General features: G+C 37.0%; 3 protein-coding genes and 2 long non-coding RNA genes across 5 annotated transcripts; all 5 read left to right on the top strand.

The window, feature by feature from the left end:
- The first annotated feature begins 5,973 nt into the window (after positions 1 to 5,973).
- On the top strand, positions 5,974 to 47,119 carry LOC106169114 (guanylate-binding protein 3). The gene is made up of 11 exons (XM_087007675.1): positions 5,974 to 6,090; positions 10,833 to 11,142; positions 11,436 to 11,572; positions 12,672 to 12,792; positions 21,045 to 21,225; positions 21,452 to 21,704; positions 22,685 to 22,839; positions 28,888 to 28,958; positions 29,227 to 29,372; positions 40,104 to 40,405; positions 47,006 to 47,119. The coding sequence occupies exons 2-11, from the start codon at positions 10,850 to 10,852 to the stop codon at positions 47,117 to 47,119; spliced, it is 1,773 nt and encodes a 590-aa protein (XP_086863801.1). The 5' UTR covers positions 5,974 to 6,090; positions 10,833 to 10,849.
- Positions 47,120 to 49,345: 2,226 nt separating this feature from the next.
- Positions 49,346 to 50,779, top strand: LOC147762753 (uncharacterized). Its single transcript, XM_087007674.1, has one exon. It carries the CDS (start codon positions 49,346 to 49,348, stop codon positions 50,777 to 50,779), a length of 1,434 nt encoding a protein of 477 aa, XP_086863800.1.
- A 4,719-nt stretch (positions 50,780 to 55,498) lies between these two features.
- LOC147762752 (uncharacterized) lies at positions 55,499 to 58,611 on the top strand. The gene is made up of 3 exons (XR_015333525.1): positions 55,499 to 55,772; positions 57,187 to 57,279; positions 57,686 to 58,611. It is a non-coding gene; the product is annotated as an uncharacterized LOC147762752 (long non-coding RNA).
- Positions 58,612 to 66,832: 8,221 nt separating this feature from the next.
- On the top strand, positions 66,833 to 78,957 carry LOC106151711 (guanylate-binding protein 1-like). Its single transcript, XM_087007673.1, has 8 exons — positions 66,833 to 67,125; positions 67,664 to 67,800; positions 70,652 to 70,772; positions 72,765 to 72,945; positions 73,276 to 73,528; positions 73,668 to 73,822; positions 74,206 to 74,338; positions 78,638 to 78,957. The coding sequence occupies exons 1-8, from the start codon at positions 66,833 to 66,835 to the stop codon at positions 78,955 to 78,957; spliced, it is 1,593 nt and encodes a 530-aa protein (XP_086863799.1).
- Positions 78,958 to 100,429: 21,472 nt separating this feature from the next.
- Positions 100,430 to 108,106, top strand: LOC147762751 (uncharacterized). The gene is made up of 2 exons (XR_015333393.1): positions 100,430 to 100,606; positions 107,907 to 108,106. It is a non-coding gene; the product is annotated as an uncharacterized LOC147762751 (long non-coding RNA).
- The last annotated feature ends 5,329 nt before the right edge of the window (positions 108,107 to 113,435 follow it).

Below are 113,435 nucleotides of genomic sequence, written 5' to 3'. Positions count from 1 at the left end.
GCCCTTTGGGGGTCTTGGACATAAGGATGAGGTCATCAGCATAGAGTAAACCTTGTATTGGTATTCCATTAGAATATACGCTCGATAATGCCTGGCTGTGACAAAAAGAACGGCTGTACGACGACCGCAAAACAGACGTACGTTTTTATGCATTTCCAAAAATTGGAGAGTTAGTGTCACATGTTATGCAGTGCGCCACCTATATGACGTGTGTATTGACCTGGGAGGTCATTGTGTATCTCAGTGGAGTTGATTCTAATAAACACGTGTCCCGACAACAAGGCAGTTATAGTTAGTGCATTCGTGACACTTTTACTCAAGAGTTCCACTGCTCGTAGCTGTTTCGAGAGGACGTTGAGTAACGAGAGAACTAACGACCGAACTTTACGACTGTACTTTGCGATGAGTTAGCCACTGCTTCGTGAAACACCACTCGAAAATCGTTAAGATATCTCGTTTGCGAATTAGTGCAGTAGTGAATTATTCTAACCAACGACTGCTTCGTGAAACGGCCTCCAGGTTTTTCCGTCAAGAAGCCACTTTCTGCAACTGAAGCGCAGTACTGTCAATGCTGTTTCTTGGCGTTTGCTAAGAGCTCTTGTTAACTATGTACGAGTTCGTGACCTCTGCGGAAAATTCACAAAATTTGGTGTATTTATTGACAAAGGTACTAATATGGAGAACTAGGTGGCGCGGGAGATTATTGATAAGATATTTTAAACTGATGTAGGCCTTCTTAATTGCAAAGGTCCGGTGAAAATTGGTGTAAAATCTAACGTTATTTGTGATAAAAGCTAGATGATTGAAGTGATTGTGAAATGTGCCAATTGTGACAATTTTAGATGCAGAGAAGTTGGGAAGCGGAGAAGTCAAATTTGGAGAAAAAAATGGAGGATCTCAAGAAAGCTGGACAAGAGGAAAAAATGGAGATGATGAAGGATTTCAGTAGAAAGTTTGAAGAACGGGCTAAAATGGCGGATATGGAACATCAAAAGGAGATGTTGATTGAAAAGCTGAAACATCAACAGGAACTGGCTGCAGCAGATAAGAAAACAGAAAAAATGAGAAATCGTGGAGTTTGGAATACGTTGTGGAATTATGACCCAAATTAAAATGAATGAAATATAACAGACAGGACGAACATAACAATAACGTTAACATGCATGCTCATCATGTGTGCTTTAATATCAATTATCCAATGCTTTTAGTTGTCCATACATACCCGATTACCGGGTATTTAAATAAGTAATAATTAAAATTTTTCAAGTGCGGAACCTTATATGGTAACCGTCATGTGATCACATTCCCCCCATAGCACTAATGACTAAGAAATATGGTATTAATAACACCTTAAATTAGACAGCTTCATAGACCTAAATGAGATTTTCAAATGAAAATGTTTGAATTGCCACCTGGTTAAATTCCGTTGATTTTTTCTAGTCCTTTGTTGCGTGATATTATTATTATATATTACTATTATCCACCATATGTGAAAGAAAAAGTAGAAAAATGCTGCTATATTTTGCCAGTGTTACAGTAGTAAAATGATGTCTCTAGAAGACAAGTTTTGGCAAGTTGAATTAAACCAATGTTCTGGTTATATAGGCATTTAGGCATAACATTATATACACAGTACATTACTGACCGTCCATGAAAATGTTCTAAGGAGTCTTTTTACATAATTCATAATCAGAGCTACACAAGAGAGATACAAAGTCAAATGTGTTGTTGTGTCTGAGGCCGAATTTTATCATCTCCAATTACACTATAGTATTGAGTATAGGCACTATGTGACACGTCAAGTATCTGACTCATGCTTTATAACATACTTCTTTTGGGATTCAGTCCCATTCTTCCTGAAGTACCTGTTCCAGTTGGTGTCTATTAAGGAGAGGTGGATAGGAGACCTGTCTGCCCAGGGAAGGGAACGACTCGGTGATGTTCCAGGAACAGATTAAGTCTTCAAGTCCTGATCAATGTTATGGTGTTAGGTTCCCAAACCCATTGTGAGGGATTAATGCCGGATGGATGTTACATTTTATTCCTCTGTGCCTGTAGGTAATGCTGATATAGGCGTCGTTCTACTGTGGTGCTTCGACTGTTGGGCAAACTGAGCGTCTTCCCCCGGGTGCGACTTGCTGGGTTAATTCGACCTCTAGGATGTCATGGACCTCATTACACTATAGTATTGAGTATAGGCACTATGTGACACGTCAAGTATCTGACTCATGCTTTATAACATACTTCTTTTGGGATTCAGTCCCATTCTTCCTGAAGTACCTGTTCCAGTTGGTGTCTATTAAGGAGAGGTGGATAGGAGACCTGTCTGCCCAGGGAAGGGAACGACTCGGTGATGTTCCAGGAACAGATTAAGTCTTCAAGTCCTGATCAATGTTATGGTGTTAGGTTCCCAAACCCATTGTGAGGGATTAATGCCGGATGGATGTTACATTTTATTCCTCTGTGCCTGTAGGTAATGCTGATATAGGCGTCGTTCTACTGTGGTGCTTCGACTGTTGGGCAAACTGAGCGTCTTCCCCCGGGTGCGACTTGCTGGGTTAATTCGACCTCTAGGATGTCATGGACGGATGTACATATCTTGGTGTAGTTACGTTATCTCATCTCTGCCTGGATGAGGTCCATTGTCCTCTGTCCCAGTGACTGTATGGTGTTCATCCCTCGATGTGTGCAGCAAATCTCTGAGACGAGGGTGGCTGACAATCTGATTTCCATGCCACAAATGTCGTTTATCACATTTTCCAAGATCACGACAGCATTTTACTATAATTCACTTGTCCGCCGTGCATGTCCAATGAAGGTAATGTTTCATGACGATTGAAAGTTTGAAAAGTTACTAAAAATAAATAAATTTTTACTGGATCGTTTTCATTGGCGGTCAGTATATGATGCCGCAAAATGCACTGTTTTTCTCTTATTTTGACTTAGAAATGGTGTTTCCCAACTTATCACAAACTATCACACTACCATCCATGCCAAGTAAGCAAACACCACAAGATATCTGTAATTTAAAACACGTAGTTTATATGGTAAATCAAGGCTTACACGTGGCCTTCACTGCGACTTACACCTCACCTTACGGATCAAGTAAATAAGTGGTGGGGCGTAATAGACTTGCATTAATTGAATGTGAAGTGTTAATTTTTTTTTATCGCGAATCAGTTAGTTAAGGATAATGATATATCAAAACGTATTAATTGACGTTCAAAGGGATACAATCAAAATATATTACTGCAAGAGAAGTAAGATATGAACTTGTTTTGAACAAATTAAGAGGTAATATATTCCTAAATGAAAGTGTACCATACAATGTAGTATGAAAGTGAATATCTCTGGCATATAATCAGTCTTTAATTACAGCGGCTATATGGAAAATTCTGCATGAAATTTATCACAGGAAAATATTAAAAAAGAAATGTAAGATTTCAGAACAGAACGATTGTAATTATTGTCCTTTTGTGACATATTTCATTGCTTTGTAGAATTTTAGAAAATTTTCAAAAATATGGAAATAAATTGTGACAAATTTAGTTAAGGGGAAAAAATGGAAGCATATTCTCAACAACAATTAAGTAAATAAGAAAATGGTTCTAAGGTATAAATTTCTGTATAACTGAAGAGAAGAAAAAACTGAAACTGATTCATTCTTTGATCAATATAATGCTTAATTTCAAATTGTTCATGCTTGAAATTTATGAATAAATTTTAATAAAAAGCACCAGCAGTACTTTGTACTTGCATTTTCCAAGAAATTAAACTACACTTCAAACTATGTACTTAACTATGTACTAAACTATGTGGGTTACAAGGAGGTCTTTGCTAGTATGGGGAATTTTCGTATTCAGAAACTAGGAGGTGTTGGCCTATTTTTGTAACAAAAGTTCTAAAAGAAACCATTAAAATAATATCTGAAAATGAAATAAGTATCTTATCTGATTAATTGTGGTATGTGAACAAAACAGTACCATCTAACACATTGTACCAGAAGCTGGCACACCTACCACATTGTTTCCGTGGATCACATCTACTGCAATTAGCCAGCAGACATGTACAATTAATACTCCACAATCTATATACACCTACCACATTGTGTCTGTGTATCACATCTACTGCAATCAGTCAGCAGACATGTACAATTAATACTCCACAAGCTATATACACCTACCACAATGTGTCTGTGGATCACATCTACTGCAATCAGTCAGCAGACATGTACAATTAATACTCCACAAGCTATATACACCTACCACATTGTGTCTGTGGATCACATCTACTGCAATCAGCCAGCAGACATGTACAATTAATACTCCACAAGCTATATACACCTACCACATTGTGTCTGTGGATCACATCTACTGCAATCAGCCAGCAGACATGTACAATTAATACTCCACAAGCTATATACACCTACCACATTGTGTCTGTGGATCACATCTACTGCAATCAGCCAGCAGACATGTACAATTAATACTCCACAAGCTATATACACCTACCACATTGTGTCTGTGGATCACATCTACTGCAATCAGCCAGCAGACACGTAGCAGTCCAGTTGCTGCTCCCTCCCTCAATGTCGGCTCTGCACCTTCGTACGGGTCCAATGAGAAACTAAGGACCGAATGTCTTTTAGCCTGCTTTGACCCAATAAAAAATAACAGTTAGTCCACTTAATGATATATATTGATATAGTATCGTACTAGTGCAACTACTTGGTTTAAATATGCAGCAATCAAAAGGTTAATGTGACTCCTGTCGGTGCCAGTGTCTGGCAGTTTTGACGCCTTGACTTCTTATTTTAATTAATTGGGTGTGCCAAATGCAAGAAAGGTAAAGAGTCACGAATGTTTCACCATTCATTAAAAAACTTTTCACAAAAAACTTTTCCCCATTTCATTGAAATATCCCCCAAACAGATGAGTTCTTGGACTTCAAAATTAATAGCTAGCTACATGTAGGTTTAGTTAAACCTCCTTTATGAAATCGGCCGATCCAGACTAAAAAGGTGTACCTTGCTTAGGTGCAAAACATGCTTAGGAGCTAAATGCGTTGAAAAAATCAGACAAAGCAGGTTCTTGGATGTTTTTACAGGGTTCGTTATAATTGTGTAGCTGTGTTTTGTACCAAAAATAAAAACATCTCAGGTCATTTTAATGCCTTTTCATTCAAGAATTTTGTCTAACAACTGGGGTTGATACAATGTTGTTATCTGACGTTGATACAACGTTGTTATCTGAGGTTGAGTCAACTTTCAAATTCAATGTTAATCCAACGTATTATCAACGTTATGGTTCAACGTTGTTTCAACGTAAAAACAACATAATTTGCCCGCTGGGATATAGTTAAGATAACAACTTCTTTGATCATAGACAAGTATATACATTTTACAAACTAACAACTCTTTAAATGACATTTTAATCGATCTTGCACGAAGGGAGCAATATGAAAAACCCAGAATGAAATATACTATAAGACTGGGTTCCCCTCCCTAGATCGATCCATCTTGATCGGCCTAGCTCCCTGGGGAGTCTCACTTAATTGCTATCAACTTATATGGCTTAAAGGTCTGTCACACCTACCAAATCAGCTAGGGTAAAGATAATTACCCCCTAACAGCTTTACTAGGCGTGACAGATATTTAAGCCGATTAGGTTGAGAGCAATTTAGTGAGCCTCCCCAGGGAGATAGATCCATCCAAATATCTGTGGGGATGGTCGCTAAGAGTCTAATATATTCTTTACACATTGTATCACTCTGGACTACTATTAAGCCGCACCATACACGGGTGTGAAATACATACATTGTGTTGACGTCATACGACTAGTACGTCTCAACAACCACAATATCACATTGATTTAATTATATATAAAGCATATCTTTGATAACACCATGTGACCTGGGAATAACACTATTTATGGATAAATCAATAAAGTTTGTATCTGTGAGGACGACCTAATCTATCATTTGATAATAAAAGCACGCACGACTCGGTATTTCGACAGAACACATCTGATCGTTTAAAAGCTCAAGGTTGGGTCGACTTCACTTCTAAAGAAAACGATCAGGCGATTGCAGGTACGGTATTTTTTTCGTTTAATGATAGATGTGTTACAGAACATGTGTATGCTAAATTAGTTGTTATTTCAGACGGGTAAGATTTTATTGATCATGTTTAGCCATTGCAAGAGTATGAACATCAATCTTCAGTAAATGACCATGAGTCTTACAGTATGAAATAAGGTGCCCAGCTATCACATAAAGTTTTGAAAACGTATTACATAATTATTTTTAAGTTTTTAGAATACAAATTAAAAGAATATATATGAATCTCAATAAAATGTTGCAGTAGAGAGTATTAAAATTGTAGAAATAATTTTAATAACTGAGGGAGAATCTCCTAACAATATCATGATCATGTGAGGACATGTGTTAGTTTTATGTAATTGTTTCTTTTAACCACAGTACTCTGGTGCTTGGATTCTGCTATATTTGGACTTTGTAGAATAAGCAGCATTGGTTTTTCTTGTGTTAATCAAATTAAGCAATTCTCCTTGTCTTAAAGTTGCTGAGAAATAATGTATTATGAACATTTAAACGCTTTTTTTCACAAGATTTGGTGGAAGACACGTGCTTAAACCTTTTATATGTTAGCAATAAGGATGCCAATAAGTTAACAAGCCAACCCTGCCCCCCCCCCACTACCCTGTGTCCCAGCCACTACATTATAACCAGCCAGCAGAGTACAATACAGTGTGCCCCGTGATACAGTTCATTTAAATATAAGTTAATAAGTCAACCTGCCCCGCCCCCACTACCCTCTGTTCAGGCCTCTACATTATAATCAGCTGATAAAGTACAATATAATGTGCCCTGTGATGCAGTTCAGAAAAATTAGTTTATTAATTAACCCTGACCCTTTTCCTTCCCCTACTGCCCTGTGTTAGCAATAAGAATGCCAATCAGTTAATAAGATAGCCCTGATCCTCCCAACTGTCCTCTCTCCCTGCCACAGCAACATGGTCAGATGATAGAGTACAGAACAGTGTGTCTTGTGGTGTAGTTCAGTTAAATCAGTTAACACGTCAACCCTCGATCACCTCTCTCTAATTGCAGAAACTCGCCTTATCAGTCATAATGTATAACTAAACGACCCATCTAAAAGTAATATTTTAAATCAGTCTAGACCTAGGTAGTGTTTGTCTTTTCTCAGACTGCATTACGATATGTATGTGCAATTTTGGTCCCTTCTTGACATAGATCTGATAAAACTTGTCCATAGATTACAAATTCATCATGTGCTTGTCAGGTGATGCGTTCAGAGATTAAACCTTAATGGAGAATAATAGATATGAACTTTTAAGCGTATTTATCTGTACATACAAACCGAGCACTGGTGGATCGTGGATTTCCAGTAACATAAACCACTTCTACTAAATTCTTATATGACTCAAATAAATTCAACATGCCAAGGGATAAACTGAATAGATCACTCGATCAACCATAAAAGACCTTTAGACTGCTCCTTTCTTTAAATTTTTGGTTGTAAATTTAACCTACTTTCGTGACCTACTTTCCTGCCCCATTGACATACAGCTTAGAATGTCAGCAGAAAAATCCGTTCAAACATCATTTTCGGGTAAAATTAAACAATACCTTTTGGTAATTCTCTTAGTTATACTACTTGTAACTTTATGCTGGCATTTGGTTGTTTTTTGTGACAAAAAATTGACTTTGTATGCGTCCTTAAAAGGAAGTGTAGATGTAAGATGGATGTTTACATTGATTATGCAATATATCATAACAAAAATGTTTTTGTTAATAATTATTATTCTGGGGTGCTACTAAAATGAATCTGAGAAAGTAATTTTGACGAGTAAGCCGAACAGTATCCACTGTGATGGTATGTCATGTAAACAGCTTCACATAATTAAAATATCATTGACGTTTAACTTCGGCCTCAACATTAGATAAGACACACAGTACCTGTATCTTTCATTTAATTCAATCTGTGGGAGGTTCTGGTAAACATGACCAAGGGTTCTCCATATGCCTTTATGATAGCGATACCCTCTGTTTTAACTTACCACGGCGGTCCACATGTTTTAATACTGAGAATGATTTTATTTTAGATCATTCTGTTTAAGAGAAGGAGTGTCTCAAAAGTTATGGAGATAGTGCTTTTATAATCTACGCCCCAAAAGTGTGGAATGCTCTCCCAAATTTTATTAGAAAAACAGAAGACTTTGACAATTTTAAATCTCTTTAAAGACCCTCATTTTTAATTCTGTCTATATCTCTTAGATTTAAGAAAATAATTATTGTAAGGCGCCTTGAGATAGAATGTAAGGCGCCACATAAGAATCTTATTATTATTATTATTATTATTATTATTATTATTATATTACCTTGATAGCTATGTTTGATCGATGGAAGGTTTAAAAGACTAGTGTTGATGGATATAAGAAATAAAGCATTAAAAGGTGGCAACATTTCTACTGACATATTGACATCCTTCCTTTCACTTTCACCCGGAAATTAAAAAAAAAAAAAAAGAAATTACCTGCATCAAAACGGAAACCTACTTCCCCAATACACCTGTAGGTAAAATACATTGTTCACGTTGTGAAAAAGTCATTGAAGCTGACTAAAAACTTCACCCTGGAGTGATGAAACGCCACAGTGAGTGTAAAAAATCTCAGATTACTTTGCAGTCTTCAGAGGCAAAATACGATAAAATACCTGTATGTGTACTAGAAATTTTCAACAGCTCTTTGCAGCAGTCTTCCTCATTGCTATTTTTTTACCACTAGGTGGAGCTGTGGTCAAAATGATGTTAAAGAGCGGATTCTCAACGAATTGAGCCAGGCTTTACAAAGCCGGTGACCTAAAAATGGCGGACGTACATGAAAGAAAAACCGCCTAATCTTTTAAAAGTCTCACCGCCTCCCCACCCGTCGTCCCTGCGGGGTACAGTAATTAAATCTCGGCTCCAACCTCCAACTACGTCTACTGGGGCTGGGTAGTTCTGTGAATATCTCTGGTGATATTATCTCCGTAGATAGTCGATTTGTTGCTGCTCTACGGGCCAATTCATTCCTTTTTCGTCTCTGTTTTGACAGATAATAAAACAGAAGAGCTTTTTTCCTTCGAACGCCTTCAGCCGCCATGCTTTCTTCACCACGAGTTTAACTGATGAGCATGCGCACTTAATATTTCTCAGGTAGCTTCCGCATGGCGAACGGAGCCGAGATTTAATTACTGTATCCCGCAGGGACGACGTGTGGGGAGGCGGAGAGACTATTAAAAGATTGGGCGGTTTTCTTACATGTACGTCCGCCATTTTTAGGTCACCGGCTTTGTAAAGCCTGGCTCAATTCGTTGAGAATCCGCTCAAAGACTGGACTTAGCCTGTGTCCTCCCCCCCCCTCCTCCAGTCACGGTCCATTGTCATTGTATGATATCCCGATACAGTACTATAAGTACCAGGGTATAAATATGGAAAATATAGTAATGATTGTAAATAAATGAAACAAGAAAAAAAAATATAGTTGTCTTTTGGGTTTTGTATGTCGCCCTCTTTTAACTTCTAGATTATGATCACTTATTCTTATTGTTGCCAAAAAAGTTTTGTGGGTACGTGGAATATTCATTTTTAGTTGTGGTTCGGGCTCGTATTGATTTGTGAATATTTTTGTATGTCCTTAGCTTATCATTTTCCTCTTTGTGCAACCCTTCCCAAAAGTCTGATTTTATTTCAATGGCTATTTAACTCTCTAGGTTTTGGTGATTGTGGATTTTATTGTCAGTTGTGGTGGAACTGGGTGATTTAGTCCCCAACATGAAGTCAAATTTGATGTTGCCCAAAACCAGTTATTTTCCCTTTTTGTTTGTTCCCTGCTGTATGCTTGCTTAACAATTCTTTGTTATGGGAGGTTAGTCAGCCTTTCACTTTATCTTAATACTAATTTTACAATGTCCAGGTATAGTGGGAGACGCGTAAGTTCTGCACGGCAGGCATTATTGCTGGCTGACCTTCTCACACCAAGTGCCCATTTACAAATTATAAGTGTATTTGTTCAAAGGGCAATTTGTTTATTTCATTTAATAACATTATTTTCTCTGTGAAGATTTCTTGATCCCAGATTTCACATCCATATAAAATGATGGGTTTAATCATTTTGGCGAAGAGATTCATTGTAATTATGGGCGAGGGCATTTCTTGTGATGGTAGTATTCCCTTTAGAGTAAACATGGCTTTCATGGCTTTTTGCTTGAGATTTTCCATCGAGTGTTTTAATGAATCGTAAGAATTATCCCAGGTACAAGCACCGCTTAACTGTTTCTATTGGTTGGTTTTTTTATAAAAAAAGCCAATTCTGCCAGACTTGCTGAATACATATATTTGATTTGTTTTCATTTACTTTTAGGTTCCGTCGCTTGCAGGGACTTTTGTCTGTGAGAGCAGTACAAGGTCATCTGCAAATAAAATGTGCTTTAATCCTTCAACTTTCTTGGTCTTATTATTTGTGTAGAGTTCACTTTTTAAGTCATAAATGAAGATGTTGAATAGGACCGGGTTATTGTACCTGTAACTGCATGGAAGCATCCATATGTCAAAGCACGATGTTCATTTTATTCATGATATACATTTAAGTACTAATTTGAAACAAATATATTCATAATTACAGGGTGTAGTACATGTTATACTTTTGTCTTTCTTCATGTAGACAGTGAAACACATCATATAATATAATATAATATAATATAATATAATATAATATAATATAATATAATATAATACCACAGCCTCATTTCAGAAACCAGCTCTGGAAACATGGCTGCAGATGACAAATCGCTGACAGCCCCTCATAGAAGACAGGGCTACGAGATATTGCCCATCTCCCAAAGAGATCTAGCAACAAGGCAAACCTCTGTGCCTCTGATTTTGCCGAACGACTTTCAGTATGATTCCACTTCAGGCAAGGTCGTTAAGCAGACAGGTGTGAAAAGAACCCACCTGGTCGTGGTGGACGAGGCACTGGAGCTGCTACAAGATGTAACAGATCCAGTCAGTGTAGTGGGGATTTGTGGAGCAGCACGGAGCGGAAAGTCTTACCTTATGTCAAGGTATATGTAGGTTATATATATTGTTCAATTGAATACGATTTTTTTATTTTGATTAGCAGAAGGCATATAATCTATGGATGTAAATCTAAAACGTGACAGATCAATGTTAAAGTCGGGGTACAACCCGTTTGCTCATACATGTGCATTAGAAAGTGACAACTTTTTAAAAAAGTTAGAATATAGATCAATATTATATCACTCGAAAACAGCAATAACATATGCCCTATGATACATGTCTGTGTCTGTCTTTATATGCTGCATGATTACTTAAATGGGATTTTGTCCCTTCGCAGGATGTCTGGAGCTCATGATGCGTTTGAGCTTGGGAATAAAATGAGCTCTCAGACGTTCGGTATTTGGATGGGAACAAAGGTCCTGAGAAATAGAGAGAAAGGTTTAACCACTATCTTGATAGATAGCGAGGGGACAGGTAAATATACAGGGTATTTGTGGTTGCTTAAAAATACAACAACTTCGTTTCTTTTGGTGACCTTTATTGTATACATAAGCATGAACACGTCTGAAAGAAAAATGAATAAAATAAAATAAAAATAAAATAAATAAAAATATACATTGAGTTTTCTTTGCTATACATACTAGTTCCATTAAATAACCATATTTCATGAACTCATACAAGCAAAAACATAGACAAAATGTGGGAATCTTATCATCATTTTAGTCCTTAATCTGCGATCTTTGAACAACTTCACTTTCTTATTAATTACATTCTGCAGGAGGAATTCTGAGTAATCTATGCAGCTAGTACAAAAGACTTAATCCATTCTATTTCTTTGATAAACAATAATAACATATGTAACCTGATGAATTAAGAGGAATCTACGGTGAATAAATGTGCGAGTCTGTAACATGAATACATCTAAAGTACCAATTTCACTTCACATGGGAGTTACATAATATTCATGTGCACAATCACATGTTAGAACTTATAAACTTACAAACTAACTTAACTTGTACTTTACTTACACGAGGTTGTGACTTTTTAAATTGCGTGCCTGCTTCACTCTCGGTTCTTAGTCTTTGTCCCTTTGTCTCTTTCCCCCCTCCCGATGTGAAGAGTTTATGATATGTATTCTAGCCGCAACAATATTTATATCTATCAAAGACATGTCAGGATTGGGGGAACAAAACGTACGTTTTCTTGGTTATCCTGAGTTTGAAAATGTTAATTGTTGTGGAGGATATGGGACGACACGTGCTAATTGCCACTCTGTCGAATGCTGTGGATATCTTTAACAGAGCTGTGTAGTTTCCCAGTTGCTTTTTCTACCCGTGCTGTGTGTACCACTTGGCCTAGTGTATAATTTTTGTTTCTCTGAAGCATTGTCGCTTGAATTTGTTCTGGATTAGCTGTGCAAAACATGTTTTGTAATTTTAGTAATCGTTATAGTGCAGCTCATAAATTAATCAATTACCTCATTCGGATCTCATTTTCTTAGCTGCAGTCAACTTAATCCTTCTACAAACCTATCAGAATAATTTTCATTACACAGGCTTTCCTTGACTTGCAGATGCCTTTGATTCCGATTCTGCTAATGATGTTGGTATTCTGGTGATGACAGTGCTGCTTACATCACAGCTGATTTATAACACCAAGAACGTACCAAAGAAAAAGGATCTAGAAGACCTCAAGTAAGTCTTCTTATAAATAATTAACTGTTATCGTAGGACATACAGTATAAAATGTAGTTCATCGTCGAACATAGCCTACAGTGTACTTCAGCATCGAACACACCGGGTATTTAAATGGCATTCTGTGGTATTTGTCTTGTATTAATTCCGACGGAGTTTTGAGTAGTATTCCATTGAATCATAATACAAAGTTCACATTTGGTTGGAATATTGATAAATACAAGCCTATACAGGTACATGTGAATTAAAAGCTTAGAAATCTTTTATTCGCTTTGAAGAAATATTGATTAATGGTTAGAGAACTTTGCTGTTCATCCCGTTGAACAAGAATGAAAAACATGTATGATAAATAAGTATTCCTAGCCTTATGACCAAAGATCAGGTGGCCATTCCATCCAGGTCGTTAACATGTACCTATAGTGAAAGGTCACAGGTCGAGGTCGTAACTTCGGTCTGTTGCTCTGCGTCCTCGGAGTTCTTGTCAGGCGTAGCGTTGTCGCAGGATGAAAATTAAATCGCAGCGGACGTAAGTAGTAAGTACTTTATGATAAGGTGTGTCATGCTCTAAACGTGGGGCCCGCAAGAGGTCTGTACACCTTTTTTGGAAGTAGGAAGAAGTAAGGAGCACGTACGATCTGTACTTGTGTCGCACACAGTGAGTGAGATAATCGTACGTGTATTGCAAGTGAAGCGCACGTTTTCAGAAATCGTACTTACGAAGTTAGAGAAACATAAGAGAAACGTAATGAGCACGGAAGTGTTAAGCACGACACCCGTGCGTCAAATTGGTGGAACACACGGATAATCAAAATAATATAAAAGGGAGCACCGAGTCTCTTCATCATTCCTGTTTTAGCTTTCAAAATGGCGCTTCCAAACTTAGAGCAGACTGTTCGTATCAGCTTTGATATAGGCGCACGATGCACCTAAGCAAGTACTTGTGACACACTTTTATCGTGCTGGTCAAGTGCGTCGTCTTAGTGTGACGTAATTCACAAGTACGGTAGTAGTAATCACCACGCACTTTGGAAGTAAGATAAACGCACGGAGGAAGTGCGCTCACCCCCTTTTTGTTAACACGTACATTGAAAGCAAGTTGAACGTACGAGTCTCTTGCGTGGTCAGTACATCGTCTTTGTGGTATAATACCCCGGAATTTCTGCATGCCTTTCATGCGTTACACGCACGCCTAACACACTTACTCAGTACTTTTGTCTTGCGGGTACGAGCGTGCTCCAGGCGTTCTACGACAGGTCGTAGCGAAAACCGGCCGGCCAGTTTTCGGGCTGCGTGCTTTGCGTCGTGTTTACGTCCACCATATAAAGTACGTTCCACGTGCGTGTATCTTACTACTTGGCCAATTTTTTGCACGCAAACCGCTCGTAGAAGCACGCACGACCGGTTGTAAGAGTAGCTTTATTCACATTTATCAATGATTGATTATCACCATTACAGGCAGAAAAAATGGAGAAGCCATTTTTACCAATCATTTTTAACTCCGAAAGTATTTTCTTTTAGTGGATATTTAAACATAAGATAAGTTGAAATAATTATTTCATTATTCTTTTTATAAGTAATGTAAATTGTGAATTTGAAAAATGCCGACAGATGATTAGTCTAAGGTGTAAAACTAATAGGCCTACACGAAGAATAAAGACCATGTCATTTATATCCCAATTCACCATTTAGTCAGTGGAAAATGGAAATATTTACTAAATGCAAAGGCCATCTTTTGATTTCGTTTATAATGGGTCAATTTTGCAGAATACGTACATGTAGTATTTGTGTCTAAAACATATAACGGGTAAACTTTTCAGATGTACAGAAATCAATTGAAAGATACATTTTATGAAAAAGGACAAATTTCCCATCCCCATGGACAGCAGAGACACTGATATAACTCCCAATGGCAAAAAAAAAATACTGTCATCAACTCAAGTGCCTTACCGGCATCACTTGAACATGTGCACCCCTCTGTTTGTAAACAAACCACTGCACCACTCACAGTTAGTAGCCCCCTCCACCAGAGGTTTCACGACTGCACCGCACCTGAGCCTGGTCCTGAAAAAAAATGGCAGTAGTTTACACCCTAGCCTGCTAGTTGATACCAAAATTAACCCTAGCAACACACAAGAAATGCCAGGAAAAAATGGAAAAAAAAACACTTATTTTCTCTCACTGAACCAAATTCGTCTATAACAGTCGGTGATTGGTTGATTTAGTGGTTTCTGCGCCCTACGAATTGTGGGTGCAGTAGAGGGCGTGGAGTCAGTAGGACGGCGTAGGTAGTTCCCTTTGGCGTCACTTTTGCTTCACGCTTGCCTCACATGCTTGTGATGACGTACTGGCGGCGTACGTCAGTTTTGCCCCCCTGTTCTCCTCTTCTTTCTTCTTCCTCCTCCCTTTTTTCTGCTCTCTAAGCTTTTTCTCGTGCCTTTTTGGACGCATATTGGAAGCAGCACTTAGCAAAATTTGAAGTTTTTGAAAATTGTTTTACACGTTGCACAATCGACGTTCATTTTTCATTGTGAGCATGCCTAGTTTGCTCTAGTCGTGGGGGAGAAGCACTTGCGACGCATTCCCGGTAGCTTTTGGCTTTGATCTTTAACCCCATAAGGCCGGTAACCGCACATGTGCGGTTCTTTCTTAAAGGTCCCTAGGGCCGGTTACCGCACATATGCGGTTATAACTTTTCGTGCTTGTTATGTCACCTATTGTTACCTGACATTCAATAAAGACGCTTTAAAAGCACCTGGTTGTATGTTGTCTGTCAGTTCAGTCATAATTGTTCCTTCTCTGAGGTTATTAATTGCCAGAAATCGTGATTTTATCACACCCTGCTAAAGTCGCTGTCACCAGGTGAATTCAAAATGGCTGAGCGCAGTAGAAAGAGACGTACATGGCAGTGGAGAATGTGTTAGAATTACTTGAAAACTCTGATGATGATGGTGAAATGTTTAGTGATACAGAGAGTGAAGATAATGATGTAGACATGCCGCTATCGAGATCAGCATGCCGGAGAGATGACTCTGATGCAGAGCCTGAAATAGACGCCGCTTCCTTCACAGACGACGTCGCACGTGAGGTTTATGTAGACACACATGAACAAGAAGAGTGGAGTGAAGATATCACTAACAGAAAGGACGCTAATATCAGATTTGGAGGGAAACCTGGTCTGTCCCCAGATGCTACTGAGCAAGAAAATATCCAGTCAGTTACACCTGGTACACTTTTTAGTTTATTTTTTTACCAACACCCTTCTGCAGCTCAGATGCACTCAGACCAACCTGTATGCCACTCAGGAGAGAACAAGAGCGCCAGATCAACACAAGTGTGCATGGACAGAACTAACCTTAGATGAACTAAAAGCCTGGCTTGACATGATTTTTGCAATAGGACTTGTCGTGAAAACTAACATCAAAGACTATTGGACTAAGAATTGGATGATTTCTTCACCTGGGTTTGGAAAAATAATGTCCCGCGATAGAGTTCTTGCTATCCTACGTTGCATTGTGGATAATGAAACTGCCATATCAGACAAAAACAATCCGAATTATGACAAACTTTATAAAATACGTTCAATTTTGGACTATGTGGTGAAAAAAATAAGAACAGTGTACTCTCCAGAAAGGGAAATTTCGCTCGACGAATCTATGATTGCATGGACAATTATTACACTAGCATACATGCCTTTCAATCTATTTTGCAAAGATCTGCCCCTGCCTGTGGAACTGTTAGATCCAACAGAAAAGGTTTACCAAACACTATGAGTGCTAAATCCAATGACGTGAAACAAATGAACAGAGGAGATGTCATACACATGTACAAGGGATCGTTTACTGCTGTGACATGGAAAGATAAAAACCGGTGACTCTTCTGACAACCCTTCCAGTCGCTAATACATTTGACTGTGTGCAGCGTTCAGCCAAAATCAATGGCAAATGGGAGAAAAACAATGTGCCTCGCCATGTGTTAGTGACTGCCTATAATTCAAACATGGGAGGTGTAGATCTCTCTGATCAAAGAATAAATGCTCATAAACGCCTAATGCGTGGTGTGGTCTGGTACCTGAAATTGTTTTGGTTTCTTTTAGATGTTGTAAGGGTAAATTCCTACATATTGTATAAAAACAAGTGGAAAAAACATTAAAATGAAAGACTTTACTAGAATGTTGTCTGAAGAATTAATTGGTAATAATGTTTCGGAGACAGGGCAGAGAAAAACACTTGCTGCACTTCCTAAATGTGTGCGTCGTAATCGCAATATGAACCATGCTCCTGCACTTGCCCCGGATAAAAAGAGAAGTGCTTGTGTAGTCCATGTTCAGCGTGTTGATATTTTTTACACCTGCAGTGTATGTGATGTTAGAATGTGTCCTGCCCCGTGTTTCTACAGGTATCACTACATGGCCACCCTGAGCTTCAGAGATAACTTGACACTTACCACTTCACAATAGCCTATCTTCATCGTGTCAAGTTACCTCTGACCACATTCGATTGCTCCCGCCGCCTGCCAATCAAATTTAAATCCCGCACTCAATAACTCATTGAACGATCTAGCCAATGAACGCGAACGAGTCAGAGCGCGCTTTGTTCAAATCCGGACCAATCAAAGATAAGGCTGAATATCAGGGACTTGCCGTAACCTGTGGGCAGCACGCAAAATACATCATCCCTCAGTAGATAATGATGCAGGGCCTCAAACTGCTCTGGTTTTAATTCCGAAGTACTCATATTTTGCAAAGAATCAAGAGATAACTTAACACATTATTTTACGTAGTCACTCGTAGGAGACGCCATGCTTTCTTTGTGTACGGTTATGCACTCGGAACTACTCGGATGTCTCCGCACTCGCCAATAACTTTGTTGTTAGTATGGAACTTGCGGAATCAGCCGAGGATTACCGATTGACGGTCAACCAATCAGCGTTTTCACCAAACTTTGGTGAAAAATTTTGAAACTTGGATTCGATTGGCTTATATAAACTAGGTCAAACTATTTTCGTCAGAGGTAACTTGACACGATGAAGATAGGCTATTGTGAAGAGGTAAGTGTCAAGTTATCTCTGAAGCTCAGGGTGTACATTGCAGATTACCTGTACAATGATCCTGATTGAACAGATTCTCCAAAAAACAGGAAAAGAAAAAGAAATGTCTAAAATTATTTTGCAACACTGTATGTACATGTATGTTTACTCTATGATGTCTAAACTGATTTTGTACTTTTGATTTTGTACAAATGTTGCTTTTTGATAAGCATTTGTAAGTGTTTTTGTTTACTTGATAGAACTGGTTGAATACTATTTTCATCATCTTTGTGCCATATGCTTTTATTTGCATGGCTTGTGATACAGTAATATTGTGCATTTAATAAATTAGCTGGTGTAACATTTTATGGTGCTTTATTTCTTGAACTATGTGGGTTTAGTTTAATTTGACTTGAAATATTTTGATATCCGTTTACATTTGCAGCTACATTTATCTGGTGCTTAGTATTTTATAAGATGTTTCATTCACATGGAAACCATGCATTTGATAATTTTTTTTTTTTTACATTGTACTTTTAAATTAATTTTATAATTCTCACATGATGCTCAGGGGATTTTTTTTCATTTTATATGTGCTGATATAAATGATTTGATCTCATTTATTATTGTCTTTGAAGTAGTAGTTTATTTATTTATTTATTTATTTTTACTTTTTTGTACAAGACTTGGATGTGTGAATAAATATGCATTTGGACTCTATTTGTGTACTTTGTCTTTGTCCTAGTTCAGAGCATGCCTTTCCTGGCTAGATGACGCGATAAAAGGTGATTGAACAAGACTGTTAGCTAATGAAATGTGTTAAGTTTGTTATCAGAATAGCCCATCTCACCACCTAGACCTACTTCAAGGTGAACTAATTATCAATTGCCAATTACACCTGCCGGCAGCAGTAAACATGACTCATACGGTTAGATAGATATCTTACTGACACATGCAGAAGATAAAGACACATAATGTCGAAAAATTGGGTTACACTTACTCAACATCCGAAGTTAACAATGCGCTTTATGAACTGAAGAAAACTCAATTTGATTTTATGAAATATAAAATCTGATATGTTATACTGGCGAAAAACTATTCATTGATGAGGCGGTATTGAAAAGGAAATTTGTAGTATTACCACTCGGAAAATTTAAGGATTAATTTTAAGTAATTCTGGTGTCAGCTTTGTAATTATAACACCCCATCTCCTTCCCCCGTGAAACATCCAGGTGAGTTAAATTGCCATGCTGTTAGACCTGTCGACTGTAAACAGACTGTAACTCAAAATATCTAAGGTATCTTGCTGGAATTTTCAGTGGATAAGAACAAATAATGTGAAATGGTTTTGCCTTATTTCCATCATATAAACAGCCATTATTAAATTAAATGAGCAACAGAACTTTATTTCGGAATGTGAAAATTAATTAGTATATATATATATATATATATATATATATATATATATATATATATACCTGTTTATATCATCCCGTATCGTTCATAAGAAAACGAGACCTTTTTGTGACAGTATTGGAAAGGTGCGTAAAAGTACCGGCTTTCCATGAATATATAGATTAGTTTAGTTATTCGAGTAATTTAGGTGTCAGCTTGTAATTAGAACACCCTATCTCCCTGCGCAGTGCAACGACCAGGTGAAATAAATTGCCAGTTAGACTTATCAACAGTAAACCGACTGTAACTCAAAAAGTAAATAAAATATTCCTCTCAAATTTTCGGACGATAAAGGGAAATATTGTGACATTACTGTGGTAGATTTAACAAAAATGTACTTGAATTAAAAGAAAAATATCCTCAGTGAAATATCCTCCTTCATTGCTTGCGACGTGCGTCTTGCACAACGCGCGTCTCTCTTGCTAACTCCGTGCGAGGGGAGCAAGTTACGCTTGCGTCCTCACGGATATTGCCAGACAGATTATTGTGTAACATGGAATGGTCCGTGCAGTTTTATGAACTTATGTCCAGACAGATGTACCTACACAGAGGCGACGCCCAATGTATCGAAATCTTACTACCAGGATACAAGACTCACTGTCCTTCCGGATATAATTCTGCTGCAACTAAACAAAAACCACCCAGTCCGTTCAGAACGAGGGGCAAATTGTCACCAAAACGCGCTTTTCAAGGCTCTAAGCGAACACCAAACTGGTTTCAGCAGGTTAGGATACATGTACCAGACGACCTGCGAGGAAGCCACTGTAAACAGCACAAATGTTCAGCGTCGTCTGCTTCTCTAATAAATTTCGTTTCTGGGCAGAACACTGAAACCACGTGACTTTCTTTATTGAGGTCAGATTTCACCTGTTTACAGACATCCTGAAGAGGCCTATGACGAAGCGAGTGCCACCTCTAAAGTGTCTAGGGTCATTGACAGCGTCAGTTTTTGGAGTGGATACCACATTGGTGCCAAAACACCAACGGTAGGCATCGATGAAAACCTGAAGCAGATCGAATAGAGGAATAATCTGGGAACCACTTGACTATTATTTGATATTGGCACCTTAGGAACAATTTTAGGCTGCACAATGAGATTGCCGGTTCACACAGAGCACTTTTAATAGCAGACAACTTACAGAACCAAGGGAATCAGCAGCTACCTTGATAATCAAAATCGTCAATTTAATCACATAGACAATATATGGATAGGCCACTACTCGCTGGATCAACGGTCTGCATGTCCTACAACAAAACTGAATCAAATTGGATAAGTATTGGCCTTTGCCTGGAATTTTATTACAGATTCATCTCTTAAAACATGCCCCAAGGAATGCCTTGCCGCTTGAAAGCTCTGTTAGAAGCCAGATGAGGGCAGACGTAACAGCGACCGTTACTTTGCCTACGTAGATACATGTACTAACATTAGGGTTCTTTGTGGAGCGTGTTATTCTTTTAAAGACAATTATTTTTAAAATATGGAGTTCCAACATATCGCTTTCTATGGTTGTCGTATGGCTAAGAATTGGCAATGTATTTTTGTTTACCTTACTGGCGAATTCAATCAATCAACTGATCTCACAATTACATCACAGATATTATCAGAATTTATTAAAACACTATTATTTCCATTTATCAGTCAGCAAAATAGAAAAAATGATGACTTATTATTTGGAAAACGATTCCATATTAAATGTCAAGTCTGCAGTATCTATGTACATGCACACGTTTTCTAAAATATAAGAAAGTGAAAATTACTGTTTTGCTTTTAGAGCCCTTACTGATGTTACTGGTAGAATTCGGGCAAAGGAAAATGAGGAGGTGACTGAAGACATGGGAGAACTTCGTAGGGTGTTTCCAAACTTCATGTGGCTTTTGCGAGATGTCTATTTGAAGTGTGTCCACCCTAGCACCGGAGACGAAATGACACCCACTGACTACGTGAAGGAAGTGGTGAGTTGATCTATTGACTTTTCGTGGCAACTGCCCACCTTCTTGATTTATGATTGAATAGGTACATACACACACACACACACACACACACACACACATAACATTACAAGAATGTTCCTAAAATGACAAAAACATCCAAAATATCAAAATTGTGCTCCTGGTTGATACTTGATGTTTTGCTTAAAATAATATCAATGTAATTGCTTAACAAGATATTTTTCCAAAGGTATTCAAGAAAGGCTCACAAAAAGCGGTAGAAACCAGTCAAGAGAGGATAGGCAGAGTCATATTCTTGGCTTTTCGTAAAGTGGAGGCGTTTACCCTCCCTACTCCGGGGGTTAGCAAAGTGTTGTTGGATATTGCAGCAAATGCTGATGATATCGACCCCGAATTCAATGCGAGAATGGACGAATTTATAGAATGCATCCTGTCTAGTCTAGAATGCAAGCGAGGGATGACTGTGGGCTCTAAGATAACAGGTATGGTGGTTTCTTTACTTATAAAAGTGCTTGAGGAATGAATGCATTTCAGGTTATTCCAATTATAAGGTATATGTATGTTTCTTTACAGATAAGATTCAGCCTGATGATATATCAATAAATCTTCAGAAAATATACCAAAGCAGAAATTTTCATAGCGATACATACATTTTGCCATTTTAGGGTACATGTTTGTTTTGTAATATGATATAAGTGAATTTGTCATCAGCTAAAGAAACCTCAAAGTTAATACAGTGGCGGATTTGTATTGCCCCCCCCCCCCTTCGATTTCTGGTCCTCGCTTGAAATTAGAATTTTGACTAGCTGAAGCATACATGTAGTTCTAAACCGTCCCAAATGGCACCGTTCACCCTCTAAGATACCAAAAATTTTCGGGGCCCTTAATCGCGCCCCAAACCCTACGCTAAATGAGGGAGGGGGTGGATTCGCACCCGCGGACCCCCCTTTAGATAATCCTGGATCCCCTCTAGGTTAATATGATGATTCACACAAAGTAAATAAGTCTCAAAACAAATTGGTTAACAGGCATAACATAACTAATGATATTCTAGGAATGCATTTTCACTGGCATATATTATGGCGCTGAAATTGGCCCTTTCATCGCTGAGTGGAAGGATGGGACAAAACAGACAAGACTTGCCACTCACGGGTCGACAGCGTCTTATAAAGGCTGGCGTGCCCGCTAGGAATCGTACTTCCTTTCCCATTACTTTGTACAAGTGGCATTTGTCTCCTATACTTACCCCAATACTCCGACTAACACTAACATTTACCAATCATATGGAACCCCATTACTTTTATTCCTAGGTCTGCCATTCCCGTCACACCGGCGTAGTGCTATATACATATAGGGCACAGGCAGTTTTAGTAGAAAACAATCTAATTTTCATTAATTATGACTGCTATTTATAGTAACAGTTTATGTACATTTTAATGTCAGCTCATTCCATGCTTGTTAGGTGATCAGCTTGCCACAATGTTGCAGCACTATGTGGAAGCTGTCAATCATCCAGACACCATACCTGCCATGAAGAGTGCCTGGGATGCTAGTGTGGAGTTAAGACGCAAGAAAATACTGGAAGACATGGTGGCGATGTACAACACAGAAATGACGGTACGTGAAGCATATTCTTATAGCATTTAGTGATTTGTATTGGGGCGGGGAATTCTTTGTATTCCAAGCTGCACTCCCGTTTGTCTTCTTTTCACTTTGGCTAAGAAGGAATCTCGTTTTACCAGAAAACTATGCCGTTACACCGTTCATGCCCACAGTGATGCATTCATTGACTGCAGTTGTTAGATTCAAATATGTACTTACCAGTGCATCTGGTTATTTGCTTGCCCAATATCTAGATCTAATATATGCACTGTCACTGTAAGCAGTATGAAAGGAAATCGTGATACTTATTATTCTTGAACTGATATAAAAGAATCGTAGGCTTGAAATACAGATTTAGGTGGAAAGTAGACTGACTGATGAGCGTTAGTTTTTGGTATGTGTTAATTGGCATTTACAGTGCATAATTCATATTTGGTGTTGCCAATGATATTTTATGTAATATTGCTTTTAATTGTCCAAAATATCTATTTGTGTTGACTTGTATTTTGCCTTGGTTTATAAAAATTCAAATGTTTAAAATGGAATTACATATTTGTAACACACACAAAAAAAAAAGCAAAGCAAATGAACTAAAAAAAAACTAAAAAGAAAAGATAAACAATGCTACAAAAAAACACATCAAAATTAAATAGCACCTTGCTAGAACATATAGGTGCATACAACAGCCATATTTAAAGAAAGATTATCTCTTTCTTCTAAGTCTATTTTTTATATCAAAACTGCTTTCCTGGATTATAGTGCATGACTTCCTTGGTCATACTTATTACTGGCACACACCCCTTGTTAAGCATGTATTTGATGTCAATGTTGCAAAAAATAAATAAATAAATAAATAAATAATAGTAATTAAAAAAACTTATATGTGTAGAAAAAAAAAACATGTTACATATTTTTTATATTACTCGAAAAATATTACTCATTTCTTCAGTTTGCCTTGCTACAGTGCCGCCGGAATGTCCCCTTACTTACCCTCCGGGTTGCTGCGGGTTGTATGGACGGCCTGGCTCGGTAACTATGGAAATAACATTGTCATCCATACGCTGTTTGGTTTCGGTTAACAATAGTTCCATACCCTGCCCGTCGGGCAATTATCGTGACAAACTTTCTGCTAACAAAAGAGCCTAACCCTAGCTCGCTGAGATAAAGATCGAAGGTGAGCGTGGTCGCAATTGAGTGTTCGTCCAAGCGTTAATTGACCTTTAATGCGCGGTGGCTTCACTCTACTTTGATCACTCTACTCTGATACGGAGATTTTAAGTATAAGAACTTGCCAACAGTGATTTTCAAAAGTCGCTTTACCAAAAAGATTCGGTGATGACAGCAATTTTCTTGTATATTGTAGCTATGAATTGATTGAATTTACATAGAGTTTAATAAATGAATTTATGAATTTATTAAAGATCAAATAAAACACTACTCGTACTTGTACATGTAATATTTATTAGGCTTCAAACTGTCTTTGCTATATACAGTGTACATATTATTAACAAGATTGAAATTTATTTTTATAGTATGTCCTTATATTTCTATTAGCTTTGTTCATAGACGAAATGCATTTTTTCCAAAAAGATTTGTCAGTTGTTTCAGTGATAAACAGTTTGTTAGCCATATCTTTAATATAGTTCAGTCTATATTTGCATATAGGATCTCTCCCATCTACACCCGTAACATTTCTGTCCTTTCGTATTCGTTCATCAATCGTAAACAACCTTCCCGTCAACTGAACGCAAAAGTTGCCTGGGGAACTGGCCCGTTGTCGAATTTCGTATATTTCTTTATTTGAGAAGGCGACGGGTGGCCGGCCGAAAGACTGATTCCTTGATTCTGTAGGACACAAAGTAGGAACTGTGTACGTGACCGGTAGCGGTAAAGTTGTATATGTAGACCTCAACGGTAGGTGTCGGACAGAGGCTTGGGAAAGGAGGAGGAGGCAGTGGTGTCACACATGGACTTGGAAATGGAGGCGGCGGTGGTGTCACATATGCTTCCAAATCACTTGCTTTTAAAATTAGCCTAAAGTTTAAATTGACCTTAATTGTTGTAAGAGTACTGTTGGAATACTCAGAATGCGCTTGAATTCGCCTGGAATGATAAGTGCACTTTCGTCTGTTTTAGCTCTCAAATGCAGTTCGAATGTATTTGGAAAACTAGGAATATCTATAATGCTGTCAGAAGGCAACTGTTTCTCTATCAATGTTTGATATGTAATTCAAAACGATAGGAATAGTTCATCTTTACGATCTAAAGCCCAAACTTAACAAAAAGTCTTCTTCATACTTAAAAGCATCAAAAGAAATTAATTTAAAAAGCTGGATTACAATCTCTCGGGCTAACTTCACTGGTTGGCACGTGTCATCTCACATTAATTAAGAATCAGTTCAGGCTAGCTTTATTCATGCTGGGTAAACACAGTGATTAAGCCCTGACTATTACATAATCACTACTGTGTGGCACGCGTCGTCTAAAATTAATGTTAACATTGCGATGACGCTCTTCAATCCAAACTTATCAATTGCACATAATTGTAAATCAACTGACACGTGTCAACAGGATTGTTTGTGTATCTGGACTTCCTAAATAGCCAATAAGTATTTTGTATAATATGACATGTTTATGTCACTGATTTCTGTGCCATCGTGTCACCTGCCAAGTGAACGGTATAAATCGACACTCAGATTTTCCAAATCATCACAATTCCAAGATGCCTCTTAGCGATTACTTGCGTCGTGACGAGTATGGCAGAGACATAAGTGAGCCCCGCAGAATGTCCCCCAAACCCAAGCATCCCTATAAGGTCCATGTGTGGGCCGGGATTAGAACGAGAGGTCCGACGAACATTGTAGTGTTTAGTGGTATAATGAACTCGGACTTTTACATGAAGATGTATTAGGTGAGGCCCTGATCCCAGCGATACGTGATATGTTCCCAGACGGCTACAGGTTTCAGCAGGACAACGACAGCAAACATACCAGCCGAGTTGCTGCTGCATTTATTGAGCAACATGGTATTAATTGGTTTCGCACCCCTCCAGAAAGCCCCGACCTTAACCGTATTGAAAACGTATGGGCTGAAATCAAACATCACCTTCGTACGCGTGTTAAGCCTACCACGAGAGAACAACTTGTTGACGGCATTAGAGAGGCGTGGGAAAATATTAACGCAGAAAAGTGTAATAAATATATTAATCACCTAAAGAAGGTGATTCCAGCGGTAATTGAGAGAGAAGGCCAGGCTACTAAACTAGCAACACATGTAATAAAGGTAATGAGACATTGACATTTGTTTGATGTATTAGCTATTTAAAATTTTCCATTTTAACTCTTTTGTTGATCGTGACTTATTATCATCAAATAAAATTGTTATACGTGTTTTAAAAATAAACCTGATTTGTTCTTCAGAGTTTTGTTCTAATATTCGAATTGCCTTTACTCGAGTCTTCTGTTGCAGTTGATACATAACCCGGTATTATTTGCTCGTGTCGATAGCAATCTCAGCTATAATAGAAACCTTAAGTGAGGCAAATAAGAAGGGGCAGACCGTGTTCGTTGAACCGACTAATTTGGGTGTCCGATAAGGATTGCTTGGGGATTCCCCTACCCTTTAATTATCATACGGCCTCTATTGTTCGACCACATGGGGTAGGTTTGGGAAACCATACGGCCATTTGGTAAGGGGACATTCCGGCGGCACTGTAGTAGCATCACGCCCTAGGTCTAAGCGAGTTGAATAGAAGCTTTTTATCCAAACATCCTATTCCTAACTTCTGAGTTAGGACAAAGGTCTAGTAACATGCACTGTGCAATTACTATTAATAGATCACTTGCATACTTGATTAATTTTCCTTAGCTGTCGCACGTATGCATCCTTTCTTGAGTGATCTAAAACAAGTCGCTGGTGTACCATGTCTCTCACTGTAGCAAAATATGTTCGACATTGCGTTTCTGAACGGCAGCCGGAGACACAGTAATTGTATAAGCATGGTTTAAGCTTGTTCGAGAGATAATAATAGTCGCTTTTAACAATAGATAGCGAGCTATAGTAAGACCCCCTCCTCTTTTACTGATGATTTACAATGTTAATTGACCGTACTCTCATGTATCGTGTGATCACAATGTCATAGGTCCCCCTGTTGCACGTTAGAGTTGGATTGTCCTTGCGCCTATGTCAATGCACCTCATTTAATTTCAATAGTATAATATAAGCATAGTATAAGTAATATATTCTTTCCTTATTCCTCTTTCATTATCATTCATGTTTTAAAAATACTTGAATACTTGAATGCAGATGTTTCAAATTAAAACGTAAATACATGAATAAATTATACATTTATAAATTAATGCAATAGGATTTTTTGAGACAGATTGATGCTGACGCTCATGCATCTCAATCAAAGAAACAAAACCTAGTTCAATTTTTGACTGCGGAAATTTCATATTGAATCAAATAACTGATAACAGATTTCACTCGCAGTTTGTTAGCAACACTAAAAACCAGCTGCGCGTGCCAAACTAGTGAACATAAGGAAAGTTCGCCTCGCGTGGCACGCGTTAGCATGGGTTTTAGCCTCTTAAAGCTATAATCCTATCGCCGCAACAAACAATAGGGACCTTCTGGCTGATGTATCCTGCTGTTAATTACACCTTGTTACAGCGGATTGTCGCACTCCCACTGGACCACAGAAACCGGCGTCATGGGGTTCACTCGTATTAAGTATTGTGTTATTCCACCTAAGCTATTGTGTTTATGCGTTCGAATTTTGAAGGGATTTATACGGCCCCCTTCTATTCACAAGATAGGGATTAAAACATTTCGAACGTTGTTACACCGGTGTACAACGGAAACAAAATTATTCCGACCACTGTACATACAAAAGCAGGGGCTCTTGTAGTTTAGGAGGAGAAACGTTCACGGTGACGTAGCAACGGAGCCGGCGGGGCCGGCGCACGATATCGGTCGGGACTAAAACCATGTGTACCGCCAACGACGTGGTGATGGTACAATGAATAGCGATTTCAAACTACGAAGTCCGGTGCCATAATAAATGAGTTAATGTTTTTGTCACCCACTGTAGTGATAATCAAGAATGTGTATCATATTCCTTATATTCGAAATAATTCACTTTCACAGAATGTTTTAGTGTAGAACAGTTTCATTAGCTATGTTGTTGTAATAGACTTGTGAGGATTCTTTTGTCTATAGCTACTTATATTTGTCTGATCTTACCATCCAATATTTCATCTGCTTGCAGTCAGACTTCATCAGGGAATGAGGTTGTGACAGGTGTGATGAAATATCACTCCCTCTGGTGTGCTATTTCATCATAGTATCCCCAAAGGACAAATTAGACCCATGAGACCAGTGTGAGTGTCAGGTGTGTGAAGAGAAATACATCGGAGAGACAGGACGTTCCTTAACTTAAAGAATCACTGAACATAAAAAATCTGCCCTCAGCTAACACCAGGAACAGACAGGGCATTGTATAACATCAACAACCATAGAAGACATAAAAATCTTGGAAATAGAGCCACGAGATCCAAATCGGAAAGTTCTTGAAGCAATTAACATCCGCTTATAAGGGGCCAAGTTGAATCAGAATGATGGGACTGAGCTACCCAACCTCTACCTACCACTCCTGAGGGAGGGGCAGGCAAGGGGGGATCTGACGAAATAGCACACCAGAGGGGGTGATAGGTTGTCATACCTGTCACAACCTCATTCCCTGGTGAAGTCTGACTGCAAGCAGATGAAATATTGGATGGTAAGATCAGACAAATATAAGTAGCTATGGACAAAATAATCTTCACAAGTCCACAGAATGTTTGTAACCAGGTCTTCGGTATTGAATTTATATATGATATAAATGATGAATATTTCTGAAAATTATTCAGCTCAATCCTGTAAATCATAAGATATTAATTTAGAAAATACCCTGAAGTTGAAAATGGAAGGTACACTACGTATTCTGAACTTTGAAGTATACTATGTTAAAGGACTTCGTATAGATAGAGGGTTTTACAAATCCCCAAAAACATATTTTTATAGGAAGCAATCAAAGAAGTCTGCCTCAGAGGGTCCGAGATGAATCCCATGGAAGAAAGAGATGACCCTGAAAAGTAAGATATAAACAGTTGATAATAAATAAAGCGTAAAGCCAATGAAGCATGTTTTTCATATGTAAGGGTTCATTGTGATGGGCTAATGAAAATGGTATAAATATTATTAATTATTAACATTGAAAGCGTTGATAACAGTGTATATTTTGAAAGGATATAAACTGAAAAACATGAGAGAGTAAGTTTAATATAAAGACAAAAGCTTATGGTACACTTGTGGTTATACGATGGAAACGACAAATATACAAAACCGTAGCCTTATTTTCAGCGCAACAGGAACAAGCTTAATGAGTATCCACGATACTGTGATGAACAATGTTCGCGACGAGTTGAACAAGCAGATTGGGTTCCTAGGATGGGATAAAGACAATCAAGGTCATTCAGCTCTTCTCGTCAATTTGAATGAAAGAATAGGTAAGTAGGAAATGATTTAAGTATGAAAACACAATGTATTTAACATAAATGATCGATTCAAGGGAAAAATTAGTAAGCTTGCAGATCATAGTTTTAAGGGTAAGATGATGGTCTTACACAATGCATGATACTTTAATGATAACATAAATGATATCTGTTTAGCGTTTAAAATCAATTTCTAAGTGTCGATGGAGCGTGGATTCTTAGTAACGCATGTGCATGCATATCACTTTCACAAATTGTACATGCCAAGGGATAATTGGAATAACTCACTCGATAAGCCATAAAAAGCTTTTAACTCTCCTTTCTTCAAAATTTTGGTTATAAATTTGACCTACCGATTTAACCTACTTTTCAGCCCTGTTTATATTTAAATATGTCTTTAAAATGTTCAGTCGGCTCTTCATAAAACCAAGTAAATACAAAGACAATCATCAAGATATATAAAAAATGAAGAAAAATGAAGATTCTAGATTAAACGGCCAATTAAAAGAGATAATAATAAAATTTCATATTTAAACTCCTTTTTCAAGGAATGTAAATGCAATGATATCAACTGCAAATTAATTGCTTTTCAAAAGTTGATTTATCTCCATCTGAATTCAATTGATTTAGTAAACAGCCGCTGGAAAAAGAAAACATATACCCCCTTCACACTACAATTGCAAAAATGTGCATTTCTATAATTCGAAGCGAAACCGAATCCCACGTTGAAAATTTCAGGTTTATTCCTGTTTTGAACACTTGTGCATGCGCCGCACAGGAAAACTTAAAATACCAACGAAAATTTGTGACGACAAGTGCAACTCAAAAGACATTCCAGCCTTCTTGGGAAGTGTAAGATGGGAAAATAAGTTTATGTTTCCTCACGTTATAGTGAGTGGCTACCTCCAAATGCGTTGGGTGCAATCGCTTAAGTAATAAACAAGCGTTCATAGATACCCACACTAATCTGCACACATGCGCAGTAAGATCTGTATAGGTGTCTGTTCCGGTAAGTTATTCGAATCGCTGAAGAAAATCCACCTCGTTAGCAGGATTTTGAAAATCCGCTTAACAAAAATCCTCACGCGTTCAACCTACTACAGTTATTCGAATCGGGACCTAATTCGCCATTTATTCGAATAAATGACTGTAATGTGAACGGGGTAATAGACACTCAAGTAAATAAAACATATTCCATTAGCTATACCATTCTCGCACAGTCCTTGAAGTACTACACACTGTACCCTGTTACTGTTAGTATTGCCTCAAGTCATGGAAGACGTAAGATGTGGCAGTATCAGTCGTATGTGAACTTTGCATTGTTGTCATTTCATTAAAGTGGATCAGGTCATTTTATTAATCATGCAGAGCATCGTATATATATGTGGTTCCAGTCCTAAGTTAAGATCCTGTCGTATTCAACTCTAATTTCCCCATACTCGCATCTTTTTCAGGGGGTCTCTTGTAAATGTCAGATTTTGTGATATCATTCTGGAATGAGGCGGTCAGCATGTCAACTACATCACATTGTCCAAAGTCAAATAGCCTCTATATATTGGAGATATAATAGTTATAATTTTACTGGCATTTATATTAATACCCGAAACAATACTGGTTTTGTCTCTAACAGTTTTTTAAAGCGGGGTTCATAATTAAGTTTCCGTCGTAATCATTAAAAAAACGTTTAAAATATTTTAAACCCCATTTTTGGAAGAAGGGAGCGTGTAAACGATGGACAGTCATCAAACCCTTCAAATTTCAAATAAAACTAGACTGCAACTGGCTGAAGCCAGTGGCGGAGGATTCCCCTGCAAAATAGGGGTGGAATGACCTTGAAGAAAAGGGTCAATTACAAGGCCATGTGCTAAATCTGATCCCATATTCTGAAAGAGCATATGTGGATTAGGGGAGGTGGGTCAAAAATACATCATTTTTAGCCCAAGTGAATATGTCACCTTGAAATGTCCAAATAACCTTGAAATTGAAGATTTGACATTTGATTTGGGGATGTTGGGTATAGGTTTGGGGTAGTTTACCATAGCATGCTATGATCTAAAATTAGTATTTCATGGAGAAATTGCCAAAGTCACGATTTCTGCAACATTATATATAATTTATTGGTCACAATAAAGGGATTTATGTGTGATGATGATGTGATGTGATGTAAGATGCCCAGGGAAACTCCCAGGGACTAAGATAGGTTGATAGAAAGATAAGCTCCAGGGCCCGGTTTCATCAAGGCTGGATAGGCTATCCTGTGGATAACACTATCCATGGTATAAATCTCTTATTCTCTGGATAGTTATCCTCTGTGTAAATTTGTGTTTCATAAAGGCTGGATAAAGAGCATGATAGTAATACAATGGATAAAAATTTATCCAATACCATATTTGGAAAAAGACATTCCCATAATGCAGTTGGTTGCTATAAACATTATAAAAGCCATGATAGTTGCTAACAAAAAGTGGTCTATACCATATTTGGAAAATAAATAACCCATAATAAACAATATTGTAAGTATATTTCAAGATGGTACATTCATTAAAATAATGGGGAAAATATCTACAGGATATTTTAGTGTCAGTGTCAATAACACATCACATTGCATTAGTTGTGCCTCATGCAATGTTTACACAGATTTGAAGTTGAAGGGCAAGGTCGTGACATACTTTCTAACAAAATGGCTGACTTGGCACATTTGGCAGATTCTGTCAATAGCAGTGTAGACATTTTTCGTCGATTTAAAAGGTATGTTTTAGTAAAATAAAGATAATTGGTCTCTCAGGGAGATTGCATGGGTTTTGTTCGTAGCAGGCGCGATGTCAACTTTGATAACGTCTGTTATGTAATCTATTGATTCAGCATCACTTAAATCATCAAAAGCAAACATACATCTTCTAAAGTTCTCTTTCTAATCATTCTACGCCTGTGAAATCTCATAGGATTTACTTCCAAAGCAAACAGGTTCGCCATTTTTGATGATTTAACAGCATGATAGCAGATTTATCCCACCTATTTCGAGCGGACAACTTTATCCTCTGGATAAGCTGATTTATCCCCTGGATAACGCTATCCACTGTTGATGAAACGCACTATCCTCTGGATAGCTCTATTCAGAGGATAGCGGCCATTTTTAGCCATAGGATAGCGCTATCCAGCCTTGATGAAACCGGGCCCAGATGTTTCTTCCCTAATTACAGACAGGATGTCTCCGCTTTGTATTTCACGCTGTTAAGTTAATTACTACCAAGTGACACTGGTCAGATACCAGTATAGCAAAACCTGATTGGACAGTACAACCTAGTCTCATTATGATCAGCCAATCAGAATCATAAGGAGTTCAGCTTCACCAAAAACAAAGAACACTCTCCCTCACTTCCTTAGAAAATTTCAACCTAGCAGTACATGCTCAGAAGAGAAGAGTTTTTAGTGAATTTCATAAAGTTTCTCAAACCCAACCCTGTCCCTCCCTAATGTTCCCTGATTAATTAACACTACAAAACCATTATTAATTATATGTATCATAATGATATGTATGGTATTTATGTTCAGAAACATTTGACATATAGGTAAGCCTCTATGGGTTAGCAGTTCTCATTTTGTTTAAGTCAACATACAGGGCATAACATTAGCATAGGGCACATATGGCAGTTATAAGGCCAAGGTTACCTATGATAATTATTTCAAATTTTTTGAGAAAAAAAGACATGTGGAAAGAAAAATGTCCAAATGACCTTGAAATTGAAGGTCAAGGTCAAATTTGACATTTGATTTAGGGGTGTTGGGTATATGTTTGGGGTAATTTACTATAGCATGTTATCACAAAAAATCAGGGGCCAATTCCATAAAAGCATTCTAACTTAGCATGATACTAGGCCTTAGAATGATTCTAAATCCCTAGTTGTATACTTGTTAGCAATCAACTAATTTCTATTCCATAAAACCAAACTAAGAATCATTCTTACTAGTTGCTTGCTAAGATTTGGCTAGAATGGTGTATTCATAGGAAAACCACAAAACCACAGGGTCAGTTACGCCAAACAAAAGGCAGTGACAGTGAAAGTTGAGCTGATTGCAGGCTGAGGGAAGTACTGGTCAAGACATTACTATGTATTCTATAAAAGCCCTATACAGAAAGGGGTCAAAATGGCAACTTCAGGGAAGAGACAACTAAAGCCCAATTATTCAACACAAGAAAATCTCTTTATTGTGTTATTTATTTATTATTTATTTTGTGGTCACAGATAACTTGCACATTGATTGAATGATATCCTTTTCTGTTCACATAGTCAGCTTCGTAACAGTGAGGGGTGTTAATCCAAATGTGAGTACCATCAACACAACCTATCACACCTGGGAAGTGTATGTTTCTCATCCTATAGAACCCATCTGTGATGTTGGCCATATTTTGTGCATTTGGAAATTCCACATAATCCCCAATCCTTGCTGCAAGAGCATTTGATACATGATGAATTGCACGCCAAGCGGTTTGCTGGGACACTTGCAAAGGGTCCCCAACAACATATTGGAATGTGCCTGTTGCATAGTATTGCAGGGCTATCATTACCTGCTGGCATGGTAATAAGGCATGATTTCTCCTGGTTGGATGAGTAATGTCATTTTTGACAATGTCAGTTATGAGCAAAATGCCTTCTCTGAAAAAATCGGTATCTTTTTACAAGTTCCACATCATCAAAAATGTCCAACTGATTCCTTCTATCCCGAAACACTCGTTCCCGCCGCATTGCTCTGCGGAGTTCCACTATTTCTAAAATTCTCCTGGCCATCCTTACACCTCGGAGGTGTGGGTAGAAATGAATTAGAATGATACTAGTGATTTAGAAGAGACCCAGACCTACTCTAACTTTAGCATGAAACTTAGAACTATACTAGGCTTAGAATGGTTTTATGGAATAGAGTTAGTAGGTAACTAGAGACAGAATGAAGTTTAGCAACCAACTAGGGCTTAGAATGGTTTTATGGAATTGGCCCCAGGATTTCAAGGAGAAATTGACAAAGTCACTATTTCTGTGAAATTATTAATATTAAAAAAAAATTATATTAAAAAACTAATCGGTCAATTGTCAATATTATAAGCGACTGCAGTGGAAAGAAATACAGGGCAACTTTCTACATCATCCCTGTGGCTCTGTGACATCTGGTTTACCCCCTGCCGAATGTCAACCATTTGAAGCATATCATGCAATAATTTTGACCTTAACCTGACCTACTTTCCTAAAATTTGGTCACTTGACATAGAATTATTGTGTGACCTCACCTATGAAAGGATTTGTCCAAATGTTGAAAATTCTAGGAGATATTGCATTTTGAAAGTTGCAAAATTTTCACTTTAAAAGCCTCTGTGACCTTGAAAATTAGGTCAAGGTCAATGAAATTGGGTAGACCGGAATAACTTTTTATAGGCTCTCAGTATGATTTTTTTCAGAATTTTAGAAAGAATTTTTGACGAAAAATAATAATAACTAAATTGCAACTGGCTGAAGCCAGTGGCGGAGGATTCCCCTGCAAAATAGGTGTGGACATGCTCTTACAAGGTCATGTGAAGGTCATGGGTTAAATTTGACCCCATATTCTGAAAGGGCATGTGCGAATTGGGGGTGGGGGCCCAACAAAACATCACTTTAAGCACACTTCAATATTTCTCCATGAAATAGCCGAATGACCTTGAAAATGAGGGTCAAGGTCAAATTTGACATTTGATTTATGGGTGTTGGGTATATGTTTGGGGTAGTTTACTATAGCATGTTATCACAAAAAATCAGGATTTCATGGAGAAATTGACAAAGTCACTATTTCTGTCAAATTATTAATATTTAAAAATCTATATTGAAAAAACTTATCCGTCAATTGTCAATATTATTAGCGACTGCACTGGATAGATATCTAGGGCAACTTTTTACATCACCGTTGTGGCTCTGTGACATCTGGTTTACCCCCTGCCGAGTGTCAACCACCTGGAGCATATTTTGCAATAGGTTGACTTTGACCAGACCTACTTTCCTAAAATTAGGTCACTTGATATAGAATTATTGTGTGACCTCACCGATGAAAGGATTTGTCAAAATGTGGAAATTCTTGGAGATATTGCATTTTGAAATTTGCAAACAATTCACTTTAAAAGGCTCTGTGACCTTGAAAACTAGGTCAAGGTAAGAATAATTGGGTGGACCGGAATAACTTTTCATGGGCAATCAGTATGAATTTTTTCAGAATTTTAGAAAGAAATTTTTGACGAAAAATAATAATAAGAAGAAGAATAATAACTAGACTGCAACTGGCTGAAGCCAGTGGCGGAGGATTCCCCTGCAAAATAGGTGTGGAAATGCTCTTACAAGGTCATGTGAAGGTCAAGGGTTAAATTTGACCCCATATTCTGAAAGGGCATGTGCGAATTGGGGGTGGGGGTCAACAAAACATCACTTTTAGCCCACTTCAATATTTCTCCATGAAATAGCCGAATGACCTTGAAAATGAGGGTCAAGGTCAAATTTGACATTTGATTTAGGGGTGTTGGTTATATGTTTGGGGTAGTTTACTATAGCATGTTATCACAAAAAGTCAGGATTTCATGGAGAAATTGACGAAGTCACTATTACTGTCAAATTATTAATATTTAAAAATCTATATTAAAAAAACTAATCAGTCAATTGTCAATATTATTAGCGACTGCACTGGATAGATGTCTAGGACAACGTTTTACATCAGCCTTGTGGCTCTGTGACATCTGGTTTACCCCCTGCCGAGTGTCAACCTCCTGAAGCATATCGTGCAATAATTTTGACCTTGACCTTGACTTTCCTAAAATTAGGTCATACGATATAGAATCATTGTGTGACCTTACCTATGAAAGGATTTGTCAAAATGTTGAAAATTCTAGAAGCTATTGCATTTTGAAATCTGCAAAAAATTCAGTCTGTGACCTTGAAAACTAGGTCAAGGTCAAAAAATTGGGTGGACCGGAAAAACTTTTCATGGACAATCACTATTAATTTTTTCAGAATTTTAGAAAGAAATTTTTTGACGAAAAATTATAATAATAATAATAAGAAGAAGAAGAATGCCAAAAACAAAAGTATTCCCCTATTGGGAATCCTAATAATAATAAGAACAGGAAAAACAATAGTATTCCCCTATGGGGAATCCCAAGTGAATATGTCACCTTGAAATGACCTTGAAATTGAAGGTCAAGGTGAAATTTGACATTTCATTTGGGGGTGTTGGTTATATATATAGAGAAGCACGTCCTCGTAAAGAAAGTCCGTTCCTGACATTTTAGTATATAGTTTACACCAAGAAATGGCATGAATAAATAGATATAGAGACACACTAGTTTTAAAGATATAATAAACGTTTGCTTTATCCTATTTATATGACATTTTATCTTTATAGTTTACAGTGTTTTCCGATAGGCAGTTTATATGCATATTAATGAAGAAACAAAAACAATTTATTTATTTTATGTGTATTTCTCATCTAGTTTTTTGACGTTTTAACGCAAATTTTGACGTGTTAACGCATATTTTTGGCGTAGTCTTCCCTCATTGCACAATATGTATGAGCCTGGTTTGCCCAATATTTTTTTAACAAAATAAGGCACCATCCAAAGGCATCCCTTATTTTCATCGTTTGATGTATATGTACAGTGTATATTATTTCATGTCCTTTTCTACTGGGGTGTACCTTTTGTGTTTTGCGTCGCAATTTTTATTTTCCCTCCCTCTCTCTCTTTTTCAAAACCCTATTCCTAAAAGAAAAATCACTTTACACAAAACGCGGGATCTCCCTTCTTAGATTTATTTTTCGGTTTACACTCGCTGAAATTAAAAAAAACTCAAACAGGATGGAAATTTGCTCTTGGAAAGTATGGGCTGAGATTTAAGACAAATCAAGACAGTTTAGAAATTGAAAATTGCAATATATGTATATAGTGTTCTGTAACAACCCTTTACTATTTTGGTGCTTTGACACTTAAAAAGTTGTAAATGTAATGAGCACGGAATTTCGAACACATATTAGACATTAAAAACACCATTAAACATTTTGCTACAAGTAATAAATAGGGGTAATGGGGGGTAAGGTCGTGTCAAAGGTAGGACTCGAGCCCATAAATGCAACAGAAGGATTCATGAATTCTTACCTTGTAGTCTTGCACGCTAACCACTGCACAGACGAGTTGAAGTTCCAAACCTCTCATTAATCACTATTGAGATTAATAATGAACTCTGAAGATGTTTCTTGACAATTTCCCCTAATTTCATATTAATTGTCAATCACAGTATAAATTTATGTTTAATTTTTCACTTGGTACTGTTATGTAAAAAAAGTACTCTTTTTGGGGGCATGAGGAAAAAAACCTAAATAAATTAACGCTTTTTTCACATTTGCATTGGTTGTTTCTCCTTGACTTAACCAATCCCCCAGCTTCACATATTTAACAATATAAACAGTATTAATTTGGTTATATCAATAATAATGAAAGAAACAGGGCGATATGCATCCCAAAATTTCCGTGTACCAACCATTTTGGGCAAGAGTGTATAAACTGCCTATCGGAAAAGAAAAACATTGTAAACTATAAAGATAAAATGTCATGTAAATAGAATAAGCAAACGTGTATTATATCTTTAAAACTAGTATGTCTCTATATCTATTTATTTATGCCATTTCTTGGTGTAAACTATGTAGGACATGCGGTACTAAAATGTCAGGAACGCACGTCCCATTGGGATGTGCATTACTACACGTAGGACTTGCATTACTTGGGAGCCTTTGTCCTACGGACATTGAAACCTAGTGACGTATGCCCTAGGACTTCCATTCCCAGGACTAGGACGTGCACTCCTGCCACACCGGTAATACTATAGCTTACAAAATTGATTAAAAATATGTTTAGAAAATAAAACAACTAACACCCCATATTTATTATATATTTAATAATATAAAGAAAACTGTATTTCTTTAACATTTCTTTAGTTCTACTACTTCAACAATTATTGGACACAAATGGGCACCAATCACACACACACGGCTTTTAATCAATCAACAATAGGTTTTACATGTATAATGCATAATCTCTTTATTTGATCTTTAAGTACAAATAAGCGAATTATTTGGAAGTATAGCAATCAATGCAAATCTGGAAAATACCTATAACCAATAACTTAATAAATGGGTGGAAGGCATTGTAACTCCTGTCAATAAGTTTTGACCCAAGATTAAAGTGAATGTTTTGAAAAAAGCACACTTGATTTTCATTCCACAAAAACATCAAAACAATGCAAATCCACATTATCCAACTAACTGATTCCCCTTCATGAGAAGAATGAGAAAATAAAGTGCGAAGAACTTATGTATGGTAATGATGTAATCCATGGATTATTTAGCACTATTCAGGACATGGACCAAATATTGCTACAGAGTTCAAATATTTAAGTCAAGCTGATCTTTTGCTTCAAGGAATATAAATATGATATTCAATATCTCAGTAAGATCTTATTCCATTTAAAAGTGGCATTCACGGATATCTTCAATTCAGTGAAACAGAAAAAAAACAGACATGAGCCTAGGTTTCAGAAAGAAAAAAAAACTCCGAACATTTATCATGGAACCCAACACCTAAGCGGCCGGAGGTCCGGGGACCGCCTTTGAATTGAATTTAAAAGCGCAGAATTCCACGTTTCTGGGGCAAAAATTAATGTCTGAAAAGCTCCTTGTAATAAAAAGTTCATCAAAATGTGTCAGTTTTCATTATTTAATGAAGCTCCATAAATTGCTGTACTTTCTTGTAGGGGATCTTCTTGCTACTTCATGGCTGACATTAGTCAGTCATCAGGTGACCTCTAATAACCTCGGCAGGCTGTAACCATAGCAACGGAAGTATGATATAAATCCCTGTCGTTATAAAGATAATATATCCATCTTTTAACTGTGGTATTGGTCGAAGTAATGTATTGATCACTTCATGCACATTTGTAAGGCAAACTTCGGGGAAATATACACCACTCACACAGTTGAAAATGTAGACGGGAGTACTGCGAGGCAGTGAAATGTTCATGTGGCTGTATCTCGACAAAAACGCAACAGAAAGCTTTAATATTTTACAGTTTTATTAAGGTCACAAAGATTACTAACTATATAAGCAAAATGAGAGTATTCTGTGAGAACCGACCTTGCCATTTTTTGGCCAATTTGCCTGGTGGTTAGAAAAAACGTGCACTTTAAACAGAAACTTCACCCTTAGAATAGCTCATTTGATAAATTGCACATAAGTTGATTTATCTGTTGCATCTTAAATGGCTAATGGTACCCTTTTTGATATTTTTGTATATAATATTGCTATATTAGCTTATTAAGTTGTTTCTTGAAGTTTGAAAACTTAAACTTGCAAAATGCAAGAAGACTAACACCCCATTTCCATAGATTTTTAGATCGATCTATCTCTGTGGGGAATCTCACTAGATTCCTGTCAGCTTAGCCGGCTTAAGCGTCTGTCCCGCCTACTAAAAGCTGTAAGGGGGTAATTAACTATGGTGCCCGCTCGGCTGACTGCAATTTAGCGTGAACCCCCAGGGAGTTAGGTCGATCTAAATCTTAATCTTTAGATCGATCTAAATCTCTGGGAAAGCACCCATAGAGGCACACTAAAAAGCTAACAGTTTGTTGGTTGACTTTCAGAAATGTACCGTTTATGTTTATGATTTCAAATAGTTCTTATTTCCCCTGCAGTCAAGAGAGATAGTCAAGGCCAAGAAAATAGCAGCGTCGTCGGTGGGGAACTGCTACGTTACCTCCAGGAGAATCGTGACAGGTCTCGTCATTACTGTGAGAAGGTGTTCAAGAGACTCCTGGATGATTTGAAACAACGCCTGAGCCCAATACCAGAAGGCTACACAAATGAAAAGCTGGAGGCAGATATGGCCAAACTGAAAGAGTCTTACTTGCGACAAGCTATAGGGCCCATGAAATTAACCGTGCAGAGAGAGAGGTTGGATTTATCCGATATCGCTGGATTCTTTAAAATATGCATGGTATGTGCATGTTAAATATAAATTATTGTGCCCATTAAACAGCATAAGAGTTTGCTTTTGAAATATGTGTCATATTGGTGAGAAGAGACATAATGGTTATGGTTAAGAATTTTTTTAAATTTAGGTCTACAATGCTAATTACTTTGCTTATAATTTAAGTTAAATTCTTTGGGAACTACCTTAACCACCAACCACAGTATGTGGAAAACTATCTGGCCCACCCGTTTTTTCAAAATTGCAACTAACTAATGGCTATTAATAAAATACAGGTCAACTTTGAAAGTCAGCTTGATCAGATGATTTTTCCAACTAAATACTGTTTTTACTGTACTTCATACAATATGCATTGCAGACAACATATGTCTAGGAAAACCGACAGGCCTATTGTCCTCAAACTGACAGGAGGACTAATATACAGTGGTAGTAACAATTATGTTTCCGTTGTACACCGGTTTATCAACGTTTGAAGTGTTTTAATCCCTGTCCTGTGAATAGAAGAAGAGCCGTATTTATCCCTTCAAAATTAAAACGCACAAACACGATAGCTTAGGTGGAATAACACAATACTTAAGACGAGTGAACCCCATGACGCCGGTTTCTGTGGTCCAGCGCGAGCGCGACAATCAACTGTACCAAGGTGTAATTAACAGCAGGATACATCAGCCAGAAAGTCCCTATTGTTTGTTGCGGCGGTAGGATTATAGCTTTAAGAGGCTAGAAACCATGCTACCGCGTGCTGGTAAACCGTCTCCCGTAGCGAACTGTCCTTTTGTTCACTAGCTTGGCACGCGCAGCTGGGCTCCGTATCTCGAAAGATTCGCTATGTTGCGCACGTGCGTTAGTGTCTCGATTCCATAACCGATTCTATTTCGAGATACGGGGCCATGGAATCGAGACACTTGCGCACGTGAGCAAATGTCTCTATTCCGTGGCCCCGTATCTCGAAATAGAATCGGTTATGGAATCGAGATACTAACGCACGTGCGCAACATAGCGAACCTTTCGAGATACGGAGCCCTGATCATGTTTTTAGTGTTGCTAGCAAACTGCTAGTTTAATTCGGTATCAGTTATTTTATTCAATATGAAGTGTTCCGTAGTCAAAAATTGAATTTGATTAACATGCATAAGCACCAGCAGTGTGCATCAGCATGATAAACAATTCACCCTGTCTCAAAATTCTTATTGCAATTATGAATGATAATGGCCAAAAATTTAGAAGATTAAAGATGCTACGTATATAAATTTCCATTCTCGCGACCTGTGTAAAAATAAAGATTAAAACAAACAAAGAAAGCAACATTATTTTAAAAAAAGATTTACAGAACAAGCTGAAGTGTAGCCTCAATTACTAAAAATATTCACTTGATATGGACAATTGGCTTGAACCAGTCTTATTTTATTAACATTGCGAATGGCACATTCTCCATCGTCACCGTAGAATTAACATTATTATTTTACAGCAATAATCTTATTTAACAATCTTATTGTTTAGGCCTGGTTTATGTTTGTTTAAGAAATGATAGCCATTGTGTTAACAGTAGATTGCCAGCTATAGTAAGATCCCCCTCCTCTTTTAACCGCTGTCATTCATCGTTAATTGTCCGTAATTTTATATAGTGTGATCATACTGTCAGTCTTCCCTCTGTTGCACTCTGGAGTTAAATTGTCCTTGTGCCACTGCTCTATATTTTTTCCTATTCTGTTTTTTATAGTAACCTTTTCACTTATTTTAAAATATTTTCATCTCGTTTTCCATTGTGCGCTCTGCGAAACGGATGATTATTTCCCACAACAGAATAAGTTTTAAAGCAATTTGTCAGCTCATAACTGTGAAATGGCGCCCTTTTTCTGGTTGTTGTTTAAAAATGGACATTAGTTTGTCGAGGTTTAATGCTTAGCTCGTTTAACATAATACTTATAACGTTATATTGAGGTGCGTCTAAACAATAAGATGTCAATTTTATACTTGACCGTTATTGCCTGATGTTGCACGTATGCTTTTTTTTTTTTTTTTTTTTTTTTTTTTTTACAACAGTGATCTAAAACAGGTCCAAAACAGGTCGATAGTGTATTTTAATATAGCAAAATCTGTTGGACAGGACGTTTCTCCGCAGCAGCCGGACACACAGTTATTGTGCAGGCTCGGTTTTAGCTTGTTTGAAATGATAACAATCACGTTTAACAATAGATTGCGAGCTATAGTAGGACCCCCCTCCGCTCTAACCGAAATCATACATTGTTAATTGACCGTTCTTTATATAGTGTGATCACACTGTGGGTCTTCCCCCTGTTGCACACTGGAGTTAAATTGTCCTTGCGACACTGCTAGATATTTTCTCCTATTCTGTAGTTTATATAAACCTTATCATTTATTTTTGAATATTATCATCTCATTACCTATTGTGCTCTCCTAGAAACGGGGGATTTAGCAATTTCAAATATTAACATAATATATTAACATATTATTACATTACTACCATAGTAACACATCATCGCCGCATTAACTATGAACAAATATTACATAAACATAAAGCAAATTCAAATAAAGAAAAACAACCGACTCTCTCGGTTAACCATTTTCTAACCCACACCTTCTCTTTTGATATACTTTCCTAAGAACTCACACTTTGTTTGGAAAAGAAAACATTTCTTAGGCTTTCCTAACCTCTTTCAAATTCTTAAGCTGATCTTCAAAATTCTTTCCCAACACTGTAATATCATCCAGATACACTAACACTTTCTCCCAAGTCACTTCTTTTAAACGTTTATATTTGCAGTTTCCAAACTCCACCGCATGCTCAAAAGCTCTGTCTTCCAAACATTCAATCAATCTGCTACTTTTTATTTTATCATTCCATCCATATCTTTCTGCCATGTCTTCAAACTTAAATACAAAAGCTTCTCAATTTTCTCTTCCATTCCCACTAAAACTAGGCATTTTATGAACAGGTCTTTTTTCTCTTTCAACTAAAGGAACTCTTTTCTGTTCAAATTCAGATTCACTTTCACTATCACTTTCACTCTCTTCTAGTTTCAGTATTGGAATTTTCACAGGGGTTTCCAAACTTTTCTTTTTACTACTTCTAGGTGCAGGTGTGGGTCTACTAGTTTCAATATTTCTAGGAGTTGGCCTTGGAATTTTTTTCTAAATCATGTTGTAAATGCATTCTTTCATACTGAGTTTGCAAATGATTATGACGGGCTGTCATTTCATCCAATTGCAATTTCAAATCCATTTTTTCAATTTCACATTTCTGCAAACTTTCCACACGTCTTTTCAACAATTCATTCTGTGCTTCAACCTGAGCATGTAACATCACTTCTTTTGTGGAATACTCTCTACACTCTTCTTCCATTTCCATTTCTTTTTTTCATCAACTCTTGCTTAGTTTTTCCCAACTCACTCTGAATTTTCACATTTCTTTCTTTCAACAAATCATTTTCATTTTTCAAATCACACTTCTCATTTTCCAAAGCATATTTCTCTTTTTCCCATTTATTCTTTTCATTTTCAAACTTTTTCACTTTAGCATCATAAATCTCCAATTCACTTGATAAAAATTCCATCTTTTCTCCAGCTTCTTCCACCTCATCTCGAAGATTTGATATCATTTCATTTTGTACTTTCACTCGCTCCATCAACTTTCTATACTTTTCTTCCCAATTCACACTCTCTTCCTTTTTCTCATCTCCAACTTTTGAACCTTCATCTTTTTCTTCCATTACACCCAGAATCACATTACCCTTCTTTTCCCATTTCTGCCATTCTGCCACACTAATACCAGTAATTTCTTCCAAATCACTCAACAGCAATTTTCCTTTTTGATTTCTCAAAGACACCAATCTATGAGCTTTCACTGGACCAATTCCTTTCAAATTTTTCAATTCTGTTTCAGATGCTGTCTGCACATTCAACACAACATTACTTTCTACATTACCCGACGCCATTTTCACTTCCAGTTTCTCACAATCTATTACACAATTTTATTGATAATAGCAATGCAGCAATGCCACAAAAACTATACAATAAAATACTTTCACCGCTGCCACACTTTACTGTTTGAAGAAAGTTTCAGCAAAAAGCCACTACTAAACTTCACAGTAAATACAAACAAATCTCTCACACTATTCAACCTACTCACATGTACACCTATGATGAAACACTTTCAACACAGACGAACAAGGTAGAATAGTACTCTATCAATATATGCTATTGCAATATTGATAAAAATATACAATAAACAATTCACACTCACTCCTTCATTCAGCAAGTCAGTGAATAACACAAATTTGAAACCTTTATTTCAAATAAATGCTTTTCTTTGTAAATAAACTCACTAAATTATGTTCTGTATTCTAATTACAACATAAGGCTCTAGGCGCACGGGCCTGTAATTACACGTGGTCTGTCCGATTACTACTCAGTACACGTGGTTCACAATGTCTCTGCAGTTGTAGTATCGCAACAGAAATTTAATACAAAATGTCTCTAAAGTACTAAAATGCATTGTAAACTGAAAATATTTACTGAATTGCCACGAGTATGTAACAACAGTGAAAATAAAATATCACTTTAATATGTTCCGACCAGTTCGCGTCTTGCAACAAGTCCCGTCTAACACGTGTCACTATCTTTCCAACTCTCACTCAATCATACACAAAGCTTTTCAAAAATTCCAATATCACTAATAACTACTAATTATATCATCTAACAACATAAGCTACACAATTTCTTTTCCGTAATTTGACAACGAAATCTACAAAAAATTAATTGTGTCAATTTAACAACATATGCTACACAAATTTTATCTTCTCACTACGTTAGCTACACATACATAACTAGGGATGTTATGTGACCGTAGCGTTATGATGATCACTGAAGCCTGTCCATTTAGACAAGCTTCAGTGATGATCGAGTGCAACCTCGAGCCGCTACCCAAAAATATCTCGCTTCACTCGATATTTTTGCGTAGCGTCTCTCGGAAAACTCGGATTTAACCTCGATGTAGTCTAGAATTTCACGACTACATCTTGGTTAAATCAGTCGAGGTCACTAAATGCTGGAAGTCAAAGACAGATTGATCATGTGACCTTCTTGGCATCTAGAGAATTGTGATGTTGCTTGCGTTATATATTTACCAGTAGACACATTTAAAATCTCTCACACTCTTAAAAATTTTGCATAAACCTTTCACGTTTAACAATTATTACTTGGCATCAAGAGAATTGTGACGTTGATTGCGACCAGTAGACAAATTAAAAATCTTTCACACTTTTGAAAAATTAGCATAAACATTTCACGTTTAACAATTATTATTTATAACTTTATTACACTAAGTCATATCATATGGGTATGGTTTGAAAATGGGAATTAGTTTACATTTAAGCTACACGTGCATAGAAATTATTTGTAAATCTATAACTTTTTAACGAGGGTTGTGTTATTTACCTTTTTTTAAAGCTGTTCATTCTTCCTCTTTATCAGATTTATCGGTTAAAAATCAAACATATTCCCCCTTTGAGCTTGTAATTACATGTAGTATGCTCCATGCTCTGAAAACCAGCACATGTATATTCCGAAATCGCCACGTAGTAAAAAATGTCACCAAAACGTAGAATTATTACACCTGTGGACTTGGATTAAACATCCGTTTAATTTTGACTATATTCTGTAACCGCCTCGTCGTCAGAAATAACAATAAAAACTAGAATTATTACTCCCGTGAACTTGTAACAAACATCCGTCTGATTTTGACTATATTCCGAAACAGCCTCGTCGTCAGAAATATCACCAAAAAGTAAATTTCTTTCTCCTTTGCACTTGTGAAAAATTAGATTGACTATATTCCGGTCTGACGCTCCTTGTTTATCAGAAATGTCACTGAAAAGTAGAGGTTTTGCCTTCTGCAGCAGGCCCAGCTAGGTGTGGCTCAGCTGAGAAGCGCACGGTCAGTGTCGACGATTGATTTAATACTTTTCACGCCAGTTGAACGTCCATGACAAGTATTTAGCATGAAATGACTGTATTTTTTCTCGGTATGTATGTCAAATAATACACTGTCACCCTCTCGCGATATACGCCATGAACACCTCTCGCTAACGCTCGAGGTGTTATGGCATATATCGCTCGGGTGACAGTGTATTATCTCACACAAAATTCTATCCTGTCGATTAATAAGCTACACAAACTCTATCCTGTCATACATGTAAGCTACACAAATCAATATTTCTGTGACTGTCAGTCACCATCAGAAGGATGCAGAGGAGCCCCGGGGGAGGATGTAACAGTTACAACACAAGGCCAGTAATTAGGGGCAATTGACCTGGATTTTCATTCCAGGTGAAATGACCCTAGTCATTTACTCCCTGATGATGGTGACTGACAGTCACAGAAATATTGGAGGTAATACACACATATTTTACAAGCTCTTGATAAAAAGAAAAACAAGAATTTGAATGTATACATACAGAGCTAATGAAACTGTTCTCTCAGAAAATAATAAATAAAAGCGTGAATTGTGGGTGTTATGTGCAGAATTGAATTTATGTGAATAATAAATTGTATTTTAATGATATTCCAATTTCGACCATATTTCAGCAAAAAGAGGAAAATGACAATGAAAGAAGAAGGCTAATGGGGAGAATACAGAAACTAGAGGAAGATAATGCTGCTCAACTGACAAAGGTTTGTGGTAGAGGTGTACACTGGTGACCTCTATTTAGCATAGAATTTTTTGTGGAAATTAGCATTTCCCTATGAATGCTAAATTATACTCAATTGAAAACCCTTCAGGTAAAACGACATATAAGTCGTTAAGTTCCACATGTATTGCTTCATAAGTAAATACCAACAGTCACCGTCTCCATCCCTAGAGACTTGCATGTACAACTAAAATATGTGTTTATAGAGTGACGTTCTGCGAACAGTTTTGAACATGATGGCATACGATGTTTCTCTGTAACCGATATGCAGTACCCGACACGTTGACTATCCGATTTCATTTTGAAAGATATATATATATATATATATATATATTTTTTTATTGTAGGCTCAAGAACAAAAATATGAACTGCTTTTGCAAGCGTTTCTTCAATATTTAGAGAGTCGGGCAGTAAAAGAGGTACTCCAGCATTCCAAATAAGATAAGAGAGAACTTTCATTTGAATCCTCTTACAAAGCGTTGCATGCACGAAGACTTAATATATTGAATTAATTCACATAGACAGGTGTTAAGCACTCACTATCTGTAACAACGTCCTATACTTATTTATTTCGATTTCACCGTGAATTGTAAAACCATCAGGTAAAGTATATAAGTGTATGTTTATGGATAATAATTTTGCGAATGTTTGATAAGTATCTTTAATTTTCAATTGAGTAACCCAGTGCTGAGACAGTGCGGTTTAATGTTGATATATATTCTAATTGTAGCTTTCCAAAGAAAATGAACAACTACGTACGACTCTGGGTATAACGGATATGGAGCTAAAACATGCCAAATCAGAAGCAAAGAAGAATGCAAAGTATGCACTAGGTTTGAAAGCCCGTAGTTTCTTTGGAAGATTGTTTAATTCGGAGCCAAAATAGGAACTTTTACATTAGGCCCTAATGCCAATCAAGTATGCTGTACATTAAACCAAAGTCGGGTGTCCAAATGAATTGAATAGTGCAAAACACTGACACAGTAACCATATTGTGATTCAGCACATTCTATCTATGTCACTAATTGCATAAAAATATGGTGTCGATAATGAATCAAACCTGACACTATTAAAGGGATAATAACTCTTCGTACGAAATCTATATTTCACAAAAAAATATTGTGAATAACTCATAGAAATATAAAATATTATGTTTTACGACGAAAACAGCAGTTATAGCTATTATTCTGATATCTGAGCTTGTCTTCAGATCACGTGACTTCCACTGATGGCTATACTCTGTTATAATCTCTTAAGAGATTTTAACAAAAAACCAAACTTTTTAGAAAAAATCCAGGGACTAATTTTGAATGTAAAAATGGATTCATTAACCATCGGTAAGTATGGGAAAATTGTTGTTTACTCCAGGAAAATTCATTTTTTGACCAAAACAAAGAGTTATTAGCCCTTTAAGTTTGTTATATATGGAGGAGGCAGTGATTGATTTTTAATCTTGTCTAAAAGTACCCCTCTAAATATACCAATGTGATAATTTTGTAGATAATATTGTATTTCTTTGATAGTCCTGCTTTAAAGTAGTAAATGGTAATTTCTCATTGACATGGGCGTCCGCAGAAAATTTTCCAGGGTGGGGGCAAAATCATTGAAGGGGGAGATAATGATTGGCTGGGTACCCGCAATAAAATGCAGTTCCAAAATTCCAAAATTCCAAAAAGTGACTCCCTTGACCACCCCCCTGCGGACACCCATGCTCATTGACATTGTATAAATTGGTGACAAGCCGGATCCAGCCTTATTATTATTTTTATTTATTTATTTATTTATTTTGCTTTATCTGTATTTTAAGAGGTAACATGATTATAATAATCATTATGCAGGCTCATAATATAAAAGAAAACGAAAATAAGTATTGCTATAATGCTACATGTTACGGTATTGGAATAATTGATGGATATCAATAAAACGCGAAAGAAACAGACAAATTAAATCCAGCTGTTTTTTTCGCGAATATGTAAATTCGAAAGAGCAGTCAGTTTATACTGGTAAAATGAATTGTGAATAAAATAGGAATGCAGTTCTACAAAATCATCAGGACCGCAGAAAAGGCCGAATTTTTGTGCCTCTGGGTGTCTAGCCACTTTGGATGGCGGATTAAATTTGACTTTTTTATAATAATAGATGGAGTCTTAACGGTCCCTCTTTCCTTATGTCAGATACCGCTGACGTTTCAGCCAACTTTGTGTCTATTGAAGAAAAGGTTGAAAATCTGTGGAAAATGGAAGTGGGAAATGATGATTTTTCAATTTCACAGGATGACCGTAAGGTTCTTTCATTGTGGGAAAACTCAGTTTCCAAGGAAAATGACCATTACGTCCTCCCTATTCCCTGGACGGAAGGTGTGCCTAATTTCCCTGACAATTACTCCGTTGCTCTCCATCGCCTAAAGGGGTTGGAGCGTAGACTTAGAAGGGATGATATGTTCAACAGGTATGATGAGAACATGAAGAAATTGCTCAGCGAGGGTTACGCTGAGAAGGTCCCTGAAAAAGAAATTGTTTGGCGCAACGAATCTGTTTGGTATATCCCTCACCATTGTGTCACGAGCCCATCTAAGCCTGACAAACTGCGCATTGTGTTTGATTGTGCCTGTAAGTGTCAAGGAGTCAGTCTCAATGACCAGTGTTTGCAGGGCCCCGACTTGACAAATACGCTGATTGGCATACTTTTGCGTTTCCGTCAATTTAGATGTGCCATAATGGCGGATATTGAATGTATGTACTACCAAGTCATAGTTCCAGAAAAGGACAGAAATGCTTTACGCTTCTCATGGTGGGAGAATGACTCACTCGTGCATTATCGTATGTGCGTCCACCTGTTTGGAGGTAAATGGGCAGGTAGTGCTAGTTGTTTTGCGCTTAGGCGCACTGTGTTGGATCATGACGTCACTGATTTGGTGCGTGGGACGGTTCAGCGGAATTTTTACATTGACGACATGTTGAAGTCTGTGAAGACAAAAGAAGATGCCCTTGAGGTAATTGTCGATGTGAAAAGGGCTCTTCGTGATGGGGGTTTCAAACTTACCAAATTTGTAGTCAATGATTCTGAGCTGTTAGATGTTATTGCCCATGAAGATCGGGCAGTTGAGGTGAAAGAGCTGACTCATGGGGTGCATGCAAAAGCGTTGGGTATGATGTGGGAAGTTGATTTGGATGTTTTTTACTATACTTTCAAAATTGACAAAGGTCAGGAGATTACTAGACGCAATATGCTGAGCGTAGTGGCCAGTATGTATGACCCACTGGGTTTGATTGTTCCCGTCGTTTTACATGGGAAATTGATTTTCCAGGAGGCGACAAGACTAAAATTAGATTGGGACGATTCCGTTCCTCATGAATTATCTGTCGCGTGGATTGACTGGATCCAATCTTTAGAGGAATTGAAAGATCTCAAGTTTATGAGATGTGTCATTCCAGAGGAATGTTCAGCTGGAGTATCAGATCTACACGTATTCTGTGATGCAAGTCAGCACGCTTTTGGAGCCTGTGCATATGTGCGTTCAGTCAATCCTGGCGGAAAAATCCATGTTGCATTATTAGCTTCTAAAAATCGTCTCGCTCCATTGAAACAAGTAACAATTCCCAGACTGGAACTGTCGGCGTGTGTCACAGCAGTTCAACTTGATTCATTAGTGCGTCGCGAGCTCGATTAAGACCTAATGCATACAACTTACTGGAGCGACAGTAATGTTGCCCTGGGTTATATTTCAAATGAATCTAGGCGTTTTAAGACGTTTGTAGCAAATAGGGTATCCCTGATTAGAGAAAATTCAGACCCTAGTCAATGGCGTCATGTCCCAGGAAACGTCAACACGGCCGATGTGTTGTCACGCGGTTGTGACTCATGTGATATACCAAAAACCTGGCGTGAAGGCCCGGAATTTTTGAAAGACCACAAGTCTAACTGGCCGGCGTTTGAGATGGTCGATATTTCTGATGACGCGTTAATCGCAACATGTGAATTTACTGACTTGTCTGAAGTCGATGAAGCGGCTGATGATGGCGCGATACGGGAGTCTATTTTGGATAGACTTTTTCAACAATTTTCAAGCTACTGCAGATTGTGCAAGGCAGTAGCGTGGCTGCTTCGATTCCGTGATTTTTTTGCATACGAAAGTCGTGAAAAGGGGTCAAATCAGAGCAACTGAATTGAAAGAGGCGGAGCTTTGCATAATTAAAGTGGTCCAGAAGACTGCATACTCCGGCGAAATTAGAGACTTGCTAAAGACCGGCCGCGTTTCTAAGTCGAGTGCGATTTACAACTTGTCTCCAATCATGCGTGACGGCGTTTTGGTCGTAGGCGGTCGATTAGTACATTCTTTTATGGAATGCAAGCAACCTCCGATTTTGCCGAAAGATCATGTTGTTTCTGATCTTATCGTCCGTGAATTTCACGGTGACGCTCATTTGGGGAACGAGTGGACTCTTAGCAACATCCGCAGAAAATTCTGGATTGTTGGTTGCAGAAGTATTGTTAAAAAAGTTGGGAAAAGGTGTGTAGTTTGCAAACGATTGTACTCATCACCTATGATATGGCAGATTTACCAGGCGTGAGATCTCAAAGTGGAGGTCCCCCCTTTGACGTAGTTGGTGTTGATTTGTTGGCCCCCTTAAGGTTAAGGTTGGCCGCGCGGTGGCAAAACGGTACGGCTGTGTCTTTACTTGTTTTAAAACAAGGGCTGTGCATATTGAAGTTCTGGACAGTTTAGAGACTGATTCATTTATTAACGGTTTCATCCGTTTTGTTGCTAGGAGAGGATATCCTCATTTTGTGTCAAGACGTGTGTAAATAAATGTTTATACCTCCACCGGAAAATTCTGTTTTTGCATTCGCAACAATAATAATAATAATAATAATAATAATAATAATAATAATAATAAACATTTCTGACAACTAAAGCAAATGTCGTAAAATACTTAAATGTATTTGCTAGAAGCATTTGATTGTGTGTGTGTAGATGTGGGTGTGTACAGATGTATGTTAAGTTGAGTGAATGTTTGGATGAGGTAGATAAATCTCCCTTAATTGTGCTTGTATCTAACAGACGTTGAAAATTGGAAAAATACAACTAAGGTCTTTCATTTCTCTAGATATATCATTATTCTTAATGGCTAACATAAAATCGGCTTTATGAATTGCAATGGTTAAAATTCAGACAACATCAAGAAAAGAGACTTTTTTGAAAAATGCTACATTATACACCTACCACATTGTGTCTGTAGATCACATCTACTGCAATCAGTCAGCAGACATGCACAATTTAATACTCCACAAGCTATATACACCTACCACATTGTGTCTGTGGATCACATCTACTGCAATCAGTCAGCAGACATGTACAATTAAATACTTCACAAGCTATATACATCTACCACATTGTGTCTGTGGATCACATCTACTGCAATCAGTCAGCAGACATGTACAATTAATACTTCACAAGCTATATACACCTACCACATTGTGTCTGTGGATCACATCTACTGCAATCAGCCAGCAGATATTTTGCAGTCCAGTTGCTTCTCTCTCACTCAGTGTCAGCGCTGCACCTACGTACGGGTCAAATGAGAAACTTAGGACAGGAAGTTTACTTTGAGCCAATATATATAACTGCTAGTCCACTTGATGATATTACTTGATACTGCTATTACTATTACAAGTACTTTGTTTTAATATGTAGCAATCAAAAGGTTAGTGTGTCTCCTGTCGGTGCCAGTGTCTGGCAGTTTTGACGCCTGTACCTTATATTTTGATACATTGAGTGTGCCAAATGCAAGACCGGTATAAAGTCACGAAAATCTCAGCATTCATTAAAAACGCCATTTCCCTATATCATTGAAATATCTTTCAAAAAGTTGAGTTCTTGAACTTCATAATTAGTAACTAGACTCCGATGTAAAATTACATGACATAGTTAAGATAGCACGTTTCGATCACAGACGTATGAATGCATTTAACAAACTAACAACACTTTAAATAACGTTTTAAGCAACCTGGCACAATTATAGAAATACGGAAAACCTAGATTGAACTATAAGGGTCTAATGTATTATTTACACATAGTATCACTCTGGACTACAATCAAGCCGCACCATACACGAGTGTGAAATGCATACATTGTGTTGACGTCATACGACTAGTACGTCTCAACAACCACAATGTCACATTGACTAAATTATATATAAAGCTTATTGATGAAAAAATATGTGACCTGCGGATAACACTTTTTATAGATAAGTCAGTGGAGTTTGTACCTTTAAGGACGACCTAATCTATCACTTGATAATGAATTCACGACTCATAACCTGGCGGTATTTTGATAGCGCATATTTGGTCGCTGAAAAGCTCAGGGATGAGGCGATTTCACTACTGAAGAAACAAAGTAGAAAATTACAGGTATGTTTCCATTAAGTGGCTGTTTTTATTACAGAACATTAACATGTTTAGCTAAATGTTCTTGCAGACAGGTGAGATTTAATGTCCATGTTAAGCCGCTGCAAGTGTTTGCACATCTTTGGTACATGCCCATGTACTATTTTCTTTCGAAAGTCAACCTTTGTCCGGTGATAAATCATTTAAACAAAAAAGTAAAGAGATTGTAAGTTTGTTCAGTAAAACGCATTGCGTTATATATTTGTTTAATATAAATGATTCTAGAAATAAACATGGTAATAAAAGGACGGGTGGGCTGATTAGTAACAATCCAACACTTTTGGGCAAAAAAGGGGTTCATTCTACAGGGGTTTATTCCAAAATTCAGAAGAGTGATAAATTAGTCATCAGCTGCATGAGTTTCAGCCACTGAGAAGGAACAGCATAAGTTCAAATCAAATATACCCTGCTTCATTAAATGCACAAAATATTCTCTCCTCCTACAAGGATTGACTCTCGGCTATCGAGTCAAAGAACAAGGGGGAATAGTTTTACTGCGATGACAGCTGTATTTAAATAATTTCAATATATTCTAGTTTCTTCAATGGAGCCGCCAACCCAGAGTGTCAACACTGAAAAGAACTACGTACGCTCTATTGTCCAGAGATTTGAAAGGCAGGAAAATGTAAGAATATATCCTGTTTACAACCTGATTTAATAAAATATACACCACGCGAGAAGCGAAGAATGTAAGTGTCACAGCTGTTAATAATAAGAAGAAGAATAATAATTATTATTATAATAATAACAATAATAATATTTTACTGATAAGAATTGCTGTATTATGATGACAATCCATTGAGTTGAAGTAAAATGCCCCTCGTAGTCATTGTAATGCATGTACTTTTATTCTAACCAATGAAAAAAAATCGCCTTTCTACTAGCATATATCAAGATCTTGACGAAGCACTACTAGTTGTCTTTAGTCTGCCTGCTTTGCTCCACGAGATTCAGAAATTGAAGCATACTGCTGCCTGTGATGTAAATACGCCTCACCTCAAGAATTCCACTGCAGCAGAGATTTTTGTCTGTGTAGTCATGGCCGCACAATGAACAAACCCATATATCTGTTAGATAAACGACTCTGGTAAAAAATAACGCTTAGCTATAAATAATAGTTTTAATGTGCCTGTAGCACTTCCCAATCTTCGGATAAAAATGGGCGGGCTTCTGAAGGTGGAAGTGGGGGACTGCATTGAATACGGAGAACAGTTCGATAAACGTCGAGGAACAGTGCTGGTCAGTGATTTTACAGGGAGCTTAAGCCAGTGTAGACGACATCTCCTACTGCAGCAGAGATTGAGGCTGGCGAAGCACTGGCAGTAGAAAAGAAATGACGCTTCTCCAAATTTGCGATACACTTCAATATGATGGGTATTTAAAGATGTACTCAAGTGATGATTATTTACTTGCCTAATAAAACATTAAATGGCTACATTCAAATAAAAAACACAACATCGGCGTTGGAAAATGATCAAAAACACTACTCTGTATTTTTAATTCCAGTGTTACATCACCCTAGTTACCGGTGGGAGGCCCAAAACTTTCACGTCTCCAGGGCTGAAACTAATATCCCTACACGGAAATGAATGGTACACTTTCAAAAAACAGTCATCGAAAAGTATATTTTCCAGGGAAATTGAACCAGCATCCGGCAAATCGCCAGTAGTATTTTAATTCTCAGAATCGCCAGCGTGTAGAAAGGATTGTGTAAAGCGTCCGCCATATTGCAATTACTGGATTCGTAAACGCCAGTGGGGGGCATACGCCTAAAATCAGATCACTTTGTTCAAAACGTAATCTCAATACAAATGCAATAAATGCGCCTAATTCACGTTAATTAAGTTCTTGTCACAAAAAAGAAGAATTAAGAAAGAATACAAACAACCCGATTGCCAAACTCGCCTCTGCCCTAGTTAAGTGTATGTCAGACTGTACCACACCAAGGAGTTATAACAGAAGGAGATTACACGCGTGGGGGCGGAGCCCGTATTACGGTCTCTCATTGGTCGGAATGAATAGAACCCAGAGAACAATGGATGCCTATCTCTGTTACGCTTAATTGCTACTCTCGTTTAAATCTCGTTTGTTAGTATCTGTGCCTTCGTCTGTTGATTTTTGAGGACAGAAACAGAAACGGAGTCCCAAGTTTCTAAAAAATGAGAGAAATACAGAATTTATATGATATTACGTTGGACAAGGTTTTCAAAAAACAGGTAAGTGCTTTTAAATGCATAACTACACGAAATATGAAGATAAATTGCAACTTTTATGTCGTAGGGTCTCACTGTGTAAGTGTCCAGCTTCACGTTGATCTCGCGAGGTGGTGTGTGGAGAATAAATATTGCACGAAAAATATTTCCCACTCATAACAAGTGCCTATAAATATAGTATCAGATGAAGAAAGTTTGGTCTTTATACAGTTGCAATTGTTAAGTAATTTGTGGCAATAGCAAAGAATAAAACTTAGGTGCACTTTCAGTAGCCGAATAACAAGCAGATGCTTAAGCCGCCATCTTGTTAATATTTCGAAAAAAAAATTACTCCAAAAGACATTTTCCTCCTACTTTTTGAAACTTGTGTCACATGACAGTCATAAAATTTAACTAATTGTTATGTGTGCAACACACTTGCTTGAGCAGTATTGTTTTTTTTTTGCGATTTTACATGTGGTCTAGCTTGGATACGACAATTGACAATTTTCATGAGTTCCGATCAAAAAGTGTTACGCTTGTTATGGCCAAAAGCCTTACCGCTTTTTGTACTTTTCAAATGCAAGATTATAAAAAAATTTGGTGTGTTTAGATTCTTGAACATCTTGGTCGTGGCGTGGTATATATTGCATGGATACTGCTCCAATATTTCTTGAAAAAAATAACCCGATTTGTTCAGAATACCAATTTTTTACTCTAGTGTTATGGGTAAATGTACCATTTTGGCCTTTACCTTTTTCATGTCTAAATCTAAAAAGACTTATCATGACAGTTGGTCATCATTTTTCTTCTCACCATGGTGGGTGGCTTTGGAGTGGTAACTTTGTTGTTAAAGTAAAGTGCTCAGTTTTTTTGACTGGAAAATTTTGCCTCCACCCAGCATTTTCCATCATGGCGGTCTAACAGGAAGTTTGACTTCACAGTGTCTTTGGTATAGTTATTTTTAACTTATTTAGTCTTCTTTTTACATATATATGTTTTAATTCATATTAAACCTTTGAAAAAAGAACACACATGAACCCTGGTGCTTCTTAATTTAAAGTCTTAAGGTTTTAAGTTCACCTAGGCTCCACCAATTACTTTACCTGTTATCTCACTACACATCTCTCTTTAAGTCGAGGTGTGTAAGACACACTTTATTGTGTAAGACACCTCTATAATTAAGGGGTACTTGCTTCTCTACTTAAATTATACTTCACTACTTTGGCATGTTAGGTGGCAAGCTTGTATGTTTCAGTTCATTTTAAGAAAGAAGCTTTGCCTTGGTGGTTACAAAAGAATAGAACTCTATTAACGTTTATTCATTACTTGAAATTAAATATTTCATCTTGTAGTGTTGAAACAGAAATTCTCTCAAAATTGATAATGAATTTGACATGCATATCTTAACACTACTCAAGTTTTTTTTCTATTATAGATATGGGAGAAGGCTGCATTGAATACATGAATTATGGTCAGGCTGGAAAAAATTAAAATATGTCAATGAAAAAAGGAGGTCAGTGTGTCTGGGGTAAGTTACTTTTGTCATAATGCCTAAGATGCATTAAACATTCACTAACAACAGTACCCTTTTTAATTTTTTTTTCAAAATACAACAACCTTGGGCATTTTCCTTTTAGCAACCAGCCTCTCTGAAATCCCCTTTTTGTCCTTTCAGAAGAGTAGGGACCAGGGCGGATTTAAATAATTTCTTGTAATAAGTACAATTTCTTTCAATTTCTTGGGGTTATTAGCTTGTGATCATGAATCTTGATGTTCTATATGAATTTAGTTGTAAATTGTTCATTTATGTGGTGAACATTATTTCAGTCAAGTCATAACAAGACACATTAAACTTCACTGCATAATTCCATAATGTCTACATGGATACTAGTAGTTCATAATGCTATTATTATGTTTTTTTTTCTAACCTACAGGTTTCTCTCTTTTCTGAGTGGCATGGCATTAGCAAGGCAGAAGAAAAGGCCCTGAAGAAATTCTCACTTGAGTTGTCCTTTTTGGAGAAGAAACTGGATAAGACTGGCCAACAGAGATTGCATTAAATTAATAGTGCTCCTTTATGACATTTTAAAATATTTTCAGTCACCTAACTGACTCTATACATTGCAAAAGTGGACATAAATTTTATGTTACTGTTACGTGGAAAAAAATTCAAAACCTATATATAAATTGTTGATTGCCAGTGAAATTTCTGTTTCAGTGAAATTTCTTTAAAGCAGTCACTTACTGCTTACTTACCAGTTAATTTTTTCAGCTGTTACATTTTATAAATGTTCTTACTAAGTGTTGTCTTGATCTATAATAACCTTTTGAAAATCCCATGTTTTTCATCCTATTTGTAAGAATTAACCACTTTATCTTCTAGGATTTTTTTTTTCATTCGGCCCATTAGATTCTCAGACCTTGCTGGCCTGTAAGTGGAATAGTATCTGGCACAGACTGGTATCAGCAAGTCAGATAAAAAAGAATATAATTATTTCTATTTGCACGGTTGAAAAAAATGCCATCATAGACTGCATAAAACTGGAAAACTGTAGCAACTTAATCATTCTTATGACTTCATTTATTACTGCTTATGTGTAAAATTTTTGTTTTTGTTCTTCTATCGATATAATAAAATGGTTTTACTCACAGATGCTACTTTCATGAGTATAGAGTATAGAGTGCTTGAGTATAGAGTTGACTTAAAAGATATTTTAAGTTAATATAGTAAATAATAGTTTGAAATTCAATATTCTCATCTTTATTTGTTTCACTTTAAAGAGCTCAGTGAATACTAAAATTTCTGATATATTTTGTACATAAATATATTTCTGAATGAATAAAAATTATTCTTAATGTATAGCACTGTGCACTTGTTTACCGACAAATATGAACAGTGTTAGTACGTGTCAAATAATCCTGAAAAAAAGGGAAATTTCCAAGATAAAGAAATTTATAACGAGTATTCAGTAAACTGACGTGTCGTGGCATTGCCTCAACCTTGGATTAAAATTTTAATTAAATGCATTATAATATTAAAATTATACCGAGTGAGGGAAAAAATACTTAAAGAAATTTAAAACCAGACACAAAGCGTAGGCACTGTCACAATGTATATGTTTATGGGACCCAAGGGCAGGAGGGTCCAAACGTTAATGTATTAATATTATGTCCTTTGGCAGTGAGGACAGACGTTCACTTGAACGTCATTTTCACAAACCACAGTTGGGACGTTTTCTTTTGACTTCTCCTTGGTGATTTTTCACCGGGTTGTGCCATAAAAAAGCCATCTATCACCGACTAAAAAAAGCTCATGGCGACCATCCTCAGTCACCACCTTATAATCGCTTTCTATGATATCGTTCCCTTCCAGCACATCGTCCAAATAATTACCTGTGAAAAAAATCGTCAGCATACAGCGGCGCTTTGACATTACTAATCTCGAATTCTAACGCGAAATAACGCATATGAAATTTATCTCCAAGCTGAGGAGAGCGACGCAGACGAAACCTTGAGACCGGAGGCCCCCCGTAGCTAGCTCCGCCCACCGTAACAGACATCGGACAATAGAAAGGCTTGCGTGTAATCTCCTTCTGTTATAACTCCTTGACCACACTAACACGGTTCTATTCTCTAAGACAGCCAGCACAACATATTTCAGGTCTACCTCTAACTACATTAATAACTTCGAAACTCTTCCGTATTAAATGATTTAGGTATTCAATTGTTTATTTTTTATAACTTGGCGGACGCCTAAAGCCCTATTGCTTATCGCTTATGCACCCTCGAGGCCTCACGATGAAAAAATGACAGCCTTCCTGCTTTCTCATAAGTCTATAACAACATTCAAAGGGCATAACATCACTTTACAAATCAAAAATCATACAAAAAAAAATCAATCCATAGCCCACTTCAATCACATAATAGTAAAATCCCATCTAACCGGCACCAGCGCCCCAATTAACCTGAACGCGTCATGACTTTGCATATAACAGAAGAAAACCGTGACAGTAGGGGTCCAGTTCAATCACTTGAACAAATATAATAGATATTTGGTTTACAGGAAGCTTCTGAGAATACCCATACCCAGAATACAGGACATGGCAATGAACGAAGTCCAGAGAGATCCTCATGGTCGGTGAGGACGCAGACCCCCCAAAGACCAACACAGCATGTAATTCCCCAAGGACGCACAGGTACATATTATATATAGTATGTTGCAGGTTGGGGTTAATCAAGATCCATTTTCAGGCTCCGTACCTTTAAATGGTTTATATTCATTGTATCAGAGAATGTTAAAACGTATAAAGTAAGTACGCAGTGTGTTTGTGTGTTGTGTGTTTGTACGAGAGAGAGAGAGAGAAAGAGAGACTGACTGAATCATTGTCGCTTGTCTTTTACAGAAGGTGTTCCAGGAAATATCGCGAGCAGTGAAAGTCAGAATATTATTAGCACTAGAATGCAAAATCAATCAATTTTCTGACTATAGATATACTGGTTTCAATGCATATCTTGATAACAAAACATGCGGTACTGAAAACATTACATTAACCTTATGAGATTAATGAGATAGAACAATATAACAGCAAGTGGCTTATAATCTATTTACTTTGGGATAATTGCGAGTCTGATTAAACTGTGCCAATAACAACGCCCCCCAATTATCCCTGAGGTATGAGCATATTGGACAATATATCGTTGTCTGTCAAACACAAAGTATTCAGAAATTCACCTTGCTCACTGTGGCGTTTTCTTCACTCCAGGCCAGGGTAAAGTGTTTCTCCACTGCAATCACGGATTAACACGGACAATGGTTTTCACTTAAAGGTATTTTGGAGAAAATACAGTTTAGTTGATAAATTGATGCAGATTATTTCCTATTCATTTATTTTTGGATGGATATCAATATCGCCCCTTCTCACGCTGTGAGTCTTCTAATTACCAACCTTCCACCCACTGCTATTAAGTTATCGTTATCATAACAAACTATGGATAACCCTTGGTCATGTTTACTAGAACCTCCCACGGGGTGAAAAAAGATACTGCGGGTCTTATCCAGTGTATGTTTAGTCCTAAGTTTAATGTCCATGAAATTTCAAAGACCATTGTAAAGTGTGTGTTAGGTATTAGTCTAGTTGCTACTCCCACAGATCCGATAGACGAACCATATTGTTTTACAAGGAATTGTAAATGACTTTAACTTTCTATTACAGCAATACATTCCTTATTGCCAGAGAAGCAAAATCTGTTTGTTTGCTACTTCCAACAAATAAGGCATTTTTATGTACAGGCACAGCGTGGCTGTATGTATAATCATTATGTGTGTCTGTCCTTGTCGTTGCTGTGCACGTTTTCCGCAGGTTAGGTTTATTTATGTCAGCTGTGCCCTGTGTGTTGTAAAGTGAATTTTGATAGCAAAGGGAAAACGTTGCTGGAGTAATTATCTGTCCCATTTATTTTCGCCATAATACAATAAAATCCGGATATGACATGACGGATCGCTAGTGCCAGTAGAAGACTCATCAGCCGCATTCGAGGCAGTAGTTTCACTGTTCTTAGACCACTCGGATTTTGTCGGCGACCCCTTGCTGCAGGACGACCTGGATGTTTACCACGATTTGCCGTCTTTGTTGCAGGCATCGGGGAATAACCATCTGTCACTTAATAATGTATTTCTTTTTTTTTAGGTTATAATCAAGCTTTAATAATACTGCTCAACCATAGGACAAGTTTTGTAATATTAAAGGATTCTAGACACGTAAAAATCCAATTCTCGAATTAGTAGAAAAAAGAGTTTAAGTGAACCTCACCTCAATATGCATAAATGAAGCAACAGATCTGGGTCACGTGGTACTGTGCCGACAATGAGGATAAAGGTCTTTGAGACTCAACTGAGATGCAAGGTGCATACAGAGAGAGAAGTTTAGGAAAGTTCTGTTGAACGGAGCTGAACAATTTTCGTTATGCCTCAGTGTGTTGCCGTGGGATTTACCAAAATTGTAGCACTCGTTGACAATCTTTTCTTTGTCTGTGACGGTCTTCCGTGACTTATTTACTAACTTCGGAGACAATAGATGTGATGCTCGAGATTATCGCCACTTAAGGTTGTTTAGATCATATCAAAAGCTGATAGTCTTCCAAATTAACTGTCATCAGATGACAAGTTTACTGATTGCTGATGCATTTTAAATGCACTGTAGTTGACCAAGAGCTCGTCAACAATACAATCTGTTGATTATGCACCGCTGCACTCCCCAAACCAGGTAATAACAAGTATCCAACTCGTCATTTCTTGGTGGGCTTTAATATTTTTTAATATTCTTTTATTCCATGGGGTAATTTTAGTGGTATTTTTTAATGACGTTAAATATCGATATTTAAACAATTGAGTTCAAACACGTTGCGAACATTAATAAAAGTGATTGCTCTCAGGGTATCTGTAGCCTGCGTATGCCCAGGCATTACTCCCGTGGAAAAAAACGAGGTTGAGGAAAAACTGGAAAAAGAGCGGTAATATTAAAGAAAAAATGGGAACTGCTGTAATAAAATGGTTCGTAATCCTAATTCGCTTATGCTTTGAGGGTTTGTTTCTGAAGGTTATTTCAACTGAAATATTAAATAATTTAAAAGATTTATCATGTTATAACTTGAAACGCAAGTTCGGCGTCTGTATGCAAAACATTTTTGCAAATTCTTAAGTTTTGTCGAACCCAAAAACATGTAGCAGATCAAGGTAAAAAAATATTGTTTGCTATTAGTAGCATATCCCGCACGAAAATGCAGTAGATACTCCAGCGCAGTAGACTACTGCAATCATACGGCAAACATGCTTCAAATCTGCTGCGCTGGAGTATCTACTTCGTTTTCGTGCGGGTTGTTTGTGAAAATTGCCCATGTCACCCTGTTAGTTTGGAGGTCTAACATTCCTATGAAGCTTTGCCGGAAAAATTCTTCCTTTATTTCTCTAGCTCCTTAATAAACCTGGTGTCCAGATTTTATCTAGTTCCCCCAGGCTGCTATTTGAAAATAACGCACAGGTAGAGTTTTTACCTGAGACAAACATCGCCAGCGAGAGTGCGTTGAATGCTCTCAAGACAAAGGCTACAGGAGAGTTGAAGGCCACTTAATCCTCCAATTAAGAAGTAAAGGAGGTTCCCGTTAGATGGACGATTAAGATAGGAGTTGTAAAGGTAACTGGCATTGTTTACCTCAGTTTAATAAAAATATGCAAGACAGGGTGTCAGAACAATGGTGCGTATACACTTGATATAGAAGGTGACTTTAACTCACAGAGGATTTTCGATTCTATTCCGTGAAAAATACACTAAATTTATATAAAATAATCTCATGGTTGGCCAAAAAAATCTGTGCGCACAGTGCATAAATGCGTATGCCTACTGTAGTTACGCCCCTGCATAATTTACTGTAGCTGTAGAAACTGGAAGGTAAACAGGCAAATAAAAATAAAGAACCTGTTAACTATGTATTTTAGGTGACATTGAGGATGAATTTTATATTTTATTTTATTCCTTTAAGAATTTAAAAATGTTTTTTTTTTTTTTTTCTATAGAACGATTAGGCAGAAATACATAAAAATTATATTAAACAAAATAAAGTGGTTTCAAGTTAATTAAATTGTTATCCATTAACCATGTTTCACAATTAAACAACTTATGAAAGTACTTAAAATGTGCATCGGTGCTAAGATTAACGTCAGACTAATGACTTTTATCATTACTACTAGTATTTGTATTGTTGTTGTTTTTATAACTTTATATTTTTATTGCATTTCATTCTGATGAGCAATAGGGCGCAACGGTTTAATAAAATGAATTGAATTTTACAAATAACATGGACCTCATATGAAATGATCAACAGTGTTTTATACAACTTGAGATAACCATAATTAAATGCTAGTTAAAGAATTGAATATACGGGAAATGGCTTTACACAGCTTCACGAGGATTAAGACCCCTCGTGTAAGAGATTTGAATGAGTATGAACTTTTATCAGGAACCAGAAAAGTCATCTTAGAGTTAGACAATGCAGCTCAGTTTGACAACTAAACACGATGCTTATCTCTCTATCTCCTCCAGTGGCACGATTGTTGTCATTGGACCACGTGACCACGTAGCTCATTAACTTGTAGGCTAAGCAAATAGGACGTTTTTTAAAGTCAAAAATTTACAAAATGAGCTTTTAATTTGTGTATTTGGATTAAGATATCGTTAGTTGGGCATATTTTCTGAAGAATATGCTCCGTTCAGGCCATTCCAACGATCTGACGAAAAACCTTTAATTTATTTATGCCACGACTTTAAAGTGTGTTATATGACGGCTGTGACCATTGCCTGCCACAAGTCAAATAGGCCATCATCCGCTAAAATTAATGTGACTATCTACACATGCCACGGGTTAATCTAAGTACAGGTATTACCTGCCACAATTTAATGTAAATATCACCCCAAGTTAAAGCGCCACAAATGTATGTGACAGTGACCTGCGAATATTTATACATAAAGACAATATAAAATCTAGTTGTGTTTAATAGACTTTACAAGATCTGTATAATAAGTCTATATCCAAGATCATGGAGGATATTGCACCAACGCAGAGCAGAGTTAAGGTGGTGAAACAGCAGGCTGAATGGTTTACATCTGAACTCCGTGAAGAGAGGAAAAATAACATCAGGAAGCTAGAATGACAGTGGTGCAATTCAAAATTGGAAATACACTGGGAAATATTTAAAACTGCCAGAGCTAACTATCACAGCTTCCCTGAAAAGCAAAAAAAAATTAACTTCGGTTATAGTGTAATTTTTAAATACATGTTTTTAATTCCATTTTAAATGACCCGGAGAGGCTTGACCGCGTAGTAGAAGTGTTGGCTAACGTCATGCATTTGATACACCAAATTTAAGATAATTGTCAAGGTGTGTTATAGGTCTACGAGAATCTTTACGTTAGGCAGGTCGAGTGCAAAAATGATGACAAATTATTGTAATGCTGGATCTTATGAGTTGCAACTGATGTCGCGCGATGACAGTCTGCGTGGGATATGTATTATTAATCTCCGTTTCAACATAAGATCCAGTATAAGAATAACATTATAACATAACTGGATAAAGCAAATTTTCACTTTGAGATGAGGTCACTTTAACATGATGGAGTAAAGTTATTAAAAGAAACATTAGCATAATCCAAAGATTTTAGAAGGAATTAGTGCTCGTATGGGTAACCAGTCAATTTGTTTAAGGATAGGTGTTATGTGACTGTCACCAGGTTTACGGGCAGAGCTTCGAGCAGAGATATTTTGAATGTGCTGTAAAGTAAACTTTTTCTTGTTGACATCTACACAGAAAAGAAGGTCAGGAATTTACACACACTGGACAAAAGAAGTGTCACCCCCTACCTCAGAGTAATAAAAGTAGGCAGATCTCGGGTACTCATAATGCCTGGTCTACTTATAATGTGACTAATGAGTATAAAACCGCTATACCATGGAATTGTATTGTTGGTCTTGTACATGTACAGCAAATGTTATTCCTGTCTTCCTCCAATATGGCAAGATACAGGCAATTATCTAACGGTTATAGGTGCAAGTTATTAACCTGAAGAGGCGGAATATAAGCAATGTCAGAATATCGATACAATTGAATTGTTCAGTCAGAACCGTGCAGAGGGTCTGGTCTCGGTATAGAAACACTGGATCAAGAGACAAATTGCCTCTGATGGGTCGTCCAAGAAAAAAATACTGGCCGTGAAGACCGACGACTGATTTTGATGTCCAGGTTGTCAAAGTTCGACACTGCTTGTCAGTTGACAACACAGTGGAACAATTTCACACATAAGAATGTGTCTGTGAAAATTGCTAGGCGTCGGTTACATGCTCTGAGAGTGCACAGCAGGGTAGCAAGACTGAAACCTCTTATATCGTTACAAAACAGGCAACGTAGAGTAAACTAGGGTCAACAGGATCTGGAACTGGACAGTCCATGACAATTGGTCCTATATTTTTTTTCTGATGAGTGTCGCGTTGGTCTGACCTCTGATGACAGACGGACACGATGCTGGCGAACTGCTGGTAAAGCATTTGAACCACATGCACTGAATTTTCGAACCTGGAGCAGCATATTCATCATGGTGTAGGACTGCATCAGCATCCATGGCTTGGGCGAATTGATAGTGGTTAATGGAAACATGAATCACTAGAAATATATCGATGTTTTGGAGTCAGGCTTGCTACCATCTATTACTAACATGTTTGGTGACAGGAATTATCCATTTATTCACCAGGATGACAATGCTCCTTGTCACAGGCCCAGAGCAGTTGATGATTGGTTTGACCAACAGGACATTCGCAGGGTGAAGTGGCCTGCCCAGAGTCCGGATGCAAACATAATAGAAAATGTGTGGAATGATATGTCAAAACTTTTCACAAATGCCCGTCTAACCAGCAGAGAAACTCTGTTATATTCAGTGTTTCATGCTTGGGTCAGCATAAGCCCTGAACGCATCAGACAATAATATGAAACCTTGCTTCGTAGACTGGCACCTATTATTAGGTCACGTGGCTATGCCACTAAGTACTAATTTTGGACTTGAAACTGCATATTTTGGTAGAATGTATATTTTGTTCTCATTTTGTGATTTTTTGTGAAATTTGATGTTAATAAAATGATACCAGGAGCATACATGTATCATTCCACAGTCATTTATCTCCCAAATAGTATTGGCTCTGTAGGGGTGACACTTCTTTTGTCCAGTGTGTGTAGAAAAGCCAGGAATTTAGTCAAAATGTGACAAGGGAATTTACGTACACGCTGATAGCAATAGAAGAGTCATTAAGATGGTTTCTCAATAATATGAAGCATGCATAACTTTTAAAAAATTATATAAAATATATGTCTGTCTATTACAACGAACTGCATACAAGCATCCATGTGCCAAAGCTGGATGTTTACTTTATTTGTGATATACAATCCTAGTACAATGTATATGTTCGATACAAATATATTCAAATATACAACATCAATAACAAAGCACGTCCTCTTTACATAAACAGACACCAGCCGTGGAAACATGGCAACAGAGGAGAGATCGCTGACGGCCCCTCATATACGACAGGGTTACGAGATATTGCCCATCTCCCAAAGAGATCTGGCAAAAAGGCAAACCACTGTGCCTCTGATTTTGCCGAACGACTTTCAGTATGATCCGTCTTCAGGCAAGGTCGTTAAGCAGAAAGGTGTGGAAAGAACCCACCTGGCCGTGGTGGACGAGGCACTGGAACTGCTGCGGGACGTAAAAGATCCGGTCAGTGTAGTGGGGATTTGTGGAACAGCTCAGAGCGGAAAGTCGTACGCTCTGTCAAGGTATGTTTAGGCTATGTTCAATTCATTATGGTTTGAATTGTGATTGGTTGATAGCAGAAGCCGTTTGGACTACAAAAAAAGTCGGTAACAGCTGCATGTAGACCAATGTACAATAAGCCATTTTGCACAAATTAAAATAATTCAACTTTCAGGTAAGGGTGAGAGTACCCCTTGACGCCAGCAAATATCTATAACACAATATTTAATTTAACAATTTATTTACTTGAAAAAATCAACCAAACAAGCATAATTTTACAAAAATAAACATCTCAAAATGTTCTTATCTCGTTACTTAATAATTGTCCTTAAAAGTTTCTCACTCAGACTGTAACGGTTTTTCCAAGCGCATCCGACAGCAGTTTAATATGCACCTGTACACATGAACAAGAGCACACAGCATTTTAAAGTGTGTTTTATTTAAGACCACTGCCTTTAAAGCTATTGCACAAATTAAGATCATTTTAAAGCATCTGTCCTGATGTCCCTGTGATGCATTTACAGTATATTATCCATTAAATGGGTCTTTCTCAACGTATAGGTTGGTTGGCACTCACGATGCGTTTGAGCTTGGAAATAAAATGTACCCTAAGTCGTCCGGTATTTGGATGGGAACAAAGGTTCTGAGAAACAGAGAGAAAGGATTTGTCACTATCTTGTTAGACAGCGAGGGAACTGGTAAGTATAAATTTATATCTCTCTTGTGAGTCAAGCATGGAGAGGCGCAACGTACGTGCTACGTGAATATAGACATTATTTGAGTATGGTCCATATGAATTGTTACAGGTCTACTGCAGACACAATGACAGGCTTTCTAAGGCCAAAGTGGTCAGTATTTCAATTTTATGTCCAAATATATTTACTCAGTCTCAGCCTGCGCTTTTGCTTGTGAATGCTACATATACTTACCCATTATCCTTCTCAGTGCTTGGAACTAAGAGTAACAACTTCTGATTTGGTCTTTCTACAAACACAACTGGATCTACCCTTCGCAGAATCTAATGTACGAGTACATTGCTACCCTAAATTTTCTGCCCTGTTCATCATCAATGGGATAAACGCACTCAACTCTTGCTAATGATCAAAGATTTTTAGGTAAATTCTCGTCTTTAATCAAAACAATATCACTAACACAGAAATTGCGTCTAGGTCTTAATAATGTTTGTCTCACTTGTAAGGTTTGCAAATATTCCCTGCGCCATCTAAACCAAAACTGATTCCATAAATAATGAACCTGTCTCCAGTGCTCTCTGCAATACATGTCAGCTTTATGGAATTCACCAGGAGGCGGGAGAATAACATTTGTTGGTGGTTAACAAGTAATTGGGGGTTAATGGCTCAAGGAAACATGGGTCATTTTGGTTGTCATAAGTAAGAGGTCTGCAATTAACAATCAATGTTCGTGATGACTCGTCGATATATTGACACTGTGACTGCTCAAGCAGAAAAGACAAAGAATTCCTCACAGTTCGGATTTGACGTTCCCAGACTCCTCTTGCTTGGCTGGACGACGGTGCGTTAAACTCAAATTGAATAAAATCGCATTGTCGTTCCCATAAGAAATCTGACAAAAGCCTCGGTCACAATCGGACGCACGAATTTCAGGATCGTACGTCCCCTGCGATTTTTGGGTGTTGCAGAGGCCGTGGAGGTAGTAGAGGTAGAGGACACATGAGATGTCCTTTCAAGCAGGGACGCTAATTGCAAGGAGCGATGGCCGTGGATAATGCACTCCTTTCTTGTGTTTGTCTTGCTTGCTGTGTACGTGGCACACACTCACCACTTACAAAGGGAATACAACGCACGGCGAAAGTAGTGCCCTTTTGCGTCAGTTTTGCTTCACAATTGCCTCACACGTTTGTGGTGACGTACTGACGGCGTACGTCAGTTTTGCTTCCTGTTCTCCTCTTCTTTCTTCTTCCTCCTCCCCTTTTTTTTTTTTTTTTTTTTTTTTTTCTACTATGTAAGCTTCTTTCTCTTGCCTTTTGGAGGCATATTAGAAACTAAATTGAGCAAAAATTTGAAAGTTTTGAAAATTGTTGTACACGTAACACAGTCGACGTTCATTGTAAATACACGAGCGTGCGTCGTGAGCACGCCTTTTATACACCAGGCGTGGGGGTGCGACGCATTCCCGGTGTTTTCTCGACTTTGTTCGTTAGTTGTGAGGGCGTGCGCCTTAAGCCTAGGTCTGAACTACGTTTTGGACGCATAGTTTTTGGGTTCCTTGCGTCTGGCTAGGACGTAGCTAGATCGCACGTAGCGGCTGTTGTTCATGTCGAAAAGTTTCTAAGTGCTGTTTGCTTCCTCCAAAAGTCGCACGATGGACTTGCTCCTCACTCACGAACTCCCACGTTTTCACCATTTTTTGGCCGTAGACCACACGTAGCAACCCGTACGTTCGGTTGGGACCTAGGCTTTACTCAACACGCAAAGGGCACTTGCACCTTCATTGCTAACTCCGTGCGAGGGGAGCAAGTTACGCTTGCGGCCTCGCTGTTCGCAGGCTATTCGTAGAATCTTTTGGACATGTCCAACATCCTCCCTACGTGCTTACGGGCTGTCTGCGAACTCGAAATTGCGTAAGAAGGACTTGCGTGGGACGTGAGATTCTGTGCAAAATTTGGACGCAAACAGCCCGTAAGATCCCGTACGGCCGGTTGTGACCGAGGCTAAAGTATGCTGATCCATTTCACTGAGTGCTCGTTTAAGCTCGTTGTTGGCCCCAATAAAATGTGTACGGCAATCTGAACGCAGATATCGGATCGGTTTCGTATAGCTTGGAATCGACGCAATGCGTTTATGAAGGAGTTCGTTGTCAACACGGTTGATACCTCAATGTGAATAGCCCTTGATACAATTAAGACATGTGAACAGCACGCCTTAACGATTTACCTCCTTTCGTCTTTCTTTCACGGTAAACGGACCAAAACTATCAACGCCAACGTATGTGAACGGGGGACTTTCTGTCACAGGCTACGATCTGCGGGTAACTTTGCCGTCCTTTTCTCTCCTACTGAACCTCTCGTCTTTTTACACGCTATCAGCGGTTGAAGAGAGGTTACATAAATGTTAATAAGGTATTATACCGCCATGTTGCTTGTCATACTGTCTTCATCTCATGAGTCATCTCTCGACCGACCTGTTTCAATGGTACTTTATATGAAAACTGTGTTACTGGTAGCAATCCCCCAAACAAAGAAAATTGAATCCGACTGTCATCTAAATAAGGTCTGTCCTACTCTGTAAAAATTCAGGGCTTATAAACAAAATAGCCGTTTCTGATGCGATTTACTTATTTTGATCAAAACTATGCTTCATCTTGATTACATAATTGTTTTTTATTCAAGTGGAAAATTCGTCAGGTTATACATGACTGACCCGGTGGTTTAACATTTGCTATTTACCACTCTGCCGAAAGCTGAGAATCTCATACCAATTGTGCAGGTTCTTAGTATCTGTCACTAAATTATTCTACCCAACTATTAGAACATACATGTATTTCCAATAAGAATTTTTTTCTTGACAGATGCCGTTAATCCCGAATACGCTGATCATGGCGGTCTACTGGTGATGATGGTGCTGCTTACGTCACTGCTGATTTATAACACCATGAAAGTACCAAGGAAGAAGGACCTAGTAGAACTCAAGTATGAATTCCGTAAAACCAAATGAATGTTTATCATTGAATACACAGCATAAAATATTTGACAAATGATCCAACTTTAGTCTAACTACACGCATATTATAGCTTACTGCTACGGATGAAAAAGAGTAGTGTACTTCCCCACAGTCTTGATCCCCACATTTCACCAATGTAACTCTGGCAAAGATGGTGAAGTCCAGACTTAAACTTCTCGTTGTATAAGTTGACATGCTAGTTTTTATGTGTCTGATCTGGTTGTAAAATGTTATTTCATATCATAACTGATCTGACGTGGCCTTAAAGATTAACTAGTCTTAAAGCGTACTGGCTTAGTTTTTAAGATAAAAATTGATCTAAATGAGAGTGATTGAGATTAGTATTAGACTGACATAAAACAAAATATTGCATGCTGCACTAGAACAACAAAATCTTCCCTTGCTTTGACATTATATAGCCGGCCATCAGCAACTAGGCAATTAGCACTCACTTGATAGGAGGCCACCCTTTGCTACTCACACAATGACCGTCTGCTTAGTTACTATCTTCACTTGTCTGGCTGTTTGGACTGAATGTGTAAGGGATGATAATTTAACCATTGTTCTGACAGTTGGGGGGGCAATACAAACAAAATATATTAAATAACTTAATTATAAGAAGCAAATATGGTTTAAATGAGACTAAATATGCCAAAAACGAACTATTTTTGCAGCTTTTATCACTTTCTCACAAATGTTTTGACGGCCTTTTTCTTGCTGCAAGCTTAAGTGTATTCACTAGTCCTTCTGATAGGATAAACGTTCAAAGAAGCTCTAAATAAAGTATACCCGCCGACTTCTGGTCGTTTTTCTTTTTTTTTTTATTCATAAATTGACGGCCATATTGAAAAATGTTCAATGTCTTGTAAGTAGCAACCAAGCTAATTTTCCTTCTCTTGACCTGAAGATACCTTTCAGCGAAAAGGCTAACAGGAAAGAACACTGCAGAGTTTATTATGGAAATGGCCACTCGACTACATCCTTTTTTTGCGTAAGGACAGCAGCAAAGCGCGTAAACGTCCGCATGGTTTTATATTATCTGGTATCAACTGAGGATTTGTAAGGGTATAAATTCAATATCCAATAATTCGCTATTCCAAGAATTCGATCACCTGTTTAGCTCAGGTACTAGAAACCCTGGCACTGCTTTACACTGGACAGTGTCAACGCAAATGTTGGCTATTGAAGTTATGCACCCCAATAACTGACCTCTCGCGCAATGAAACATTTTAGATAATGTCAAGTTTGCATTGTTCAACCTTTGTAAAACCTTTGTAATGTCTACATTACTAAGGTGATATTCGAAAGTGTAGCTGGCTACAATAAAGTCATTTAAATATTGTAAAAAGGGTTTTCTACAATAATCTTCTAAATAAATTTTCTTACCTTTCGTTTTCTGTCCATTTCCAATCACCTTTCCGGATACTATGTGCTTGATTGTATAGTTTCGTCCGGATATTGTTCCCTCTATTTCTGACAAGATTCGTGCTGTCAAACGTTTCTTTTTTGTCAATATCTTAAGTTGTCACGCTAGGTAGAAGCTACTACTCTTTACTATTCTTTCATCTTATTTATGAACCACCTTCCAGTTGATTTCCGTGCCGTTTCTATTCGTTTTTCTCTTTACCTCTTTCAATCTGGAGCAGCCTTCTCTCCGTTTACATTGCATGGAGTTGTATAAGTACCATATCAACATGCCAATCAACTCATTTACTGTACAAAACACTCCCCGCTCCTCACTCACTCGTGGCTGTCAATTACTAGCATCAAACGCCGTAAATAAACAAGCAGAAATAATTGTCTTAACTAAATAATAAACATGGGTCAAACTTTTTTTCCTAAAATGGCGGGTGTTGCCTTAGTTCTTTTGAGTAGCACATTTTTTTTATTCTGCAAATTTATGACGAAGATCTACTTGTATTTTATAAAATATACAAAAGGAGAATTTATTTTGTACTTAGAGTCCTTACTGACATTATTGGTAAAATTCGGGTGAAAGAAAATGAGGAGGTTACAGAAGATATGGGGGCACTTCGCAGGGTGTTTCCAAACTTCATGTGGCTTTTACGAGACGTCTATTTGAAGTTAGTCCACCCTGACACCGGAGAGGAAATGACACCCTCTGACTACGTGAAGGAAGTGGTGAGTTTACACACCTTTGATGGCGAGTGCTCACCCCCTTAATTTAATTGTTAATATCCAAGTTGAAAACAGAAAATAAAAAACTTATCAAAAATAAAATAAATAATTCGTAAATATGACGATTATTTGTTTGTTCTCAACTTAATCCTACGCTTAATAATCAAAGGAGTGCTTGAAGGGCATTTTTTTTCTAATCACCTAACAAATTGGTCAAAAATTCTCAAGGTCTAATTATCATATAATACATTGATTTTGATCCCAATTTATCATCTCCATGGTCATCCATATTTCATAGCTGCACAATGATCTAACACGGCGTTTTTACAACAGGTTTTCAAGAAAGACACTCGAAAAAAGGAAGAAACCTACCAAGAGAAGATAGGGAGAGCCATAATGACGATTTTTGAAAGGGTGGAGGCATTTACTTTACCTTTACCAGGAGGTTCAGATGTTGTGGAAGATATTGTAGCAAACGTTAATAATATTGAACTCAAATTCAATGAGAAAATGGAAGAGTTTATAGAATACACCTTGTCTGATCTAGAATGCAAGAAAGAGATGACTGTGAACTCTAAGATAACAGGTACGGTGTTTCCTTGGATTTATTTGTCCATTCCATTTGGAAAATAAAGGTGCAAGGTTAATTCCATCCGGACTGAAAATTGGTCTCAAATTTAAGTTTTCGGGTGCATTTAAAGGTCACCCTTTTTCACATTTTGTAGGAGATCAGCTTGCCACAATGTTGCAGCACTATGTTCAAGCTGTCAATGATCCAGACGGTGAACCTGTCATAAAGAGTGCCTGGGATGCTAGTGTGGAGTTAAGGCACAAAAAAATACTGGGAAACATGGTGGTGAAGTACAACACGGAAATGGAGGTATATGTTCTGTATGTTTAGTTTACATAATGAAAAATATCAATAAAGGACAAACACAAGTACATGTATGGAGTTCACTGTAATAAAATAATTGACTTGATTTATCAGGTAACATTAGATAACATTTGTTTATAACGATTGTGCGATATGTAGAAAAATTCTCATTAATAACTAGTATGGAAACAAATAGTTCAAGTTTCCATCTGTGGGCTTGCAAAGAGGCGAAGATTTTGATTTAGCCAATTTAATATGGAATATTTTAGTTTACAGGTCCAGGAAAAGATGTATTATAAATTATGTAGCGTAAGTAATAACCAGGACACCTTCCATACATTGTTGAAAATTAGGATAAATTTTCTATATAATAGTTGTTTGGTTTACAGGGAGGTTCTCGGAATGTCTCTTCCCAGAATGCAGGTCATGCCACTGGACGAAGTACAGAGATATCCTCATGGCCAGTGAGGAGACAGACACCCCAAAGACCAACACAGAATGTAATTCTCCAAGGACACACAGGTAGTATATCGCGGGTCGGGGTTCATAAAGATCCATTTTCAGGCTCCGTACCTTTTACTGTTCCTTATTTGTTGTATCAGAGTCTGTTAAGACGTATAAAGTAAGAAGGCAATATGTGCGTGTGTTGTTTTCGAAAAGAGAGAGAGAGAGAGAGACTGAAACATTTTCGTTTGTCGAAAGGTTTTTCAGGGAATATCGCGAGTTGTGAAAGTCAGAATATTATGGGCACTAAAATGCAAAACCAAGCAATTACCTGACTATACATATATGGGTTTCAATCTCTATTGATGACAGCACATATGGTACTGAAAACAGCATTAGCCTTACGAAATTAATGAGATTGAACAATATGACAGCAAGTGGCTCATCTTATCTACTAAAACATGGCCAATGGCAACGCCCCCATATGACACTGAGATAAGAGATAACATACCATCTGTTCAACCATGCATTCCCACAACGTAATCAGAAATTCTGTCACAGTGGCGTTTTTATTCACTGCCGGATGAAGTGTTCCTCAACTTCAATGACTTATTAACAGATGTGTGCAAGGCCTTTCGCTTATAAATGTTTTGGGGAGGTGTGTGTCCATTTTAAAGTTGCAACATTTTTGCAGACATTTTCTAATTTATTTATTTTTGAAAGGATGTGAATAGAAATATTTTCCCACTTCTGACGTTTTAATTCTTCTAACCAAAACTAGTCTTTTAAACCGTACACCTACAAAACATTACTATCAAGTTACCGCTATCATAACAGCATATGGATAATCCTTGGTATCTTTACAAGAGCCTCCCACAGGTCGAAAGAAATATACCTTGTCTAGGGCATGTTAAGTCCAAAGTTAAGCGACAATGACATTTCAAAGACAATTGCAATATTTATATGTCTAGTTTCTATTCTAATTGACCCAACAGACAAACCCTGTAATATGTACGTGTGACTGATTTCCATTTTTTTACAGAAATGCATTCCTCCCAAGAAATTGTGCATTTTTACGTACAGACACAGCGTGTCTGTATGTAGGCCTATAGCCATTATCCGTGTCTGTCATCGTTGTAGCCGTTGTTGTGTACTTTTTTAGATAATAAATAATACGGTCAATCTCCAAGGGGCTAAATTGCTTTCAGCATAAGCGGCTTAGATGTCTGACCACTAAAGTTGCTAAGCGAAGGTTAATTATCCCCTAACAACTTCAGACGTGCCAGACCACTTTCCTATACAATTTTATTTCCAATTTCAACATTTGCTACGGAAAACGACTTCCGAAAACTTAATGCCGAGTTAAACTATTAAAAGGAAACTAAAATAGAAAAGTAAGAAAAAAAGGATACGTTGAGTAACTCAATTAACAAAACAGCCTCGAAAAAAAGGAAAATATTAGAAGATGTATCAATGAAGGAAAAATTGATGATGCGGTACAAGGTGTTTGTCTGCTTATTGAAATTGCACATTCCTCTTCGAGTACATGTAACTATACCATCGTTGTAACTACCACAATAAAAAGTGAAAACGCATGGTTTGATAGGGATTGTTATGATGCCAAAAACAAAGTCCGTAAATCATTGAAATTATTAAAAAATTCAAAATCTCAGGAACATTTAGCACTTCATAAACAAGATCGGAAAGAATAAAAAAAAACGTTTGTGGCAGAAAAGGTTGCATTTAAGGTACAGTTATATGATAACTTTAAAAAAACATGGAAAGAAAATTAAAAGTAAGACTCTAGAACCTAATAAAAAAAAAACAAAAAATTGGTGTATACACTGTAAAAAAGTGTTTAGCTCCTAAACACATTTCTAAGCGCCTGTTTTGTCTCATTTTTCGACGCATTTAGCTCCTAAGCATGTTAAACTCCTTAACATGTAACACGCTTTTAGACCGAATGTGTTTAGCAGTTTGATGCCTAATAAATGATGGTGTATTTGTTTAACTTTTAGGTGTTAAGGGTTTCAACTGCTTTAGCCACACACACACACACACGCACACACACATATATATAATAGGATACCGCGAATTGTCAACACAGTTAACTTCACTCCTTCAAATTTACAGCTGGACTTATTCATCCTTTTGTTAGCTGACCTTGCTAGAAAGCTTGTTGGAATGTATTTCCGAAAAACACTAGTTCATTAAAGACACAAAACATCTATACCTTTTACTTTAAAACACCTTTTATCATGTTTTGATAAAGTGCGTTACAGTATTGATATCTATTTAAACTTTTCCGGAAGTAATGAACAATAGAAAATCAGGGTGATGGTTGGGTATTCATTATAATGAACAGTAGCATTAGACCTGTTTTGGTTATTTATATAAAAAGGTTTTCACAACATTATAAATGTTTTTCCAGAATGTTATAAAAACGCTGATAAAACTCCACAATATAACGTTATCATAAAATTTTGTAGAAACGGTCTTTGAATCTTTCTACAAATTACTATAATGTTTTTTTTTTTCTTGAGTTAAATCGCCCATAACGTTACCATAATGTTCTTTTATACCATTACCAGCATGTAACCATTTGATAACGTCGTGAAAACATTATTCGTTATTTGGATTATTACTTAAAGGTGCATATGAACCGAGCATCGGTGGAGCGTGGATTGGCAGTAACACATATAAACCACTTCTACTAGATTCTTATACGACTCAAATAAAGTCGACATGCCAAGTGATAAACTGATTTAATCAGCCAAAAAAGACAAGACAAAAAAGACAGCCAAAAAAGACTGCTCCTTTCTTCAAATCTTTGGTCAGAAATTTAACCTACCTATGTGACCTATTTTTCTGCCCCATGTAAATACAGGATAGTAAGCTAGCAGAAAAATCCATTCAAAGATCATTTTTTGGATAATATTAAACAATGTCTTATTATGGGGCTTCCATCCTGGGCAAGATACGGAAATTGCGGAATAAATTCTGCAATTTTTTATTGCAATTAAGAAGAAATGCATCAAATGTAGGGACAAAGGTTAATTAGGCAGAAATACTTTAAAGGTTGGGCATCTAGTGAAAATAATTAAGTACTGGCTCAGGCTTAAGAAAGAACCTGAAAATAGGTTTATTAAAGCGTGTTACGTGTGGCTGTATAATATGGCAGAAAACGATAAGGATTGCTGGGCAATACAAGTAAAGAAACTCTTATATGGGTACGATTTTGGAATAGCCTGGATTAATTCAAATAGTGGGTAATGAAAGTTTATTTATAAAGGAATTTAGTCAAAGATGCATAGATATTGACTTCCAGTCGTGGTATAACGAAATGTCTAACAATATGAACATAGATTTATATAAGTTATTTAAGCATGATCTTATTATTGAGACATACGTTACAGTGTTTGATAAAGCTAGTTGTATATCTGTTTTAGCACGATTCAGATGTTCGAATCATCAACTTGAAATTAAAAAAGGTAGACATACATGTAGTAGAGATCAGATAATTTATCAGTGTTGTAATTGAGAGGCAGTCGAGTGTGAAAGGAACTTTTTGTTAGAATGTCCTCTTTATGGCGACCCAAGGATAATTTCGTATCGGATATTTGTAATTGAAAATTGGGTTTATGATATTGACGAAATTTAAAAAATATTACAGTTTTAAGAAAAATTACAAATAATTTGACAAAAGCAGAAATAAGAAGAAAGTCGTGATTAGAAATGGACAAGGGAGATGTGAAATGTAATGTGCAATTATAGAAATGAATGATTATCAAATTATTGTAAAAAAAGGCAGGTGGCCTTACATTTAGTGAAAATAAATTAAAAAATAAAATAAAGATAAAAATCTGATGTGAAAATAGTTTCATTGGATCTTAGTTTTGATAGTCAGAAAGGTTTCATTTATGATAGATTCTGAAATTTGATTTACCTGTTGACTGTTTCGTCTGTTCGTCTGAGAGGGACTAACAAGCCATCATCAAGACTGAGATAATTACAGGTACCTGTTCAGGTGAAGGTGAACATTAGACTTTCCTGTATCTTTTATTTTTTATTTCATTAAATTCATAGCAATTATTTCAAAACGATCAAACTTGATTATAAAGTGAAATTCTTTATTTACGTATTAAGTGATGCTATAGAAACAAAAGAATAACATTCAAAAATTGGAGAATACACTCATTTTGCTGGCACAATAGACATGTATGATGTATGGTACCTTCCTTGTGTCAAAGCTGGACGTTAATATTAGTCATGATATACATCCCAAGTACATGTTCGAAATAAATGAATTCAAGTACACAATATTTCTATGTTTACAGAAAAAAACGATAACATACCATATCCTCATTTCATTTACAGAAACCAGATGTGGAAACATGGCCGCAGATGACAATTCGCTGACGGCCCCTCATATACGACAGGGCTACGAGATATTGCCCATCTCTCAAAGAGATCTAGCAACAAGGCAAACCTCTGTGCCTCTGATTTTGCCGAACGATTTTCAGTATGATCCGTCTCCAGGCAAGGACGTTAAGCAGGAAGGTGTGAAAAGAACCCACCTGGTCGTGGTGGAAGAGGCTCTAGAGCTGCTGCGGGACATAACGGATCCGGTCAGTGTAGTGGGGATTTGTGGACCAGCACGGAGCGGAAAGTCTTATATTTTGTCAAGGTACGTGTAGATTATGGTTAATTTTAAAATACCGTTAGCAGTTTGATTGTTTGATAGCAGAAGCCGGACTAAATATATATATATATATATATATATATATAAACTCGGTGACAGCTTCATGTGGACCAATGTAAAATAAGCCATTTTTCACAAATTAAAATAATTCAACTTTCTGATACGGGTCAGAGTACCACTTGACGCCAGCAAATATCTATAACACAATATTAAATTTAACATTTACTTGACAAAATCAACCAAACAAGCATAACTTTACAAAGATAAACTTACCTCAAATTTTCCTTATTTTGTTATTGTCCTTAAAACTCCCTCACTCAGACTGTAACAGCTAGTTTCTCCTAGTGCATCCCACAGCAGTCTAACATGCACCTGTACACATGTACAAGTGCTAATTTACTGGTATAAGTATTGACGTACTGACCCACTTATCACTACACTACACACAACATTTTAAAGTCTTTTATTTGAGACCACTGCTTTTAAAGCTATTGTACAAATTAAGATCATTTAAAAGCATCTGTCCTGATGTCCCTATGGTGCATTTACAGTATGTTATCCATTAAATGGGGCTTTCTCAATTTATAGGTTGGCTGGCACTCACGATGCGTTTGAGCTTGGAAATAAAATGTACCCTCAGAGGTCCGGTATTTGGATGGGAACAAAGGTTCTGAGAAACAGAGAGAAAGAATTTGTTACTATCTTATTAGACAGCGAGGGAACTGGTAAGTATAAATTTATTTCTCTCTTGTGAGTCAGTCATGGAGGGGCGCAACCTACGCGCTATCCGCATATAGACACGATGACAGACTTACTAAGACCAAAATGGTCAACATTTCAAGTTTTATGTCTGAATATATTTACTACATCTCAGCCTGCGTTTTTGCTTGTGAATGCTACATATACTTACTCATCCCCCTGTATTGAAATTTCTAACCCAGCAGGTATAGTTGCGTTGGATCAACGTTGAAAACAGGTTGATACGTTGAATTGCCGTTGATCTACCTAAATTCAAAGTTAAATCAACGTTGATCCAGCCACGTTGACTCAACGTTGTATTTTGGTCAATGACACAACCTTGCAGTTATGGATTGTAATTTAAAATATTAATTATTGAAAACGTGATACTTTGTTTATCAATACTGTAACTAAATTTATCAAAATAATAACAAAATGGTTTTAAAGTAAAAGTGACAGTTGTTTTGTGTCTTTAGTTAACTAGTGAATTTTCTTAACTTGTTATTCAGAAATACATTCCAATAAACTGAATTGCTTGCAAGGTCAGCTAACACTAGGATGAATAAGTTGCTGTAAATGTGATGGAGTTAACAGTTCTTGGTAACCTGTAATAGATAGACAGGTTGAGGTGACTGTGACCTTGTTATATATATACACTGTATGTGTGTGTGTGTGTGTAAGATCTATATATATTAATCTAAACCTTGGAAATTTTAACGTAAAGGCCATACATTTATACCCTACATATATTTAGCCATCAAACATGTCCTACTGCTAAACACATCCAGGCAAATGTCCCCCTGGGTGGGGTTGATATAACATTGCTTTCTGACGTTGATACAACGTTGTTATCTGAGGTTGACACAACTTTCAAATCCAACGTTTATTCAATGTCTTTTCAACGTTATGGTTCAACGTTGTTTCAACGTTGTTTCAACGTTAAAACAACATAATTTGCCCGCTGGTTAAGAGTCATAAACCAATTTAAATTATATTATTATACGCGATTTAAGGTCTCGTTAAAAAAAACGAAAACGAGCTCAGTCTGGACGTATACATAAATTATTTTATTCGATTCCTCATACCTGTACATTTGCTTGGTGCCAGATGTCGCAGTTGCCCCTTCAGTTTCTGTAAATTAACGAGTTCAAGACTACTGGTAATTTTCATCTTAAACATCTTGGTGCATACCTGAATGTCAAAGTTTACAAGGTGGGCTTCGTTTGAAATAGGGGGTTGCCATTAATCACGTCTGCACAAAACAAAACGTCTTTAAATTCCTAATCTAATTATAGGGTGGTCCAAAAATATGTTTCTTTATTTGATATATTAGCAGTTTTGATTGAAAGGAAAATTTAACAATTTTAAAAGACCTGTGTAACAGACATGCAAGTTTTGTTCGGTCAAAGGTTCTTCCTCGTATACCATCATTTAGCGAGCACAACTAAATAGTTTATAATGTGTTCGATCCAAGCTCCTTGGCACTGAATCACTGTGGCTACTCGAACACTGAAGTTTGCAATGACATTGTATTATTAACATCCCCATCATCACTCCCGGAGGCAAGACACTCATCCCTAGGGGATAATACACTTGCGACTCTCAGAACGTCATCTATTTGATAAGATGTAAACAATGCCATCAAATGTACGTCGGAGAAACAAGCCAGAAATTAAAAGACAGAATTAGACACCACCGCTGCACTATAAACAACAAAAACCTCTTCGTACCAGTGGGACAGCACTTCAACACGCCGAACCACTCAGTTAATGACATCACTGTCACCGTCCGAAAAGGAAACTTAAACGACACTAGGCAAAGACGGATCGCCGAACAGATATTTATAAAAACACTAGACACCTTGAATAATGGACTCAATAGGGACAATAGTTTCTTAAATGAGTATTGATTTTTTTTTTCTTTGTTACGTAATTTTGACGTTGTTTACGTATAGCACGCTTTTGGGCCATCGCATGTCTTCAACACATCACCGACGTCACATATCCTAGGAGTTTGATTTTTTTTTTACTTTTTGTTCATAATCCCCGAAGAAGGCCCAGGGGCCGAAAGCTCGGATTGTATTTAACAACTATAATGTAGATCTTTCAAGGTGCATCAATATATACACAAAACACGTAAAACGTCATTTATGTCTCCTCCATCCCAGTGCATCACAAACTTGCATATTCCCGTTCATAGCAAAAAAGAATGCAACAAAGACTATCGGGTGTTCGTGATTTGGCCAAACAAGGCCGCTTTTATTAAATAAACTCACTATCCTAATAATTTTAACTATAATAACGATGTGGCAAATTGTTGCCTGCATTAAATGTTATGGCCTTAGGGATAAAAATTAAATATGAAATATTAACTAAGACTCATTATCCTAAAAATAATGATGAGACGAGTCAGCAAATGTTATCATTTTCAAGCAATTTTGCACAAATTCCGTTTGTGGGGTTGCAAAGAGGCCATAACCTTGACTGGTGCCCAAGCGCAATGTATAAGTAGCAACATGTGCCTCAATCGGGACCACCCCTCTAGGTAGAATTGAGCATGTGCAGAATGCGCATGTGCGTAAATAAGCTCTGGAGATTGTTGTCGCCATAAAATATCGTTTGACTACGCCAAACTTTCCTTTTCATAGAAATTAATTTGCAAATCCTTCGTTTCCATGCAGGCATAGTGAAAAAATGTACTCAGAATTGAGGACAGTAAGTTTCAGTTTAATAAAGGGTGCATCTCGTAACACCCCTAATTTTTAGTGTTAGTAGTGTGCGGATTTTAAACAGAACCGTTGTTATATTTAAAATTTTCATTACGAAGATAAGTCCCCCGTATAATCAAAGCATGAATTAAAATTTTTCTGTGATTTACAAAAATAATATAAATAAATAAATAAAAAGCCAAACCTGTCACTTTCTGTCACCAGACATTTAGAAAAATTAGAAATCTCGAATAAATCTTTAACTTCATTTTTCATTTTTCTGCATACTGCAATGCTTTGTGCCTTTCAGTGTAGATGCCTTGTCTCTGTCTTCTGTCTCGATCCTCACTTCCACCGACAGGTAAAATATATGTATACAGCGGCGACAAAAACCAAATGTGAGCGTAGGCCCACCCATACCAGTACATAAGCAAAACTTTTTTTCAGAATTCATACACATAGGCCTTCATATACACCATCACAAATCTTATCTTAAATCATAATGATAATAATAAAATTAAGAAAACAGCAAGCAACAGTGTTTTAAGGGGGGTATAAAAAAATATTATTTTCGGTCAATTCACATTCCTGTCTCGTTGTCACAAAACCATATTGGAATAATTTGCGTTAGTTACAGTGAGCATTGTTTTATGTTTGTCATGCAAGTTTTTGCACACATGACGTGAGGCTTTTTACAATACTTTCATATATTAACTTAAAAAGAGAAAAGCCACAACTTTTAGCTATTGTTGCTGCCTTTTACTCCAAAACAAAGTCAATATCACCATCCATTAAACCGTTAAATCAGCCTGACCGGTCTTTCTTCAAGAATTCAGTTGTGCGCAGGGAGACAAGCTTTGTTGAAATTTACTGTCGTATTTTGAATATACTGGGTACAGCATCACCTCTTAGTTTTTTTCGTGCTTTTCCACCACACAATTCAGCTCGCAGGTCACGTAAGAAGCATTCGGGCTCGAAGTGGTCGCCACAGATCCTCGCGTGTTTTGACAATGTGTTTGGATTTTTTAACTTCAGAGAATTGAGCCAAATTTTACGTTTTTCGGCATCTGCAGGTAGGACAAAATAGCAGATGTCTTTCTTATCGTAACCTAGATTACGGCACCCAGGTGCAACACAACCTTGCGGTATTTTGTTTTAATGACACATGGATGTTTAGTCACCTATCTATACACGGCTATACTGTTACTTCAGCTGTCGGAGGCTACTACGCTGGTACGTCACTAGAAACTGACCAATCAGAATTCTCTCATCTTAATCTCCTCTTTTCTCTCTAAAACTTAAAAAGAACAATTTTTGATTTATGATTTTTATACTGTAAAAGAGCAGTGAACGTTCTATGTTCCTAGAGCACAGTGAACCTTTCTAATATATGGGACAACTCCATAATGTACTGGAACAAACTTCAGTGCAAGTGCACTATTACCTACAGGACGCAACGAGACTGAACATCTAACTGTACAAAGTCATTCATGGGGGTTTAAAAATGACACAAGAAAACAGATCTAGGGGTTGAAAATCAGAATAAACAGCTGAACAGTCACCTTTAAATCCGCCACTGCAGTCATGCATTATTTGTAAATTTATGCACGCACACCCTAAATAATAGTGAATACCATTAAAACATATATAAAGTAAATAAATACGCACCACATTTAAATACAGCTTTCCAGTACTAAATATAAGCAAAACACAAGTTATAAGTATATCATAAATTCATAGGTAGCCATAGGATTTTTCTTTTCAGTGAAATAAATTTCACAAATGTTACTTGTTACCATTTACAATTTACAAAATTTATAAATGAACATTATGGTGTCAAAGATTAATGGAAGCAGTGGTAGACAGGAAATATCAATCAGATGATTGGGAAAGATGTGAAGTAAACGAATTTGACATGGAAAGATACTATAAGATCAGTATATAATTTCTATGTTCATGAATTAACATATAAACATTTACAACTAATAATTGAAGAAAAAATGCACGTGGTTCAAACGCCCTTCATGAATTGTAAAACAATTCACAATCAATGTTTCAAGTTGTAATTCTAGAAAGAAAATACTTACTCTCTACAAAATTGTAAAGGAAGCGCGACCGACACCGAAATGAAAAAAGTGAAAAGAACGTCAGCTCACAAAAATAGCAAATTCTCCACTGATCCACAAAAGCTGTGGGCAGCTCATACCAGTAGGTTATTTAAGATTTTAGTTTTTACACATGCTGCTTTTTATAACCTAGCTCCACCATATATAATTGATCTGGTCAAACATTATAGTCCTCAAAGATCCCTGAGGTCTGGTGACAAACTTTTACTGAAAGTTCCCAAATCAAAGTTAAAAACATATGGTGTCATAACATTTTGTGTAGCTGCACCGGTAAAATGGAATAAGTTACAGTGGTCGGAATAATTTTGTTTCCGTTGTACACCGGTGTAACAACGTTCGAAATGTTTTAATCCCTATCTTGTGAATAGAAGGGGGCGGACAAACAATGGAGGGCCGTATAAATCCCTTCATAATTCGAACGCACAAACACAATAGCTTAGGTGGAATAACACAATACTTAATACGAGTGAACCCCATGACGCCGGTTTCTGTGGCCCAGCGCGAGCGTGACAATCCGCTGCAAGTGTAATTAACAGCAGGATACATCAGCCAGAAGGTCCCTATTGTTTGTTGCGGCGATAGGATTATAGCTTGAAGAGGCTAAACCCATGCTAAGGCGTGCCACGCGAATCGAACTGTCCTTTTGTTCACTAGTTTGGCACGCGCAGCTGGTTTATAGTGTTGCTAACAAACTGCTAGTTAAATTTGTTATCAGTTATTTCATCTTATGTGAAATTTCCGCAGTCAAAAATTGAACTAATTATTGTTTGTTTGGTTGAAATGCATGAGCGTCAGCATCAATCTGTCTCAAAAAATTCCTATTGCATTTATTTATAAATGTATAATTTATTAATGTACTTACGTTTTAATTTGAAATATCTGCATTCAAGCGTTCAAGTATTTATAAAACATGAATGATAATGAAAGAGGAATAAGGAAATAACATATTACTTATATTATGCTTATATTATAATATTGAAATTAAATGAGGTGCATTGACATAGGCGCAATGACAATCCATCTACAACGTGCAACAGGGGGAAGTCTGGCTCTATGATCATACAATATACGAAAGTACGGTCAATTAAAAGTGTAAATCATCAGTTAAAGAGGAGGGGGTCTTACTATAGCTCGCTATCTATTGTTAAACCCGACTGTTATTATCTCTCGAACAAGCTTAAAGCATGCCTATACAATTACTGTGTCTCCGGCTGCCGTTCAGAAACACCATGTCGAACATATTTTGCTACAGTGAGAAACATGGTACAGTACCAGTACTAGCGACTTGTTTTAGATCACTCAAGAAAGGATGCATACGTGCGACACCAGAGGAAAAACAATCAAGTATGCCTCTGATCCATTAATAGCAATTGCACAGTGCATGTTACTAGACCTTTGTCCTAACTCAGTAGTTAGGAGTAGGATGTTTGGATAAAAAGCTTCTATTCAACTCGCTTAGACCTAGGGCGTGATACTATCATCCGATGAAACACGTAACTGAACCCTCTACCTGAACCTGAAGTCCCTTTAGCTGAAACAAAAACTGCCCCTTGAACATGTCCATTTTTTAATCGTCAAATGATTTGTGATTTCATTGAACGTCTTTGATCGAAAGCTTTCAAGTGACAATAACCGAACCGTGCGTTCCCTGATTATGTATTAATGCGTAATTAAGTTTATTCAACATGATCTATTTTGTAAACGATACTTGCCAAGATTGAGCTTGGATTGATCACCGTCACTATTTAGCTACTCGCCTATAATGCGTGCTGAACGACAGACAACTTAAAAATATTATCTGTGTAACTGTGCAAATGAACGCATTTAGTTAAAATATAACGAAGCCGGCATTTAATCCATCGAACATATTTATATTTGTTCTTTTAAAACCAGTCTAAGGTTAACGCCAAATCAAAGCAAGCCTTGCAGACTGGTTTTGTTTAAACTGTCGTGCATCAAGTAAAGCTAAGTAAAGCCTGTTTCTACTTCACAGTGTTCATCCCAGCCATAAAACTGCATGAAGGATAACAAGACTCCGTAGACATGTGCTTCAGGTTTCCAGGAGTCCCGTGTAACACAATAATATCGAAGGCCTGAGAGTAATACATATATGAGGCCGTGTATGAAAGATTTAACAAATTAGAAATTCAAGAATTTAAACATGCTAGGTACATGCACATCACGTAATAAGTCATTTCACAAAAATCGCATCTAATTGTTTAGATTAACCTTTACTTTTATCGATCTCATCCCATTGTCTCAACCACCTAAAAGAAATATAGAGAACATGAGGAAAAGTAACACGTTTACATGCAGGCGAAGGAGTTATACTTCAATATTAATCGCGAACAATATCAACAGCGACTAAAGACCGTTGCCTGTCTTTCACACTTTTCCACAAACACACGAAGGTTTAATAAAGGGAGTCGCGGCGCGATATCTATCTCTTTCATTCGAACAAGCAAAGGGCTGACCCGAAGTAAGCTTTCTATACTAATGTCCTTTTTATTGTATATTGTAATTACTCTACTTGCTCACCTCTATTGTCTTGTAAAAGTGACAAAGAATGTGTTGTATTCACACACGAGTTGAAAGAAACTTTGCATAACTCCTTTGCCTTAAGTTGCATAATGTCTTTCTCAGGGTTATAATCAGTGTGAAGAGGGTGTCTTACCTCATTTAAAAAGGTTGTTGTTCTTCATACTGGTTGTTGCTTAACTTATGCTAATCTTAAACTTTTATGTACCAATATGGTTTTAATAAATCGCCAAAATTATGAATTTAATGAACATTGTGTATCAAACGTTTTGGTACGATTTAAATAAATGGACGAGGAGGATTACGGTATTAGGTTCTATTTACCTCTGGCTTTAACTTCGCCCTGCTATATAAATGAACAAATGTTGCAGATCGTAACAAAAAACTTTCTTATAGAGTTTTATGACATATATGATTTACACATTTGATAGTGAAACACTCCTCGACTTAAACGAATCACCTGACGTAAACTGTCTACCCGCGCTCCCCGTTTCTTTTAATTTTGAAATGAATTGCTTTTAAGGCAAAGAAGTCCATTAAACCCTTTAGTCTCAATATCATTGTACAGCATGTTGTTATCGATATTTAAAAAAGTTAATTTTTTTACTCCGCTTTCATCGAGGATACCTCAAGTTGAGGTTACAATTACGTCGCTCGCCTATGCTACTGGAATATATATTTAAGGACAAATTAAGCTTTGTAAAGTCCCTATTGTCACACACCATAGATACTTTATTTTGTCTTGAATGAAAAAATAGCCTCAAATTTCATCACTTGAACCAAGATCTGTACTATAGCTACCAAGACGTACATGCATCAAGTTGGGTCTGCTGGGGGAGGGGGGCATTTAAATGATAAACGAGGAAGTCTACCTGCAAAAGCAGCAGCAGTGGTTTAAATAATCGCTATCTAGACTCCTTTTTCTTTGACAGCATCATAAAAAGTGTTTAGGGAGAAAGTCACACAAAGACCCAACGTTGTTTTGTCTTCAGCATTTCCTCTTCCTTGTTATCTGCAATTACTATCGTCAATTAATGAAATCGAGAAAGCAATTAAGTGACGGCACATTGAATATAGTCACTAGGTGCATTTCGCTGAGTGTTTACAAGATCTAGCGACACATTTTATCGCCACGCGTTCTAGTTTGATTAGTTTAGAAAATTAAACAGTTACTCTGGCGGCTCTCCGTCATTGCTATGAATCTGACATCGAATTTAGTCCAAAATATTAGTAAATTCAGAATTATTAGCTAAAACGTAAATTGCCCTAATTTGTCAGATAATCAAAAATGCCGGTGATCCACGCGGAGGGTACGCTTTCCTGAAGGTAGCGGCGACGAACGGCGACGATATTTTTCTGAATAGTGAACCTTTATTAGTTACGAAAAGCCCCCTTTTCAACAGGCGCGTTTTATTAATTACTTCATGTCACAAAGTTAATTTATACAGGCAAAACTTTATTCAAGGAAATTGTTTCACGAAATGAACGAGAGTAAAATATAAGTCGGCACAAATATAAGGCATACAACAATGAGTCATGTTATGGATCATGTTAGGGGCCATGTCAGATTATAATGGCATACCTTGATGCAAAACAGTCTATCGTTTCTTCCACCGCGAATCCCTTTATTTAATGTAATGTATTACTCATTACCCGTTTCATTTGACACTCTCTCTTTTTATCTCCCTTCCCCTTTCTCTTGTTAGAAGGAGGGCAAATAATTAAGCACTCAAAATCTGCACCACCAATCTTCAGAAAAACATAAGTCAACGAACCAGTGGGCTGATCCACAACATCCGACACAGCAGAATGAATCAAATAACAGCTAGCACAAATTTATATGCAGTTACGGTAGCTATAGTGTCACTACATACAATCAGCTGCACGCGCGAAGCTGTTGAACAAAAGGATAGTTCGCTACGGGAGACCTTTTGTTTACATAAGTACTCTAAGGGGGCGTGGCTACCCAGGCGACCAGGGGATTAGGCTAGTTACTATATGCCGTCAACAATCGTTTAGCGACCCTATCATTATACACTCTCTCTTTTGTATTTTCCACCGCATTAATCGCAGTGTAATCTTCAAATGGTCCACGGAAAAAATGTACACATTCTAAATCCTAGTACGGTACCAATTTTTATTAGACGAATAGAATCACAAGAATCTTTTAAAAGGAATTAAAAACTCACATTTTTAAGACATTTTATTCATGAATTTTTAAATTTTACTTTAAAGAAACCTTGGATTTTTTACTTTTAATTACTATTTTGTTTACTACAATTTAGTCTAGCTTTGATCTATATAGTATATATCTTAATCATTTTTATCTATAAACTTCTTTGTATTTTATGTTGTACAGGCTATTGAACATTTTATGGATTTTAAACTTGAAATAAATATGTTATTATTATTATTATTATTATTATTATTATTATTAGGTGACGCCCTCTATTCGCAAGTATACACTGCAGCCACTTTCATGCCACCCTTATGTTAAGTAATGCGAGCATAACTGGGCCTCAAAACTACTTGACTGTGTTTTGTATTGTCTATTTTACATCTTCAGTATCATGTCAGTCATGCTTCTTTTTGATCCCGTGTACAGTTTCCCATTGCTAATACAGGCCTACCCAACTACCAGACTCGGCACCTACGGATCCAGAATAAACCGGTATATCAGACCACACTACCCGTTTTCAAGGTGTGTGTCAGATCGCATTACAGAGTATCAGCCACCATTACAGAGTATCAGTCTGGTAGTTGGTTAGGCCTGTAATAGTAACAGTTGTACATATAAAACTCCTTCCAACAATCCATTTGACCCATTTTAGCATTTGTTTTTTCCCCTGAATTTGAAGGAAGGTTTTATCGAGGATAAGAGGTTATACGTGACTGACCCGGTGGTTTAACATTTGCTGTTTGCCACTCTGCCGAAAGCTGAAAATTTCATACCAATTGTGCAGGTTCTTAGTATCTGTCACTAAATTATTCTACCCAACTATTAGAAGATACATGTATTTCCAATAAGAATTTTTTTTGACAGATGCCGTTAATCCCAAATACGCTGATCATGGCGGTCTACTGGTGATGATGGTGCTGCTTACGTCACAGCTGATTTATAACACAATGAAAGTACCAAGGAAGAAAGACCTAGTAGAACTCAAGTAAGAATTCCTTTATTCATAAATGAATGTTTGTCGTTGAGTACACAGTATAATTCATCATCGAACACACAGCATAGAATATTTTACAAATGATTTTGAATACAGGCATATTATAGCTTACTGCTACGGCTGAAAAAGAGTATTGTACTTACCCACAGTCTTCATCCCCACATTTCACCAATGCAACTCTGGCAAAGATGGTGAAGTCCAGACTGGTTAACCTTTAAGACTACGTCAGATCATCTCTGATCTGAAATTGTACTGTAATAAGGGGTACCGGAGGAGACCAGAATTGTGCCGGAAGTGACGTGTAGTGGTTTGAGACGTAAAGCTGAGTGGTCATTTTTAGCTGGAGGTGAAGGAGAATTAAGACCTGGGCATAGAGAAAAAAAGCACCGTTAAGATAACATTTTATCTTTATGCATTTGGGGCAGAGAATACTTGTAGAAATAATGAGCATGATATGAAAACATGCCACAAAACTTAAGGGTGAAAATGAGTGCTTAATTGGCAGCCAATTTGTTTTGAAATATATGCTTCATCAACCGCCAGCGCGACAAAAGCGTCAAAGGAAAAGAATTCCCGAGAGAATTCCCGAGAGGGAATTGTCATGTTGTATTTTTGCATGTATGCAATCTGTTATGTCCATATCTAAGTATTTTTGGGGTGTTTTATGGTTTGTGTTGTTAGAAAAACTGCTTTTTTTCCGAGTCCACGTATTTACTCCCGTTCACCTCCTGCTAAAATGACCACTCAGCTTCGCGTCCTACACCACTTGACGTCACATGACATCACACTTCCGGCACAATTCTGATCAATTCTGGTCTCCTCCGGTACCCTTTATTGTTATATAAATATATTTCATTGTACTTTTATTGTTATATTTTGAAAGCTTTTTAAAAGAATTTATTTCATCTTGACTTCAAAACTTAGAAAGGCTTATTAAACTTGACTTTCTTTGCCAGTTGATACGTACGAAACATTGATAATTTTTAGAATTCAACATGGCCGTCAATTTGTTTTATGAATAGCAAGAGCCATTTGTTCAAATCAATTGTATTCTTCAGTCCATTGTTCATCATTGCATGTTTATGTATACATCCAAGCAAATTGCGATCACATATTACAACTCTGGAAGTCATTAAAAAATACAAAGACAGATTCCAAACTATAATAAAAAAAGGCAAGGAAACAGCTATAAAACAACAAGTCTTTTATCTGAAATAGACCAATGAATCCAATATAAATACGTATAAAGTAAAAAACAATATACCTGCAGTCAAGACATAGCACACAATAAAACATTCTTTTGTTAAATAATACAAAAACGAAAAGCAATATTTCCATCAATGCTACTCTATGATCAAACCAAACATTAATTGCGGACATTACTTGCGGATATCTCAGTCCTGACAATTAGCCTTTAATTCTAAATCAAAAATTACATTGTAGAATTATTATGAAACGCATTATCATCCTCGTGTGTGCAAAGGAAATCATTATTTTGAAATTAAAAGGAGTTGTCAAATCGATTTTCTTAGGGTTGGATTATTCTTATTCTTTATTATTATTATTATTATTATTATTATTATTATTATTATTATTATTTTATTTTATTTTTATTTTATTTTTTATTTTATTTTATTATTATTATTTATTTTTTTTATTTTTTATTTTTTATTTTTTTTTTTGTAATTTTAATACGTTTAACATCTGGGTGGGTAAGGGCATTTTTTGTTTAATTATGAATTTTATCGTCAATAATCAAGACCCAGAGAGTGACATTCATACCCAGCGGGTGGAGCCCTTGAGGTGAACTATTCTTGACAACGAGGGATAGTTCGGGGATACACGATAGCTACCCATCGACAACATGTAGTTGAATGTTGTTTTTGTAAATATATACTGACAGTCAATGGAAGCTTTGAGGTAGAAATGTATGCATAATTACACTTGTAGGGGAGTTTTTATTATTCATTGTGTATTTATTGATGACTTAATGCTCGGGTAGTTGAGAAAATGGTGAGCTTTCATGTTGTCATGGTTCACTGCACACGGGTTAGTCTTTTTGCAAAAGTGGACCAAATGCACACTGAGCTATATCCAGTGGGTATCTTCACATTTTGAGGTTTGGTTTATATATATATATATATATATTATGCAAGCGTCTCGATTCCATGGCCCCGTATCTCGAAATAGAATCGGTTATGGAATCGAGACACTTGCGCACGTGCGCAACATAGCGAACCTTTCGAGATACGGAGCCCAGGATTGCTACATCAGGTTGCATCACCTGTAGGAGCAGTGTCACGAAACTGAGGGTCCGTGTGACAGAAAGGCCGCCCTCCATATAATATAATGGTTAGGGTTAAGCCTCGGTCACAACCGGCCGTACGGGCTCTTACGGCCTGTTTGCGCCCAAATTTTGTGCAGAATCTCACGTGCCGCGCAAGCTCTTCTTGCGAAATTTGGAGTTCGCAGACAGCCCATAAGCACGTACGGAGGATGTTGGACATGCCCAAAAGATTCTACGAATAATCTGCGAACAGCGAGGCCGCAAACGTAACTTGCTGCACTAACAAGGAGTTCGCGAGAAGTATGCAAGTGAGTCGTGCGTGGTCCAAGACGCACGTCTTAAACAATGAAGGAGCAATTGTCCTTTGCATGTTGATTACGACGCAGCTAACGAACAAATTCGAGAGCACGGCGGAAGTGGAGTATAAAGGGCGTGCTCACGATGCACGCTCGTGTCTCGACAAATGACGTCGCTTGTGCCTCGTGTACAACACTTCAAAAATTTCGAAATTTGCTTCTAATATCAGCTTCTAATATACCTCCAAAAGGCAAGGAAAAGAAGCTAAGAGAACAGAAAAGAAGGAAGGAGGAAAAAGAAAGAAGGGGGAACAGGAGGATAAATGACGTACGTGGTCAGTGCGTCAATACAAGCGTGTGAGGCAAGTGTGAACCAAAAGGAAATTATTTTCGCCGTTCTTGCATTCTTTTCATAAATGGTGAGTGCGTGCCAGGTACGCAGGTAGCAAGACAAACTCAAGAAATGAGTACATCTTGCAATTAGCGTCCCTGCTTTTTACGTGGACCCTGCGACTCCCAAGGCAGACTTGAGCCCTTCCATTGCAAACTTTCCTCTAGCTCTACGAACTCCACGGCCTCCACTGCACCCAAAATTCGCAAGGGTCGTACGATCCTAAATTCGTACGTCCGGTTGTGACCGAGGCTTTATTTTGACCTACGTAGGTCAAAATCTAGGGCGACGCTCACATGTACAAATGAATGGGAAGCGGACTCTCTGTCGTGGGGGACTTTCTGGTACATGACACCGGTTTTGCCATGCCTGTCGTACAGCACAAGAAGCACCTGCGGATGTGATTTTAATCAGACTAAATATGAAAAAAAAACTAGTTTTGCAGTTTTAATCACTTTCTGCAATATGTTTTTTTTTTTTTTTTTTTTTTTTTTTTTTTTTTTTTTTTTTTTTTTTTTGCTAAATGTTTTGGGCTTAAATGTATTCACTAGTCCTGCTGTGCTTTTCTGATAGGATAAACGTTTAAAGGCGACTTCTGGTCGTTTTTCTATTTTCCTTCCTACATTGACGGCACTATTGAAATTATGTAAGGAAGTAGCAACCAAACTTATTTTGCTTCTCGACATGAAGAATAAGGGACTACAAATTCTGGTACTGTCTTACACTTTGCAGTGTCAACGCAAATATCGGCTATTGAAGTTTTGCACCACAAATTCCTGACCTCTGGTGAAACTGTTTAGATAATGTCCAGTTTGCATTGTTCAGCCTTTGTAAAACTACATTACTAGATGATATTCGAAAGTGTAGCTGGCTACAATAAAGTCATGTAAATATTGCAAATGTGTTTTCAACAATAATCTCCTAAATAAATTTTCTTACCTTTCATTTCTGTTTGTCCAATCACCTTTCCGGATACTATGTGCTTGATTGTGTAGTTATGTCCGGAGATTGTTCCCTCTATTTCTGACAAGATTAGTGCTGTCAAACGTTTTTTTTTTTTTTTTTTTTTTTTTTTTTTTTTTTTTTTTTTTTTTTTTTTTTGTCAATATCTTAAGTTGTCACGCTAGGTAGAAGCTACTACTCTTTACTATTCTTTCATCTTATTTATGAACCACTTTCCAGTTGATTTCCGCGCCGTTTCTATTCGTTTTTCTCTTTACCTCTTTCAATCTGGAGCAGCCTTCTCTCCGTTTACATTGCATGGAGTTGTATAAGTACATATCAACATGCCAATCAACTCATTTACTCTACAAAACACTCCCCGCTCCTCACTCACTCGTGGCTGTCAATTACTAGCATCACACGCCGTAAATAAACAAGCAGAAATTATTTTCTTGGCCAAATAATAAACATGGGTCAAACTTTTTTTTCCTAAAATTGCGGGTGTTGCCTTAGTTCTTTTGAGTAGCACATTTTTTATTCTGCAAGTTTATGATGAAGATCCACTGGTCACTTTTCTAAAATATACAAAAGAAGAATTTATTTTGTATTTAGAGTCCTTACTGACGTTATTGGTAAAATTCGGGTAAAAGAAAATGAGGAGGTTACAGAAGATATGGGGGCACTTCGCAGGGTGTTTCCAAACTTCACGTGGCTTTTACGAGACGTCTATTTGAAGTTAGTCCACCCTGACACCGGAGAGGAAATGACACCCTCTGACTACGTGAAGGAAGTGGTGAGTTTACACACCTTTGATGGCGAGTGCCCACCCTCTTAATTTAATTTTTTATATCCAAATTGAAAACAGAAAATAATGCATAATGCATTCATTTTTATCACACTTAATCATCTCGATGGTCATTCATATTTCATATCTGCACAATTATTTAACAAGTTTTTTTTCTACCAGGTTTTCAGGAAATACACACGGGGAAAGGAAGAAACAGACCAAGAAAAAGTAGGAGGGGTCATACTGAGGGCTTTTGAACAGGTGGAGGCATTTGTTCTCCCTAGCCCAGGAGATGAAGATGTTTTGGAAGATATTGCAGCAAATACTGATGATATCAGACCAAAATTCAATGAGAGAATGGGAGAGTTTATAGAATACATCCTGTCTGCTGTAGAATGCAAGAAAGGGATAGCTGTAAACTCTAAGATAACAGGTACGGTGTTTCCTTGGATTGATCTGTTCACCCCCTTTTAAAAAAGGTGCACGATTAATGCCATCATTGCAAATTGGTCTCAAATTTAGGTTTTAGGGTCACCCTTTTTCACATTTTGTAGGAGATCAGCTTGCCACAATGTTGCAGCACTATGTTGAAGCTGTGAATGATCCAGACGGTGTACCTGTCATAAAGAGTGCCTGGGATGCTAGTGTAGAGTTAAGGCACAAAAAAATACTGGGAAACATGGTGGTGAAGTACAACACGGAAATGGAGGTACGAGAAATATGTTATGTATGTTTAGTTTACATAATCAAAAGTATCAATTAAGGACAAACACAAGTAAATTTATGGTGCTTGATATTTGGTCGTTGTCGGCAACATTTATTGAAAGGTCCTGTAATAAAATAATTGACGTAATTTATTAGGTAACACTCAAAAGCTTTTGTTTATAACAATTGCGTGATATTTAGACTTGAAAAATTCTCATTAATAACAAGTATGAAAACAAATAGTACAAGTTTCAATCTGTGGTCTTGCAAAGAGGCGAATATTTTGATTTAGCCAAAAGACGCTTTGAAGAATTCAAGCCAAAATTATGTAAGCCAAAAGGGGTGGTAGTGAAGCACAAAGCCAAAATAATTCCTCAAACCAAACACAGAGACTTGGCATTTAATATGGAATATCAGATGCCGTGGACCGCATCAGAGACCATCTCTTGCCGCAGTCCAACGCCACACAGACTGTAGTCAGTACAGAAACTGGACAATGGCAATGTGGAACCAGTTCTTGACTGACGAGTTCTGGTTTTGTTTGTCACTTCGGATGGAAGGGTTCTCATAAAAAAACAAAATGATGAACTGTTCTCTGATGAGGCAATGTTTGAACATGGCCAATTTGGTCGGCCAGTTGTTATGCCTTTGGGAAGATTCCAGGACAGAACTCAAGGTGATTGACGGAAATCTGACTGACCATCGATACAGAGGTCCTAAGGACAAGTGTTGTGCAATCCATGCACCAACATCCCACCCTACGCTTGCTCCAGGAGAACAACGCCCGTCCCCATACTGCCAGGAGAGCACAGGCGAACCTGCAGCAGGAGCAGATCCAGACTCTCACGTGACCAGCTTTTATCCTGACGTTTCTTCCATTGAGGATGCCTTGGATGAACTGGGAAGACGACTATATAACCCCCACCCACAGCCTGCCACCGTCATAGAGTTAAGAGAAACACTAATGGAAAAGTGACGAAGGATACCCCAACCCGAATTCGAGGTCTTGTACGGTCATGGGATGGAGGGTACTAGCCTGTATTGCAGCCGGGGAGGTTACTGAACCATATAATACTATTTATGCATCATAATTGTATAAAAAGTATATAAAAACCGTAGGTATAAAAAACTAACACACACATACAGAGAGAGAGAGAGAGAGAAAAACGAACAAAAGTCAGGCTGTTTCGTCCGTGGCTTATTTTGCCCGAGGCCTCTTGATGCTCCATTAGGTCTAGAAATAAGCATGCTATTCCATTTTGATAGTGTGATATATTGTGAGTGTATTAAATTCCAAATATCCCAAAGTAATTACTTTTTAATTAGTAAACTCCCTATACCTTGCCATTATGACATGATTTGAAAACTTAGACTGGAATATTTTCCTACCAATGAGGTGTTGGGCAACCGACAGGAACAGTCAAATGGAACCATCCTTTCTTGTGACGCTGGCTTTTAGGAGAGCGGTTAAATGAAACTACATGGAGATCAGTTAAGTAAAACTACATTGTAGTGCACAATATACTCTTATCTCGACCTTACCATAATAGCCTCGAAACTAATGGTGATTTCGCTATTGGCGCACGGTCGCGATTTGCGAGGCTTTCGAGATATGGGATAGCGTTGTTTACAATGTATTTCTTGCGGAATTTTGAATCTCAAAGGAAGAGTTATTATTGCTTTAACCAAATAACAGATTCACACTTTGAACTCCCTGTACCCTAAGTCCTCGGATAACCCCAAATGTACGTATGCTACTCCTGATTTATATTTATAACTTTTGCTTTAATAAACTGTCAAATTCTTCCAACATACAAACCACTTACATTACGGGAAGGAAATTTAAATTGAATTTTTTTAAATTAAATTGTGGTGTTTACCTCACTCTTAAGTATGAGGATAAGTTAAGGACAACAAAAACTTAACAACATCTAATAGAAAAAAATTGCCCTCATCACCCCTTTAAACTCAATCATTAAAGCTTAAGCTTCTGCAATGCCATACCTACCTCTAACAATTATAATAAGATTATCTTAAGGAAGTATCAAAAACAGTCATGACATACGGGGTTATAGTGAATGAAACATTGTTTCTATAATCTTTACTTTGCTACTTAATGGTTATCAAAAGATAATGACGCATTTTCAAACACACACAGCGAAAGAGAAAGGGAAACTTACATATGTAGCCCCATTCCCTGATGAAAGTGTCTTGTGAGACGTTAAAATATTGTAGTGGTAATACAGGTAACTCTAATTGTTAACTGTCATTAAAATAACTTGTGATTATTATTACTTACTGGTGATGTCTATGTCTGGTTTTCTGATTTAAATTTCATTAGTTTGAAAAATGGTGTGATGAAATAACTTTGAAAGCTGAACACTATTATAACCATATAATTTTTTTCATTATTTAGAAAGCAATCACCAAGGCCTGCCTCAGAGAATATGAGATCTTCCCTATAGAAGAAAGAGATGATGACCCTAAAAAGTAAGATTTAAGCACCTAAACTTGATTAAATTATATATGTAGATGCCACTCTAAAGAACATTCAAGTACAGTCTTAGTTTTTCTACACCTTTTAGAATTATTATGAAAGATTCAATAAATGCGTGTGGTACCGGTGTCACGAACAACTGCATATTCTAATTGCTTACATGTATGTACCCAGCAACTAGAAGAAACGCAACTCAAACAGGATATTGAATGTTTCTTCTTTTCAGAACAAGCTTAATGAGCATTCACGATGCTGTGATGGACAATGTTCAGAACGAGTTAAAGAGGCAACTTCAGTTATTTGGATTAGATATAGACATAAAAGATTTGAACGAGCGTCTTTTCAATGATTTTAATGCAAGGATAGGTGAGGAAAACGAATATGTTAGCATAAAATATCTTATATAAATTGCTTATTCCTGCCAACAATTGGGCAATGATCCTGTTCTCAAATAAGAGACGGCTAAACGTTGTCAAAATTAAGTGAGTGACACGTAGGGGTAACGAGAGCTGGTAAGATGTGTCTTCCCAATTTTCTTCCTCTGATCGACAGGATAGTGGCCAATGCACCCCATGTAATTCATGGTATGAGGTGAATTGGCTACTATGGTGTAGGCGAGCTGACAGTGGTCATTGGGAACCTTATTGCAGGGTTTTACATCTCAGTACTGAAAAAAAAACTTAAGGAATCTTGTTGAGAATATATTTAGGGGCCAAGAATACCCATCTATGTTTCAGCATGATAAAACTAAGTGCTACACGTGCAGCCAATTTAATAGTAGGCTGGTTATATGCGAATCAGTCAGATCCATACCCCCATTGGCCAGCTCAATTCCTAGATCACAGCCTGATGAAGAATGTGTGGGATATCCTTAGAAATGGATAAGTGAGGGATCACCCTACAAAAAACCGAGCTTATACTATCTTAATACATTGTATGTGGAACGCCATCACTCTGCAAACGCAACTTTTTGACACCTCGCACAGACGCGTCGGGTGTGTCCTCCAACCCAGAGAATACTGTACCAAATACTATCATTTGGCTTTGATATTTGTACGATGGACAGCTTATTCATTGGTTGTACAATCAATTAATTTAAAAAAAATCGTTTTAGAAGATGGATAACAGCATTGGTTCATCACATTACGCATTGTATTAGGGTTGGCCCTTTTTTACGAGGTTAATATACCAATAAGACGTGGTAGGTTGGAAAATCATTTCGTTTTTCAAAGATATTTAAATAAAACAACTGCTACAAAATGTATCATTCATTCAGTGCCAGCGTTGGCGATCATGTCTCTCCACACATCTCAGTCCCGAGTGGCTCTCAGCAAGTCAACTCTCGTCTCCAGTCCCATCCATTTTTTCCCGTTGTCTTCCGCGGCTTCTTTTCCCACTGATTTTGGCTGTAGTGATCACATGCTCGAGACCCCCATTCCTCATAATGTGGCCGAAAAAATTTGCTTGTCGTTTTCGAATTTTGTTAAAGAGCGATCTTTTGGCGTCTGCATCTTTCAACACATTTGTATTTGTTTTTCTATCAGTCCAAGGTATGCGCATCATTCGTATGTAAAACCAACAAACTGTATAAATGTTTTAACATTAAAATGATAATTTGGTAACCATTGCTATCAACTCTTGGTCAACTTTCAAATATTTCAATTTAAGTAAATATGTTTGAAAAGAGTTTTTTTTCCCCATACATTGTAGTTCAGAGGCAAACAAACGAAACTAAGGAATATGGAGATATCACCGGTGGGGAACTGCTACATTACCTGCAGGAGAACCGTGACAGGTCTCGTCGTTACTGTGAGAAGGTATTCAAGGAACTCCTGGATGGATTGAAACAACGCCTGAGCCCAATACCCGATGGCTACACAGGGGAAAAACTGAAATCAGACTTAGACCGACTAAAGGAGTCTTACCTGCAGCAGGCTATAGGACCCATGAAGTTGGATGTGCTGCGTGAGCGGCTGCAGTCATCCGATATGACTGAATTCTTCGAAATGTGCAAAGTAGGCCCCCTATGTTACTCCTAGAATGCCATGGGAATTGGGTAGCATTGATTTTATGGTAGCTTACCCTGGGAATTTGATGCTTTATATATAGTAACGATGAGTTGAGACGTCATCATTGTGCAAAAGCCCCAGGTTGATTCTATTTAATGACATTATGAAATTCTGTTTTACACTGTAAGTTATAAGTTATGTGAAACAAAATCCTGTGCACACCTATTTTTATCAGTTGTTATTTACAACTCCCATTGTGTTACAGGAAATCTGTAGATTAGAAATGGAAGAGGTTGCAGCAAAGAGGCAAAGAGACATCTTGGAATTGAATGAAAAGGAAAATCAGCTCATGCAGAAAGTAGCACAAGACGAAAATCTGAGGCAAATGAAAGAACATACAAAGACGACAGAAAGATTATTTGAAATGTTCCAGGAAAATCTCGAAAAGGTTAGGAAGTTTAAAAAGAGTACTCTTGCATCCAGGGCTATCCTCCTATGTGAACATAGTAGGTTAAGGGCATATACATGTACCCTGATAGCTTGAACTTCGCAAATACGATATATTATATTGAGGCTTTTATTTAAGTCAACCCCGTCGTAATTGCCTTTTTGTCCATGTCTTGATATTTACGCAGTTAAAACTCTTCACCGACTTGCATTTCTATGACTGACACTGCACTATCAGTGGTTTGCCGTTGCTTTCTGTCCGTTGACTTTCTAGAGATTACCTATGGAGTCTTCCGTTTAATTTAGCAACGGCTGAATCCTGCTGTGACCTTGAATTAGACCTTTAAAGTGTGTTTATTACCTTGGACCTAAATAGAGAAGGACAAGAAACGCGGCATCTTCCTTTGAAGCTATGTGCGTTCAGGTAAACATTCGCCTATTGTCTCACATAATCTGTTTTGATAGCTCCACGGGCGTCTGAACAGCTTATTATCAAGGTAGCGCGCGCTGTGCTTCAGTGCATTTCTATTGTTTCTCTGCATTGATAACGCAATTTCTCGCAGTCCCTCGTGGTTGCTATGATACAGCATTGCCGCCATCTTGCAGTTGCGAGCACACAGGTTTCCGTCAACACGTGGAAATTTATTGAGGGGTTTTTGGCATTTTTCCCCGTTACCTCATAAAAACGGGGTGTGAAGTTTGTCTTCAATACCTGCTGCCTTTCCCTGTCCGTGAGGTAGTCTCTGACAGGACAGGAATACGCACCCAACGACCGGAAATCTCATTCCTACATGTACCAGTAGCTGTGACACCCCGGAAGATCAATCAAATTTACACAAGAACTGACTGCTGGTGAATCGGACAAATTAAAAATGGACCTTTTTAGCATGTTTGTGAAATTATATATTACCATAGGGGCCACTCATTTCGCAGACAGCTTAAAGAAAAGTACCAAGAATCTGTGTCTGCATCTACGAAAGAAAAAGGATTGAGAAAGTCTCTCAAAAGGAAGAGTAGAATTACAGCTTGAATTATTACCTAGATTTTCAACAAACAGACAGTATGATCTTGTGCATTTATAACATTTGGGTTTTTTTCACTTAGCAATTAAGATCTTAATTAGAAATTTCATCTAGGTTTACATTAATTTTAATTAGTTATTTAAGAGTCCGATTTGTCGTATTAGTTTGGTAGAAAATAATACACCAGGTACCAAAATATGGCTTTCTGTTTTCAGTAACTGAAAAGCAGTCGTAATTCAAGAACTTATTATAAGTATTTATAATATTTGTTTTTTTCATTCAGCAACTATCTTTCATTTATATTTCGCTTAATTTTTCATTAAAAGTTACCCGTTTACAATATGAGATTAATTTCACCAATACTGATCTTATGGTAATAAAAAATGCATATATTTGATTAAAAAAATCTTCTTTTTATTTCTTTTCACTTCCTTTTTTTTTACACAACTTTAAATAATAAAAGATTTGACAAATAAGACGCATATCACTGCAAGAGGGTCAATATCAAATGTGAGTATAAATTTTATCAGGATCAGATTTTTTAAACATGTAGTTAGTGTATTCTGAGGTAATTGAATATGCAATTTCAATCAAGCAAGAAAAAACTGTCTAAACATATAATCCATGTTTTTTACATTTGATTTTTTTTCATTATAAGATAGGAAATATAAAACAACTTGAGTACATTCCAATATTTATTATTATAAAAGTAAACATTAAAATTTTAAAATGCTTGTTACAAAGCTAGTGATGATGAATATACAATACATGTGCAGTTTTCCTGTCTTGTCTCTTTTTGTGAAAGTCATGTTGGAGTTCTTTCCTATTTGTATCCAAGTAGTATTAACTTATTTATAAAAGGTATAAACTAATTTCTCATTGACCTATGTGAATTACTGTCCAAATATTTAATTAGTGAGTCTCCTCTTGGGCAATGGTGCATTGTCCAATTTTAACTTTCCGACATCTTGTGAGAGAATCTGGAAGAGAATAAGAATGTTTTTATCACAAACTACTATAAATGACAATTGCCTTTTTTACTTCTACTTGGACATTTGAGCCACAGGTAAGCCTTATCAAATGCATCTCAAGATTCTACCTGTCAGGTAGATTTTCCCTCTAGTTAAATTTACTTCCCTTGTTAGGCATGGACTTTCTAGATCATTATCAGCCAGGTAACTAAGCCGTCTGGCCCTTTGATGATTTGATAAAGCCAGCTAGGTGCTATCCAAAGGCATGTCTCAGGATTATTTCAAAGATTTCAAGCACCTGATAACAAGGTAATGCAATGTAGCAAGGCAATTACAGAGGTGAGACTTATCACAAATGTGATCAAGATCTACTTTTTTGACCATTACCCGAGTAAATATAATCATGAACTTTGCATGTGTACCTGTCCACATATACACTTTCACTATAAGACCAATGAGGGTGTTTGTCAATCGTCTTTATTCTGTTTAGGGAATCCAATTTAAAAATGAAAAACTAATAATTATTATTCTCAAACTGGAGCAGACTTTAGCCGGTCATGTGAATATACATATATACTTCAGAGTAGAGTTAATGTCAACTTTGATAAAAGGATATTAAAAGGCCCACAGGTGCGTTTTTTGTGTGTCACAATTGCATGGGTGGTGCCATATTGCAATGATAGCCCATATTAAGAGTTAAAAAAATAATAATTATCATTCTCAGACTGGAGCTGACTGGAGCCGGTAATGTGTAAATATATATATACTTTCGAGCAGTGTTAATGTCAACTTTGATAAAAGGATATTTAAAGAATCACAGTTGCGTTTTTGTGTGTAACAATTGCATGTGTGGTGTCATATTGCTATGATAGCCCATATTGAGAGTCAAAAAAATAATAATTATCATTTTCAGACCGGAGCTGACTGTAGCCGGTAATGTGTAAATATATATATACTTTAGAGCAGTGTTAATGTCAACTTTGATAAAAGGAAATTAAAAGGATCACAGGTGCGTTTTTGTGTGTCATAATTGCATGTGTTGTGCCATATTGCAATGATAGCCCATATTGAGAGTTATAAAAATAATAATTATCATTCTCAGACCGGAGCTGACTGTAGCCGGTAATGTGTAAATATATATATACTTCAGAGCAGTGTTGATGTCAACTTTGATAAAAGGATATTAAAAGGATCACAGGTGCGTTTTTGTGTGTCACAATTGCATGTGTGGTGCCATGTTGCAACGAGAGCCCATATTAAGAGTTAAAAATATTAATTATCATTCCATAATGCGGGCTCACTTAAGCAAGTAACATAAACCTATACATATAGTACACAGCGGTGTTGATGCCACCTTTATCTAAACCGTACGTAAAAAATACCAGACCTAAAACGATGTCGGCGAGTCGAATAAATCGGAGAGGAATTGCGTCATTTCAATTCAAAACACGATTTGAGGTTAAATTATTGCCGCATCTATGGCTAATCCTTTACATAGAGGTAAAATTTCGAGACTAGAAATATTTTTCTATCGGATCATTGCTAAAGACAAGTATTCGACACCGCAGTTGTACAATTTTAAACACTCATTTTACGGCAACAAACACGATTGCCTTCACCATATTGGGCATTTTGAATTCCTCCATGAACAAACATACCTTATTCTCATCTAGCATCCAAAATAGCAAAAGAAATTGTACTTACATTTTTTCTCTATAAGTGTCTTGACTCATCCACCCGAACGTTTTCCTCGCGTTATCACCAGCTACCTGTCCAAATGACACAAAATGTCATCAACAGCCGCGATATGCTCGCTACCTGTACGGGAGGTCACGTGATCCGAACGCACATCGTTTCGCGAAGAGCTCGCGCTAAGCCGATTATCCTTTGATCTTTCTCCGCGTTACTTGTCCTTCTCTATTTAGGTCCAAGTTATTACGTACAAAATGCAGACTTTATACACCTTATCTACAGGGAATCTATGCGTACTAGTGCTAGTGGCTGCTGGGTATCTTTCAAAAGTCCGACCTTCGGGTTTTTATCCTTATCGGCTTTTATCCTTGTCCCTCATATATTGTGGGATATTTAGCACTACTTCCTGTCCTTTCATGGTGGTAAATAATTATCTATTTATTATGTGGCTCTGTGGATGGAAAAACTTGCTGGCTTAACATGAGAGTGCAAGTTAGGGAGGAGGGAGGTACATGTACCATTCAGATAAAACTCTATTAAGTTATACATATTAACTTACCCGAAAAGTAAGTTGAGAATTGTCTTTTCGGTAAGAAACATACCTCCTGATAGAGGACAGTGATCAAGATAAGCCTAATTGCAACCTTGCATTATAAACTTCTTAATTTACCATCTGTAACTTCTAAAAATTACGGCGAGTCCACCTTTTCCAAGTGCAGTGTGCGGGGGAGGGACGGGGGTTAAAGATAAATTGAAAATATATATGTATGTAAAAAATCCAGGGGGGGGGGGGGGGTAAAATAATGAACTAATATGAAAATTGCATTTTATTCTTGCTTACATCGCGAACGATCTCCCGATGAAAATATGAAAATTGCCTTTTCGTCTAGCTCGGATCGCGAACTATCTCCTGCTGATGATCTTACGCCAACAAAGTCCTCTGAACAAATTTGAAAATTGTCTTCTCGTCTCCCTTGGATCGTGAACGATCTGCTGACGATATTACGCGAACGATTCTCCGCTGAACATATGCCGTGAGCGGGGGAGGGAGAGTTAAAGAAAAAAATGAAAAAAAAATACATTTATTTAATATAAAAAATTCAAAGGGGAGGGGTTTTAAATAATAATCTCCTGCTGACGATCTACCACGAACGAAGTTCCCAAGTCCTTTGAACTAATATGAAAATTGCACTTAATTCTTGCTTACATCGCAAACGATGAAAATATGAAAATTGCCTTTTCGTCTAGCTCGGATCGCGAACTATCTCCTGCTGATGATCTTACGCCAACAAAGTCCTCTGAACAAATATGAAAATTGCCTTTTCGTCTCGCTCGGATCGCAAACGATCTCCCGCTGATGATCTTAGGCGAACAGTACCCTGAACGAATATAAAAATTACCTTCTCGTCCCATTCAGATCGCGAACGATCTCCATGTTTACGAGCTAGGTAAACGTTGAATGGTCTTAAATTGCGCAATGGACATGAATAAAAGAGACGGGTACATTTCCCTTCGAGATAATATATTGATTTTTTTCATTGTGCCTTCCTCATTTAGGACAGTTGTCGAAAACAATATCGGTGTTACAACTGACAAAGAGCCTAAAGACAAAAGGCAACTGAGAACGGGAATCCACATCTAAACCATTTATATTGTGAGTAGCCGCTCGCAGGGGCGCACCATTGTTCCTATCTCGCATTGAGAGCGTTATCGCCAATGATATCCTGATCGTATGATTGTCTTGAATCAACTGACGCATTGCCTTCATGTTTGAGCTGGACAACGCGAACTTTTTAAAAATTATCGAGAGGCGCATTTTCAATTTCGACGACATTTTCAAAGTGTAAAAAAAATTACGTTGGCGGCAAATTGTCTTCCGACAAAATTTTGAAGTTTTTACCGTAATAATAGAATAGTTTTATGCACAAAGCCTTCTATCAGGATACATGAGTACGGAGTTGATTTAAAGGAAACATTTTAAGCCTATATAGTTAATAATAGTTATGTATATCCGCACTTTATGCCGTATATCTTAAGGATTTCCTTGTTATCATTACTATTTTATATATTTGCATTCATGTTTCACTTTTACGACCTCTATTAATATTAAAATTTCAGAAACATTTTGTACATATATATATATATATATATATATATATATATATATATATATATATATATTATTAATGTTTAGCACTTCCTGTGTATGTTCTTGATCACAGACGAATAGGAACGATGCTAGTATGTTTCATAATTATCCTGAAAAAAAGGAAGATTTTCAAGATTAAGACATTTAAACCGAGAATTTACAAAACTTGCATGCCGTGGCACTGCCACAACCTATGTTAAGAATTTTATTTTAATGTATAATAATATTAAAATTGTTTTTAAAAGATATTTTTTTTAGATGAATCTAAAACCAAATTCTCACAGCTGTGGCACTGTCACAATCTATGTTTATGGAACCTTGGGGCTGGAGGGTCCATACATTTATGTATTGATATTAACATGTTGACTAACTACATGTACGATTACATACAATGTGGAATTGGAGCAGGTTCAACACGGGACCTTGCAAAAGAGTCAATCGTTACCTCTGATTAAAAAAAGATGACACCAAAACTCTACCGTGGGATCTTGGACCCTCATTACCCTGTATTGCGTTTTTTAGGAAGATTTTACGTAAATAATGCGATTTTCTCTAATAAACAAGCCCAGTTTGTGCATCCACCTTGAGGCGAGAGCTCTCAGATTTTTATCTTAATGGTACATGTACCTCGCTTCTCCCTAACTTGCACTCTCATGTTAAGCCAGCAAGTTTTTCCATTCACAGAGCCACATTCTGCAGTCAAACGCAGTACAGTTAGTGCTTTCTTTGGGCGTTTGCTTAAAGATGCATACAAAGTCAATTTTTTGTCACAAAAACCAACCAAATACCAGCATATAGTTTCAAGTAGTATAACTAAGAGAATTACCAAAAGGCATTGTTTAATTTTACCCGAAAATGATGTTTAAACGGATTTTTCTGCTGGCATTCTAAACTGTATGCCAATGGGGCAGGAAAGTAGGTCACGAAAGTAGGTTAAATTTACAACCAAAAATTTAAAGAAAGGAGCAGTCTAAAGGTCTTTTATGGCTGATCGAGTGATCTATTCAGTTTATCCCTTGGCATGTCGAATTTATTTGAGTCATATAAGAATCTAGTAGAAGTGGTTTACATGTGTTACTGGGAATCCATGCTCCACCGATGCTCGGTTCGTATGTACCTTTAATGTTTTTTGTAAGCTATTCACTGAAAACGACAATCTATCTAGCTAGAGACATATCTGTGAATATCCGTAAAAATCTATCAGTCGCCCTGGTAGAGGGTAGAAAACTAGGGGGTGCTTCAGATTTTTGATAAGATATTTTAAACTGATGTAAGCCTTCTTGTTTTCAAAGGTGAAAATTGGTGTAATCTAACGTTATGTGTGATAAAATGAAGATGATTATGGTGATTATGAGCTACCCAAAAATACACAGTATATTATTTGATTTTCGTATAGGAATGTACCAAATTATTTTTAAAACATCCCAAATAAAAGTTCATTACATGTTTTTATTCTGAATAATTTAGCTGCAAAGAAGTCGGGAAGAGGACAAGTTAAACTTCGAGAAGAAAATTAAGGATCTGAAGAAAGCTAATCGAGAGGAAAAAACGGAGAAGTTTTCGATAAAAGATTGAAGAACAGCCGGAAATAATGAAGCAAGCAGTGGAACATAAAAAGAAGATGTGCAACATAAAGCTGGAGCATCCACGGCAAGTGTTGAATCTAAAAAATTGCGTTTTTTTAAAGAGTATTTACTGAGGACCCATAAAACATGATTTTAAGAGACATCGGCCATAACAGTGATGTTTATGTGTATGCTAACAAAGTTGCTTTAATTTCAATCATCCAATTATCAATATGTCTTAGTTCTCCATACTTATTTTTAAGTATGGTAACGATCATGTAATAAAATTCTGTCTCTACCGCACATGACATTGAAAAATAGTATTAGTAATGCCTCAAATTAGACAGTATCAGCCTGTGTGGAGACATAGTGAGAGATAATATATGACTATAATCACCAGTAATTGATATTGATGTTTCCTGTATTACTAGAATGAGCCAGTGTTTGGTTTTAATGTTTTCTACACGTAGGGCTCAAGTTTCAGTTATATAATTTGGTAGATTATAATAAATGTTTTTAAACAGTTATGTTATACACATGTAGGGATTTCTAAATGACATTGTTTGCACTGGCGGCAAATTGGTTTTTCTAGTGTTATTAACATTTTTGTTGTATGATATTAATATAATATACTATATTAACGAAAATGCTAAAAAAAATACTGCTGTAATCCACCAGTGTTTTAGAATTTACATGGCTGTTTTAAACGATGTCTCTATGAGACAAAAAAAAAAAAAAAGAATATGAAAATGGAATTCAACAAGTTTTTTCTGGCCGAATAGGCAATATTAAATGTTAAGTTATTTACACAATAGACACTGACCGTCCATGAAAATGTTCCTTGGAGTCTTTTTACATACTTCATTACCAAAGTGACATAAAAAGTATATCAATTCAAATGTGGTGTTGTATAGTATCTGCATAACTGTCACCAACAACAAAGAGGTTTGAATGCAATCATTTATTGGAGGTATGATTAGCAAAAAATTGGCATCCTTTAACATCAGAATAACATTCTTAGTATGGAATACGGGCACTATGTGGCACATCATGTCTCTAACTCATACAGGATTTATAACATACCTCTTGTGGGATTCAGTCCCACTCTTCCTGAAGTTCCTGCTGCAGTTGGTGCATGTTAATGAGAGGTGGATGGGGGATCTGTCTGCCCAAATGGTACGTGAGAAATGTTTAAATAGACTCAGGGAATGTATTGCTCACTGAAGGTCATCCACTGCCTGAGCTTGGAGGTGCGTGCTTACAAGCACTGTCCAGTTGTGACTAAATTTTGCAATGCTGCGCAACACACCAGCGCAATACACTAGAAAAATGAGTCCAGTTGCAAGAGAGCAGAAAACGGTGATCCTCAACAAGGGTGATATGAAATAGAAATATATTACAATGGTATTTATTTTCGTGATATAACTTTAGGCAAGACTTGTTAAACGTTGAGTCGGCCTCCATCTTGGCGTGTCTCTTCTCGGCAAAAATACTGACAAATACATCTGGCCGTTCCCTGTGTTTAATTGCAACTTGATTTCTCTTTTTAGTATATTGCGCTGCCAGGTTCTGGAGTCCATTGTGAACGATTTTGGAATTGGAAAGGAGTTAGATCGTTCCCTCTGTAAATGGAGGTTATACGGACATAAGCGTCTTTTTACTGTAGGGTTGCTGATTCGACTGTTTTTTTCGTCCGCGCGTCTCATATCTGGTGAGGCTTGTTGAGCCAAGTCGATGTCCAGGATGTTATAGGCAGATGCACATATCGTGGAGTATGGTAGTCACCCTGTCTAATGTCCCAGGGACTGCATGATGTTTAAACAAATGTCAAATGTCAGTCACCACTTTCCCATGTAACAGTCATGCTGGGAACTTGTCCCTATATAGCGTGATGAAACATCTGAAACAAGGGCGTCGTTTGTACGTTTGTATTGTCTGTATAAAGACATTCCATGCCACACCCAACAAATGCCGTTAATCACATTTTCCAAGATCATGACAGCATTTTACTATTGTTAGACTTGGCGACTATATATACCCAGTGAAGGCAAGGTTGCATGACGAAAGTTCAAAAACATCACCAAACCAAACCTGATTAAGCAAAATACAACAACAAACCCATTTTATAGCTGCTGCAAAAAGAAGTAATCTTTACTGGAACGTTTTCATTGACGGTTAGTATATAATGCCAGGAAAAAGCACTGGACTAGAATAAATTTTTACCAAAAAAAAAAAAAAAAATATATATATATATATATATATATATATATATATATATATATATATGGTAGCTAGGCCAACGTTTAATGAATTAAAATGATTGTTATTGATTTAGTTATTGATATTTTATATATATTCGGTTTCTTACGCCACTGCACCATGGTAATTGAAAAACAAATGCACATTTAAAGAAAAGGTTTGTCTGTTAATTTGGCTTAGTAATAGTGTGTCCAAACTTATCACAAACTATCACACTACCATCCATACCAAGTAAGCAAACACCAGAAGATATCTGTAGTTTAAAATACAAGACAAGGCCTATACGTCACCTTCACCTCGACTTTTACCTCACCTTACATATCGAGTATAGTGTTTAATATGACAGGTGGTGGGACGTAAGGGAGACCGGGGCTAGTTGCGCCAGTTAGACACTTTTGGCCTTGTAGAGCCAACTAGGAATGGGTTAGAGTAACAAAACCGGTTTCAAAGTAAGCCCCATGAACTAAGCAACGTATGCAACGTCATTATTTTTAAAATATAATGCCAGATGACTTACAATTTAACAAAGAAACGTAGTTGATGTCAAGGGGGCCAACTTGACCCGCCACGGGTGAAGTTGGCCCCAGGGTCGCGGCAAGTTGGCACCCTATACGAAAATGAAGTAAGTATCCTATGTAAACGCCTTAGAATCAGTTTTTATACATTTTTAATTTATTAAATTGATTTTTGAGAGTCTTTGATAAATAAATAGTTCAAATGAGTCAGATTTATTGAGGTTTCCGTACGTCACATTCTATGTGTTGCAAGAACCAATATATCTATCAATAAAATTTATTTAGTTTTTATTGAGAATAAATTAATAAAAGTATTAAGCAGGTTTTTAATGAATGAAAACGAATAATAAATTTTCGGTCTTACATTAATCGAATATGAAGTGTTAATTTTTTATCACGAATCAGTTAGTTAAGGATAATGGTAAATCAAAAAGTATTAATTGGCCTTCAAAGGAATACAATGAAAATATATTACTGCTAGAGAAGTAAGATACCTGTATGAACTTGTTTTGACCAAATTAAGAGGTAATGTATTCCTAAATGAAAGGGTGCCATACTATGTTATATGAAATGGAATATTTTTGACATGTAATCAGTCTGTTATAAGAGCAGTTCTTTGGGGAATTCTGCATGAAATTTATCACACAGGAAAATATTAAAAGAAATGTAAGATTTTAGAACAGGATGTTTGTAATTATTGCCCTTTTGAGATATATTTCATTGCTTTGTAGAATGCTAGAAAAATTTCAAAAATATGGAAATTAAAAATTGGGATAAATTTAGCCAAGATGAAAATTTGGAAACATATACTCAACAACAGATTTGTATAAAAAGGTAATGATTCTAAGGTATATAATGTTTCTGTATAAATGTATAGAGAATATAAAACTGAAACTGATTCATTCTTTGGTCAAAATTATGCTTTATTTCAAATTGTTCATGCTTGAAATTTATGAATAAATTTTAATAAAAAATACCAGCAGTGCTTTGTACTAGTACTTTCCAAGGAATAAAACTTCACAATTCAAAATATATACCAGCAGTTGTTGTATGCTCCATACAGTACACGAACTGTGATGCTGCAATAAGCCAGGATAAACTGTTATCATTTACAGACAAGGCTGCACCTATTATGATTGGTGGGTTGCAAGGAGGTCTTTGCTAGTATGGGAAATTTTCGTATTCAGTAACGAGGGCCTATTTTTAGTAATGAAAGCTTAAAAAATAGCAACCGTTATAATAATATTTGAAGTGAAATAACCATCTTATCTGATTAATTGTGCTATGTGAACAAAACAGTACCATCTAACACATTGTACCAGAAGCTGGCACACCTACCACATTGTGTCCGTGGATCACATCTACTGCAATCTGTCAGCAGACACGTACAATTAATACTCCACAAGCTATATACACCTACCACATTGTTTCCGTGGATCACATCTACTGCAAACTGTCAGCAGACACGTACAATTAATACTCCACAAGCTATATACACCTACCACATTGTTTCCGTGGATCACATCTACTGCAATCTGTCAGCAGACATGTACAATTAATACTCCACAAGCTATATACACCTACCACATTGTTTCCGTGGATCACATCTACTGCAATCTGTCAGCAGACACGTACAATTAATACTCCACAAGCTATATACACCTACCACATTGTGTCTGTGGATCACATCTACTGCAATCAGTCAGCAGACATGTACAATTAATACTCCACAAGCTATATACACCTACCACATTGTTTCCGTGGATCACATCTACTGCAATCAGTCAGCAGACATGTACAATTAATACTCCACAAGCTATATACGCTTATCACATTGTGTCTGTGGATCACATCTACTGCAATCTGTCAGCAGACATGTACAATTAATACTCCACAAGCTATATACGCTTATCACATTGTGTCTGTGGATCACATCTACTGCAACCAGTCAGCAGACACGTAGCAGTCCAGTTGCTGCTCCCTCACTCAATGTCGGCTCTGCACTTACGTACGGGTCCAATGACGAACTTAGGTTGAAATTTAATACTACTACTATGTAGACAGATTCACATATTTTGGTGTAGCTTTTTACTAATTACTTATACCAGCCCAATAAAATTATTATTATGATAACAATTAAAAGATAAATTTTAAATAACGGAAGTAATGAGGAATGTTTATTGTGCCTCTTATATATATATATATATATATATATATATATATATATATATATATATATATATATATATATATATATATATATAAAGACGGCCGCCGATCTAGATCAATCGGTACTTTACTTCATTGAAGGCACAAGACATAAATTCTATATTGAAGTACACCGATAATGCCCGTCTGGGCGTTAGGTGCAGCTTGTGTTCTGAAATTCAATTATAAAACTGGATCCTGAGTCATATACAGAAGGCATATAGGCCAATTTTTACTGGTTTTACGTCACATGAGAGAATGTTGCACGATGTAACCTTCATTGGATGACGTCAGCCTTGTCCGTGGCGCGCATGAACATTACTGGGAGTTATTGTCGATATGCGTTGATATCAAGAAGAAGTCAGTGAGAGAACGTGCCACCCTGCAATCTTCACCAAATATGTTACAGTAACGCATTGTGCCATAAATTAACTTTTTAGCTTACTGGC

The sequence above is a fragment of the Lingula anatina genome, chromosome 3 (genome assembly GCF_051362555.1).
Source record: "Lingula anatina isolate TDL-2025a chromosome 3, LinAna3.0, whole genome shotgun sequence".
Taxonomy (NCBI): domain Eukaryota; kingdom Metazoa; phylum Brachiopoda; class Lingulata; order Lingulida; family Lingulidae; genus Lingula; species Lingula anatina.
Note: the sequence above shows the minus strand (reverse complement) of the source record. Positions and strands in the feature narration are given on the sequence as shown.

Coding starts and splice junctions, on each gene's coding strand:
- LOC106169114 (XM_087007675.1), top strand. CDS start 10,850: ATGGCTGCAGATGACAAATCGCTGACAGCCCCTCATAGAAGACAGGGC. Junction 21,705..22,684: donor TGTGGGCTCTAAGATAACAG/GTATGGTGGTTT, acceptor CATGCTTGTTAG/GTGATCAGCTTGCCACAATG. Junction 28,959..29,226: donor GAAAGAGATGACCCTGAAAA/GTAAGATATAAA, acceptor CCTTATTTTCAG/CGCAACAGGAACAAGCTTAA.
- LOC147762753 (XM_087007674.1), top strand. CDS start 49,346: ATGGAAGTGGGAAATGATGATTTTTCAATTTCACAGGATGACCGTAAG.
- LOC106151711 (XM_087007673.1), top strand. CDS start 66,833: ATGGCAACAGAGGAGAGATCGCTGACGGCCCCTCATATACGACAGGGT. Junction 67,801..70,651: donor GTTAGACAGCGAGGGAACTG/GTAAGTATAAAT, acceptor TTTTCTTGACAG/ATGCCGTTAATCCCGAATAC. Junction 73,823..74,205: donor AGTACAACACGGAAATGGAG/GTATATGTTCTG, acceptor TTTGGTTTACAG/GGAGGTTCTCGGAATGTCTC.